The sequence below is a fragment of the Xenopus laevis genome, chromosome 5S (assembly GCF_017654675.1).
Source record: "Xenopus laevis strain J_2021 chromosome 5S, Xenopus_laevis_v10.1, whole genome shotgun sequence".
In the NCBI taxonomy this organism is placed as follows: domain Eukaryota; kingdom Metazoa; phylum Chordata; class Amphibia; order Anura; family Pipidae; genus Xenopus; species Xenopus laevis.
Genome location: NC_054380.1, coordinates 65,364,337 through 65,508,515, shown reverse-complemented (window position 1 = coordinate 65,508,515; position 144,179 = coordinate 65,364,337). Strand labels below are relative to the sequence as shown.

The window sequence follows — 144,179 nt, the reverse complement described above, 5'->3', positions numbered from 1 at the left end:
GACGTCACCTGCTTCCGCATTTTACCTCGGCCCCCCCTACCCCTCAGCTCCGTCACCGGATTTCCTATGGAAATCTGTGGCGGAGGGTTTAAAAAACAAAAAACGTGCCGCCCTGGGCAGAGCCCCTCGGGGGCCTATATATAAATACGGTCCTGCTCAACAGCTTTTAAAATATGTCATAATTGCAAATTGTGACAATTATTATTGTTCTTATTGTTATAATTATTATATCATGCACACACAGGGGCACATTTACTAAGGGTCGAATATCGAGGGTTAATTAACCCTCGATATTTGATCCTCAAAGTAAAATACTTCGAATGTCGAAGGATTTACCGCAAATCCTACGATTGAACGATCGAAGGAAAAATCGTTCGAACGAAGGATTTTAATCCATCGATTGAAGGATTTTCCTTTGATCAGAAAAAGCTTAGCAAATTTATGGGGAAGGTCCCTATAGGCTAACATTGTAGCTCGGTAGGTTTAAAGTGGCGAAGTAGGTAGTCTAAATTTTTTTTAAAGAGACAGTACTTTGACTATCAAATGGTCGAATAGTCGATCGATTTATAGTTCGAATCGTTCAAATCGAAGTCGAAGGTTGAAGTACCCAAAAAAAACTTCGAAATTCGAAGTTTTTTTACTTCGAATCCTTCACTCGAGCTTAGTAAATGTGCCCCACAGAGTGTTAGTTATCTCAACCTTAGTATGAAGAAAAATATATGCTAAAAAATTTTCACAACTGCACATTTTATATTCACAAAATATATTCTCTCTCAATGACCAAGCACAGTGGTCAGGCACACGCAAATACTTATCTAATTTATAAATATTTGTGTACAATGAGCAGCTCATCGCGATTCACAAAAACAGGATAGACAAGGAAATGTAATGTTAAAGCATGTGCAAAACAACCATATGCAAATAAATATGTCCTGTGCTATGTTTAGAAAAGACCCCCCAATTACTTTTATTGATAACTACAATACGATAAAACGCAATCCATTTCAACAACTACAAAAAAACAGGAATACAAACAATAAAGCAGTGTAACCTACATATCACTAATATACCAGCTTATTGTTGAAAAAAGAAACCAGTTGCTGTTAAAGTTCTTGTATTTGCTTGGAACAAAATACCCTGAAATAGCTGCAGGAACACAAGATTGCAAAGATGCAACGCTACAAGAAGCTATCACACAGCAAATGTTCTGTCCTAAAGGAGTCAGGTAATAAAGGACTCACAGAAGAATCTGTAATGGATTAACTCAGAATGATGAATTGTTAGTACCCTGAAGTTACTGTTCCCTGCTGTGTATCTTGAACAGAAACACTAAATAAAGAATTCAAATGTCAGATACCAGGTGCCTTGGACGAGTTATCTTATGGTGTCAAGTATACTGCATAGCTTATGGAAAGATGGCTGCTTAGTTTCTGTGTATTTTCCTTAAATCACGTTATTATTACAACCCGGAAGTTTACAGACCTGAATTTTTAGTCTGTTACATAGTTAATTTGAAAAACAATTTGTTAAAAATAACAAAAATATAAGTATAAATATGTATATATACAGTACATACATAGACAAATACAAGAGGTACTCTGCACTCAACCCGTTATCAATATATTAAGGACATTGAAACATTTTTTGCCTTAAAGTAGAAATCAACCTGTAGGGGAAAAACCCCCATATCCCCCACCCCAGGTAGACCTGCCTCCCTCTTCCCCCAGTCTAACTACCCTCCCAGGGAAATGGCCCATACTCCATACTTACCCATCGGCGCAGATTCTACCAGCGAAGTTCCACGCGTCCATCTTCTGCGTCCTCTGTAAGCTGACTGAGAGATCTGTATATCTGCGCATGCGCAGTTGGAGCAGTTTGCCAGTTTGCCAGTTTGTGCATGCGCGTAATTTCACGGAAATTGACGATCTCTCTGTCAGCTTACCGAGGAGCCAGAAGATGGACATGTGGAACTTCGCTGGAAGAATCTGCGGCGAGGGGTAATTATAGAGTATGGGGCATTTCCCAGGGGGGCTAGTTAGCCTGGGGGGAGGAGGGAGGTCTACCTGGGGTGGGGAGTACAGGGTTTTTTCTCTACAGGTTGATTTCTCCTTTAAGCTACTGAAAATGCTTTACCCTTTAAACAAAACAGGGATTGTTTGTCCATATATTGCAATATATTTAAAGGGGACCCGTCACCCAAAGAAATTATTTAAAATCCTATTTTATCACATTAGTCAAGCAAAATGAACTTTAATTACACTATATAAATTATTTGAATCTTGTTTCCTTCAAAAATATTGGGATTTCAAAAATATAGCAAGCAGGCAGCAGCCATTTTGTGCACACTGTTATTAAGCCAAGCCTTGCATCATCTCAGAATCTTGTGCACCAGAATGGGGGACCCAATGTCCATTTCCATGCCCTGGTTACACAATTAAATGGTGAAGAGAACTGGGGGAATGTTTGGAGAGCTGTGACATCTATTAAGTGCTGAATGGAAAGTGAAAGTAATTGTCTGCCCCGCCTCTATGCCATTGGCATAGAGGAGGGGCAGACAATATTTGATTGACAGCGGAGATTTTTAAATGAGCTTACAGCAGCTATGAATGCTTTAATAAAGAAAAGAAATTGGATTTCATGTTTAATTTGAAAAGGACTTTTATTATACAGATTTTTGTGTCTGGGTGACAGGTCCACTTTAAGCTGGCCAACTATGTCAAAGTCATCCCCGGTGTGGCCAGTTCCTACACTCAACTTGCATCTGATTCGTTAAGAATTAATTTGCTTCATTATACATTTTACACAGGGACTAAGTTTTATACGCAACTTACTTGCCGCTTTCAAAGTAAAACTCCCAAACTTGGCTGCCCTTTTATTGGCCACCAGTGGGATCACCTGACTTTAGCTGGAAAGGGTGGGAGATACAACATGGAGCTGGCCACTGCTCCTGTGTGTAAGCTATAACAAATAAGGGAAAGTTGTGCTCACCACTAATTTTTAAAAACATTAAGCAACGGTGCATTGAGGATGTGATCACAAAATTTCACATAGACAAATACAAGAGGTCCTCTGCACTCAACTCATTGTCAATATGTTAAGGACATTGAAACATTTTTTGCCTTAAGCTACTAAAAATGCCTTACCCTTTCAATAAAACAGGGATTGTTTGTCCATATATTGCAATATATTTAAGCTGGCCAACTATGTCAAAGTCATCCCCGCTGTGGCCTGTTCCTACTCTCAACAGCATCTGATTCATTATATATTAGGTTATGATTGGTATCCCAAACCCAGAACAAACCCCAAGGTCCCGGTAACGGCTCAGCCTTCTGCCCTTAACAACCACCTTTCACTTCGGGAGGAGCCCTCCGCTACTCAGGTTTTAATATGAGAGTACCAAGGGGAGAGTTGTGGGCAGGCATGGGAACGGCACATTATACAGAAATGGAGAACAAGAAAATTACTTACCTGCTGAAAGATAAGCTGAACAAATATGATTTAATATGGAACCCCTGGACTACTAAAGATGATCCCACTTAGGTTGTTTCTACCCCACTGAATGTGATATAACTATATTCTCTGCTCGTGTAGGAAACTAGAAATAATGACACGGTGACAACAGAACATGTATGCAAAATGTTATTATTTTATTTTCTTTTTTCTTTTTTTTTCTTTTATTCTATTTTATTTTATATTATATTATTTCACTGTATGTTGTGACACAGAATTGCATATCACAATTATTCATTGGCATTTTGTATAAAATGTTGCACCTGAATAAACACAAAGTTAAAAAAAAAAAAAAAGAAATGGAGAACAAGGAGCGTAGTTGGGGTCACAGGCCAGGTCAATACGAAACAGGCAGAGTGGAACAGATTCAGGAAACAAGAGTGTGGTCGGGTCACAAGCCAGTCAATATAAAAGGAGCTTTGCAGTACCGTAGCAGAAGACGAGTCAGTAGTAGTCAGTAAAGAGGCCGGGTTAATAACAATAAGCAGAGTAATACGGAATCCAGAAGAATGGTCTAATACAGACAGAGGTCAGGACAGGCAGCAAGACAGGACTTGGTCAGGAACAGGCAGGGTCAAAACAGCAATAAACACATAGAAATCGCACCCTGGAACTACGAATAGACCTTTTACATTGGGCAATAAAAACTACACAAAGAGTCCTTTAAATATTTTGAATTTCACACCAGTGATCACGTCACGTTCAGAACTTTCTGGATAAATTCGGAAATAGCTGAGCACACAACCCGGAAGGATTGAACATTTACCAGGATGGCTCAGGAGGATAAAAATGAGGCTGGTGTCCCTGCTGAGGGTGCGACGGACGTCCCCTTCATGCTACCATTCCCTCTAGTATAAAATTGTTGTACCAAACAATCTGCCCGAACGTTAGGGGCAGGGACCCACAACCTCTCCTCAGGACCATACCCCTCCCAATGCACCAGATACTGTAATTTACCTCTGGAGAGACGAGAACCAACTATTTTCTGCACCAAGTACTCAGACTGGCCTTCGACAGACACTGGAGGTGGAGGAGCAGACTGACACAACTCTGGCAGGTTTTAATAAAGAAACATGGAATGAATTAGAAATCTTAAGCTCAGGAGAAAGTTCCAACTAGACAGTACTGGGATAAATGATCTCAAATATTGGAAAAGGGCCAATGAATTTAGGTCCCAATTTGGCAGAGGGGACCTTCAAAGAAATATTTTTAAAAGACAACCAGACCTTATCACCAACCTGCTTTATTCTGGCCAGGCACCGCTGAGGATAAAGAATTATGATCCCCTTGCCAAATCTTAGTGAGATGATCCAGCAAAGAATTTACGGCAGGCACATCAGAGGATGGACCTGAGAATGAAATGGCTTGAGGATTATAGCCAAAAACAGTAAAAAAAATGGAGACGCACCTGTGGATGAGTGAGTGCTATTGTTAAATGCAAATTTAGCACGGAAGAAAATTTTCCCAGAGCAATTGATAACTTGAGACATAGCACCGCAGATATTGTTCTAAAGACTGATTTGTTTTCTCTGTCTGACCATTGGTTTGAGGATGGTATGCAGAGGAAAAAGGCAAATCAGTACCCATCAGAGACAATATTTAAAGGAGCTAAATGGAACTTATATATATTGGAGAGGAAGAGTTCAGCAAAGGACTTAGCAGAGGGGAGGGTGGGAAGGGGAATAAAATGGGACATTTTACTAAAACGATCCACCACCACCACCCAAATTACCGTATTCCCTCTTGAGGGAAGTAACTCCATGGAAATATGGGTCCATGGTCTTTCAGGGATAGGAAGCGACTGTAGCAGACTCTGAGGTAACAACCTGGAAGGTTTAGAATGCTGACAAACCGGCACAAATCAATATAGTTACCAATGTCCTGCCTCAAAGTTGGCCACCAAAGTGTATGAGGTAGCAGGGAACAGGTCTTTGTGTGGCCCGGATGTCCAGCTACCTTAGCGTCATGAGTTTCAACCAGAACAGACTCACGATGTTCTTCTGGAACAGAAAGTTTGCCCGGAGGCACATTCGGCACATTATCTTGGACTTTAGACAAAGAGGAAGACAGCTCTGGACAAAATAGAATCAGGTTCAGTTTCTTCTTTAGGACTGGAGACAAAACTTCTAGACAGGGCATTAGTTTTATTGTTTTTTTCCCCGGGCCTGAAAGTTATAACAAAATTAAATTGGGTAAAAAAGAATGCCCATCTGGCCTATCTAGCATTTAAGCTCTTAGCGGATTCAACATACAGTAGATTTTTATGATCTGTAGGCTCCAAGCGCAGGGAAGTCCGGACCAAGGAGGAAGCTTTAGGACAAGGTACAAGTTGTGGTAACCAGAGGGATCAAGAGTATTCATTGTCAGAGTTCAGGCAGTAGTTCAGTAGACAGGCGGCAAGGATCAAGGTCAGAAGGTTCAGGCAGGGTCAAAAGTCCAGGAGAATATCAATAATCAATTTATTAACATAAGCTAGAATTTCCTAGGCATTGAACCCGTGACCTTGATTCGAAAGGCCATACTGCCTCTTCTGGCCACATGCTAGGATCAGCCCCTTTTTTAGTGAGAGCAGTGATGGGAGCCACTAGCGAGGAAAAGTTCCTAATTAACTGCCTGTTATAGTTGGTGAACCCTAAAAACCTCTGAATGGCCCATAAGCACAGGGGTTGCGCCCAACCTAAGATAGCCTGGACCTTGTCAGAATGACAGAATGCATCCTAGAAATTTACAGAGGGAACCTCAAAGACATATTTTTCTAGTTTGGCATAAAGCTGTTGCTGCCTTAGCCTACATAACACCTCCTGGACATGAATTTGATGAACAGAAAGATTAGAGGAAAATATCAATATGTTGTCCAGGTATACCACCACATACCAACCTAAAAGTTCTCGGAAGACATCATCATCATTTATCATCATCATTTATTTATATAGCACTGTCAAGATATAGACATCACTTATATATTCCTGGAAGAAATTCCAGGCTGGGGCATTGCATAGGCCGAATAAATTCTCATAATGCCCGTCTCCGGTATTAAAAGCCGTCTTCCATCCATCCTCTTCCCTAATTTGAATTAATTTATACTTGCCCCTAAGATTAAGCTTTGTAAAGATAGTGGTGCCCTTAACCTTATTGAATAGTTCCCGAAATCAAGGGAAGGGGGTAACAATGATCTTGTTGAGACCTCTATAATCTATACATAGCCTGAGACTCCACTTAATTATTTTGCTAGTGGGCCAGTCTACCCTGGGGTTGTGTCTCTGCAACCAGGGAAGCCATAAAATGATTAGAGTAAAAGGGCAATCAATCACATAGAAGGAAATTAATTCAGCATGGTTACCCAGGGACAAAAGAAGATTCTTGGATTTAAAAGAGACCGACCAGACCCAAGGGAACTACCATAAATTGCCAATAGACAAAGCGATGGAACAAGGGGTTCTACATGTATGCAATGTTTGTGTACAAAGCTGGCATCCAAAGAGTTCCCTGCTGCCCCAGAATCTAAGAAGGCAGAGCACTGGGCATAACCTTTATCTCAATTCAAGAGGGCCGAAATTAGAGTAGTAGAAACAGCATCACCCAAGCAGGACTCCCCAGACCTGCTTAGGTTCTGCCGTTTCTCGGCCTCTTGGGAAGTGTCACGCAGATGCCCTTTATACCTACAATATAGGCATAAACCCTCCTACGACCCTTTTCTTCGGAAGACAAGCGTGTTGAACCCAATTGCATGGGTTCCTCACTGGATCTAGGGGCAGAAAGAGACAGTTTCGGGGCCACATCTGGGGACATATTATAAGGGGTCGCCATAGCTACAACCTCTTGACATCTCTCTCTATGCCATCTATCAATTTGAATGGCCAAATGCATAGCCCGTCTCTACTGTCCAGTGGCGGAACTCCGAACAATAATCCTCGACTTGCCACTTGCCTTGCTTGAGGTCACGTATAGCTGCATCAGCAGAGGCATCATCGTAAATGACAGCCATTGCCTTAAAGTAGGCTTTTAAAGAGAGACAGGCTGGATCTCTAAGGGATAGATTAAACACCCAAATCTGGGGATCCCCCTGTACTAAGGTTACTACAAAATGAACCCTCAACGCCTCTGTAGGAAAGGAGTGGGTAAAAAACTAAAATTAAGCTTGCAGGCTTCCCAAAAGGCAAAGAACCTGCTCCTATTTCTGCAAAACTTCTCGGGAAATGTGAGTTTAGGCTCCACTGTTGGGTTAAACGGAGCTGCAGACTGGAGTTTGCCTGATGAGGCTGGTGTAGACATGGTAGCTACAGGTTGCTGCTGAAGGGTGTCCAGAGTTGACGGTCTCTGCAAGCACTGGACAATTTGATCTTGCTTGGATTACTGTTCTCCAAGATACTGAAGCAGGCTCGCCAGGATCGCTTCCATGGCAGCAGAGGAAGCCACTGCACCTTCGGGGTCCATGTTGGGCCCAATTTATACATTTATGTATGAGAACCAATCATTAATTGTCTTTATCTTCAATTATAAAGTATATGCATAGTAGTGTATAGCAATGGAAATCTAAAACATCAATGCACAATAACACTAGGGCCTAGGCCACTGACTTAGATGGGTTGTTAATGAATACAATATTTCTGGTTTAAATATAGCTGTTACAAATTTGGCCTATATGATTCATTAATATAAAACTAAATAAAATTAAAAGAAAAAAATAATATAATCATATACTGTACATGGATGTTTTGTTCTAACCCATACACATTGCTAATAAAGTGTATGCTGCATGTAAATGTTTTGTTCCAATGCTACTAAAGCATATGTCAAACATCAGTGTAAAATGATTAAGAAAAAGAGAGCTGTAAATATTTTATCTAAGATTGCTTAATCCAGAACACAAAGCATTTTTACATTAAAAGATTACATTCTTCTCTCTCCTGCTGTCAGATGTCAATGATGAACTGTTGTTTTATCAAAAGACACCTGCTATCATTCCAAGCAATAAAGGTTTTATCTTTTCTCAGCACAGGTTAGCAAATGACAAATTAAATAATTTGAAAGCTGTGTGTACATGACATCTATTATTAAATGCTAATCCACTAGCAGATTAATTGTGACTTCAGTGAATACCACACTTTGGTTTTTTTATTTATTTGTAAATAGAATGTTTGAATGTGTACTTTATATACAGTACATGTATTATGAATGTCAATCTTACAGTAACAGCAACAGAAATAAAATATAAGTATGTTTCATTATATATATATATATATATATATATATATATATATATATATATATATATATATATATATATATATATATTTGTAAAAAAGGCTGATGCACACCAGGATTTATTTTAAAAGAGATAACTTATTTATTCGATCAACGTTTCAGTCCTCGCCAGGGACCTTTATGAAGATATTCATGTCAGTTACTGAACTGCACCCAGGTGTGTAACTCCATAAGTGAGTGCCTAAGCCAGGGGTGCCCAAAATGTGGATCAGGATCTACCAGTAGACCTTTAGCTGATGATCAGTAGATCTCAAGACGCTGCCAACAAACAGCTTGTCTAAATCACCCTCTTATTTCATGCTTTTCATTCAGATATTTATATGTTAAGGTTACATAGGAAATAGTTGTTTGTTAAATATAGCAATATAAATTTTCGCAAAAATCAATATAATATTTAAGTAATATTTTCCATGAAACAAAATGCTAACAATGGTTTCATGGATGTAAAGCATAATGGGACAACATCACTAAAAGTAGACCTCTCTCAAATTTAAAAGGAGCTTGTTGTTTAATTACCTCAAGCGATATCCTCCTTCTATCCTTCTCCTTCAGGAGACGCATCTCTCCGGGCAAAAAGTCCTCGCACTTAAGAAACCATGGGTGGGATGGCATTTTCATTCTACTTTTTCAACTTCTTCGAGGGGGGTCTCCGTATTAATTCGCAAGGGTCTGCCATTTGAACTTCTAAAGCTCCACTTAGACCACTACGGCAGATTCCTGGTAATACATGGCCTTATCGCCAACAAACCCATTCTATTGGTCAATCTATACATGCCTCCGCCATTTGCAGTGTCAATCCTGGATATAATGATGACTAAACTGTCTGAATTCCCACCTAGCCCCCTCTGTATTATGGGAGATTTTAACTGTTGCTTAAATCCGTCCTTGGATAAACTTAGCCCTGACCCTCATACGCTTACTAAGCTCACCACGTGGACAGAAGCCTTACAACTTACTGACCCCTGGAGGTGGAAATACCCACTCCAACGAACCTTCTCCTGCCACTCTCCAACACACAAAACTTTCTCTAGGATTGACCTGGCCATCGTATCTCATGACCTCCTCCCTATGATTGACCAAATCCGATACCTACCCCAATCCCTATCTGACCACTCCCCTCTTCAAGTTACTTTTCGCTGGAATCCTGAGGCCTCAGACAAGCTATGGTGCTTAAGCCCTCTTTGGCTCAAAAACACTACAGTGGCCGAGGCGAATGCCCAGGCCTTTGGCGACTATTGGGTCCATAACGTGGGGTCCACCTCCCCTCTGACTCTTTGGGATGCTTCTAAAGCAGTTATGAGGGGAGCGCTTATGGGGGCAATCTCACAAGCGAGGAAAGATACTTTAGACCAGGTTAAAGCCGCGGAGAATGAACTCCGCAATGCTTCAGGAACACATACACTGAACCCTACCCCTGCCAACTATGCTGATCTCCTAAGCGCCCAAAACTCTCTTTCCAGAGCCTCCATATCACTAACTAGGAAAGCCTTACTTTACCAGAACCAGCGTATCTTTGACCAGAGCGACAAAAACAGTAAACTCTTGGCATTTTTGGCTAAACAACAGACAACATCCTCCGCTGTTCCCCGCCTTATCTTGGATGATGGCTCAATAGTCGCAGAACCCAAGCTCATAGCACAAGAATTTGCCACCTTCTACCAAAACCTCTATTCTACCTCAACTACACACTCTAGAACCCAACTCCTTCACTTCTTGGACTCCATCCCTATCCCGTCTCTTTCACTTAGTGACAAAACATTTCTGGATGCACCTATAACGCCCCGAGAATTTGCTGATGCCATTGCCTCCCTACCCCCAAATAAGACACCAGAACCAGATGGCCTCCCTCCAGACTGGTATAAAGCTCTCTCAGAACAATTAGTCCCGAAATATCTAGAGACACTACAAAGTGCTTTTGATAGTAATTCTCTTCCTCCATCATTTACAGAGGCCCTCATAGTTGTCATCCCTAAACCGGGTAAAGATTCAACTCACTGCTCTTCATACCGCCCTATATCTCTCCTAAATACAGATGCTAAAATCCTGGCTAAGGTCCTCGCTTCCCGCCTCCAACAGGTAGTCCCTGACCTTATCCACCCTGATCAATCTGGCTTTATGCCAGGACGCTCCACTAACATCAACCTCCGCAGACTCTTTACCAACCTGCAGATTGCCCATACTGAAACAGGCACCAGAGTAGTAGCCTCCCTAGACTCTGCTAAGGCTTTCGATTCAGTGGAGTGGGATTACCTGTGGGAGGTTTTAGCCCGTTTCGGATTTGGCCCTAGATGCATATCCTGGATCAAACTTCTATATAAGAACCCCACGGCACGTGTGAGAGTTAATGGCCATATCTCCCCCCCTTTCTTACTAACAAGGGGAACAAGGCAAGGTTGCCCCCTCTCCCCAATTCTATTTGCCCTAGCAATAGAACCTCTAGCAATACTGACCAGACAATCTCCTTTAATCAAGGGTTTAACCTACGGCACTATTCAGGAAAAAATCTCCCTTTTTGCTGACGACCTCCTAATATACTGTATTCGGCAGATCCCAATGATTCTCTTACTGCCCTCCTGGACCTGGTCACCCGGTTTGGCTCATTCTCCGGACTACGAGTTAACTGGGAAAAATCTGTTTTATTCCCCATTGACCCTGACCAACCTAGATCTCTACCACAAGAGACCCCACTCGAATGGGCCACCCAATTCAAGTACCTAGGAGTGATAGTCCATACAGATCTCACCAAATACACTACCTTAAACCTCGACTAAATTTTAGTTAATCTAGCCAATACCTTAAATCGATGGACTAAATTCCCTCTGTCTCTCTGGGGTAGAATAAATGTCATTAAAATGATTTACCTCCCCAAAATTCTCTACTTACTCCATAATGCGCCAATATTTATCCCAAAAAAATACTTTAAAAGTATAAACCAAATTGTGACTCCCTTTCTCTGGAACAAGAAAACACCCAGAATCGCTTGGTCAAAGTTGTGTGCACCATGCGAAGAGGGAGGACTGGCCCTCCCCAACTTCCATTGGTATTTCATAGCTTCACAAATATATTACCTCCACTGGTGCTTTAACCCTGACCCGTATAACCCAAACTCGCAGTTACAAGCTCTTTTACTATCCTCGTGGGAGAGTCTCCGCAACTTTCCGGAGTCCCAGGGATTCTGGCCCGCTACCAACGACACTGACTACCCCACAGAAGGCCTGGCTGATAGCTCTCAAAATCTTGGGCCATCCACCACCCCTCCTATCCCCTCACCTCCCACTCTGGGGAAATTCCTATTTAAATCACTTTAGCTCCTTGCAACACTCTGCTTTCTGGCCAAGGCTAGGCATTAAATGCTTAAGGACCTCCTTGAGAATCATACCTTTTGCACCCATTGCTCACTACAACTAAAGTGCCAGCCAACGCAAATTCCACTATTTAAATACCTACAATTACGACATACCTTCTACTCCCAATTTAACAGTCTTACCCCCCAGCAATCCTGCCTAGTCATGGAAGAAATTCTTCATGATCCCAACCCAGCAAAACTGGTGTCCCGGCTCTACCAGCAACTCCTTTTATCCGGCCCCAAACCTTTTCGATCAGCACAAGACTGGTGGAATACCAAAATTGTAGGCCTTGAGCAAGATAACTGGGAGGAAGCAACAGAACATATATACACTGGCCTGATATCGTTGAAAGACAAACTAATACAATATAAAATTATGCATCATATTTACATAACTCCCACACGACTCAAACAGATGGGCCAGATCCCCTGCGACTCCTGTCCCAAGTGTCATCAACAAGCTGCGGATTTCTTCCATCTAATCTGGGACTGCCACTACATATTGAGCTTTTGGACACAAGTCGTAAACTATCTAGCAGATAATCTTGACTTCCCGAGAATAATTTCACCTACAGTTTGCCTTTTGGGGGTCCTAGAAGACATAATCCCAGCTAAATATGCTCGAATCTCTTTTCGTATCCTACTCTTTTATGCAAAAAAAACTGTAGCCCTTCATTGGATGGGTAACCTCTCACCCTCTCTCAATGCGTGGATACAACTGGTTAACAAAGCAGTACCCCTATATAAGCTCACCTACGAAGTTAGAGGAACAACAACAAAATTTGATAAAATTTGGGGCTTGTGGAATGACATTGACCCGACCCCTCTATAACAAGTATTAGCAGAGTCCATCTCCTCCTATGAAATCCTTCATGATTTGCTATCCTACATATCCTCGAGGGTCCCAACCTAGCCTTCAGATGTAAAGTTCACCAGAGTTTGATAGTGTCCATCTCAACTGCTCAATGACTGCATTGTGTTATGCTTGGTGATAGCCTGTGCCATATTTTCTTCCTGCCTAACTTGTACAGTTTAATCTGCGAGTGTACTTATTCGTTGAATGTATGATTGTTGTTAGGGATGTAGCGAACCGCCGATAATGTGTTCGCGAACGCCGTTCGCGAACACCGGCAAAAAATGCGAACAGTTCGCGAACTTCGAACATCCGAAAATCGTTCGATTCGAACGATCGAAGGATTTTAATCGTTCGATCGTTCGATTTTAGCGACCGAATGGTCGAATGGTCGAACGATTTTGACGCGAACGCCTATTGGCGAACGTCGCGCGACGTTCACGAACTTGCGGCGGACGCGAACAGCCGATGTTCGCGCGAACAAGTTCACCGCAGAACAGTCCGCGACATCCCTAATTGTTGTGTGTGTTTAAAAATGAGAAATAAAACTTACCTTTAAAAAAAAAAAGTAGACCTCTCATTAGTAAAGTATGGCCTAAGCCTTCTAATGCATATTCATTTACTCGACTCATGGAGTGTGCACAGTCACCACAAGATCTCTTGGAGGCTGCCCTCTGTGCACAGTACATTAAATAATACAAAATCAGAAAAAAATTGTACTAAAACCTTGCATGTACAACGTTTCGTTTCCCATTAGGACTGTTCTCAACAGCAGATAACAGATTAGCTCTATAATAGAATAAAATAGTATACTTGCTTTATCTGCTACATAACCCTCTTCCTTGGGGCAGATTTACTAAAAGGCAAAGTGGCTATTACTAGCGAAAATTCGCCGGATATCCCATACACGGGGGACATTGGCAATTTACTAACAGGCGTAGAGGACAATTCGCTATAGAAAGAGACCGTCACTAGCACAGTTTCGCTCCCATTTGCCAGATGAATTCACTAAAGTGCAAACTTTACAAAACTTTACCTCTTTCACCAGTGTTTCCTTCACCAGCTTATGCCCACATTGAGGTGGACGATATAGGGATGATCCGAACGTGGGCCATAGGGTCCAATGATCTGATCAGAATGGAGGCAATAAGGGGGGGTTGGATTGTGGGGCCGCATCAATGAACAGATGCGTCCACGATCCAACAGGATTTTTAACCCTGCCAGATCAGCATCTAGCTGACTTTCGCAGAGATATTGATCAGGACAGCCCGTCGGAGGGCCCCACACACGGGCCGTTAAGCTGCCAACTCTGTCTTTCGGCAGCTTTTATCGCCCGTGTATGGGGGCCTTAAGGCACAGGTTGTTAGCTTAAGTGCTTGAAACTCTCAGGTAAATACCTATGCCCTTATAGGGTAAAATAGGAGGTACAATATTTATATTGCACAAGATTCAGTGAGTTGTGTGGCACCTCTAAGTGCTAATTACTAATTATATCACTAAATCACAAAATAATGCATTTTGTGTTTTGTAAAATCACTATGCACTACAGTCTATCTGGAAATGTATTTGTATTTTTGGTCTCTGTCATGTCCACTTGTTTGACAACTATGATAAGCCATTTAAACCCTGTGGTTTAACTAATCATGTAGCAGCGTATTTTGTAATGTTAATTAGATTTAGGTGTAAATTAATTTTTTTTTAGTTTTTTTTCTCATTCTCACATTTCAGTTGAAACACATTTCTCTGTGTTGATTCATGGTTTGATTCCAAATTTTCATAAACACAGATGTTCCCTATTTACACCTTACAGTGCAACCCCTCCTCATTCCATTTTAACAGTCAGTGATAGAAATATCACATCATTAACTGTGAAAGAATTGCTAAACACTAGGTATTCGTTCTCTGCAGTATTATTAATATGGACAATTGATAATTACATGGTAATTTAATTGCCCTTTTTCAACCAAACCACTTGTCTAATTACAAGCTAAATTGGTCACAGTTTTTAGAATGTGCTGAGTGTTGGAGTGTCAGGATGATAGAATGCATATGCTATTGCAGTGTAGGCCACTTTGTAAAAAACTTTTTTGTAATGGGTCATACCCGATCTTATTGTGTTATATATTTTGTGATATAAGTATTTGTCACTGGTGGGGGTAATTACATACTGTAAATAGTGGCACCGAGCATGTATGTATAAGTGCTTCACAGCTGTGCTTACCTTGCCTTCAGTAGGCCACTTACTAAACAAGCAATCAACATTACAGGATTTCTTGTGTGGACAAAGGAGAAAAAATAGTGAATAAGCCGGCAGCTGACCGTGCATTATTATTTAATTATCCTACACCTAATGGTTGCTTGCCCCATTACCTGCAGTGCTTAGAGTCACTGGTTGCCAAGCCCTGCTGTCATTACTATAACTGCACCAATTCCATAATGTATTTAATTTAAGTTCAATAGTGAATTCTTCATAAAACATTTGGCAGATTCCTAACCTGCATATTTAAGTGGTAGTTCACCTTAAAATAACACTTTTGTAAGATTTAATCCATGAAAATTGCTAGTGATGAGCAAATTTTTTCTCAGAGTTTAGCTGCAAAAATGACGCCCATAGACTTCAATGGGTGAAAAAAATTGTTGCGCAACAAAAAAATTTGACACCCATAGACTTCTATGCATTTTGGTGAATTTTCTCAGTTTCGTGAATTTCTGGCGAAGCAAACAGGCCAGATTCTCCATCACTAGCAACTACTTTTCATTTTCATTTATGATTTGCTAGGAATTTATTACTGTAGCAAGCAGACAATGGTTTGGAAGTCATATGGAAGAGCAGGTGGAGAGGACCAAAAAGACAAACTTTTTTACAAACCCATGGCTGGAACAAACAGGACTGCAGTAGGAAAAAAGGTGACATCCCCAGCATCTAATATAAAAAAACAACCCCAGTACATAAAAATACAGCATGTACATGATTAAGAGGGTGGTTCACCTTTTAAGAGTGATATTCTGAGACAATATGCAATTAGTTTTAATTTTTTATTATTTAAGGTTTTTGAGTTATTTAGCTTTTTATTCAGCAGCTCTTCAATTTGCATTTTAAGCAATCTGGTAGCTAGGGTCCAAATTACCCTAGCAAGTATGCATTGATTTGAATAAGAGACTGGAATATGAATAGGAGTGGACTTCAATCGAAAGACGAGTAATACAAATTAATAATAACAATACATTTGTAGCCTTACAGAGCATTTGCTTTTTAGAAAGGGTCAGCAACGCCCATTTGAAAGTTGCAAAGAGTCAGAAGAAAAAGGCAAATATTTAAAAAAAACTATTAAAAAACAAAAAATAATGAAAACTAATTGAAAAGTTTATTAGAATTCTCTAACATACTAAAAGTTTAAAAGTAAACCACCCCTTTAAAGCCTCATGAAGGCACAAAACACATAAATCTGTAGTTTTTTTTTTTATATATTATTGTCCTAAATATATAACTTTTAAACTGCACCTTTGTCTGAGCCAATTGTTTGTAATTTTATGAAGGTTACTTGTCAAGCTGTAGCTCTGGAGAATGTGCAACTTGACTCAATGTTTAGGATTTGGGTTTGCACGCTAAGTACAGTACTGGGTTTGAGATCAGAAAAAAAATAAAACTGAATTCTCAGAGTTGATCTTTTGGTTGCAGAAGTTAATGACCCCACACAACCAGATATCATTTTCAGTTGCATGGACAAAATCAGCAGCACACTGTTAAATTGCAAAAGTGCTCAAATGCATAATTTATTTAGCCCATAGCATACAAAGGCAACGTTTTCGAGCCAACCAGGCCTGGTTGGCTCGAAACGTTGCCTTTGTATGCTATGGGCTAAATAAATTATGCATTTGAGCACTTTTGCAATTTAACAGTGTGCTGCTGATTTTGTCCATGTATTGATGCGACCCGAGGACAGGATTGGGTCTTCTAGTTCAGCACCTGGCACTTCAACAGTGTTTGTTTGGGAGGTTAGCGCTCCAATTTTTGTGACTGTGTGAATCATTTTCAGTTGCAGGCTGGAATAAGTCCATTTAAGTTAATATAAAAGTGAACATACTCTTTGACATTTTATTGTACTTACAGTTAGGTCCATAAATATTTGGACAGACAACTTTTTTTTCTAATTTTGGTTCTGTACATTACCACAATGAATTTTAAATGAAACAACTCAGATGCAGTTGAACTGCAGACTTTCAGCTTTAATTCAGTGGGTTGAACAAAAAGATTGCATAAAAATGTGAGGAACAAAAGCCTTTTTTTTTTAAATAATGACTTCATTTCAGGGTCTCAAAAGTAATTGGACCAGGGGTTCAAAAGTAATTGGACAATTGACTCAAAGGTTATTTCGTGGGCATGTGTGGGCAATTCCTTTGTTAGGTCTATCAATGAAGCAGATAAAAGCCCTGGAGTTGATTTGAGGGGGGGGGGGTTTGTATGTGGAAGATTTTGCTGTGAACAGACAACATGCGGTCAAAGGAGCTCTCTATGCAGGTGAAACAAGCCATCTTTAAGCTGCATAAACAGAAAAAACCCATCAGAGAAATTGCTACAATATTAGGAGTGGCAAAATCTACAGTTTGGTACATCCTGAGAAAGAAAGAAAGCAAGCACTGGTGAACGTCCTGGATGTCCACGGAAGACAACAGTGGTGGATGATTGCAGAATCATTTCCACGGTGAAGAGAAACCCCTTCACAACAAGTGAACACCACTCTCCAGGAGTCTACCATAAAGAGAAGACTGCATGAAATTTACATGAAAGTAAATACAGAGGGTGCACTGCAAGGTGCAAGCCACTCATAAGCATCAAGGCTAGATTGGACTTTGCTAAAAAACATCTTAAAAAGCCAGCACAGTTGTGGAAAAACATTCTTTGGACAGATGAAATAAAGATCAACCTCTACGAGAATGATTTCAAGAAAAAAGTATGGAGAAGGCGTGGAACAGCTCATGATCCAAAGCATACCACATCATCTGTAAAACGGCGGAGGCAGTGTGATGGCTTGGGCGTGCTCAAATCCAGCTAAATGCAGTCAAATTGATTGGGAGGCATTTCATAATACAGATGGACAATGACCCAAAACATACAGCCAAAGCAACCCAGGAGTTTATTAAAGCAAAGAAGTGGAATATTCTTGAATGGCCAAGTCAGTCACCTGATCTGAACCCAATTAAGCATGCATTTCACTTGTTGAAGACTAAACTTTGGACAGAAAGGCCCACAAACGAACAGCAACTGAAAGCCGCTGCTGTAAAGGCTTGGCCGAGCATTAAAAAGGAGGAAACCCATAATCTGGTGATGTCCATGAGTTCACGACTTCAGGCTGTCATTGCCAGCAAAGGGTTTTCAACCAAGAATTAGAAATTAACATTTTATTTTCAGTTTTTTATTTTGTCCAATTACTTTTAAGCCCCTGAAATGAAGTGATTGTGTTAAAAAAAAGGCTTTAGTTCCTCACATTTTTATGCAATTATTTTGTTCAACCAACTGAATTAAAGCTGAAAATCTGCAGTTCAACTGCATCTGAGTTGTTTCATTTAAAATTCATTGTGGTAATGTACAGAACCAAAATTAGAAAAAAAAGTTGTCTGTCCAAATATTTATGGACCTAACTGTACCTTCATATAGGAAATAGGCACACATTGCCTTGCCACATTAAATTTTGTTTATTTAAACATGAAGGGTTTGGGCAAGTTTGAATATGATGAAAAATACTAATGCTTTCCAAACCCCAAAACAATACCTTGAGGTGGTTGTATGTTTTCAAACCAAAAAGGGCGCACAGTGAAGGCACAAGCCACTTTTACCATTTATGGGAAAAAATACATTTGATATGTAGGGATGTGTAAAATAGCCACCCCTAGTATTATTGCCAGGCAGTCCCTCAGTGTTATAAACACCTAACTGGGTCCTAAAATACAGTTCGGAGGGGTACTCTTGATGCTCTAAGCTCCTTAGCCCCTTGCCCCAGCCCCTTGCTGTTTCTCACAGTGACCAGTAGATGGCATTGTACTAGAATATAAAAGGCTCCGAAGCCATGCTTTCAGTGTCCATTTTGTGCTGGCTCTAACCTGAACAGGCAGGTAGAGCTCTGTGATACCTAGACAGGTCAGGTCTAGTCAGGATAGGCTATTCACCCTTAAGAGGTCACTCTAGGAGTGACAGATACACAGGTTATTTAGCTGAGCAGCTCAAGGCTCCGACGAGGAGAGTCAGAGGGATTAAGATCTGGGGTACTAATAGCCCAGAAGTAGGGACTAAGTGTATAGGAACAGGGTAAATAGATTCCCCTCAGGTTCCACTGGGTGTACCTTTATTGCTGCTCAGCACATCCTCTTGCACATCCTCTTGCCTGTGGGGACTAATACTGACCAAACGGTGCTGTGAGTATTGCCTATCCAATGTTGATGCAAAATCCTGTCTGCTCTATTGTATACTCCACTGAGGATTGTGTGTATGTTCAATAAATATGTTCATGGCTAAGGTATAAGAACCACTGGCGCCCAATTATTATACCCTGTATACAGTTACAGTTGCACTACACCCTGCCTCCACACCGTTGCGAGGGCTTACTCCCTAAGATTATAGGTCTCATCCGGAGCACATTTATTGGGAGTGGAGCTAAATAGTAGTGTACAGAGCACACAATTTACTATAGCGCTACAGATATATATTATTTTATTGTTTCCTCCAGAGTTATGTTATTTGTATTTCCACAAAACTGGTCATTCCCAGATTTCAGATAGTTTAAAAAAAAACAAAAAACCTTAGCAGAAAAGGAACCTATGCATCCCACTTTGTAAATTATTTGCAGTACGTGCCTGGAGATAGTAGTCTTAGACCAACCTAAAACACTGCAAATAAAACCCATTATCAATAAAAAGGTTGTTGCATTGCTGATGTTAATGAGATCTTTAGTGAAAGATAATGTGAATATTAAGTGGTTATGAATATCATTCCAGTGCATTGTGACAGATATTTGACATACAAGAAAATTCACTGTATAAGCACTGCGCCAACCAATATAACTGTCAATTTGGTTACCCAAATATTGCATCGACTGTTGCACATCTTCTTTGGCTAATTAGTAACAAATTATTACAAATAATAAAGATCATGGAAAGGAAGGGAATGAGGAAGATTTAGAGCACATTTAGCTAGAGAATGTACAGTAAGGCAATGCTAGTACAGATAAAATTGTAAATACTTGTTGTAAGTAAGGTTTTTTTTCTCAATTTAAGCAATAATATACTGAACCGTATATATATATTGAATGATGCTCAAATTGGGAGACTAGTAGTGGGTGGAAAAATGTTTACATGTCTCCCCCAGCCCACCATCTTGGATAGAGTGTTGCTGATTGCAAATAACACTTTAATTAGTGGTTAGCAGCAGTCCTTGGTTGTCTAAACGGAGGGCAGAGGTGGTGGCAGTTTGTAATCAGCAGAATGTAAGTGAATAAAATGTGAATATAAGTTAATAAAATGTATACTTTTTATCACTTTGCATACTGCATTCTTTGCAAAAACTCATTGAGTATACAATACTGTAACCACATTGATAATCTGTTGCAGTTTAAGGTGATTTACCAATAAAACTTATACCCAACTTGATAATAGGTTCAGAAGGACTTGAAATTTATACTTTGGCATAATTCCTTTTTATTTTTTTCTTGTAAATGGCCCAATGAATATCATATTCTCACCCTGATCCTACAGTCAGGTCCTGGTTTAACTTACCAAAGCATGTCTATTGGAAGAGGGTTCTCTGCGCTTGGGTCCAATTCATCACCCCCACTGCCTGAAGCATTCTTGCCAATGATGCTTACTTTTTCAACATTCTAACAAAAGCGAAGGAGGGCAGCAATGTTAGAGGAGAGACTTTGTTGTTCTCTCTGCACCAGAATAGTCAAATTTCCATATATATATATATATTTTTTTTTTTAACTAAATATTGTATTTACCATGGGCAGCTTTTGCAACAAAAAAACCCAAAAGGAGTAGAAAATAAGAAACCACCATTCTAAACTCACAACAAAACTGTACACTGCTTCACCAAAAAATTACTTAAGTAAGAATAAAGGTAAAGTGTGACACTGATATAAAACTGTGTATCATTAATACATGCCATCTATAGGTAAACACTGTGCAAGGGTCCAGCAGCATTAAGCAAACTAGAAAGGAAAGTATGAGAGCCAACTCCATGTTGGTTTGAAAAAAACATGTAAACTCACTGAATGAAATCTGATTGGCTTTTGTTGTCTCGACCCACTTTATTTAATCTTTAACCATAGTCCCCCAGTAACCAACTGTGAAAAGTTTGTGGACTCTGGAATTAAACATGTGAGAATGGTAGCAGTTTAAATTTCTCCTTTACCTCTTAGGGAAACCATTTCCCAGATTAAAGAAACATGTACAGAAACTGGCCAACCTTATATTAACCGCAGCTAAACGTCTTTTAGCTCGAAACTGGAAGTCTTTGAGAGCTCCCTCGGACAACGAACTCAAAACAGCCATCCAAGATGTGAGACGGATGGAGTATTTGGCAGCTCTACATTGATCCCAGTTAATGCTCTTTGATAAAGTATGGTCACAATGGGACTTGATACACACTATCATCTCTTCTGACTCCCCCGGGCTCAAATGGTTTAAGGTTTAATTATTTTTATATTTTTTTCTATTATTTTTGAATACTGCTCTAGTCTACGGTGCTCGACTCATATCCATCCCTATTTCCTATGTCTACATGCTGCAGGGTATGCACCCACGGGCGTTACTCCATAGGACTTACTTATACGACTGTGTATGCCTTGTCGTTAGATCACCTAATCTGATGTGAAAAGATGAGTCTGAAATGTGATAATATGCAATGATTTGTTAAAACTTCAAATAAATAAAGAGTTATAAAAAAAATTTCCCCTTTACAGTCAACGAGTCTCTGATTGGCTGTTGGTGGCTCCAACCACTTTTTCAAAACTAAAACTGCAGTCCCTTAGTGACCAGATGTGAAGAGTTTGAGGACCCTGGCGTTTAATACTGTGAGAATTGCAGCAGGTACAATTCCACCATTGAAAATGAATGGGTGAAATATGATTATTCATAGCTCCCTCCACTTTGGGGCATCCAATAAATATTGCCTTTTCATTTGGGTTGACCCCATGACTATGTGATTCAAGTAAGTGTAGCTTCAGAGCTCTAACATTGGCAGAAATGAAAGTCAATGGGTGAAATTTGATTGGCTGTTGTTGGCTCCTCATCCTTTTGGGCATCCAACAGATGATGCTATTTCATTCGAGGTGACCCCATGACTATGTGATTTAAGTTTGGTGAGTGTAGCTTCAAATATGTAAGAGTGGCTGTACTTTGAAAATCTTCCCTGTCAAAGTCAATGGAAAAAGTACCCCTGAAACCGTAGAAGGAGAAGTGTTTAGAAAATGAAGGGTGCTGTGAAGAAGAAGCGGAATAATAATCCGAAATTGAAGAACAATATGCTGTTTTTTTCAAACCAACATAATCCACAAAAAATGCACAGTAACTCACTTCAGGCATTTATTTGTGCAAATTCACCACAGCAAATAATTAAGGCAGTGTCTTCCCCCCAATCTGCATACCTCATGTCAGCCACTCCCTTATTGACATGTTTAGCACCATTGGGAGCGCTTCATCAGAGGAGGTACCTCTGCACATGCGAGGCAGCATGCCACCTTCCTGAAGTACCTGAAATAAAAAGTCAGCATATTTATAAACCTGCTGGCTTTTACACCATTACTCCAGAAAAAAAATCATGTTCGAATGGTATTATATACCCCAAACTTTGCTTCATTTATCACAATACTGACAAATACTGGAGACATTGGAAAGAGTAAGGTACATTGATTCATATTTACTGGGACTTCTTTCTTAGATCTTTTGGTGTGAGTTTAGGAGAATTTTATTTTAGATTTTGAGATTCTAGATGACCCTTCATATGTCCTGTTGCAAATGGATAAACCACTCTCCACCTTTCTTTACTGTAGAACCACACTTACGCAGGGCTTTTTTATGTGGTGTTTGTAAAACAAGCAGTTGAGCGTAAATATGTCAATGAAACCACATGCACATAATAATGAGCGTAAATATGTCAATGAAACCACATGCACATGATAATGTGTGTTTTTCAGCCTGTAGTTTACTTTTCCCAACATGCATTTCTGTTTTTTCTAGTTCCCCACAATTCCAGAAGAATTTTATTTTTATTGTGAAAAAAAGCCAAGCGGAAAAGCAATTTACATGTGAAATGTAGACGGACTGATTGTCAGTGCACGGTGTAATTACATCAGCAGACAAAGCCGCAAATACTTATATGTGCATTCCATCTTGTGAGAGTTTGTCCACCATATTGAAAATATTCAGCATTTTTCAGCAAAGTGTATTTCCAAACCTGAAGATCCCATAGAGTTCAATAATAATGGTGTTTCATTGACATATTGGTGTTTCTGCTGAAAAAGCAAATACTGGTGTCTTGTGGTTGCAAATGCCCAGTGGGAATTGCTATAGTGCATATTCCATTATTTTCAGTAGGGATTCATTTTGCGTGTATTTATGCTCGACCCTGCTTGTTTAAAAAAGTACCATAAGAACACCCCATTTGACCTCGCCCTTAATTCATCAGTGATGAAAATCATCAATAGTTCCTACAGTGAAGGAATGATTAACAATATCAATGAAACTCATACATTTGAAGAACTGTTTTCTAGTGCACTGAAGGAGTAGCAACTAATTATGTAGTAGTATGTAGTAATTATGTAGTATTATGTAGTAGTAACTATGATGCTGTCTACTTTTAATGAATTATTAGACACCTACAAACAAATTTTAAATATTTGATTTGTTATTTGGACTAACCACCTGATATTATTTACAGACATACTTAATTCTCTCCTCTTTCTGTTTCTAGGATCCTTCATTCTCCCCCTTTTTCTCTTTCCATCCTTTCCTTTCTTTCTTTTCTATCCCTTCAGAATGTAATGGTCTGGTACTTGTTCTATGACTAACACTCTGAATACTTTTTATTATTATTATTCAGAAAAAAATCGCCAGCATTCAGTCTAACACACGCTGTGGCGTTGACCAACTGCTAGAAGCACCCTTGTGCCAGCGCTCAGTCTGACCAACATTCTGGAGTTGACCAGCTGCTATAAATTATACAAAGATGCACAAAAAGGAGAAAGATTACCAGCGCATGGTTTGCCTTTAAAAATAATTATTACAAAAAATGTGCTGTTACTACCACATTTTTCCCAAAATATGTAAGCTCATGTGCCACATCAAGGCCTCTCATTGTACATGAGTCCTGCACTATCCATTAGCATTTTAACTTCGTAGTACATTTAAGATCAAGTCCCCCAGCAAATAATGTGACTCAGTAGTAAAGACGATAGTGCACTTACCCTTAACTCAGAGGCTCTAGTGAGAACCATGCCTGCATGCCAGAGAGAGGCGTTTCATATCTCCACAGTGCCTGGCTGCATGTTATTTAGAAATACAGCTACTTACACAGAAGAGCTTCCAGGCAACTGCAAGTTGTCAGCCAAACACATAGTAGGCTTACTTTAAGATTGAATGCAATGCACATGTACTTAAAAAAGAGCTATATAAAAACTCAGTGGACCCTGCTCAATAGGTAAAAGTTGGGGGCACAGGTGAACCCACCCCAAGCTTATTCCTATGCCATAGCAATGGGGTGAAGGTTAGGAGTAGGGCCATTTCTGGGAATTGTTTCATTCAAGCTAAAATTGTACAGTGCTGCATATCCTAGTAGCACAATATAAATCAATGTATATGACATACTAATGCTGTTGTAGAGGAAACTGTGTTGTCCTCTTTGCCCATTGATAACAGCTGTTCTAATAAGTGGCATATACAGATCAGGTTATTTGTCCTAGCAAAATAAATCAAATGGGTTTGCAAGGGAAGTCTTTTCTAACTGCCTACTGCTCTATCCATGGATGCACCAAGGCCAATGTTGCCAAACTGCCCAATCATACCACAGCCTGGTGTTCCCACCCCAATAATTACAACTACATCAATAGATATATAGTTGCAGGGGGTTGTACTGTAGGTCCTGCTCTTGATGGAGGGAGCCCCAGAGGTCATTTTTGATGTGGGGCACAGGAAGATTAAATTATCACCATAGATCTAAATTTGCCAGAGGACACACATGAACCATGGCACTGAATAAAATGTATTTGCATGTCCTAACATACATAATTGTAATTATACTAGCAAATTGTAATTTTGGTGCAAATATGATAATCATGTATAACCTGAGTAAAACTGGAACCACACACCGTACCTCATGAACATCCCCCTCAACGATGAACAATCTCCAACTCCAAACAAATATACAGGTGTGTGACCTGTTATCCAGAATGCTCAGGTCCTGGGGTTTTCTGGATAAGGGTTCTTTCTGTAATTTGGATCTTGATAACATAAGTCTGCTACAAATCATTTCAATTTTAATTAAAAATAATATGGCTGTTTTGCCTCCAGTAGGCATTCATTTGATCAAGTACAAGATACTGTTTTAACATTACAGAGAAAAAGGAAATTATTTTTAAAGGGATACTGTCATGGGGGAACATTTTTTTTCAAAATGACATTTTGTCAATTTCCCAGCTGCCCCAAGTCATGTGACTTGTGCTCTGATAAACTTCAATCACTCTTTACTGCTGAACTGCAAGTTAGAGTGATATCACCCCCCTCCCTTTTTCCCCCCAGCAGCCAAACAAAAAAAACAATAGGAAGGTAACCAGATAGCAGCTCCCTAAAGCTGGCCATAGATGCAAAGATCCGATCGTACGAATCATCGTACGATCGGACTTTCCCATCTCCCGACCCGCCACTAACCATTCAGATCAAAGTCTTACCAGTCAGATTAGTAAAAGAACAGATCAGTTGATGTTCTGCCCCTGACAGCAATCGTACGATATCTATGTCCAACCAAAGCTAGTGACAGTCTCCCACTGAAAATCGTACGATCAGCAATACACGCAGAGATATTATCCGAAGATCGTACGAATCCTCGATTCGTACGATCAGATCTTTGCGTCTATGGCCAGCTTAACACAAGATAACAGCTGCCTGGTAGATCTAAGAACAGCAATCGATAGTAAAAACCCATGTCCCACTGAGACACATTCAGTTACATTGAAAAGGAAAAACAGCAGCCTGCCAGAAAGCATTTCTCTCATAAAGTGCATGCACAAGTCACATGACTGGGGCAGCTGGGAAATTGACAAAATGTCTAGCCCCATGTCAGATTTCAAAATTGAATATAAAAAAATCTGCTTGCTCTTTTGAGAAATGGATTTCAGTGCAGAATTCTGCTAGAGCAGCACTATTAACTGATGCATTTTGAAAAAAACATGTTTTCCGATGACAGTATCCCTTTAAAAGTTGTAATTATTTAATTAAAATGGACTCTATGGGCAGTGCTGTTTTTAGCTCAGGATGCAATGCTGCCCCCAGCATTTAACCTTTCCTCTGATGGAAGGCCACATCTCTAATGCAGAGAGCACAATTGCACTCTTTTGCTCTAGAAGAGCCAAATTTCCAGTTTACAAAATGCTGCTATCTAAGGCAAGTTTTTCAACTTATTTCCCGTTTTATGACTTTCCTGGAAGGTCTAGACTCAGAGTAGACCCATCGTCTCCAAAATGGGAGTTGTAGTTCATCGTTAGTGTTGATACTTTCTGGATAATAGGTTTTCGGGTAACAGATCCAATACCTGTATATATACCTGCCAATTTGGTTAAAAGCAACCTAACTTAATAGCGTAGCTGCGGCTTGTTTGTCCAGCACAGATACAGTTGTGTACAGTCTTTTCTCTTCAGTTCCTTGTTACTTCAGCACATCTCTTCAAATAATTTTTTAACATTCCTGATGAAAATACACTGCCAATTTGCATGTAGAAAGCACAGAAGGGACTCCTTAAGGAGAAAAGAGATTAACTGACAGTTTTCCTCTCTGGAAGGGTTAACATAAGCCACATAAATAGAAAGAGACAATAGAAACCCATTAAAAAAATCAGTTCTTCTTACTTTAAATATGCAACACACTGTCACACTGCCTCATAAATCCAGGGCAGCACATCCTGCATCACTACAACATTTATGTCTGAACAAAAACTCTCAGAACCCCCTAACAGACTTCAGCAGCTGGAGCAAAGTAAGGGAAGCTAAAAGATGTAGTTCAACAACAGCAAGTGGGTTGCTCCCTCAACTGAGATGGCTAAATAAATTCCCCTACTGATTTAGATTGTAAAATCTTGGGGATAGAGCCCTGTAATCCCCTCCCTGTTTTTTATTCAGTTATCTTTGTTTGTAAATTAGTTGTTTATTTTCTTTGTTATAATATTATTGGAAAGTGTTGTCTGAATTGCTGATATATATTAGATTTAAATAAACCAGTGATTACAACTGACTAACATTTATACTCGCACACCAAATACCCTGCCATGTAAGGTCATCAGTGCTGCCTTGTGCACAAAGTATAAAACCCCTACATGAAATATACAATATAATATAGAAAACTATGGGCAGATCACAGCTAAATGTAAAGCAGACTATCCTTTAATATATTCTGGAAAAGCAGCACCCACTAAACAAATTTAAGTTTCTTGCCATTTCCTTCCCAATAGTGCTGCTTCTTACAAGCACATCCTCAGGACAGTGCTTCTTCTTCATCATCAGCATCATCACTCTGACACCTTTGTGTATGACCAACGGCGCTTGGTATGCTCAGCACGTCTCTCTTACTCCCCCTCCTCTCCATCCAGCTGTCAGGCAGGAGAATGCCGCTCTCTAACTTGCCCTTATCTGATCCCACAGCCAGGGCTGAATCTCCTGCCTGGTTACAGAGTGCAAGTGACTCACTGAAACGCTAGCAACTCACACAATATAATAATAATACTTCTTACATGCAATTGTTTTGCTTTTGTGCACTCAGGTGGAGAGCTAAACAATAGCTTCTGCCTGGCGAGTAGTGCCATAACTCAAATTAAATTATTTTAGGGCCACTCTTAACACTAATTCTGCTTTTTTTATTTTTTTTTTTAGTATTTACTAAAAATGTCATACCAGTCAGTGCCCCACTGGGACAAATATCACCTGGGCCTCCCAACTTTTTGTATAGGAAAGTCCCCTCCACCCAGTGTGAAGAGCACTTCCGTCCACAAAGCATCCCTTGCATTTAAGAAAGTCTGCATTAAGCTAAAATATTCTGTGTATCTGAAAAAGGCATTTAACAATGAAGGACACTATACAATTGCAAAGGTCCTCCATTGTGTTCAGGAATGGTGTGATTTGTAGAGTAACTGCCTATGATAGGGCATTCTGCTGAAGCTTTACATTTACCATGGAATTACAATAACCTAACAAACAAATAAAGGGTTCTCAGAGTACAGCTCAAAAGAACTTACAGTCTCTTTGAACCACATCACTGCAGTGGGAGACTGGCTATTTGACCCAGGGGTGGACTTCAATTGCTATAGATTGCTGTGCTGCCACAGATTTATGAGGGAATCCATCAAACGGATTGGTGAGTAGGAACAAGGCTACTCGTGGCAGTATCCCAACCTGACTCCCACCTCTCCCAGATGTGTCCAGCAGCGCTCCTGGCACATCCTCTCCATCAGTGTGTGAGTAGGAGGAGGCGCAGAGGAACATTTTGGCAGGCGCTCCTCCTCCTCTCTCTCAGCCTGGGAGGGACAAACCCCCTCTACTGTTCTACACAAGGAGCTCTCTCTCTGTCTCTCCTCCCTCTCTCCCTGCTACAGTCACACAAACATACACACACTGCCATAGACACAAAGCAACAAGCCTGACACTCATGCACACTGAGCTATAAGCAGAAGATGGCTGAGCTGACAGCAGGGCACTCACAGCCCCTCAGCCTGGCATCGCCAGCCCTCCCTGTACAGAGCCCTCCTCACACAGTTCCTGACGCCTTTCACCTCTGAACACATTGGGTGGGTGGGGGGGAATCGCCAGTTCCCATTACTGCTCTCCCCAATCCCCCATACACTTTATAATCAAGCAGCCATTTCAGCAGAAGAAGCCAGAAACACACACAGTAAAAAAATGGCAGAAATGGAAAAAGAGGGGAGACCCCCAGAAAATAAAAGAAGCAGGAAACCTGCCCACCCTGTGAAAAGAGAGATCAACGAGGAGATGAAGGTAAGAGATGGCACAGTGAGACTGGAATAGGGGCTCCTTTTATTTCTTTATCACTTTGTTATTTGTTGCAGTATAAATGCGGGCAGCATATAACATTTATATATATATATATATATCATGGTAGTATTTGTCATTTTCTGTAAGATGCTCTCAGTGGCACACAGCCCCGCCTCCTGGGCTGAAGACAGAGACAGATTCACAGTCCGGAACGCTGATTTTGCTCCACAGGAACACGTTGCTTATTGTATCACCAGCCTGTCAGTTTATTCAAAGACTTTTTGACAGACAGGTTGTCCAGGCATATTAAGAACTCCTGATCCCTCTCACCCTCATGTTTAGTGCGTAAATCTGTCAGTGGTGTGTTCCAGTTTTTCTTGTCCTGTTGTTGTATCACTGTGTTGGCTATGATTAGAAGTTGAGAGTTGCAGTTCATCAACAGGTGTATGCCTTTGTGGTGCCTTTATAAATATTACTGTCATAAGTGCCCCTGTGTTCTAAATCAAAGCTGTAGTTGCGTGATCCTTTTTATCCCTAGTCAGATACCTGTCATGGACTGGATCAGCTATTTTTGGCAGTCCAACGAGGGTTGCTTTTTGAGATCCTGTTGTATTATGCTGGTCCTCCAGATGTTGGTCTAGGCAGCTGAATCCCACCAAGATTTGACCCCACTGTGCTGCTAAATATTGCCATGGTGCAATCAGAAATGCGTGTTGATCCATCTCAGTAAGAAATATCACTTGTAATAAAATCTAAAAGACTCTCAACTTGCCTTTATGCTGTTCTTATGGTTTATGGTACAGGCTTTTAACCCATCAACAGTGATTTGAGTTCACCCTGCTGCTTTTATAAGCTACTGGAATGTAATAACAGCTAGTTGGCAAGATACTTCAATGTGGTCAGTTGGTGTGCTTATATACTGTATAACATAGTATGTCTCTATTATACCCTAATCGTGTTTCTCTATATTATACTGAACCAGTTCTTCTTATTAGGAGAATGGCTTGCTACATAGTAATGACAAGGTAAGAGCTTAATCTTCATTTTATTTATACATGTTGCCAGGTTCTATGTAAATGCATGGGCATATGTATGGCGATGAATGAACATACTCCTGGTTTACTATGATATGTTTTTTTAAATTACATATTAATTGAAATGGGTACCCCCCAACTTCGTCACTGCCAAATTGCCCAATCTATCACATTGTCATTGGCAGCTTTGAGCCATTGCTTAATGTGATCTATATGGATTGCAGCTTTTAACATAGGTTCTAGAATTACAAATTAGCTAATTTTAATCAAAACATGTGAAATGTTATCCTGGCTGGATATAAAGGCTGACTGTGCTGGATCCTCTGGGTTTGTTTTGTTTATTTTGGCTGCAGGCACACTCGGTGGTTTGGGAGATAGCTGTTCTTCATAGCAGATGTTTGTCTGAACTGGTGGGGTAGAAACAAAAACAACATTGTGTGAGGGGAAAATTACACAATTTTGTGTATTAAAGACTAAACTTAACAGTTTCTCTGAGAATTTCCTTTTTTACAGTGTGCTGGTAGCAGTCACTTGGACTGCTAAAACATACAGTAGAAAAGGGAACAATGTTATTGAATGAGACATCTTTGCACATAATAGAAATCAGAACAGTTTTTATGGGGTTCCTAATATTGGGAGACTGCTTTGGACCTAAGAAGCAGCACTTACAGGTATGAAGAATTTAGGGGAATGGGTATAGCAGAGCAATATGGCAGTAGTAGAACAAGATGGATTCAGGATTAGAACTGCCCAACCCGCAGCCCTTCAGTTTTTATTAAAGACATAACTTCTAGCTGCATGTGGTCAGAGATATAGCTCAATGACATCTACAACGGTATTGGTTGGGCAGTCCTGTTTTATATATTTACTGGGACCCCACTACTACCAAAAATGGCCCTAGCAGAAATATAGCTAGATTATTGCTAGCAGTTAATTATTAGCCTCACTACATTTCGATCCTCTGCCCTGGAATTGCGCAGTTTCAGATTCATCGTTCATAGCCACAATTCCGAGAAAACAGTTAACTTTCCACCTAGGGGATTATTTTTGGTCTGACCAATCAAGTAATGCAAGAAGGCTCCGTCTATATGGGGCTCGGAATACAGTAACAGCAAATTAGAAACAGTGTAAAATGAGTTTGAGACAAAATGTCAAGAGGGACACAATGTGCTCTTGTGTAGTTTCATATCTGTAATGTTCAAACAGCCTAGCTATGTTTCCCTTCATCTGAACAGCTTTCATCTGGGCTAGTGTAAAATAAGCCCTGGTAAGTAATCACTGCAGAGCAGAAAGAAAGGAATGTATACAGCAATAGACGGTCTAAGCTGTAAAAACTGTAACCTGAGCATTGGCAAAGGATCGGGTATCAAGGCTTTAAGGTAGGGGAAATGAAAGAAATGAAGAAGAGGGAAACACGAGAGTGGGAATGGAAAAGTCAGCTTGGAAAGTAAAGGGGTAGGAGGAGGCCCCCCTGAGGGAAATTTGGCCCAGGGATTAGGGAATTTTATCATGGTGTACAGTGACCTACTCAAGTTTCAAACCACATTGGATTGAGTTGCCTCTCTCTGCTAACAGAAGAAAAAGAACTGGTGTGCAGGCAACCCCCCCCCCCCCACCCAATCTCCACACAGCAATTAAAAGTCTATGCATTTGATATTAAGGGCTGTTTAACCCACTGCACTGTGGGTTTGGCAGTTATACTGTTAAGGAATCAACACAAAAACAATGCCCAGAGTTCACATTAAACTGGTAATGTGCAGAATATCTTAGGTTTAATTGGTGGTCCCCGTGGAACTATATTACCACCCTGCTGTGTCTGGTACTTGATTGCTCTTAAAATAATCAATTTTAAAGTGAGTCAGTTCCAGGATTCGCAGAAAGAGGGATGCTTTTACTGTATTAAACGCAATGGCATTGATGATGGGAAGAACCGAGTGACTGCCTTGTGGTGATGTAGCGAGCCTCCTGCGGAAAGACTGACAGGCCAGTAGTATTCAAAGTGACAAGCAGGGGTGTAGCCATAATTACACTTGCAGACAGGAATGTACAGAATAAAAACAAGGTCGGCAGTGCTGTATATGAAGATAAGCAAGCAGTGCTTCTACAGTTGTTATATTACAGTTCCCATCATCCTAAGACTGTCACAACTTTCTGGCCCTACTTCTGTTGAATTCTATTCTTCCTGATCTCCTTCAGAAATATAAACAAAGTTAGGTCTAGAAGCCCTTAGGTTGCACTTGCCTGATTCTAAATGTGTACAAAGTTTCCAATACATCTAGTAGCCCTTAGCAATTAAAAGTTTGTATTCTGTGTCTATTCTTTAGCAGGCCAAATAAAAATAGATGGTAGACTGGTTGCTATGGTTATTGGACCAGAGCAAAATCTTAATTTTACCTCTATTGTACTACTATTATTCCTATGGTAGGGCTGTCCTAAGTTATGGCTTGACACCTTGACTACATGCAAACTAACCTTTATGGAGACTGATTATTTAAGTGCAGAGCTTTTACTGTCATTGAATTACAACCACCAACATTCATTTTGGCTGTTGGTGGATGCAGGTACTTGTAGTGACAACTATAGTAGCATGTGGCATATGCCTATTAAGTGCTACTGCCGCCATCCTACTGTACATACTAACGATTAGTTGCTGTTCCTTTCCAGAGATAAATTTGAGTTGAACTGGAATTTATCTACTCTCTTTAAGCATAGAGCTGCTCATTTCCAGATAGCATACAGCTGCTAAACCTGTGGCACCCCCCCCCCCGCTTGCCCCCCTCCGAAGACAGCTTTGCTTTTATCTGCCAATTATAGTTCTGTCCACGATAACTGATTTTGTAAAGGAGTGAATATTCTTCATGTGTATAGAGGGCTGCTAAAGGTTATAAAAAATTAGTTGTTCAGGGCATAAAATGCATGTGGCACTTTGTGGGAGACAGCTGATGATCTCAGCCTAGGGACATCATGACAACTAAATGTTGTTTCCCAAACAGATTTTATCCTATGATACAGTCTCTGCATGAGGTTGATTGTACTGATGTAAAGATCCCTGCTGTCTGAGAGCTTATCCCCCCAGTTCTACATCTGTAACAATACATTTCACTTCCAAAGCTGCATGGCTGGAAGCTCACACTTGTTGCTCTTTCATGATGCCAGATATTATGTTTCATTTTTGTTATCATTGGTATAATGTACATGAAAGTTGTAGCAAATATAAATTTGATACAATACAACACTGTGTATAAAAAGTACATGACTCTGCATAGTTTCTCAATATTATATTTCAGTGCAGAAACATAACAAAAGGCCTGTTTGCCTTGCCTTGACCTTTATCACATTTCTCTCTCTTAGCCATCTCTCCTGCTCTCTATTGCCACCCATTTTTTGCTCTTAGCAAATACAGAACCAGACATTGGGAGAAATCAATACAATTATATAGTTATATATTCCTCCACAATGCATTCATTTTCTGCAGAATGCCAGCCTGATAAGAGAATACACCCTTCTCTAAAATGACCGAACCTTGATAAATCTGTGGCCATTTCAACTACAGAAGGGTCACAGATTAGATTAGACCTTACATGTTTATATAATAGTCGAGATTGAAAGGCACATATCCATTAAGTTTAACCTTCTCACTATTTTAATGTAACTTATTAATGTGTAATTTTCCACTTTTATATGAATATAAGGACACAATTTGTATTATATATTGTGCACTGTGCATATGATGCTAATTTACCAAAAGAAACACATTAGTTGGGCATAATCCCCCTGCAAGAATTCTGAAGGATAACACATTCTTTGTTCAACGTAATTCTTACTTTAATTCACTCATGTATTGTGTCCTGCATAGTCGTATACAGGAAGAATGAACTGCCTGCTACACTTCAGCTATGGTTGAACTCTATCTTCGTATTGGCTGGTGTAGTTTTGGGAGATCTATCTCAAACAGGCTATGGAGGTACAGTATATGACAGTTATAGTACTAAAAAGCTGGAGGGGAGTAGGCTGTCCTATCCTTTTTGAACAGTATTTGCAGTGTTTAGTGCAGAATACCTTGTTGTAAATACTGTATATGTGCTATACAGTGATTGAAGATAGCTACATTTTAGCACTGTAGTTGGTGGAACAGCTTAAGCTAAAATATAATCAAATCTCTACATCTAGAACATTGGCAACAGATATATGACAAAGAACTTAGTCAATATTTTATTCAAAATGCTACAATAAGAAGAGATAACAATCTCTTTAATAATGACACTTCTTGGTTTGTATTTTCTGTTGAAATATATATCTTTATCTTACTAAGAATATTTAATCAAGGACCTTTTTAAGTAAATTTTTATAGGTATGAGATACATTATCCGTAAATCCCGTTATCCAGAAAGATCCAATTTACGGAAAGGCCATCTCTCACTTCATTATAATCAAATAATTAAAATGTTTAAAAATGATTTCCTTTTTCTCTGTAATAATACACCAATAACTTGTACTTGATCCAAGCTATGATATAAACCAACCTATTTGATTTATTTAATGTTTACATGATTTTCTAGTAGCCATAGGGGCAAATTCACTAAGATTCGTAGTTGCGCCAGGTGTAACTTCGCCGCACTTCGCCACGCTTCGCCAGGCGTAGTTTCGCCAGCGCTCCGCAAATTAACTAAAATCCGAAGTTGCGCTCAGGGGTAGCATAAGGTTGCGAAGTTGCGCTAGCGTTGATTCGCTAAGCGAAGCGAAGTTACGCTAGCGATGGTTAATTTGCATACGGCGCCAAATTCAAATTTCAATGGAGGAATACGTACAATCACTACAAATGCCTGGGAAACCTTCAAAACATCAAATACATTTTTTTTTTTGCCCTACACATGTGCCCACTGTATAGTTAAGTTGCCATGAGTTAGGGGGGACCCAAAAAATTTTTCAATCTTTTTCAGTCTATCACCCATAATATAGAAAAAACGCCAGCGTTTTTTGGGAGCAATCCCTATCTACTCTATTGCGCTTCGCCTGGTCTGAGGTGGCGAAGGAAGTCTAGCGTAAAAGGTAGCGTTCAGTACAATGCGCGCGTTAGTGAATTTGCGTAGTTACGTCCGTTGCGCAAATTCGCCAGGCGTAAGGGTGCGAACTAACACTACCGAATTTACGCCAGCGTTCGTTAGTGAATTTGTGAAGTAACGAAAATGACCAACGTTAGCGAATTGACGCTAGTGTTAGGCGCTTCGGCGCTTAGTGAATTTGCCCCTTAAGTTATGAAGATCCAAAGTACAGCAAGATCCATTATCTGAAAAAAACCCAGGTCCCGAGCATTTTGGAAATAGGTTCCACACCTGTAATGATATATCTGTGACTCATTTACAATGTATTAATGGGACAATGGGGTAACTGGTTAGCAGAGATTATGGCAAGGTTTGGCAATGGAGTGTGGATCATGTCCTTTTCATCTGCGTTGTATACAACATCCTTTCTGTCATTCAGTTTTTGTTACTTTTGTCATTTACTTATAAAGTGCCAACATATTCCTCAGCCCTGTACAAAGTAGTGAGGAGACAGACAAAAACAAAATGATTGGACAAGCCAACAATGTGACATCAGGTCAGGATCCACCTGACAGGGTCCATTAAAATAAGGTTAGAATGAAAACTTAACAACTTGGTCAATTTACTATAGTTCCCAAAATATATAAGAGAAAAAATTAACAATTACCCAAATTCTCACCCTAACTTACATTTATATTTAAATGGCCTTTAGGCTGGCCTACTATATTCCCCTATGGGTGCTAGCCAAACCAATTGGGAGCCTCTACAATATTCTTTTAGGTCATTGACGTTATGATTGAATTAGTAAAGGCAGGTACATTAAGTTGAAAGAAAGAATGTATTCACCAATGATTTTCTATTAAATTATAATAAGTTTTATTATAATAAGCGATAAGTATTATTTCATTTTGCATCCTAGCAATTAATCGTATGTAATAATTACTGATAATGATAACCTCTGTCTTGTCTGCATTTAGTCAAGCAAAAATAAATAAATAAATAAATAAAAACTGAATCTGGAGTTTTATGGGGTTTGACCATAAAGATGCATACTATAAGAAAATATCTGCCAAAACTTGGACAGTATTAGGTCACTGGCCTTAAACTGCATAGTTCCCATCTTCCGAAGACTACCATAACTTTCTGGCCCTTCTACTGTTGCATTATATTTCTCCTTATTTTCCTTAAGAAATATGTAACACATTAGCTAGGGTCTAGTAACCCTTCAGTTGCATTTGCCCTTATTAGTTTACTGGCTCACCTGTGACTACCTGGAAAATGACAGTGTTGAAGTGAAGTTAAAATGAAGTGTTGATGTAAAACTCCTTATACATCCACTTGCTTAATAGGATAGATTTGCAATTTAGAGGCAAAATCATTCAAGAAATGTCATACCTAGGTGCACATCAAGCTGAAGGTTCCATACATGTGTGTTGGAGAACGTGATGTGGACAGGGTCTTTAGTCATAGAACAGCTATTGCTCCTACTATAATTACACCTGAGGCCCATATCATTGGAAGGCTGTATCTATCATGTGACTTTGTACATCATGTGTGTGTGTGCTGTTGCCGATTACTGCAAATATGAAGCATGGCTTATGACAGGTGGCTATGTGCACTATATGGGGCAAATTCACTAAGGCGTGAAGCGCCGAACGCTAGCGTTAATTCGCTAGCGTTTGGCATTTTCGCTACTGCGCAAATTCACTAACGAACGCTGGCGTAGTTTCGCTAGTGTTACTTCGCAACCTTACGCCAGGCGAATTTTCGCTAGCGACGAAACTACGCAAATTCACTAACTTGCGCAGTGTACTGAACGCTACCTTTTACGCTAGACTTCCTTCGCCACCTCAGATAGGGATTGTTTAAAAAAAAGTCAATTTTTTTTCTAAGTCCCAAAAAAACGCTGGCGTGTTTTCTACATGATGGCTGAAAAAGATCTAAAATTTTTTGGGGCTCCCCTTCCTCCCCCCTACATTTCCTGACTCATGGCAACTTACCTAGACAGTGGGCACATGTGTAGGGCAAAATAAAATTTTTATTTGCTGATTTGAAGGTTTTCTAGGCATTTTTAGTGCAGATACGTGTTCCTCCATTGAAATTTGAATTTCGCGCCGTATGCAAATTAGCCTTCGCTAGCGTAACTTCGCTTTATATAGCGAATCAACGCTAGCGCAACTTCGCAGCCTTACGCTACCCCTGTGCGCAACTTCGGATTTTAGTGAATTTGCGGAGCCCTGGCGAAACTACGCCTGGCGAAGTGTGGCGAAGTTGCGCCTGGCGCAACTTCGCATCTTAGTGAATTTGCCCCTATGTCTCCTGTAGACTACATCTTAAAAAATAGATTTTCTAATGTTAATAAACTCAGCTTTCACTGAGGACTGCTGTAAATGCTGCAATCCACACCAAGCTCAGACCATACCAATTCACAAGTGCACTTGATGTTCAAATACATGGCTTTGGTGGGGTATTTTTTTTGGGCTGCATTAAAGTATCCTTTATTCAGTATAACCAAAATTGCAGGTGCAGATTGATAATGACCCAGTTTTAGCCTTGCAGGATTGCCTTATTAGCGGGAGAGTAATACAGGGTGACATTTGCATCTGAAGCAGAGTGAATTATAAACCTTGTCCCATACATACCCTTGTTTCTATGAACAAAAATAAAAAAAGACTATTGTATTCCAAATCTTAACATAACCAAGTAGTGCTTGACACAAGTCTGTCTGCTTATACATTTACTTATATAATGGAGACATTTTCCTCCCTCCAGCTACCTGTCCCTAATCATTTCTCTGTGACAGGTGCACTGTACAGAAAAAGCAAATAATAGCTCTGCTGCCTAAAACAATGTGACGGCATGAGGCAGAGCCTTTTGTGAAACCACTTTGTAAAGGCAAAAGGGATCTCAAAACTGTCAGCAAAGTAGGGTAAAATGTCCTGGAAGAATGACATTTTTAAATACAGACACTTTTCTTTATTGGGACTGACAACTGATAACTGTAGCAGTAGTCTCAAACTCAGATCATAAGTAGCTCTCAAAGGTTTGTTTCTGTACAACTATCTGTCAGTTCTCATTAAAAGAACAGTATTGACTTTTAAAAAATGTAATGAAATCACTCTAAAAATATTTTTCCTCTCCTAGTATGAATGGCTATGTTGGGGCACACACATGTGCATAATGAGCAAATGCCACAACAGCTCATTCTGTGCTTACGCGTGATGTTATGCACATGCGCTATGTACAACATGGCCCTCGAAACCAGGAGGTTTTTTTTTTTTTTTAAATTACTGTTACCCTAGGGTTACCACCTGTTCGGAAGGGCTGTCCGGGTGAAACCTTCCTGTCTGGATTTCCAAATTAGGACATCGAAAATAATGACATGTCGATCATCACATCATTAGTGATGCCCCTGACATCACCAGTGACTGATGTCACCAGTCCCGATCCCGCCATCACTGGTGCCGCCCCCGATGTCAATGGTACTGCCCTCGCCTCCGACATCATCCGCCCTGCCCCCCTGCCCGTTTCCCAGCCCCAGAAAAGGTGGCAACGCTATCTTACCCCCAACCGGAATGCAGACTCTACTAGCCTGCACCTTTGGTTGGGGATAATATTTTTGCCCATTAAGATAAAAACCTTTAGTTAACAAACTATATAACAATTATAAGATTTACAGTACTATGCAGAGTGGGTTCAGAAGGTACTAGGCAGTTCACAGCTGTTTTTTTATTAAAGGTCTGCATTTGTCAAATGAAGCTAAGAGTTCAATATATAATTAATAATGATTGCTTTTACTTGTTCACTCCTAATGTCTATGATTAGCATTTCTAAGTCATTGGTTTTGACCTTGCCTAAATTACCCTATTCTCCCAGTCCTATCACAATCTTTCTATCATCTATCACATACTTCTTATTGTGTCGTTATACACATAAGAGGCAGGGCTGATTTTACTGCAAGTGTGTTCAGTCAAATAGTGATATTTCTCGAGACTCAAACATGCACACAGAGAAATTAAAATATAAAACAATGTTTTTCCCTGTAGTAAGCACATCTTCTGGGAGTCTAGTGGTCCTTATTTGATTAGAAAAAAAGCCAACAAATATTTGCTGTAATTTTTTTATTCCATGTTCTACTTCCACATAATTATCTATGTCCTAAATATCTTTGAATGAATAAATGGTGTTTATATTTAGGCATGCTACATTCATTTTACTGGACATAAAATAAATAAAAAAAGATATAAAAGTAGTCAGATGGCACTGATCCACAATCCAGAGTTAAAGGACCTTTGCAGCAATCATGTCACCACAGGTATGGGATCCGTTATCCGGAAACCCGTTATCCAGAAAGTTCCAAATTACGAAAAGGCCATCTCCCATAGACTTCATTATGATCCAAATTTCTAAAAATTAATACCTTTTCCTCTGTAATAATAAACACTTGATCCAAACTAAGATATAATTAATCCTCATTAGAAGCAGAATTTTTTAATGTTTACATGATTTTCTAGTAGTCTTAAAGGAACAGTAACACCAAAAAGTGTTTTAAAGTAATGAAAATATCATGTATTGTTTCCCTGCACTGGTAAAACTGATCTGTTTGTTTCATAGTTCATATAAACAAGCTGCTGTGGAGCAATGGCGGAAATTGAAAAACGGCTATATGGCACAGGTTAACCAATGGATAACAGATAACACCATTAGACAGACAGAGCTTATTTGCTATCTGCTGTGTAACTTGAGCTTTTTCCTTTGAATGGCTGTCCCCATTGCTACACTGCAGCTTATTTATATAAACAATAGTAGTGTTTTTGAAGCAAACACATCAGTTTAACCAGTGCAGGGCAACACTGCATTATATTTTCATTACTTTAAAACACTTTTATTTTTTGACGTTACTGTGCCTTTAAGGTATGAAGATCCAAATTACGGAAAGACCTGTTATCCAGAAAACCCCAGGTCCCAGCATTCTGGATATTAGGTCCCATAATGTACCTGTACTTTATACATACAGGTATAGGATCCCTTATCCGGAAACCCGATATCCCATAGACTCCATTTTATCCAAATAATCCAAATTTTTACAAATGATTTCCCTTTTCTCTGTAATAATAAAACAGAAGCTTGTACTTGATCCCAACTAAGATATAATTAATCCTTATTGGAAGCAAAACAAGCCTATTGGGTTTATTTAATGTTTGAATAAATTTCTAGTAGACTTAAGGCATGAAGACCCAAATTACGGAAAGATCAGTTATCCGGAAAATCCCAGGTCCCGAGCATTCTAGATAACGGGTTCCATACCTGTACTATAAATAGGCCACTTAATCATAAGATGCTTTTGCTACTCTCTATGCTAAGCTGTGTTACTATCTGTCTGTGGTCACTTTTATACATCATACCATCATCTACATATACTTACTCCTATTTCTGTTTTTCCACAACCTTAAGTGATTTAGCTGGGCATACGATTTTGGTGTTGCTGTAGTACAGATATCACAGTCTACCTGCTTATGTTAATACACCAGTAACTGAGCTGTTATCCAGAATTCTATAGATGTACAATTTTCTGGATATGGGATCTTTCCATAATTTGGATTACCATACATTAATGTCTGCTAAAAATAATTTAAACACTAAATACGTCCAATAAAATTGTTTGCCCACTTAAAAGGATTTATTATATCTTAGATGGGATCAAAAACAAGGTACTATTTTATTATTACAGAGAAAAGGGAAATCATTTTTTCAAAAAAATTTAATCACTTATAAAATCTATGGGAGATAGCTTTTTCACAATTCAAAGCTTTCTGGATAACGGGGTTCCAGATAATGAATCCTAAAAAGGGGATCACAGATAATCTCTATGTTGCAATATTTTACCATGCAGCAGGAACCAAGGGTAACAGAAGATATCTACCTTTTGCAGGTGCATATTTTCCTGTACATTTTATTATTTGTGTTGCATCTGTGTATGGAATTATCACTGGAATATTATATCATGAACTTTTACTTGTAAGCAAGTTATTAACTAAGGTTAGCATTTCATTGCTCTCCAAAATGCAAGATTTACTGAACAGGGTCCTTATGACCTTTTGTTCCTGTGATTTGGCACCAGTGCTAGTCAGCCTTGGCTTCCCAAGTGTCAAGCTCTCATCTATGTTGTAGCTTTATCAGCAAACAAAAATCATGATCAGCATATAAAGTTAATAGTCACCAGCAGTTTAGATTTTCCATGTCATGCTTTTTTAGTTGTAATCACTCCCCTTTCAAAAGTCCAATCAGTTTAAAGGGGAACTCCGGCTTCATAACCAAAATTTGATGAAGAGGGCCACATAACACAGAAACCCATCACAGTTACCTGCTTCTTCAAAATGTATGAATAAATGCTATTTTCTATGCTGCAGCTGTTAACAAGTTCTTCTCTATCTGCATCATTTGAAATCCTGGCAGGGAAGGAGGGACTAAACACTGATGTTACAAATTGTAACAACTGATTATTTCCGCAAAAAACAATTCCAATGTGGTATAGAAACACAAAAAATAGCAAAAAGTAAAATAGTGGTAAACAATGTCCATAAATATTCACTTTAGTCAAAGAAGTAGTACACCAATATTCAAATGCAAGTCAAGTGTCAACAATGTTATATTAAAATAGAGAAACATGTGCAAATCACAGTCCAGGAATCAGATTTAAATTCCCAAATGAATAGGTTCAATACATGGTACTGTATATTGCCCTAATAAACTTATCAGTGCAGAGACACTTCCTTTGCCTGTCTGTCCTCTCTATGGCATGACCCATTTTCGTCTTTCAGTATTTATACTGGGTAGGTGATTTTATTTCTGTCTGCACTCGTAGTTGTTATAAAATCATAACTATATATATATATATATATATATATATATATATATATATATATATATATATATATATATATATATATATATATATATATATATATATAGTTATGATTTTATAGCAACTACTAGTGCAGACAGAGTAGACACAGATGAATATTGAAATGCTTTTACAGGTCCATGGCAGCACTGGCCCAAATACTTTTGGGGAAATGTAATAAAAGCCACAAGAAGCAAAACAATTTGCACAAATAAGAATAAAAATGTATATATCGCAATGTAATAGTCTTCCTTATATGATTATTGCATGGCAAATTCAATTACACTCTTTTAAGTATTATAACATTCACTGTGCAAATCCGCAAACCTTCTTCCACTGTTGGAAGAGGTCGCTAAGCAGTTTCCGGATTCGCAAAAGCTATAGTAAATTTTCGTAAAGGAATATATGTTTGCGCAAAGGCATAACTTTTCACATTGTGAATAATTTTTCCATTACTTTTATTACATTACCCCATTTATGTGCTTCCACACAGGAACCCCCCTTGTCCCACTCCCTCCTGCTCCTCCCCACTTACCTTAAAAAAAATACAAAAAATACGGATTTGCAAAAGCTATAATAAATTTTCGCAAAGGAATATTTGTTTGTGCAAAGGCATAACTTTTCGCATTGTGAATAATTTTTCCATTACCGACTTTTATTACATTCCCCCATTTATGTGCTCACACACAGGAACCCCTCTTGTCACACTCCCTCCTGCTCCTCCTCACTTACCTTGCAAAATAAATTTCTCCTATTTTCTCCACTACCCATGCTAAATCACTGGGGGTTAGAGGTAAAGCTGGAGCTACATATAATCTTCAGAAGGGCTGGAACTTGGGTTTGGCAGCAGAAAGGTACACATATGGCACCTCCCAAACCAATAGGGGAAATAATTTTTTAAAATTTGAATTATTAGGATAAAATGGAGACATTCTGTAACTGGGTGCTTTCTGGATAATGGGTTTCTGGATAATGGATCCAATACCTGTACCTTTGTATTCTACCTTTATGACTGCATTAAACAAAAAAAAATATACAAAAACCGTGCACCATGTGAAGCTTAGCTTTAAGGTCAGTCAGGAAAAGTCTTTGAATTCTTAAAATATTTGTGACATTACACTTGCAACACTCTATATATTATGTAGCTGCAACTTGTTTTTTAGGTTTAGTGGAATATGGATTATAAAGGGTGGTCTTGAACACAAGAGGTCTACTTTTTTATGTGTTTGGATTCCAACAATAACTTTTATGTATCCTATTTTAGATCACTGTAGTCTTGCATATCATTGTACCAGGGCTGATATAGGAAGCATACTATAAACTATAACCTATAGTTTTTATTGGTAACATTCCAAAAAAAAGCCTATGCTTTATCTTTTAGTTTTTGGGCTCATGACTGTGGCTAATTTTTCTTTTCATTCTCTTAAAAGCTCCTTTATAAAGCTCAAAAGCTCCTTTATAAAGCTCCACCATTTATTTGTCTTTTTAAATAGCAACAGGAGAATCCACCTGTTTAAAATAAAAAACAAAACAAAACTGCACACATTAAATCTGAGAGATTGTAAGCACAGGATTTCATTAATTGGGATAATTAACTTATAGGAAGTACCTTGTAACCTCTTTCAGAGCTAATTGCTTGGGAACAACATCATCTTTTTAATCACAAAAAGACTTAATGAAGCATCTTATTCAAGCAAGCTGACAAAGAAGGGAAAATGCAATTAAAACAGCATCTGTAACAACTTATTTTTACACATTTGTAATATGTTAGAACACACACTCATATATTAATGTAATTAAAATAAAAATGTTGCTTTGTATAGCACATTTGTAACAGTTTAATTTAAGTAGTTCTGCTGGGAAATTAATTGTCATCTGCTTGTTGTATTTATATTTTTATTGTGCTTATCATGTGTTATTATGTGATTACTGAAATATAAATTTAACCCATTTAATAATCCTTTTGGGGTTTTTTTGTTTTTGTTTAATTGTGCTGACATTTGATTTGCTCAAGGAGTATAACTCACCAAATCAATTTGGTGACATTCTTACGTTTAAGAGCAATTATTATAGATGGGAAGTGATTGAAGGCGTAGAGTAGATTGGAGTAGAGATACCCAAACTGTCTAACCCCAATACAGCAGTTTCATGCTATGACCGGCAGCAGTGTGACTTTAATGACATATGTATTTATATGTATAAACCTTTGTTATGAACTAAGGTGGACTCAAATGTTGAACCACAGGGTACAAAGGGTAGGTGGTGAAACCCTTATTAATGGATTTTGGAAACTTTTGCCTCAATTCGGAAACTCAACTTCCACAATTACCTCTAGCAGTTTAGGAAGTGTTTGATGGTATATCAGGATTTCAAGCCTTTTTCAACTTTGCAGTTTTCTGTTACGTTATGCCAAACTGGCAGCAGCAGCTACGTAATCCTACTGTCACACTACTGCTTATTTCTCCTGTCTTTGTCTTTGAATATATTTCTGTTGCCCTTAACTTTTTCCTACACTTCTCTTGGCATATCTTACTGCCAGCATGACTCTCCTTGATATACATTTTTGTTATCCTGCCACCCCATTATGTATTTAGCTACATAGGTGCCATTTTGCCATAACATTTCTTCACCTTGACAAATTTCTGCCACCCTGACACTTCTTATTACTTTCTTCAACCACAGTGCCAGCGTCCCTCCTACCAATGCTTTGCTATGATGTTATCTCTGCTATTGTTTTGTCTTTTCATGTATGAGCAGCTTACTTCATGGTACAGGTACATCAATGAAAATATATAATAATCAGTAAAAATTTATTCTGGACAGCTGTGCATATGATTATGGCACATTCAATTCATTTAACAACAGCACTTGGCAATATTCTGTGACAATATTTTTCTGAGTTTTTTATTAAGAAGTGCATTTCTTTCACTTGCTTAAATAAGCAAGGGTTGCAGGAAAAATCACATTGTTTTATTTTCTTTTCCTAGTCATGTATGTGATTTAATATCAATAATACTCTAATTAAAGTTATATCTTGTTTATTGAAATTGCTGCTTGGAGGGAAATTAAGTGCATGCTTCCCATTTTCCATATTACAGCCTTTCCTACACTCTTGTGGATTTAATTTTTTTCCTTCATGTATTACTGCCAATTTAATTGTAAGCTTAATGAAAACATTTTAGTCATAAACTAATTAGTGTGTCATGTCTGATTTATTGTTGATAAAATAAAAGGAAGAAAATTTAAGAACCCTTGGGGACTTAAGCAAACATTGGAATATTTCCTTTATCCATCTTTAAAGAAAGTAAACTGGAGCCTTACTCTAGTTAGCAAAGACTTAAAGGGAAGGTATTACAGGTGAGGGATATATTATCTAGAAACCCCTTACACAGAAAGCTCTAAAAATACTAAAATGCCCAATTACATAGAACATGTAACAATTATTTGTTTTGACTGATTTCCTTATTCTGTATAGTTATAAAACAGTGGATTTCCATTTGATGATAAATAAGCTGCATAAATTCATGTTGATGCCAAGAAATTACAGGTTTAAATGTTTATAGTAGCTTTAAGGAATTGTGCACCAAACTACATAAGACCCCATATCAGGATACACCAGGTCAAAGGTATTCCAGATATTAGATCCCATTTTTGTACTGAAAGTGGCATTTTTAGAGAATTTGCAACCAAGAAGAATGCATTGCATTGAGATTAAGACATGTCTTATAGAATATAGTTGGTGTTCACTACTAATTGTTTCAGGAATTGCAACTGTGCCAGTGCATCATGTGGAATGTACTCCAAAATGGGGTGTAGGAAGTTACAATGACTCCAAACACTTTTTGAAAGGAACAAATTGTTGCTCTTGGAGTTGGGAGATAACAAATTACCATTTTGCAGTTTCAAGATTTAGAACTAATTTCTTGTAGACTGTAAAATGCATTTACTAGGCTCAAAACATATGTTCTAAATTGTTGAGAATAACTACACTACACTGAGAATAACACCTATATTAGGAAATCAGTATCCCTGTGCGCAGAAAGAACTATTTTGTATCACCTATGTACAAAATGTGGGGAAGATCTAAGTAACTACTGAAATATGTGTATGTATACATAATTATCTGTGGGTTTCAAATATGTTACATTCACTAGTTTAGTAACTTATGTCACAAGTCACACAAATGCACAGGTAAGAGGACACTACCAAACAGTAAACAATTGTTGGTCTGAAATGAATAGGGTAATTCAATAGTGTAGACCTAACAATATATTTGAACAGTAAAAACTCTACATTGAGGTCCACATTTCCTTCCAATCTGCTTCCAACCTTGGTATAGGAAAATACAGTTCTTTTAATTGTACACGTACTAGAAAATGTTTAAATCTCTGTTATTCAGGAAAAAAAGTAATACTAATGAAACATTGTTGTGAAAAGATTATTTTTCAATAAAAAACAGTAGTTGAAATATTCTAAGGGCTGGTCTTACTCAAAGCGACACTGGCATGTTACTGTAAAAAATCGTAGGAACGTGTCAGTATAAAGTAAATGCTGCACAAGGAATCGTTTCCCTCAAAGCCCCCCCGCAAAGCCGCCACCAGCCCCCACAAATCTGTGTGCTGCCGACTCACTCACACAGCTAACTGATCTTCTGGGTTGCATCAGTGATGCTGGGGGAAGAGTGATCCTTATATAGGCTGAATTCCTGTTTTCATTCGGCCAATGGAAGGATCGCGCCGCCCCTAGCCCAGTGTCACTGAAACGGCTGAGAAGGACTTTTAGCTGTGTCATAGGGTCGGATGAACACAGGTTTGGGCTTTGAGGGAAACAATTCCTTGTGCAGTATTAACTTTATACTGACACGTTCCTATGATTTTTATAGGAACGTGTCAGTATCGCTTTAAGAAAGAGCTAAACATCTCATCTATTATTACGGTCTATGAAGCAACCTATCCCCATAATGGAAGTTGCATGAATAGCAGTTCTATATGTTGTCTGTCCCATATCACCAGAAATACCTAATTTAAATGCTTGAACATTACAGGCCACAGCTATACTCTGCCAATTAAATGTTTAAAGAAGAAGGAAAGCCACGTTATACTTGGGGGTGCCAAAAGTTATGCACACTATATTGTATTTACTTACCTGACATTCCATGCCAGTGCTCCTATCAGCAGAAAACTGCATCCGACCCGGAGTTTTTCCTGCTTTTTTGCTCTTCGAATTTCCCAGAGCAGTCGCATGCACAGTAGAATGAAATAGTCAGCTTTTTCATTAAAGTTCGGCTTTCCGCTCTACTGTGCATACACAGCCACGAGCTGAAGGAAGAGGCAGGAAGAGGATCACCATGGTGCTCGCTGGAAGACCCTTGGGCACTTTTCTGCTGATAGGTGCACCAGCCCGGAGTGTCAGGTAAGTAAATGTAACCACTAGGGGGTGCCTTACTTTTGCCAATCCCCAAGTATAACATGACTTTCCTTCTCCTATAACGCTGAAATCCAACCCACTTTCTAAAAGTCCTACTTTTTTGCCCCAAGATTATGGACTGTACTGCCTACAAATGGGACAGTTGGGAGACTTAATATTTATTCTCTATTTTATATTTGAAAGGTTAGTAGCACTTTCCATAGATGAATACTGATCATAATTATGAACAATTTCTTGTCTTCTTTTTTTTTATTAAAGAACTTTGCTGAAAACACCATGAATGAACTTCTTGGATGGTACGGCTACGATAAAGTAGAATTAAAGGAAGGAGAAGACATTGAATTCAGGAACTACCAGGCAGATGTGGAAAATCGTCAGCATATTTCTGTTCTGAAAGGTAATGATCTGGACTGTAGTATTTAAAGTGATATTAAAATAAAAACATCAGGAAAGCAATATCATTTCAACTAATATTTTCTTCATGATAAAAGAGTGGTTTGTTCTGAAGTGGAAGTTTCATTTCACAGTTTGTATTAAATAAATAAATATATATATATATATATATATATATATATATATATATATATATATATATATATATATATATATATATATATATATATATAATTTTTAAACAAACATGCTGAAATGCCGCTTCTCACCTTTCTTATTGGGTGCACATGGGCAAGACTTAATTAACATACTAAACAAGGTAGCCCCAGCACTCTCAATATATAACCCCCTGAAAAAATATTATTGCACAACTGAACTGTAACTTTCTTAAAAAAGACACTTTTAGTTACAAGGTCAGTTGTGCAAGAATATTTTTTCTGGGGGTTATATATTGAGAGTGCTGGGGCTACCTTGTTTAGTATATATATATAATATATTATATTATATTATATTAGATATACCATGACCTGGATGAATGAATATCTTCATAGTCATATCTACATGTATATCTTACAAATCCGCTCTAACAGTTAGGACTTTCAGACTTTTAAAAAATCACAAATTTTTCAGAATTTATTAAACCCTGTGGAGGGAAAAGTTCAGAATCTGAAAATCCGGCATTTCAGACCTCGAGGTTGCATATAAGTCAATGGGAGAAGTCTCATTGAATTTTTAATGTGCGTTGTGTTTCGTGCAATACCCCGAAGTATTCTGAGTTTTCTGGGGAAAATTCCAAGAAAATCATGAAAATCGGATGAAAAAATCTTGAAAATGTAATTTATATTTCCTGCAAAGCAAATTTTCGGGAAAATGTAATAATAAATAAGCGTTAAAAACCAGTGCGGATTTGATCGGAGTTTGTAGCAGAAAATATTGACATAAATTCTTACTTTTGAAAAGAACAATCTTTCCTGTGACCAATGATAGTAATTGAACCTTTTATTGCCACTTTTACTGCACCTGCAGAAAATGTAACAAGCATCACTTGCCAAAAGCTCTCCAACAACACAACAACAACAAGTTGTGCATTCTTGGTCATTCAAATGGGGCAGTGTCATGTTTCAGGGAGTTCAACAAAAAAAAATCACGTTTCTGCATTTTATTATGCTGTACTAAATACATTTTACAAATGTGGCAGTTAACATTTTTATACATTTACAATTTTACAGACACATGTGCCTAGTAAATAAGCAAAACAGGGAACGATTTTGCTCCCTGTTGTTCTAGTCCCTTTTAGCCTTTACCCAGGACAGACATGCCATCAAGTAATGGAATGTATTTAGTTGTAAGAGGTAAACAAATTTACAAATTTAGAAAGAAAACTTGGAGTTTTTCATTTTTAGACAGTGTCCACATTTTTAAGGACCTGCCTATATGATATTTTTCCACTAAGACATTTTATTACACACACAGTTGAAAATCATTAATAACTATAATATCTGTCCTTGTTCAAAGTGTTTCACTGACCAGTAAACCATAGAAATATTATAGAATCAGCTGGCAGCTTTTACCGTTATAATGTAATATATCGGTTGATATATAATATCAGATAATAAATCTGTTATTGGTTGTTTTTTGTTATCTTGTCTGTGCAATATATGCACCCTTTAGTGTACATTGCAGCTAAATATGTTGGCACTTTAAAAATATGTGTTAATAATAATACAGTTGAACCTGATTTTACATTTCCTTTTTTACATTTTACATTTTACAATTTTTTTTTGTGGTCCCATATAGGCAAGTGGCTTTTTTTGTTGGATATTACAATTTCTTGGAATTTATGCCGTCCCCTGGGAAACAGAAATTCTACTGTAATAATAATAATGTCACTGGTTTCTCTGCATAACAAAACTTTGTCAATATTGTTAAATGCATCTTATCAACTTATTGTCTCTCCTTAATGCACTTTAAATATTTGCAGGTAACCAGCTATGGTTAGGGTGCTCCAGAGGTGTAAACAAACCCTCTCAAAATTACCTCTGGATGGCTGACATTTTTATTTGGAATTATAACTTAAAAAAAACTACTAAACACTTTAACATTTAGCATATGAAAGTGTTTGAGTTCTCCTTTTAAACTAGTCAGTAGAGAAATGATTGGTCCTTTTTCAGATTTGAACTCAAGGGGTTATAGATCTTAATATTGTATTTAACATATATTAATGGCATATTTAAATTGGCAAAAATATTTGAGCTGAAAAGGAAAATCTGAAATTATTGTTAACGTGACAATCTAAAGATGTCTAGCTTGCAACATGACTTTTGTGATCTCATCATTATAATGAGCATATTTTTTGTTACAGTGCTTTCAGCTACTGCAGATTAGAAGGCTGCTCATGTAGCCTTGATTTAGCTTGAAGATCTATCCATGCGCTTTTTACTGTGAGGAGGGTGGGGAGCATTGAAAATTATATAAAAAGAGAAATGTTTTATTTTCAATCCTTTTGTTTTCATTTCAGAAAATTATTTGCCAAAACCAAAATTACCTGAGGACAGTGTTATATCACCATTCAATACAAATATAAACTATTCAGGGTTTGCTACAGGAAATGGGCTGGCAGAATTACCAGCGGGGTCAAAGGATTATGGAAATATGCCCATAGTGGTACCTTTGATTCCTCCACCATTCATGAAACCACCAGCAGGTAAATAGACGTTTTACTTTAATGTTAATAATAGGGATACAAACTGCTGATTTTCTTTTAAATATACTAATATAACATGGAAATATATAATATGTCATTTTAAAATCTGGCTACCAGATTCTAGTTTTCTGTAAATTATATCTTTGATATAAAAATCTTACAGAAGGGGAAAATCTGCTTCATTAATTACAAGGTTATCTATAAGTATATGCCTCCCATTTTGGATTAATTATGGGCACCATTGGTATCCATAACTATATTATTTACCAATATTGAATTAAATTGTGATGACTTCTAAAATTCCAAATGCATATAAAAGGTAGAAATAGTTTTAACATTTTTTGTCTTAATGTTTTTTAATGTTTAATTGCTACTTTTGCAAGTACAAGACCCTTATGGGGGAATGTAATGTAAGTTGCAAAGAGAAAAACAATTTTCACAAATAAAAATAAAAATTTTCATTTCACAATATAATAGTCCTCCTTATATGTTTATTGCATTGCGAAGTATAATTGCACACTTTTAAGGAGTGTTTGAAGGTGTCGTAATCTTTTGAAGCAAACATAACTTTTTCAACTTTAATTACATTCCCCCATTAGTGTCCATTTAAAAAGCATGGGGGAATTATGTGATTAGGAGACAGCTTCTTCTTGTTGCAGCACATCCATCAAATTCAAACTTTTAACTCTATATTAACCTGCCTAACTGCTAGTTGATCCAGAGGAAGGAAAAACGCCCCATTTGAAGCTTCCCCCAAGGCATTTTTAAACAACTATGCAATTTTATTGTTTTAGCAGAGAAACCTCAGCATTGTCTGTCACGGCTTTGTTGTGTTTTCTGCCGTTTTGTTGCTGTGGAAGATTGCAGTTAACAAGTAGCAGTGTGTGTCATTGACAGTTGACCTAAGACTGCACAGCTTCAGAACACAAAGCAGTGTTGCAATGAGTGCTAGAGCTGACTGGTAAAAACCCTTCCTGTATGCACTTGTGCCCTATTATCTATATCAGCAGGTCACAAATGGGGACTGGACCTTACTTTGTTGGGGGGGCCTTGCAAATCAAATTGTTAGTAATTTGTGTCATTGAAACAAACTGTAGTAATCCATCTGTGAGGTTAATGGAACAGCAAGCAAAAAATAAAAGTGTTTTAAAGTAATAAAAATATAATGCAGTGTTATGCTGCACTGGTAAAACTGCATCAGAAACACTACTATTGTTTATATGAATAAGCTGCTGTGTAGCAATGGGGGCATAGAACAGAAGAGGATCGGCACACAGGCTTTCAAATTGCAGTGTTACCTGCTCGTTTATTGTGCGCAGTCCGCACAATAAACGAGCAGGTAACACTGCAATTTGAATGCCTGTGTGCCGATCCTCTACTGTTCTATATCATACGTGAGGCTGCCCGGATCCTTTGGGATTGTGCACCGGGCTGATCTGGTGAAGGGTGTGCGTCTGTTCCTTCTACTTTAGCAATGGGGGCAGCCATTCAAAGGAGAAAAGGCTCAGGTTACACAGCAGATAGCAGATAAGCTCTGTAGAACATAATGGTGTTATCTGTTATCCACTATTTAACCTGTGCCATATAGCCTTTTTTCAATTTCCGCCATGGCTACACAGCAGCTTGTTTATATGAACTATATTATTGTTTCTGAAACAAACAGGTCGGTTTTACCAGTGCAGGGCAACACTACATGATATTTTCATTACTTTAAAACATTTTAATTTGTTGTTGTTACTGTTCCTTTAACTTCTTAACTTCTCAATTAATTTTGCCAATTTCTCAGTTAGGAAAACGAGTGTGTGTATGTAAAATACATTCTACTCTTTAATAATATCTGACGTCAGTCAGACCTCAGCCAACAGCTTCGTAAAAAGGTGTTCACATATAAATAAGGGTAGCCACTTATTCATTTGTTTCTAAAAATAGTTCTGCCCCAGGTTTGGTGCGCAAAATTTGAAAATTCAAATTTGAAAGCTCTCAATGTAACTGTTGTACATTATGGAGGCAAGAAAAGGGAAGTAGGTAGGCTGTAGAACTGATGTGCTACCAGTGTCACTTTCTCAGACTACAAAGGTAAACACTCAGTGATTAGCTATGTGTATGTAGCTGCTGGAAGAATAATTCAATCAAAAATTTGATTGGTTGCCAGGGTGTAGTGGCCAGATGCACGTTTGCCCATCATTAGTAAATTAGGCTTTAAATACAGTTATTGGCTTGCCAGTCTCCTGGGCGATAACAAGAACTATAAGGCAATTAAGTACCCCCTACATGCATCTCCACGCTCCAATCCACCCAGACCATGCCCAATTATGCCCAAATTCAACCCAAGATCAACCCCTTCTTTTAGACTAATTAAGCCTTTGTGTATCCACCATGGGGACCCTGACTAAAGTCCATCCTGTACCCTTCTGATGGTGGCTATAGAGGGATCTGAGTCAGTCTATAGTGTGGACCTGTATGAAGATGTAAAAAAATATACATTCCTGGGAGAAGGAAAACTTGCTAGAAGGTGAGGTGACTTGTTGGGTGCCCAAGTGTATTCTGTATTGTTTAACGTTTGGCGTTGTTAGATTACTGGAATTAGAGCAAGTTAGCAGCTTTAGGAAGTTAAGGATAACATAATAGGAAAATGTATAAAGTAATATATATGTGTTTGTTTGCTGTTGATGAACCACATGTGTTACAGTGATACAAGTAAGTTTTGCATTTGCAGGCTACTTGAAAGTAACTGCTGATTTTTTGCCATTGGTTAACTACACCAGAACCAGTGTAAAATAGCCCTCTAATGTATTACATGAAATAAAAGTGATTTATCACAGCTTGTTAGTGGGAGTCAGTAAAGATAAACTGTAGCTTTGCTACTGTTTAAATGTGATAATATACAGCGGTGAATATATATGCAGTACCTGTGCAAATTGCATATGGGTCAGAAAGGATATGGTACATTTTTTTCCATGTTGCAACGAATCATTATGTATCAGTAAAATGCACTGAACTGATAAATCTGCCCCTCTTTTTTTGTAAAATGTTAAACCAGTTAGATAATTTTTGACAGGTTCTGTATCGGTTGTCATTTTTTTGTCATGTTGCTAAATTCTAAAAAATAAATACATTATGTACATTTTTAAAGGAACAATTTAAGAAAACCTGAAGCAGGTCTAATTGTGATGAGCTAAAACTGAAAGAGAAGGGGCAATCAGGAGAACATAACCTCTGGGATGTCACAGCTGCTGTCCCCATCAGCATCCCCATCAGCACCAGATGCGATTGATTTTTTTGAGCCAAATCGCAATGACCACAGGCCACCGAGCAGATGGATCTTCTTCTGACAGCTGACAATTGTGGGAAAATATATCTGTCTGCATATGTGAACAGATATCAGATCTAAAGTCACTTATGTGAACAGCCCACTAGGCTTATTAGTACTCATTCAGACTATTCAAAATAAATATATTCAAAGGTAGCTTGTTTCCATTCATTTGAAGATATTTTAAGCACAGAATCTTCCTTATACATGATGGACCTCTTAATTCTGGACAGTTGTATTCACCGGCCTATTTAGCAATATAATCATTAATTCTAGTGTATATTAGTGTGAATGTTGTTTTCTGGAAAAGCATGGAATTTCTGCAAAAACTGCGTTGTATAGTTTATCATAATATTGTGGGTGATAAGATATCCTTTGTGTTTTATCAATGTTTGCGCATTTCCTCTCCTTGTAGGCTCTTTGCCAGGGCTTAAAGGAAAGCAATACCCCCAAAATGAATACTTGAGCAACAGACAGTTTACATCAAATTAAGTGGCATATTAAAGAATCTTATCAAACTGGAATATATATTTAAGTAAACATTGCCTTCTACATCTCTTGCCTTGAACCACCATTAGTGATGGTCTGTGTGCTGCCTCAGAGATCACCTGAACAGAAATACTGCAGCTCTAACTGTAACAGGAAGAAGCGTGGAAGCAAAATACAGAACTCTGTTAATTGGCTCATATGACCTAACATGTTTGTTATGTTTGTGTGCATCGATTTTTTAAATGGCAATATTCTATTTATGAGTACTCAATGCCACATACTACTAAAAAGTATATTATTATGAAAATGGTTTATTTACATGAAGTAGGATTTTACATTTGAGCTGTTTTATGCAATCTATCTTTATAGAGACCTACATTGTTTGAGGGGTATTGTTTTCATTTAAAAATGGTGAGTGGATTTCTCTCTTCTGAGGGACACTATCAGTCTCACATGTACCCTCCTTTCTTTCTCATCTCATTTTTCTCTGATAAACTATTCATACAGTCAAGTCATTGTAATGAAACATTCCCCTTATAGCTTTATTCTAATTTAAATACCTTCTCTTTTAGTGCTTACTAGTGGTTAGAAGCAAACAAGAAAAAACAGGTCTTAAATTGGAACACAGGCACAAATATGGTTATTCGCTGGCCATTGGACAATTTAGAGAAAATTATTGGCTTCCTAATCTCCTGTATTAGTCATAAACTGGAGTTCATGTTCAGATTTCTAAAACTAGCAAATTGTCGTTTCACAGCTTCTAAATGATTTTGACAGATGTGGAAGTAAGGAACTGTTTTAGTTCTAAGTTTGGAACAAAGGAAGAATTGGCATGTAGCCATTAAGTCACTCATGGTGTGACATATCTATACCTGTCAATTTTGTTTGAAAAAAGCTTGTTTTAAAATTGGGACAATGGCCCCATAATTTCACTGATTCTATAACTCTGTAACTCTGTATGCTATCACCATGTTTCTTCCACGTTTAAGCATATCTTACAGACATACATCTCTGATGCACTCCAAGGTTTCCGTCATATTAATTTCTCATATTAATTTCAAACTACAAGTGTTGACTTACATGAGTATTTCTAGATCAGTGCCAGTTAATAGGAGGTCATTAGTACTAGAGAAAAAGCTAAAATTAATTCATTTTTAAAATTATATTGATTAATAGCTTCAAGGAGGTATTAAAAGTCATGTGCTGCTTGCAGCTTCAGGATAGTAAAAAAACAGTTCTACAGAGGTAAATACTTGTAGTTTTATAGTAGGGGTTGGACTGTAAGCTCTATGGGGCAGGGATCTCCTTTCTACTGTGTTTTATACCACATGGCACTTAATCACTTTGTATTTATACTTTTGTATTTATTGTATTCATTGTAATACTTGTCCTCCCCTTACGCTGTAAGTTTGTACACCGCTTTGTAAGCTTGTAGTGCTTTATATATAAAAGTATGTATACATACATATACATTTTAAAAGGGAATTTTAAAGGGAACAACTGTGGTGGATGCTTAACAAACCTTTGTTACTTACAGACTTTACAGTTTTTTCTTATACAGTCATATCAAATAGTTTGGGAACCCCTTTCAGCCCTTACTCCACTTTCAACAAAAAAAGATAACAGTGGTATGTCTTTAATTTCCCAGGAACATCTGAGAACTGGAGTGTTTTCTGAAAAAAGATTTTTAGTGAAGCATTATTCAGTTGTATGAAATCAAATGTGAAAAACTGCCTGTGCAAAAATGTGTAATTTTGCTAATTTGAATGGATGTAACTGCTCAATACTGATTACTGGCAACACCAAATTGGTTGGATCGGCTCAGTAAGCCTTGAACTTCATAGGCAGGTGTGTCTAATCATGAGAAAAGGTATTTAAGGTGGCCAATTGCAAGTTGTGTTTCTGTTTGACTCTCCTCTGAAGAGTGACAGCATGGGATCCTCAAAGCAACTCTCAAAAGATCTGAAAACAAAGATTGTTCAGTATCATGGTTTAGGGGAAGGCTCAGAGATTTAAACTGTCAGTTACAATTGTAAGGAATGTAATCAGAAAATGGAAGGCTACAGGCACAGTTGCTGTAAAACGCAGGTCTGGCAGGCCAAGAAAAATACAGGATGGCATATGCGGAAGATTGTGATCACGGTTACAGACAAGACCCAAAGATCACCTCCAATGACCTGCAAGAACATCTTGCTGCAGATAGTGTATCTGTACATTGTTCTACAATTCAGCTCAATTTTAACAAAGAACATCTGTATGGCAGGTTTATGAGAAAGAAGCCCTCTGCACTCACGCCACAAACAGAGTCGCTTGTTGTATTCAAAAGCTCATTTAGACAAGCCACAGTCATTTTAGAACAAAGTGCTTTGGACTGATGAGACAAAAATGTAGTTATTTGGTCATAACAAAAAGCACTTTGCATGGTGGAAGAAGAACACCACATTCCAAGAAAAATACCTGCTACCTACTGTCAAATTTAGTGTAGGTTCCATCATGCTGTGGGGCTCTGTGGCTAGTTCAGGGACTGGGGCCCTTGTTACAGTTGAGGGTCGGTTCAACCCAATATCAGCAAATTCTTCAGGGTAATGTTCAAGCATCAATCACAAAGTTGAAGTTATGCAGGGGTTTGATATTCCAACAAGACAATGACCCTAAACAAAATACAAATCTACTAAAGCATTTATGCAGAGGGGGAAGCACAATATTCTGGAATGGCTGTCGCAGTCCCCTGACTTGATTATTATTGAAAATCTATGGGATGATTTGAAGCAGACTGTCCATGCTCGGCAGCCATCAAATTTAACTGAACTGGAGAGAATTTGTATGGACGAATGGTCAAAAATACCACCATCCAGAATCTCATCAAAGGCGTCTAGAAGCTGTTACATTTGCAAAAGGAGGCTCTACTAAGTATTGATGTAATATCTCTGTTTGGGTGCCCAAAGTTATCCACCTGTCTGATGTCATCTGTTATGATGCATATTGAATATTTTCTGTTAATCCAATAAACTTTATGTCACTGCTGAAATACTACTGTTTCCATAAGGCATGTTATATATTAAAAGGAAGTTGCTACTTTGAAAGCTCAGCCAATGATAAACAAAACTTTAAAGAATTAAGAGGGGTTCCCAAACTTTTTCATATAACTGTATATTTTTTTTTAGATATTTTGATTTTAGTTAATTAGTGTGCTTCCTCAACCCTACATTATTTTCCTGCTGCAAATAAGCAGCACTATCAGCAGTGCACTGCATTTTACTAACTCATGCTGGAATGCAACAGTCAGGAGCAGGATATAACTATCAGTAACTCACAGCATATGTGTGTTGTTTGAATCTGCAAAAATAAAGTTAAGTTGAGAAACTCACAAATCATTTCTTGAATAAAAAACTGTGAGGAGAAAAGTTGATAAACACCGTAACAGTTTTTTTGAAACATAAACTACATTTTAGTGATTTTTGTTTATAAATGCAACAGGTTTATTTAGCAATGAGGGAAATGGAATACAACTAAGCTATTGAAGAAGTTAAATCTCTGCCTTAAATACCATGGCAATCATTTTCTACAAGTTACAAATGGCATCATTCAATAATACTCATTGGAAATACAGAATACAATGTTGTTTAAAGAATATGTTTAATACATTTTGGGGAAAAAAGTAATTTCCCAAAAAGTAATGATAACTGCAGGTAAATGGTTTATTATCTGCAAAGCACCATCTAATATTTGGAATAATGGTAAATAGAATCTGCTATATTGGGTTTCGTTTGAACAATGTATGCCAATGAGAGCTGTAAATATGACTTGTAATGAACGTATTTTCTATTATTCATGTTTCAGAGGACGATGTGTCAAATGTGCAAATCATGTGTGCTTGGTGCCAGAAAGTTGGAGTTAAACGCTACTCATTAAGCATGGGAAGTGAAGTGAAATGCTTTTGCAGTGAAAAGTGCTTTGCTGCCTGCCGAAGAGCATACTTCAAAAGGAATAAGGTAAGGAATGGTGAACAGCAAAAGTACCATAAATGTAACATTTGTGTAGTTATGTCAGAATAGAACACTCTGAAAACAAACTTGGGATTCTATGTATTAATTTATGAATCAAAAGGGAAGCTCCTCCAGCTAATTACAAGAAAAAGAAATGGCATTTTTGTAAATACTTTTTGTGCAAATGTTATTCCATCTCCAAATCCAATTTCTTAACAGTGTCTGCAAAGTTTATGCTTTTGACTTGCGGGGAGTAATTTTCTTCACTAGTGTAGCCTGTGGACAAACAATAGCAAAACTACTACTGCTGCCATTAACTGACTTCAGTCACCAGACAACAATAGTACAGGTGATGCTGGACTTAAAAAGTACATTAAAAGTCAAGAACCATTGGAACTGGAAGTGCCAAATGCTTCCTATTACTATTAAAGGAATACAGTGTAAAAGACATGTGTTCTTGAACAAATGTGGTGAGAAGGCTTTTTGTAACCAATAATCTATAAATCTAAGTTTTAAATGATAAACATCCAAAAACTGCACGACCCCATTTTAATAAACTCTAACCCTCCAACTTCAAGATGAAATACACTGCATTTAATGCAATTTGAGTAACACTTACCTGGTCAGATGAAAACTGGCTTCAAAGATGGGGATATTATATTTGTTTATATGACTGTATATCCATTTCTTAAATGAATGTCAAACTGTAGGTGCTTATGTACTCAGTGTAGTAATGACTTTGCAGTTCTTCATATCACATTACCTTTGAAGTTTCACTTTAGGCCTTGTTTTAATTAAAAGAAAATAGGTATATTGTATTCCCAGTTTTCTTATTGATTGTGTTTGTGTGCAATAAAATATGCAGAAAAGGTTCATAAACCATAGCCTGACTACTTAATAGTTTAAAGGGCATGTATGTATAGAAACCCAGGAAAGTGAAAATTTGAGTTATATTTATTTCTGAAGTTTGAATGTCATTTTGTCCCTTTTTTGTTTTTTTTTGCAAACAGAAAATGTACTGAACAGATGTTAAGAAATACCCTTGTGTGTAATGCCTCCTACAGTACCATTGGCACTGTTTTCGTAGATTTTCAGTATTCCCCAAACTTTGAAGTTTTTTTGTTCTGAATCATTAAATAAATGTTTCCAAAAGCTGAAGAGACATAGAGCCCACATTTTATTAATATCTGCGTGGGTCTGATGGCATGCATTACTCTGCCTGTAACTTGTCCCATCCATGTGTTTATAGTTAGTCCTGGTGAAATAATGATTGCTGCATTGTTTTGTAGTCTGTGCTATTGTTTCTGGTGGTCAAAAGGGTAACAATAGAGACAACAAACCCTGCATCTATTGGGGTGCCCGTGATTAAATAGGGCCTATGATATATGATTGTACAATTGATTATATTTCCCGGGGTTTATGAGAAGAATGAGGCATAAAGTATTTTTCTGTGGGGCCCAGTGGGGCTCATTTATTAAAGCAACGCAGCGCATAAGTGGACGCAAAAGATTGTCTGCGCCATCACAAGCGTGATCGCTAATATATTTGCGTGATATTGCGCATAACACAGAGCTTTTGCGATGGTTTTGTTTATGCACATTGCGCAAAAGATTGGGCATTTATGTCGCAAACGATGCCGTGGTTGTTAGGGGCGTGGCCGTGGGCGTGGCTACAATGCGCTTGCACTGCGGCCGTCGCAGATTTGCGTCTGTATATGTGCAAAACTGCACCCGGGCAACAGCACCACAATTTTTACGACTGCCTCTTCGTGGCGTAATAGTAACGCTCTTCAAAATGCGCATTCCTGCCCAGCTGCGCTAGTATATTTGCATTTTTGCGTTTCATGTTGCTTAAAAGAGAATTTTATATATGTGTGCAGAGCCACACTGCTAAACTGGGTTCTGGCAAATACAATGGTGCTGCTGTTGGTGGGGATGTTTGTTAACTCAAAGTTAACTCAAAGATGAACAACCCCTGTAAAGTGCATATTAACCACGCCTTCCACCCAACATGTTTATATTGACCAAGGTTCCTTTAAGGGTATCAGGTAGGCTAAACACCTTTGCAACCAAACAAATATTAGCACAGAAACAAATGCAGATGCGTCTAAGTGAACGCAATATGCGCAATATGTGACGCAACTAATTAAAGCAGCGCATTCATACATGAGCACAACTAATCCTTACCTTTGCGGTATCTTCCTGTGCGCACAATTTATTATAAGCACTGCGACAGCTGATACGCAGTTTCACACGTCACACCTGTCTGTGTCTACATTAGCGGACAAATTGCACTGTTAAGGTATCGTGCACTACATTATTAAATACTCGCATGCGCTGGGCAAATGTAAGGCCACTGCGCTCTTTTTAGCGCTGCGCTGCGTTAATAAATGAGCCCCAGTAACTCCAGCTTCCTTCACTATTGGTGGTATTCAATTGTTACTGACATGTCCCTATAATAAATAGGAATTCGCCATTATCACTAATAATACAGAACCACAGATGTTTTTTTCACCAGTCCAAATGCAATTACATTGCCTCACACTCTGTTGCTGGCAGCAAGTTCCTTGTAGGCTGACATATAGGCATAAACAATACTCCAGCTTTTTAAATATCTCCCTGCACCCATTAAAGCTCAAGTGACAGGGTTTATTCTTTAAATGTGGCACTTAAACCATACAAACTATACACACATTGTACAATTCTGCATTAGTAGTGATAGTGAGTACTTTAAATTATAGAATGTTCCAGTATCTCTTTATATATGGTATGGTATATAAGTTGAATACATAGTAGTAATATACTGATGCTTGTTTTCTCCTACACTTTCCTTGTCTGTTAATTTAGCCAGTGCTAAACTTTATTTTGCAGGGACTGCATGTGTGCTACTGTCAATGTAACATCATGCCATATTTTAACAACAAGCTTTTAAGACAGCAGTGCTAGACCAGAATGGTACCTGTCTTATCTAGATTTTTTTGTGTATATTTATATCTCAGTTATGCCACTCAACACGTTCTCATTTTTCAAACAAGGGTAAAATTGTCACATTTCACCTGCTCATGCATGTTCCCGGCTAGGAGCCCCAACAACAATTTAGTATTGAGTTACAAGGCACATCTAGGACTGCAGCAATCATGCTAACAGATATGACTTTGTGGTCACTTACTGAATAAGCTTGTATTTCTTGGCTAGATCATGTCATCTTCATGATCCTAGTGAGAATGAAAAATGTATATATTTTTATGCTCTAAATTTGGTAGCTTTTTCGCAGGGGAATTTACCTGTGCAATGGCAATTTTTATTAAGGTGTAACATGAGTGTTGAGATGAAGCTCTAGCTCTAAAATATGATTCCAGTTTGTATATTTTTTAAGTGTTATACACTAGAAACTACTGTCACCTAAAATGTGTTTTCCAAACTATTCTTAACTGTTCTTATTTTAGAATAGGGTTGAAGGAGGCATTAGGGGCAGATTCATTAAGCGATGAACTTGCGCTAGCATCCGCTTCACTCACATTGCAACACAATTCATTAAAATGCGAAGTTACTTCCAGAGCGACGAACGCTGGCAAAGTTGTGCTAGCGTTACTTCGGCAAGCAAATCGAATTTGCTAATTTGCATACGGCGGGAAGTGAAAGTTGAATGCACGTATATGTTGCAGCAAATACATTACATTACACAAGCCCAGGGAGACTTAAAAAAATAAAGTAGAGTTGTAATGCCCTACACATGAGCCCAATATTACGTTCCATAAGTTAAGAAATCTAGGGGGGAACCTGGGTACCTAAAAAAAATTTACAGACTTTTGCACCCTGAAAAAGTGAAAAGACGCTGGCGTTTTTTGGGACTTTGAAAATTTTTCAACAAAAAAATTGCGGAAGTCCTACACACTCCATTGCACTTCTCCTGGTTTGAGCTGGCGAAGCCAAGTCTGGCGGAACAGCTAACATTTAGTAAAATCCGCATCTTAGTGAATTTGCTCAGTTACGTCCGTTCGCCAGAGTGAAAATTCGCCTGGTAGATAGTGTCTATCTCCTTCGTTAGCGAAGTTACATCTGCTAATTAGAAGAGAACAAGGTGCCCCAGAATGAAATGTAAATGACTCACCGAGTAGCAAATGTGCACCAGCCCCAGACCCCCAGCTTTAGGGAGTGGTACGACAGAGAAGGAGAGAAGTAGGGCAGACCGGCACTCAAATGGATCCACAGGACCATGGAAATTCAATTAAAAGAATATTTTATTTATACAAAGTTTAAAAATATAAATCTGCATCTCCATCAACCCTATGCGTTTCGCACCCATTCAGGGCGCTTAGTCATGGGCTTTCTCTCTGAGAGACTGGAAGTAATGAACGGTAACTGTAACAATAAAATTGTTGCCTCACAAAGCAACAGTATTTTGATTGCTGGGATCAATGATCCCAACAGAATTGTAAATTGAAATTTGGGATGTGGCAGAAGAGTAATGCACGTAATTCAGCCCATTTGAAAAGCTGCTAAGGATAGGCCATTCTACAAGATACTAAAAGTTAATTTAAAGGTGACCTACCTCTAAGATCGATCTGTCAGCTCTGCATGAATGATTTTTGCATGTCATCTTTTTTTAAAAAAAAACTTAACAAAAATGTTGCAAGTAATCCTTCAATATTATTAAAGTATTTTTTTGCAAGCTCTCCTACTTTATTTGCTTGCTTGACCTTACATGGCCTTACATGGCATGAAAGGAGGTTCCAAACTAACCATATTACTGCTCTACATATTGTCTTAACACACAACATCAGTACTATAAACATGATTAAACACAATCCTGTGAGCATTAAAATAGAAGAAATATTCTATAGACATTCAGTGCTTGTTTTTTATTGCTTGAGGGTAAAAAGTACAGAGAGGGTTAAGAGTTGTGTCTTGTTCTGATGAAAGCTATAGCCCTATAACTATCTTTAGTTCCCCCCTGTGTCTGTCTGAGACATATTTTAAAGTTTTCCAGCACTACATAGGGTATAGCTCTAATAGGTAATTTACAAATTTCTGCTTCAGTTAAATATTAGAGATTTATTTTTATTTAATGTGTGCTATTAATAGTAATATATGATGGGATGTGTCCCCGTTGTATGTTTACTGTTTGTCTCATCTCCTGTGTAACAGAAATCTTTTTTTTCCCAGCAGCACTACATTATAAACTTGATTTCATGTCTCTGTGGGCAGTAGTGGCACTTTCAATGTGTTTTATTCACTGACCCTTAGAAAATTAGTTTGAGATGATCACTTCTTGTGGAGCACTTTTGGTTGATTTACTGTGCTTTTTATGGCCATTGGAGGCCATAAAACTGACAGGTTTGCAGGGGACAGAAATCTAGGCAAACTGAAAGAGCAAGAGGTTTTTTTTTACCCTTTTCACTGTTTGCATTTAAAATAATCACTGAAAAAAAGTCATGTTGCAAAATTAAGATTATATTTCTTATGGTAGTGGCAGTATTAAAATGATAGAGACATTTGTTTACAACTGTTTATTATGCAGATTTGTATTGTGCTCTTAGCTTCATTTTTTCCTATTTATTCCACATTATAAGCAAAGTGCCCATTTAACCTTGTGACTGTGATAGGGAATTATTTTTCAGTATTTGGCATTCACCATAAGACTTAAACCATGAATAGACCAAAGTTTAGGCCACGCGGCACTCTACTGTACTCCTATGCAAATGTATCTATTCAATTTGTTTAGAACTGCTGTATTTATGTTATTATTCTTGCAACATATTGGTATTCAAGGCTACGTTTTATGTGCCCCCAGACCCACTCATTTACAGTACAAAACAGTACAGTTTCTGTGAATGCCCTGTTGACTGATACAAGGTTACAAGGTAGTTATGACAAGATTAGGGTCATTATTATAATGAACAGGTTACTCGTGCCCATGTGAAATTCCTAAAGTGCCATCATTACTTGAACAGAAAACTTAGTGTAAGTTTATGGTTTAGGACCCACTTTAACCTGCAGTTTGTTAGAAAAGGCAATAAACTCCATTTACCCTTACTCCAAAATTGCCCATAAATCATTTGGCTCTGAGTATCACTAAATTCTATACACTTTCAATAGTTAAAAAGTCAATAAATGATATCATTTCTTTGCAAGCAATTTGTTGTGATTACCTGGAATACATGACTTTTTTAGCGTGAAACATTAATTGGCAGGTTTACTAAAGTTCAAATGGTAAACTAGAATTTTTTTTGATCAAAACTCACAATTTCAAATTCAAATGTGAGATTTATCACACCTTGACCCTGGAAACAGTTCTAATTCAATACATAGCCACCTAAAACCTGCCGAGTTAATTTACAAGTCAATAGCAGAGGTCCGTTGAACCATTTGAAGATGTTATTAACCTTCCTGACATTCAAGTTATTTTTCGGAGGAAAACTCTATTCAAAGTCAATAAAATTTTCTGATCATTCCTATTCGATTGAATGTTGGTTTTTTTTTTAAATAACTTCCCATTCCTATTCGAGTTGTGAGTACATTTGAATTTATTAGAGTTAAACAGATTTCACGTAACTTCGAAATTCGACCTTTGATAAATAACCCCCTATATTTCATGCATCAGTGATGTCTGAAGTATTCTTTATAGAAAAGAGCTAACACACTGGGGAAAATTATAATAATGATGTCTATTGGTGCTTTAATATATACCCTTATATACCTGGTGCCTGCTATAAAATTGGCATCACTGCTTTTTCAGTGGAACTTTTTGGAATATAAATTTTAAGTTACTAATTTTATTATATGGTATCCCTATTAGGTAACATGTTGTGTTCCACATGTGTATGCCACTTGCATGCACCTGAATGAGTAGAGTGTCAATCTAGATGAAGGGACTGCATTTCTTCCAGTGTTCTCCTGCAGTGGAATGCATGTAAGAGACATAATATAATGATTCTTAAATTTATGAAAAGGTTAATTTATGGGTTGTGTTTTATACATCATTCCCCCACCTGTGTCTGATGGTCGTTGTACAGGGCATGTCATCAAAAGTTCAATTGAACACCATTAGCAGAGGGCAATCTTTTTAAGCAAATACACAGTACTGTAAGGCTTTGTTTATTATTTTCTTCTGTTCTTATTTACACAATTCTTTTTTAATACTCTATTAAACATAGTATGGCAGTTTAGGAGGTTATTTATTAAATTCCAATTTTTTCTGGTTGGATTTGTTAATGGGAAAACCACAATTTCTTTGTAAAAAAAAACCTCACATTTTAAGTGATTTATTAAACCCGAGGTTGGTAAAAGTCAGAATAAAAAAGTACTCCATCTCAGACCTGCCAAGGTCATGTAGAAGTCAATGGCAGATGTCCCATTTACAGTTGGAAGATATCATGATCTGAGCTGGGTTGCGTACAATAATCCGATTAATTTGTGGTTTTCGGGCGATAATATGAAAAAATATGAGTATTTTCCCTCACCAGATTTTTTTAAGTAAATTTATTGAGAAATACAGTAAAAATATGCATGGGAGTTTGGTCGAAATAGTTTGAAGAAAATAGTGAGAAATGTTTGGATTTTAGTAAATAACCACCTAACGAGAATGAAAACCTGCTGGATTTTTTAGGCACAGAATCAATTTAAATTATATTACATATTAAATATACTCAGTAAACTGAGTATCCATATGTGAGTGATTATCAAAACCTCACACACAGACACATATCTCAAGAAAAATTACCTGTAAAGCTTCTCATGTTACATTCTACCATAACACATTGTACGGGAATCTTTTTCATAATTTATGCTAACATGTCTCAGGCCACTAATTTAACTGTGCATTATATATATATATATATATATATATATATATATATATATATATATATACACACTGTATACAGGTATATATATAGAATGGAAGTTGTATGGGATTGCGAGAGGAACAAGTTACATTGCATTTACTCCTGAAGTGCCATAGAGTAATCTGCCCTTCTTTGTAGGGATGCACCGAATCCAGGATTCAGTTCGGGATTCGGCCAGGATTCTGCCTTTTTCAGCAGGATTCGGATTCAGCCGAATCCTTCTTCCTGGCCGAACCGAATCCGAATCCTAATTTGCATATGCAAATTAGGGCCGGGAGAGAAATCGTGTGACTTTTTGTGACAAAACAAGGAAGTAAAAATGGTTTTCCCCTTCTCACCCCTATCCAAATTAGGATTTGGTTCGGTATTGGTTGAATCTTTCGCAAAGGATTTGGGGGTTTGGCCGAATCCAAAAAAGTGGATTTGGTGCATCCCTACTTCTTTGTACAGTATTTCTAGGCTATAAAAGGCCATTCATAATTTGCTCCAAAGAGGACAATGTATGTCTTCCTATTCCAGAAAATCAATCCCTCAAATTGGAACTAGGTATATTATAAGGAATCTTTCCTTATTTATGGAAAAACACAACCTACTTGCAGTGATACAGTAAGTTAGTACTGGGATGCAATTTATTGCTGCTCAGCTGAAATTAAGCCATATCCATTGCTTTAAGCTGATAAAGTGGCAGATTTACTAAAGGGCAAAGTGGCCGATGCTAGCGAAAATTAGTCAGAAATCCCATCCACAGGGACATTGCCAATTCACTAAAATGCGTAGAGTACAATTCTCTAGCGAACTAGACCATCGCTAGCGTTTGTTCGCACCCTATCGCCAGGCCACTTTTCATTCTGGTGAACGGTCGTTACTCTGCAAATTCACTAAGATGTGAATTTTACTGAACGTTTCGCCAGAGTTTACTTCGTCACCTTAGACCAGGCGAAAAGATAAAACGAAGCTACATCTTCCTCAATCTTATGTCAGTGTCATCATATCCTGAATGCCGGAAATTTATTAAAATTGTAAAAAACGCTGGCAACTTTTACTTTTTTTAAGCGGGATTGCCTGCACAAGTCCAAACTATTAAAGATTTTCTTTTCCAGACATTTGAGGGGCATGTCAAATTTGTTTTAGATTGGGCTCAGAGATTGGGCATTAGAGTATCTCTTCTGTCTTTATTATGGTTCCTTTTACATTTGTAATAAAAAGTGGCCACTTCAAGCATTTGCACCACCATCTCTAATAAAGATGTAACAATCTCGTTATCGGGAACGTTGCTTGGTGGTGGGTACACTCACAATGCACTGGGGAACCCTGCGTATTCCGGTGTTCACTGACGCAGTTTTGGGGCCCTGGGCTTTCTGCTGCGGAAAACCAAGGAAAAGTGCATGAGAATAATAAGTCCGTAACCAAGGTACCGGCAAGGATGAAGAAGAGACGTAGTTGAAAATCAGGCAAGAGGTTCAAGGTGGGCGCAATAATCTGAGTCAAAGTGAGGCGGGCATCAAAAAACAGGAATTCAGATACAATAAATGCTTAGGCAGGAACAGTAGAGCTGGAATCTAGCTTGGGCACTCACAAAATTGAGGACTGGAGCTTTAAATGTGTTTTGGCACCAAATTCGAATCTGGCGCCGAATTCATGACGTCACAATGCTCATTGTCATGATGCATGTGTCATAATGCTCGGCGTCAAGAGAATTGCGGAAGTGTGCGCCTGTGCAGAGGAAGCTTAGACGAGACGCACCAGGAGGTAAGAGAACGCATCAGAAAAGGTCAGAAGCTCTCACCCAAGATCTTTCTTCAGGTCCAAAACCCTTCCAATGGACCAAATATTGGAGCTTTCCTGGAATCCAGAATCTCCTGAACCTCGAACTCTTGATGATCCTGAAGAATAATGGGAGCAGGGGGAGATTGATCAACCGAAAAAATGTTCTTGACAAAAGGTTTGACCAAGGACACATGAAACGAATTTGAGATGTTCATGGAAGAAGTTAGATCCAAACGGATAGACACAGGGTTGATTATCTCTTTAATCTTGAAAGGACAAGGCAAGGACCAAACTTGAGAGAAGGCAAGCGAAGTTTGATGTGCTTTGTGGAAAGCCAGACAAAATCTTGACTTCATAGGGAGGATTGGCACGACGGTGCTTGTCGGCCAAAAGTTTCTGAGAAGAGGAGGCCTTGAGGAGGGATTGATGAACTTGAGATCAAATGGTTTTAAAGTCCCGGACAAGAATATCGGCTGCAGGAATGTCTTGAATGCAGGAATGTCTTGAAGGAAGAGCAGAAGTATTATAGTCAAACACAGCAAAAAATGGAGAACACCCAAGAGAGTCGTGCTGAAGGTTATTATGTGCAAACTCAGCCCAGGGAAGGAGTTCAACCCAATTATTTTGATTGCGAGAAATAAAACAATGCAAAAACTACTCTAAGATCTGATTGGTCCTTTCGGTCTGACCATTGCTTTGTGGATGATAAGCTGAAGAAAAATGTAACTTGATTCCTAGATGTTTGGAAAAAGCCCACCAAAATCTGCAAACAAACTGCACCCCTCGGTCAGACACAATAGATTGAGGGACACCATGTAAAAGAAAAAATTCTCTAGCGAAAACTTGGGCTGACCCAGCAGCTGTGGGAAGTTTCTTCAAAGGAATAATGTGGGCCATCTTGGAGAACCTGTCTACAACTACTAAAATAGTAGTCATCTCCTGAGATTTAGGCAAAGCCACAATGAAGTCTATAGCCACATCTAACCAGGGTTGAGTAGGAACCGGCAAGGGCTGGAGAAGACCACATGGTAAAGAACAGGGAGTCTTCGGTTGTGCAGACTGTGCAGGCTGAGACAAAGAGCTTGACATCTTTGATGAGAGAAGGCCACCAACAATACCTCAAACAAACTCTTGGGTCTTCCTGATGCTGGGATGACCAGAAACCTTCGAAGAATGAGCCCATTGAAGAACTTGGGCAACCCTTGACAGAGGTAAAAATATCTTCCCAGAAGGACATTCAGGAGGATGTTCCAAGTTGGACAAGTCAGACAACAATAAAGAAGTAGGTACCACTACTAAATCAGGGCAGATAATAGGGATAGGTGGGGTTGGATCACCCTCCTTCTGCACCATAGATCTGGATAAGGCATTCAGCTTCATATTTTTAGAATGAGGCCAAAAGGAAATTAGAAAGTTAAATCGGGAAAAGAACAAAGCCCAGAGGGCCTGACAAGGATTAAACCTTTAGTTTACATTAGTTATTTGATTCAGATTGTAAGCTCACTGTGCCCCCTCCAGTCTGAATAATGCTGCTTAGCGAAGATAAAAATGGAAACAATAAGGAGAACAAATGGGTTAATCAGTTTCGGGGAAACATGTTATCAACCCTGTTGATAAAATAATTGTATACAAAATCACCTTTTAACAAAGGCATTTGAATTGAGAACCTTAGGTTTAAAGCACATACTGGAAACTGAGACATGAGTATTGAGCAAATCATTGAGATACAAGTCTACTTAGAAGTATCAAGTGTGTATAAGTGCACACTTTTCATGCCCCATGTTTTCATGCCCAATGCCTGCTTACTGAAAAAAAAAACAGTTTTTGTTGTGTGTTTAGTTACATTGGTTAAGTTCGGTTGAAAAAGGCTAAAGTCCATTTACACATACTTATACTAGCATACAGTATGTATTCCCTTGTCCAATAAATTATCCAAGCAAAGGTTAGGAGATTCAAAAGAACCCTTATCCAGAGAAACCCAGGTACCAAACATTCTGAATAAAAGGTTCCATACCTGTATGTATAAAACTTTCACAAATAAATAAAAACGACTATCTACATGAAAAAAAAATATTTTTTAAAATTTGAATTATTTGCTTAAAATGGACTCTATATGGGAGAAAACCCTGTGCTACTGTGCTACAGTCTTATGAATCCATAGGTAAGTTATATTTTATCCATCTTCTGTGATGTCCTAATACCTAATAAGCCCATGCACATTGCAAAGGCTATTGGGAAACCATATAAAATTATGTACAAAAATCCAAACTTATCGAACACTCCTACAAGGTAAAAGAAGCCTATTACAGTAGGACTATGTCACCATTGCCTTCAATTGCAAACATGTATCTGTGTTTTATAACCCCCACAAATTTGTACCGGTATCTGTGAGATGTTTTTCTATCAAAAGAAGCTGCAATCTCCATCCTTGCACAGGTGCTAAAGTGTAGCGCATTAAACACTTGCAGATACGATTTAGCACAGGGGATTTGGAATGCTTTGTGCTTCCATCTGTTTGCAGTAGACTTCTCTCTAAAACTGGCTGACCACCCACTTGCTCGCCCACGCACCCACACACTGACAATAACCAAATGAGACGGCTATTATAAGAGAATTCTGGCAGGCATTTAAGGGAATTCTTCATGTTATTTGGACAGAAAAGAACACACATTCGAATGAATGGCTTATGTGTAGCCAATGCACACTCCTGTTTTAGTAATTACATACAGTATATGCAAATTGTTAACAGGAAAATACATTGGTTTATTACAAAATCTCCACCAAAATGGTTTGTAATGCATTTTCTTATGCATTGCATTATTTATGTAGATCTTTTTGCCTTTTAAAGGTGTCATTCTTGCAAAAGCAGTACAACGCTGTGGAACATGTTGGCACTTTATAAAGTACAGGTTAATAATAATAATGATGATATTTTTCTGTATGAATCTGAATCACACAATAATGATTATTACAAAGGTACTGTTGGTAGGGGCACTTATGGTAATCATGCCCATGTACCTAATTGCTGGTGGTTACTATTAATTGTTATACCAAGGAAACTGCAACATTTCTCTGTATTGTTTACTGGCACAACAGGCACAAAATATAGACACTGGCACTAAGGCATTTTTGCAGCATAAAAAAGTATTCTGCTTTCTGGTTGTAAAAAATGTGGCTGTATTTTTTTTCTCAAAGATCTTTCAACATTGGTAAGAAGTAGTAGACGGTATCATATACATGGACGTGCAGAATGAAAGTAGAGAATAGAAATAGGCATGTTACCATCTGAGCCATGTTAACGGGCCTGATCCTGTTTACATTGCTGCAGAGAGTGCTGTACAGCTATAAAGGTTTTGTTTGTTAGATAATCAAAGCTTCTCAGCGGGTCACTATTGCTGGGCGCAGCTGCACAATCCCTTTTGCTCTAAGGAAGCCATAGCTCACTACGTGCAGTTTCCAAGGTACATTTAACACAATTGCCTTACAGCTCTGAAAAAGCAGTTACCACAGAAACCCAACAGAGGCCAATTAGTCACATGATTAAATTAATTTAAAAAAAAACCGATGGCATCTGCCATTTTACTTCATTTTGATGACAGAGTGGGAGAAAACAGATTGAGAAAGATTGACTTGGGAAGAGTAAACAGTAAACCAGAGGTCCTGGGTAACATGATTTTGTTGATTTTATACATTCATAGTTTATCCAATTATCAAACACATCATCTAGCACGATCTTGAGTGACCGCTCAATGCTAATATACTCCATATTATATTCAGCAAATTTTAAGTCACACTGCACACATTTGATGATATTTTATACTTTAAGTAAGGAACTCTTTCTGCAATTTCAATTTCTTCAGATAGCAAAAAAGCCTAGTGTGCTATAAAGGTTGCAGATTGCCAGACATATAGTTTTGACTATTAACTATGTGTCTTATTCTTAAATGGTCAGAGTACCTTTAATTTAAAACAAGTTCATTGAACAGGGTTTGTGTTAACCATCATTTTTGCATATTGTTTTTTTTTGGGGGGGCTAAACTGGGAACTTGAAGTTTGTTTTTTTAACAAGACAATCATGAATGAATAGAGAGGGTTGTATACTAGTGATTTAATTATCTGTCTTGCAAGAACCAAATATGGAGTAGCTTCAGTTTCCCCGTATATTTCCCCGTAAATATGTTTAGCAGAAGACCTATTTAGGGAACTTAAGTATGTTGAACAAAGGGGTATATTGACCCTTTAAGGGTTATAAACTAGAATGTCCATACTAGTTTAATAGCTTTACTACTGTAGCTCTACTAGTCTAATCTGGTTTTTAACAGCTTGGGTTTGATTCGTGTGACAAAAACAAAATAAGAACTTAATGTATTACATGTATTAATAAACTAAAGGATTGGGTCAACAGCAATATCAATAACAATGTTTTGCATCTTGCAGAGGGCTGCATAGATACTTTCTGTTAAAAAGTAAAGTTCATCATCAGTGTGTTATTACTCTGAAAATACAGGAGAAGAATGTAATTATGTTATAAAGCAGTGCGATTACTCTGCACCTGTACATGAGTAATGAATTAGGGGCACTTTCAGGGGTAATCACCCATATGGGGGACTATGTAGGGTAATAGGTATGGGTTTTTATTATTGGGGGGGTTAGTTCTCCTTTAACCCAAGTAGCTGCTATCTTGCACAGCAGCAGGTATTGAGCTTTTGTTGCTTTAATATTCAGAGTCAGGATTATCTTGGATATATAAATGGGATTACCTAGCATAGGTGCCCACTGCCAGTTGGTAGGAGCATGTGTGGACTCAAATAACTTAGTGAATACTACCAATCTTTGCTCAATTTTGTATCCATGTTAGTGCTTTGCAGTTGCACTTGCATTCGGTAATGAGCCCTCATATTTCAGAAACTCTACTAAACTCCCCAGGCTTGTCAATTAGTGTTATGTTTGATAAGTAATTTCTGTGTGATGGGTTTAAATGCATATTAATAATGTAGCATATTTAAATAATGCCATATAAATAGATTTATATAATCATGCAACTTATTCTCTAGAAGTGAACTGCCGACATACATCAAGAGCTAAATTTTTTTTGTCATGAGGCAGTATGGTGCCAAATGCCTATAAAACATTTACAGAGCTTGATCTTACTTCCCTATGTCCTGCCTTATAGTTCTGTATTCTGTCTCTAAACATTCCCATTGAGTAATGAACTGTAGTTGGCAAGGTATTGTCACAGCAGTGCTGTTAAACACCTGATTGTAGCTGCACAGTGCCATATAAATCGTTGTTATCTACAGAGGCCAACAATTTATAGCAGGCTGTAATATGTTCTGCTGCTCTAAAGCAACACTCCAGACATCAGCCGCTAGCCTAAACTAGGCCTGGCTAGTCACAGAATAGACACACACACCTGGCAACATAGAAGCACAGATGCTTCAACAAGAACAAAAATCTGGTATCATAACAAAATACATTACATGCTAGAGGCAGGCACGGACTGATAATCTGCCATCCTGCTTTTGGAACTGCTGCAAAATCCATTGGCTACACAGATGTGTATATTGCCCGGGCACCATGGTTTGGAAACAATTTACACAAAGTTAAGGCAATTAATCTTACAGTGGGCTGTTAACTCATTGGTAGCAGCAGCATGAGGGAAAAATAATTATTTGAAGCTTCTACATTTTCCAGGATTGTATAACACAAGAGAAAGTAGAGCAATTCTTTGGGATGGTTCTAAAATAGAAAGGTGTGTTGGAGTGTGCATGCATACAGAGAGATTCTGTGAAAGTTAGGTAAGCATTACGTTTATAGCAAGACAAAAACAAATAAAATAACAAAAAAGAAGGTTTTTGCATTTTTATTGTATTTTTGCACTGGCACCCTGGAATTTGATATATGTATACAGTATATATATTTTTTTTGAATTATTATTTTTTTTTTTTTGCATGTACATTTTTCTTTGGCATAAGGGGAAACTGCCAGAGTCGGTTGATTTCATTTTTTTAAATCCTAGGAGTGCTGTCCTTGTTCCTTGTGACTAAATATATATCCTGGTATTTTAAAGGGCCGCTGTTACCCGTTCTTTTCTGCAGAATTATTTCTGTACTAGTACATACTTATGTTAGTAAAGTTGTACAGTACCTCTTTGTAAAGGCTATGAGAAAACCTAAGTTGTTGTTTGAACCATGGCACTGCACATCATTCCCTCTTGACTGCTACAACATGCCCCTTCTGGGGGTATAGTAACATTTTAGGAGGGGAAATGGAGGTGAGAAAAAAAGTTTGTGGCCAGCCTGAGTGAAAACAGCAGGAAAGGCTAAAACTGTAACCAGAAACACCTTCAGAGAAACTAGGGAAAGAAAAAACAATTGAGAATATATTAGATGTATTTACAGTAAATTAAACCAATACAAAATCAAATTAGTGTGTAACTCATAGATGCAGCCTTGGAAATCTGGACTTAAGAACATACAGTAATTCAAACCCTTTAAAACCTATTAATCCTGAACAGAGGATTGTTATAGTACTGTGACTTGTACTGACACCACCAACGGATTCTTATTGATTGAACTAGATCCTCTGTGCCAACAATAATTACTGCAAAAGCTCTAGTGCACATTTTTTTCCTTGAACCCTTTTTTTTAGACACAATGGATAACATTTATAGCTCAGACAAAGGTATGAAAGAAAGTAGAAGACAGAGAAATTTTGAATTAATATAAGCATTTTCCTACATTTGATCGTGTTTAATTACTTTAATTTAATTGTGTTCTGAATATTTTTGTTGTTAAAGCAATTTCAACAAATATATAATCTAGACTTTCTGTGAGGAATAGAAGTACCAAAAGAAAATAAGGCACATTAAAATAAAACATACATTAAACAGAAAGCAAAGAGGCCCCAGCACATTGCTTTTACCAGTGCATTTCCTCACCTTTTTTTATTTTGAGAAATCATTGTATTCCTCTGCTCCATGGTTTGCTGCTGCAAAGTAGCTTTTATCATTGTGTGTGTCTGCAGATGACAGCTGTGCTTGGTGATAACACAGAATGTGTATAGAGAGCTCGGTGATGAAAAGCCTTTGCTTTTTACCAACGTTGGAATCACTTGCCAGGACTGCCAAGAGCAAACTAATAGATTATAAGTAGAAAGCATAAGGGAAACTGCCAAAGTCTGTTGATTTACAGTGAGCATATTTTACAGCAAATCTTGTACAGTGTTTTCTTGTGTAGGAAGAGTTAACAATCCCTTCGCTCTTGATGGCAGACTGATTAAGTGCATGCACAGCATGGATAGCTATTCATGCAATTCATCATTTGTATCGTCTAGTTATCCCCTCTATCAATTACATTTTTGCTTTTTAATTGGATATTGACTGTTGCAAGGTAGATGAGAGAAGACACTGCAGTGGCTGTAGGCACAAAAAGATTTATCTCCATGATAACAGTAGTTTCAGGGATATAAGGAGTTCATTAGACTGTTAGTTTCTGAAATGAGATCAGAAGGAATATTTTTTGATTACAGCTGCTTGTTGGACAGAATCTATTTTACCCCAATTCCCCTACAAAAGACTGTGCTGAATACCCAGTTAATATATAATACTTTATATATGTATTCACATTTATTCAAAAGTCAAAACGCCAAAAATTGGGTGATCTGAGAAGACATGTTATTCAGCTATATACCATGGATGCAGCCACACATGAATACCTCAGAAAGTGCTGTTATTTTGCTAAATCCTTAAACAAATCCTACTTACAACTATTACTTTTTTTTTTATATCATCTAAAATGGCAGCCAAATGCATGATATTTAGTTGTGTTTAATACACATCAATTTACAAAATCACAAGGCAATTGCTGTTCTTCATTTATGACTCCTCTGAAAAGTCTTCTGTATATTCAGTTAACAGGATTTTCCAACCACAACTTGGAAGTATAGCGTTTGGGCCAATACATTGGACAATAGCCTGAATATCTTGATGCAACAATATTAAATCTTTTACATTTAGAAGTAAAGGAACATATATAACTGGGGGGGTGCCAAATGTTAGGCAACCCCCAGTGATTGTAATCACTTACCTGATACCCAGGGCTAATGCTCCTATTAGCAGAAAAATGCACCAACCCATGGTTCTTCTCAGGAACAGCATTGAGAAGGGGTCCCCAACCTTTTTTACCCATGAGCCACATTCAAATTAGGAGAGCAACACATCATGAAAAACAGCTCCTGGGCTAAGATTGCCTTTTATGTAGCCCTATATGGTTTGGCAGCCTACAGGAGGCTATGTTTGGTAATAAACCTGTTTTTTTAACTAAAATTGCCTCCAAGACAGGAATTTTAAAATAAGCACTTGCTTTGAGGCCACTGGGAGTAACATCCATGGGTTGCTGAGCAACATGTTGCTCATAATCCACTGGTTGGGGAAAACTGCCATAGAGCAATCTTCTTCCTAAATCTTCTTTCTTCATGTGGGTGAGCATGTGCAGTAGAGTGAAAAGCTGAACCTTAACAAAAAATGTTGGCTTTTGCAAACTACTGTTCATACATTGGCTCTGTACATTGAAAAAGGGAGAATAGGATTGCTCTGAGAGAACCCTGTGCTGGTGTAGTTTCATTCCAACTGGAACACTAGCCTGCGGTATCAGGTAAGTGATTACAATTACTGGGTGGTGCCTAACATTTGGCAACCCTCAATAATACAAATGTTTCACTGTGCATAGATTGGGTTTCACTTGTGCTCAGTAGTTGACATCTGGCTGTTTTAGTATAATGCATGCTGAATACTGAAAAACAGTCAGGAGAAGAAAAATAATAAATGCTGTCATACATATGTGACATTTGTCAAGTATCAGATGTAATTATTTGCTTACAATGTTTGAACAATAAAATATTTATAAACATTAGCTCATCCCTGCATATGTACAAAGTTAAAATGTAAAGACATACAGACATTTTATGATTCTATATATATAATGTATATACAGTACATATAATATTTACTGTATATATTATATTCTTTTTACACAAAAGCCATAAATAACCTATACATTTATCTTGAAAATAAGAATACAAATCTGAATTGTAATAATGTTCATTAGACTGTTTATTACATTGTGAATGTTAATTATTCTTCTTTATACATATTTTGGACTATGTTACAGAGATTATACATCATTTCCATTAGCCCGTGTCCCAGTGGATCTTACAGGTCTAAGCCAATATTTCATTTACACATACTAATTTAATTAATTTGCCTGTATGTTTCTATAGTGTGGGAAAAATATGGGGTACCCCTATAAAACCCCCACAAGCATGGGTGAACATACAGGGGCACATTTACTTAGCTCGAGTGAAGGAATAGAATAAAAAATAATTTCGAATGGTTTTTTTGGCTACTTGGACCATCGAATTGGCTACTTCGACTTTTGACTACGACTTTGACTTCGATTCGAACTAAAAATCGTTCAACTATTCGTCCATTCCATAGTCGAAGTACTGTCTCTTTAAAAAAAACTTCGACCAACTACTTCGCCACCTAAAACCTACCGAGCATCAATGTTAGCCTATGGGGAAGGTCCCCATAGGCTTTCTAACAAATTTCTGATTGAAGGAAAATCGTTCGATGGATGGATTAAAATCCTTCGAATCGTTCGATTTGAAGGATTTAATCGGTTGATCAAACTATTTTTCCTACGATCGAAAAGCGGTGAATCCTTTGACTTCAATATTCGAAGTCGGAGGATTTTACTTAGACGGTCGAATATTGAGGGTTAATTAACCCTCGATATTCGACCATTAGGGTAAATGTGCCCCACAAGGTCCTTACAGATCAAACCTATGACCCCAGGGCTGCAAGGTATTAGTACCTATCATTGCACCACCATGCTGCTGCGCATGAAGCCCAGCTTTAAGATTGCACAAGAGCTTTTTTTTGCATAAACTGCCATGACTAAGTGCTCTATTGTGGTCAGTATGTGTTCATATATATTAACTGAGAGCAGAGGAAAACATATGTATAGAGGAAAAGGTATTTACATTGTGCATGTTTTTTTCTATTTACATTCCCCCACATACACAATAGCAATATTTTCTATCTTTTTTGTGATGTATAGGATATATATGTAACATTGTTAGCAGGTGTGCTAGTAAGTGGCAGCATTAAAAGGCACCTGACTGTTTTAACAGCCATGCTAAGGAGCATATCCAATTCTCTCCAGGCAACCTACTGGGCTCTAAGCTGGAATCCACACATAGGGCTTCATAGATCCATTTATAGAGCTCTCTATAGAGCCCCCAAGGCTGACTAGTAAGGCACAAGGCTATATGTATGAGAAAATATAATTCCACGCTGTGTAATCCTAGAAGATGTTATTTTGTTGAAGATTAACAAACTAGAGCAGTAGCTTACTCTTTCTCACTCAACTTTGTTTATATAAACACAAGAATGAGAATATCCAAAATAGATTAAGTAAAAAAAAAAATTTTTTAGCACCGAATAATTAAAAAATATTACAACTGAGTCAGGATTTTTAGTGTTAGATTACCAGAAACTGTATCTTGATTTAGGGTTGATCGCTTTGTTAATGTCAAGATCAGATATCCTGAAGGACAGCCAATATTTTACCAGCTTTATTCTATAATTAATTATCTGTGACTTTAAACATTCACCAAATACATAATGGCCACAAAACAAAGTTGCTTGTTTAACAAAACGGTTTACTTTTTCTTGAATCTAATAGCTAATATACTGTATTTACCAGCGCTCATGGTGCTGAGGTGAGTAGGGCGAAAGGAGGATTATTGTTCCATACTGTACAGGTATTATAGAATTCTGGTTACCTGACAAATTTGCACTCTTATATGCCACGGCAAGGTATATTTGGTGCTACAGGAGTGATCTGTTTATGACATAAAGTGCATATAGTATTGGTTCAGCTGTCACCATGACCTTGCAGAGAAGCAGCACCAGTTTTCTAATTTGTATTCCTATTTTTCTTTTCCTAAGGTCTCCTCCTTATTTAAATGAGTTGGCTACATTTCAGAAAGCCATCGTTTTAATGCAGTGTAAAAAGGAAGCTATATAATTATATGCATGCCATATGGGCTTCAGACAGCTCAGCTGTGAATTTCAGGAGGAACAAACAGAAACTCAGAGAGAGAGAGATGAGTAGAGAGCAGAAAAGAGTGCAAATGTCATGGAAATGAACGTTTTAATAAGCAAGTTACCAACACTCCTCTCACCTATTTCTTTTTACTTTCTCATTCTGAAACACAAAGTAATGCAGATTAGGGGAAAACATATTCCATTCAAGCCACACTGCTAATGTGCTTACTTAATGCCTCTATTTAAATTGCAACATTTTTAAATTAGCATTGTAGATCAAAATAACATGCACGTGAAATGCATCCTTCCAATAAAGAGTTTCATGCAAACATCACACATGCTTTGTAAGCTACTCCACAAGAGAGTGGCCCAAATTCACTGACAAAACCAAGAATAAAAAATATCTGCCATTCGTCTTGGTAATTAGTGTCTTGAGAACAGAAAATATATATTTTATACAGCATCAACAGTAATTTCTATATGTGCAGTTGCATGAAAATAGTTTGTAAACAAGAATTCTATTCCTAGATAAAAGCAGAAAATAAAAAAAAATATTGGAGACAAGATTCTCTATAGAGCACAAACCCCACTATGTAATAAAAGGCACTAAGTTTGCCCAGGAGCAGTAACCCATAGCCACAAATAAGATGCTTGCTTTTAAACAGGTGACCAGTAAATTCTACCTGCTGATTGGTTGCTATGGGTTACTGCCCCTGGGCAAACTTAGTGCCTTAAATTACATAACCCCAAAAATGTTTAACCAAATAAACATGAAAAAACATTGAAAAAATTTAAATATAGGTTGTGCATGGATATTCAGACCCAAAGACAACTAAAACACTGCAGGTATATTGGTGAAAACAAGGGTTTGTTATAGAGTTAATAGGAAATATAATTGGAAATCTACCACTGTTGCCAGCAAACACACATATTGGCAAAGACAAAAAGGCAAGGCAGAAAAGGAGAATCTGCGTTGCCACTTTTAGGAAAGTGTCACATATGGTCTGCTCTCAATGATCAGGTTTGCATTTTGGACCAGGTATTGGTGTTTTCTCCACAACTTCATTCCTGCTGTCAAAAATACTAATCTGAAGCAGTACATTAACGGTTTTTATCTCCCTATTGAATACACAATATATAACTGTAAGGTATATTTATGCTGCCATTTTGTTATGTTATACTAATATAACATTTATCTTTGTTTCCAGAAAGGGACACAACATTTTAATTTTTCTGCCTTTGGTCACTAGTTAAAGGAAATCTGTCATGATTTTTATTGTATAATAGTTTTTATTACTAAATAACACTGAGTTAATTCTACCATTTAAAAAGGTTGTTTTTGAACCAGTATTGTTTTTGTTAGTTGTTATATTGTTGTGTAGGCATCCATCTCAGGTCATTATGCCTGTGCTTTCAGAAAAAGCCAGCACTTCACAAGAGAACTACTTTCAGACAGGCTATTGCTTTTCCCACTTAATGTAACTGAAGGAGTTGCAACTTCTGACTTGAATTTTACTATTGAGTGCTGTTCTCATACAGTATCTACAGTTCTCTATCTAGCATTTTTAGCAATGGAGCTATCTGCTTACATTCCGATTGTTTTGATGATGGGCTGCTGAGGGAAAGGGAGGGGGGTGATATCACTTCAACTTGAGGTGTAGCAGTAATGAGTGACTGAAGTTTCTCAAAGCAGAAGTCACATGACTGGGGGCACCTGGGAAATTGACAGCATGTCTAGCCTCATGTCAGATTTCAAAATTAAAGAAATCTGTTTGTCCTTTTGAAAAATGAGTTTCAATGCAGGATTCTGCTGGAACAACACTATTAACTGATGCATTTTGTAAAAAAAAACATGTTTTCCTATGACAGTATCCCTTTAATAAGACTTTTTGTATCAAATTCCATACTTGTGGTTCCTCTCATCTCAATAAATGAAGGGTCCTATTTTAGAAAATAGAATTGCCAATTTATAAAGCAGTCATAGATATGTGTATAGAAATTGCATTAAAATAGTAAAACTTATGGAAAGCCTTTACATTAAAATTATCTGATAGCATCTTATACTGTATGAGTAGGACTTTTTTATGATTTTTTTTAATCCATTTGCTATTGAAAATAATTGTTTTTGTCAGATAAGGCGTGGAGAAAACAAAATTCTTTAAATTAAGGATAAAATAAGAAAAAATAATGAAATGAAAATGCATTGAACCTGTCCTGCAAACAATTAATTTTAATCAACTTTTTCATATAGTAGAGAGTATGAACAATTTTTACACTTTTTTGCTATTTTGACAGTAAATTAGTAGGTCCTATGCTGGCAAAGATATATTTTGAGACAATATATTTTAGAAACAGACATCAATGTAAGAATAGATTCGATAAATGTATCAGTGTCAACAAAATGTAGTATATGCAACATAAATGTAGCAGTATACAGTATATGTTTATGTGCATATGCTTGTGTGTATATATATATACTGTATATATATATATATTTTTTTATTATTATTATTATTATTATTTTTGTATCTTACATTTTCGATCTGTTTGCAAACTGTTATGATTGTAGCTCTATTATTTTCAATATTTTCAAGACCCTAAATAGGCTATTATATTTCCCTTCAGGCTAGAGATGAAGATGGACATGGTGAAAATTATCCCCAGCAGCACTATGCTAAGGAAACTCCGAGACTTGCCTTCAAGAATAACTGCGAACTACTTGTAAGAATAACAGTATTTAAACAAGTCGAGATTGTTACTTTAGCACAGTGTAAATGCTTGCACTTCTTTATATTGATATCTAGTATTTTATGAGCTAGTATTGATTTTTATTATATATTTGTAATATATCTATATATCTAAATATCTATATATCTACATAATTATTGTACATTTTTAATATCTTTTAATTAAGTAAAGTGCCACCATACTCATAAATATGCTTTTGCAATAGGAGAAAACCTTTGCTGTCATAGTTTTATAGTATCTCACTTCAAAGGTTAAGAAAATCAAGTGTACTATCCATGATTCTTTTTTTGTCCCTGCTCAGCAGACCTTACCCCCAAGTACATAAGACCACACCGCAATTGGAGGGCTATGTGTAGCTTTATAGAAGATTGTGCTAAGCCTGCCTAGAACAGTATCAGTCTAGTCTAAGAACTGTAGCACTCAAACTCATTTCATGCAAAGTGAGGAAGTAACACCTACAAAAGTCAAGAAAAATCAAGTAGAAATAAATTATACATTCACTTTTCAATATTTAAAAAAATGAAGTATTGTGACCCTTTTAGAGCTATTATAATTATTAGCAGCACAAATTTATTGCAACATGTATTTTTTGTTTACTTGAAAATGCCTTCACAAATTTATTGAAATTTTTTGGCTTGATTAAAGACAAAAAATATGACAGTGCCCATTTTGCTGACCATTTGTTCACTCAATAAGGTGGTTGGGACAGAGTAGGATCATTTAGCCCCTTCCCATCCATCTGTCATAAGTACTAACATGTATATTTGTATATATGAAAGGGAAAAGATGGGCACACTGCTGGGATACAATGCAATAGTTATTGGATTATTTAATTCATTTTATCTTACTTATTGTCCACATTATGACTTTCTTTTTGATTTTAGCAGGCTATTCTAGAAGTAAATACAGTAATTACATTAAGGTTGAAATTAGGATTGATTTACTAAACTAATTGTAGTATGTATAATATTGGTGCGATGTTTTCTACCCTTCACCCAGAATTCCAGTTACAATCCTGCACAAAATGTAATTTCAGATACTAGAAGCACAAACATTTGTGCAGGTTAGTAACTTAAATGTGTTTTATGCATCTTGTGGTGTGAGAGGTTATATGTTGATAGAAAAAGGATATCCCATTGTGTTGTGTGTTACTTTAATGCAAAATAGAATGAGTGGAAAAAAAGGTGTTAGGTATGGCACCCCCTCACATCTTAGATCTCTGCGCTTTGTGTTTTGTGTCAGATAGGAGCAAGCAAGTGCAAGTGATTCATACACGATACTTTGATAGTCGCAATTCTGTACACATTTTAGCATCCTGCATTACACTAATAGTAAATGAGCTGTATTATTTGTGCTTATGTATTTGTGGGCACAAAAACATAGATCATGCTTTCCCAGACAGAGCCATGATCTTATTCGGCTGAAAACTGGCTATGCAAATTGAAAATAACTTCACAATTTGGGTTAGTGATGTGCGGGCCTACACTTGCACAAAATATTCCGCAACCTAACTGTGCCTCGCTTCCACATCCAGCAGCATCTACTGTATATGTAGATATGCCCCTGCCCTATTTTGCCCCCTCCGTGATGTCAGAGAGGGGGACGGGGCAGCACAGGTATATAAATAGACATGGACTCAGGGGCTGGGTTGGGTTCCAATGAGCCTGCTCCATTGGGTTCCATTGGGTTCCATTGTGGCTTGCACCTGCCAGTGCACCTTAATTGCATGTAGAAAAAATGTACACCCCAAATAAAGCAATATGAAGTGCTAATCCACAAGAGGCTTCCCATTAAAGTCCCCAATACAGTAATAGTCGAAACTAATGAAGAGGATTGCACAATCTCCTTCAAAAGGTCGAACATTTTTATTACATTAAAAAGTTCCAAAAACCAAATAATTCACCCTACACGTTTCGACCACCATGTGGTCTTCATCAGGGGAAAAATACAATAAGAAAAAAGGCAGAACGAACTCGCACACCCTGGAGCTCCGATAACATGAACCCCTGGTGCACAGTGAAAAAGGTATCGGCAACCTCACATTCCGGTGAACCTGGAACAGATTCAACCGCCCATCCCGCAATAAACTTTGCAAGGGTTCGCCCTGCTAGCAGCATTCCCTGTGTGCTGGTGAATTTGTTCCAATCTCCTGATGAAGACTGAAGAAATTTGTAGGGCCAATTATTTTGTTTTTGTAACTTTTTGGCCTTTTGATAGAGATCCTCTCTATCCTCTTCATTATTTTTGAATCTGAATGTCTGAATGATAATCAAGTTAGGGGGTAGGAGGGGGGGTGCCTATCATGAAAACAGCACTACCAAACTCAGTATCCACTTTTCAGCAACCTGTCTCAATGCAGGAGTCAAAGTCAGATTTTTGATAGATAGTTAGGTCTAACACATTCGTGGGGGGACCTTTCTACACCTGAAAGGTGTATTAGAGCTAACCATATCAAAAAGAACATACTCTGGCACAAATTCTGCTATTAGAGCTGCAGAATTATTTTGAAGCAGTTAGGGAATTATTTATTTCAAGATTCAAACTTTTCTTTTTGTGCTAAAAATCATGAATGTAAATAATAATTTAAAAAACACAAATATTCTTATTTACTATTATATTCACTGAAAATTTGCGAAAAAGTGAAAAATTTGCCAAATGCATCAAAGTCTATAGGCGACAATTTTTTTTCACGTGCAAAAAATTTTTTTCAGCATCTAAAGGCTTGCAAGGACATACAGAAGCCACAGGAAATTCAAAAATAATTGTTAAATTCAAGGTGTTTTTCTAAATTGTTTTAGCTTGTAAATTCACTAAAATGTTAAGTAAATTGGCAATTCAAGGTATTTGGATATTTTTTACAAATCTATTTATTCTTGCTTTTTTATAGTCAGATTTTTTAATAAATTAGGAAAAAATCATGCGTATTTAAAATTTTACGTTATTCATGGTGGTTAAAAAACTAAAATTACAAATGACATATCACAATTGTGAATTTTGATAAATATTAGATAGATAGATAAATAGATATTAAATAGATATCTTCTAGGCAAACAGGCCACCCTCAATAATATTTTAGACCTAACTCTTCCATGAAGAGAGACAGGTTGCTGAAAGGGGGAATAGGACAAATTTTAATTGATTCAGAATGATTTCCATGAGATGACACTCATATTAAATGTTCACATTCACAATAGGGTAGAAAAATATTGATATATAAACTCATAAAGTAATATATTTAAATGGGAACATTTATATATATATATATCCCGCAATAAACTTTGCAAGGGTTCGCCCTGCTAGCAGCATTCCCTGTGTGCTGATGAATTTGTTCCAATCTCCTGATGAAGACTGAAGAAATTTGTAGGGCCAATTATTTTGTTTTTGTAACTTTTTGGCCTTTTGATAGAGATCCTCTCTATCCTCTTCATTATTTTTGAATCTGAATGTCTGAATGATAATCAAGTTAGGGGGTAGGAGGGGGGGTGCCTATCATGAAAACAGCACTACCAAACTCAGTATCCACTTTCAGCAACCTGTCTCAATGCAGGAGTCAAAGTCAGATTTTTGATAGATAGTTAGGTCTAACACATTCGTGGGGGGACCTTTCTACACCTGAAAGGTGTATTAGAGCTAACCATATCAAAAAGAACATACTCTGGCACAAATTCTGCTATTAGAGCTGCAGAATTATTTTGAAGCAGTTAGGGAATTATTTATTTCAAGATTCAAACTTTTCTTTTTGTGCTAAAAATCATGAATGTAAATAATAATTTAAAAAACACAAATATTCTTATATACTATTATATTCACTGAAAATTTGCGAAAAAGTGAAAAATTTGCCAAATGCATCAAAGTCTATAGGCGACAATTTTTTTTCACGTGCAACAAATTTTTTCACCCATTTAAGTCTATGGGCATCTTTTTCTCTGCAAAACCTGGCTAAACATTTTGCTCATCATTTTGCCAAATGAAAAAAAAGTATGGAAAACTCTAATGTAAAGTTTCAGCATCTAAAGGCTTGCAAGGACATACAGAAGCCACAGGAAATTCAAAAATAATTGTTAAATTCAAGGTGTTTTTCTAAATTGTTTTAGCTTGTAAATTCACTAAAATGTTAAGTAAATTGGCAATTCAAGGTATTTGGATATTTTTTACAAATCTATTTATTCTTGCTTTTTTATAGTCAGATTTTTTAATAAATTAGGAAAAAATCATGCGTATTTAAAATTTTACGTTATTCATGGTGGTTAAAAAACTAAAATTACAAATGACATATCACAATTGTGAATTTTGATAAATATTAGATAGATAGATAAATAGATATTAAATAGATATCTTCTAGGCAAACAGGCCACCCTCAATAATATTTTAGACCTAACTCTTCCATGAAGAGAGACAGGTTGCTGAAAGGGGGAATAGGACAAATTTTAATTGATTCAGAACGATTTCCATGAGATGACACTCATATTAAATGTTCACATTCACAATAGGGTAGAAAAATATTGATATATAAACTCATAAAGTAATATATTTAAATGGGAACATTTATATATATATATATATATATATATATATATATATATATATATATATATATATATATATACTTCCCCAAACTCACAGCACTCACGATACATGGATTAACCTTGCCTGGGTGCATGCCGCGATGTTTCAACATGTAGTCCTCCCGAAAAGCAGCCGCACTCACAGGACTTATCCAAAATATAAATGCTTTTATTTAGAAACTAACGTTTCGGCTGTGACCCAGCCTATATCAAAGTTACAAAATGTTACATAATCCTTCCAATTAGTTATCATGACATCTAGCAACTAAACTATCGAGTCACATTGTATCAACATATTGTATCACAATCACTTCCCCATCTTCCTGCAACAAAAGTATCAAGTCACATTTGTAAATAAAAGCATTTATATTTTGGATAAGTCCTGTGAGTGCGGCTGCTTTTTGGGAGGAATATATATATATATATATATATATATAGAGGCTGTACAGTCATTATGAATGCTATTTTTTTTTAGAAATGATTTTTGCATATAAAATGATAATACAAAAGGGTTTTAAACATATAAGATTTCCAGACTTCTTAACCTATTAATATTGAATGGGTCTCAGTGGCATGAATGCCATTTTATAGCAGGAATAACCTTTATGCATGTATCCAGTTAAAAGAGCACAATAACACTTATTCATGATATAGTTCAGTGGTTAAACGGCTGTAGAGTAAAAGATGTATAAGAAGATTGGAAAACCAGACAGCTAATATTGCTTTTACAATGTAGGTGTTCTTTAGTACAGGGTTCTTACATTACCTTTATATTTTAGAGAAAAACAGTTAAAGTCTAACATCCTTCCGACGCCATCAGCCATACATTTACCCAGCCTAATAGATTATATATCTATACAACATCTATAGTAGCAGCTGAAGCTTCATAATCAAGTGGAGAAAATGCTACAGAATGGTTTGGCTGCATACTACCTCCTGCTGACCATACAACTCTGCTGCCAATGTGGTGTCCCAAATCAGGCTGATCTCATTGTTCACATCAGTCTGGGAGATCATCATTTTAACCCCATACATGGGCCAACAGGAAGCCAACTTGTACAGGAGTGGCCCAATAAGACATCTTAAAGGGACAATATGCAGCCATGTTTGAAATGAAAAATATAATTATAGAACCCAAACCTACCAAACAAATTCAAATGGGATTAAGACCTTCTTCTTGGCACTTTAGTTCGGTCAAGACTACAACATTACTGCAGTAGTCACGATATGTTGTAAACAATATAGTTTAAACCACATGTCTGAAAGGGGTTGTTCACTTTTGAGTTACTTATTAGTTTTATTATTTGTGGTAATTAAGTAATTTTGCTTTTTATTCACCAGATCTCCAATTTGCAGTTTTAGCAATCAGGTTGCTAGGGTCCAAATTACCACGGCAATGATTTGAATAAGAGACTAATAATATGAATATGAGAGAGCCTGAATAGAAAGATGAGTAACAAAAAAGCAATAACAATACATTTGTAGCCTTACAGAGCATTTGTTATTACATTTGGTAAGATGGAATGAGTCAGAAGAGGGCAAGTCTAGGTGGCCTTTCCACAAATCCAGGCCTGCATACATTTTTAGTGAGTATATCCTTGAGATGATGGGTCCTCTTATAGGGCCATGGGGCCACATCCAGCCCATGACCCCCTTGTGTGTCCCCCACATGAAAGTTTGCCTGCTGTGACTGCTTACCTTGTGTAAACTTTAAAGGTATCAGTATTGAGATTAATGACCCCTGCATTGTTTACACCTCAAATTCAGACTGTAATCCTCTGTATAGTTCACACCTCTAATTCCCCCTGTATTGTTCACACTTCTAAAGCCCTGTACTGTTCAAACCTCAGACCCAGACTGCAACTGCCCACATTGTTCACCTGTTCACACCTCATAAAAATGCTGTGTTATTGACAGGGTAGGAGGAGGCATATGAATTTAAGGGTATGTTTCACTACGACTTAAATTTTTCACATATAAGTGATATCCCTGCAGTGAGCACCAACCATTTGCTTGGTGGCTACCACCATTGATGTGGACATGGTTTTTATGTTCTTCTGGTAACATGGGTGTGGTTTAAAGTGGGTTCTTCTGGTAACAGGGAGTGGTCAACACTGGCTTTCATTACCAGCCCTCCATCACGTAGGGCAGAAAAAAATCCAGCCCACGGTACCACAGAAGTTGGACAGCACTGTTAAAGGGGATCTACTCATTTTATGAAACTTGGGAACATGATCAAATAAGTAATCATTGTTATTATTAACAGCATTCAAATATATTTCTAAGTCCTAACTGTATTCTCTTTTTAATTAATTTGTAAAATACCTTTTTTTTTATACTCATTTACAATATTCTTATTTAATGACTGATATGCGGTAACATTACTCAGTTGTATTAGGGTCTTATTTATTAAAATTTGAATTTGCGGGGAAAAAACATGAGTGTGGGGAAGCAAGCAACTTTTCCTCTATGTAGTAGCTAGTAGTTTAAGAATAAAATGTAACACAAAAAAACCTTACATAGTAGGAAAGTGAGAAGCACATTTTCAATGAAGCTAAAAACTCAATAAAATGAGACTTATACAACCTTGCCAGACTTATTGCAGTTTTTTACTTTAATAAATCCAGACTATTCGAGGTTTCAGAAGATACTTACACATTTTTCACAGTCCAAAGAGAACCCTCCATTCTAATCCCCAATTCATTTTTGATAAATCAGCCCCTTAATGCTTATTACTCTTGTGCTATATGCATAAAACTACCTCCATGCCTCCCTTATGAACATTTATAGTAATACATAGGGACATATTTCTCAGGTGTAAAATCAGAGCTCACACAGTAATATTCCTCCACTCTCTATTTATTTGTATGGGATTATCAATTGGGGAAACCTAACTTTCACCCATTGATAAATCCCATAGGAATTAATAGAGAGTGGTGGAATTTTACTGTGGTGAGCTCTGATGGGGAGAAATATAATAATGTATGTTTTTTTCAAATCAGTCAGTGCTCTATATTCAGTTCTATTTTTTACTTGCTATGATATATATACTGTATAAACAATGTGACTTTTACTGGTAGAGGTATGGGACCTGTTATCCAGAATGCTCTGGACTTGGGGTTTTCCCTATAACTCATCTTTCCATAATTTGTATCTTCTTACCTTAAGTCCACTAGAAACCATGTAAACATTAAATAAAGCAAATAGGCTGGTTTTTGTTTCCAAGAAGGATTAATTATGTCTTAGTTTGGATTAAAATATACTCTTTCATTATTACAAAGGGAAAAAGAAAAGGGAAATAATGTTTAAAAATTTGGATTATATGGATAAAATTCTATAGAAGATTGCCTTCCCATAAGTTAGGGCTTTCTGGATAACAGGTTTCCAGATAATGGATCCCATACTTGTATATGTTATACTTAGGACTGGTCTGTCCCATATTGTTTTTATTAAACTTAAAGAAGAACGAAAGGCTTGCTTGGGGTGCCAAAAGTTAGGCCTCCCAAATGATCATATTTACTTACCTGTCAACCCGGGCTGGTGCTCCTATCAGCAGAAAACTATAATATTGCAGTAGAGTGAAAAGCTGAATGAAAAGACGGATATTTCATTCAACTGTGAATGCATCTGCCCTGGAAAATACGAAGAAGCAAAGAAGATGATCGCTCAGTGGTGCTTGCTGGCAGAACCCCAGGTAGGTGCAGTTTTCTGCTGATAGGAGCACTGGTGTCAGGTAAGCAAATAAAACAACTTGAGGTGCTTAACTTTTGGCCACCCCCAAGTTGAAATGATTTTCCTTCTCCTTTAATTGTTATTATTAATATTAACATGTAATTATAAAAATTCCAATTCTGCAGAATTGTACAATAAATGAGTGTATACATTAGATATACAGGAAAATTCACATAAACCACCAATAAACAATACAAGAGGTAAAGAGGGCCCTGTCTAAAGGAGATTAGAATTGTTTACAATACAGTACAGGTAGTGGATCCATTGTCTGCAAACCCGTTATCTAGAAAGATCCAAATTACAGAAAAGCCGTCTCCCATAGACTCCATTTTATCCAAATAATCTAAAAATTTAAAAATAATTTCCTTTTTTTCGCTGTAATAATAAAACAGTCGCTTTTACTTGATCCAAACTAAGATATAATTAATCCTTACTGGAGGCAAAACCAGACTATTGAGTTTATTTAATGTTTATATGATTTTATAATAGAATTAAGGTATAAAGATCCAAATTATTTAAAGATATGTTATCTGGAAAACCCCAGGTCCCGAGGCATTCTAGATAACAGGTCCCATACCTGTATATTGTGACTGCTGCAGTAACAGGAAGTGTAAGTTATCATCATCATCATCATTTATTTATATAGCGCTGTCAAGATACGCAGTGCTTTAAAGTTATTTAATTATCTTCTTATCCCCCCAGAATTGCTCTCAAGAACAAAGGAGGCAGGACTGGGTGTAAACTGAAAGTATTTCATTTTCATGTGTGCAAGAAAAAATATTTTTAATACTAAATTGCATTTACACAGTTGCATATTGTCCTTTTAATTCTAACATGCCTATATTTCTTATGCTTTGTTCTATTTGTACTGTATACACAAACCTCAGTTACGTTTGTAATAGCACAAAATGTAAAAAAGGTGGTTTAAATTTAAAGGGTAGATTAGGGTTGTCCTGCTGGAAGCCCATAGGCTGGATTTTCTGCCTTATTTTTTATGGAACTAAAACATGGAAGTACTTGCTTAGATCACTATTTACAAACTCTTGATGCTGCTACTCTAGGGGGACCCAAGACATTATCTAAAAGGGCAAAGACTAAAGAACTCTTAAGGTGGGATTTGGCAAAAATGCTTATAAACTGACCTATATTTGGCTTTATATCTTAATATATCTAATATTTTAGCTGGATTGTGTGGGGAGCAGTATAGGTAGATTAACAGGTAGATTAAAATAGGTAGATTAACAGGTAAGAGAAATATTTTCCAATCGCATGCAAATTGGGCACAATTGCATTGAAGTCCACCTTGGGCACAATTGCATTGAAGTCCACCTGTCATCATTGCTGGTGTTTGCATGCAAATTATATCGTTGGCCGATGCTTTCGGAGTTATAGGGTTATGCAAGAAAGGCACTAAGTTTGCCCAGGAAAAGTAATTTATAGCAACCAATCAGAAGGCAGGATTTACTGGTCACCTGTCTGAATGCAAAAATCTTATTGTTGCTATCGGTTACTGCTCCTGGGCAAACTTTGTGCCTTTTATCACATATGGGGGTAAGTGCACTGCCTATTGATGCTGGGTACAAAGGGAACCCTAGGGCTACTGCTTGGTCATGGGGTGCCAGTTGCTCCAGGGTTCCCCTGCCTCATTAGTTGCAGCAGTGCTCAATTCAAATCAGAAGGCAGGAAGGACTGAGCAGCACCAAGCACAAATATATGGAAGTGCAAAGAGTACATTTTGAAGTCTGTACCTTTATTGAATAGGGTTTAATGTGCAACCCTATCTATCTATCTATCTATCTATCTATCTATCTATCTATCTATCTATCTATCTATCATCTATCTATCTATCTATCTATCTATCTATCTATCTATCTATCATCTATCTATCTATCTATCTATCTATCTATCTATCTATCTATCTATCTATCTATCTATCATCTATCTATCTATCTATCTATCTATCTATCTATCTATCTATCTATCTATCTATCTATCATCTATCTATCTATCTATCTATCATCTATCTATCTATCTATCTATCTATCTATCTTTTCTATAAAAAAAAATGTAGTGGTTAGTGCAAGAGAGCATTGGAGAGTGGGATGTTTCAGTAAAGAATAGAATGCTACTTGCATAATATGCACTGCAGTCTGAAAAGAGGACAAGCAAAATGAATAAATGTTGCCCGAAAAGAAGGTCTAATTGGGTATTTATCTGTAGCAGTTTGAGTACAGTTTGTAAGAGAATATTAACAGTGGTCATGAATAATGTATTCGTTTTTTTTTGTTTTGTTTTAGCCTAATGTTTTCTGTCACCTTGAGACTATTATAATCCCTTTCCTGTTTATGTGAAGTAACTCTACTTCATATACTTGTAGCGCTATAATATTATGAGCTTACTTTCAAGCATAACTGTGCCACGGATGAGACCTTTTTTTCAGGTGCAAGCCCTCGCAACAGTGTGGAGGCAGGGTGTAGTGCAACTTTTCGTTTATGCACAAGAACTGGGCGCTAGTGGTTCTTTTATGCTTAAAAAGGAACTGAGTTTATTTACAGAACAATCCACATAGGAGTACATAGGATATATAGCATAAAAGATTAGCTTATACTCACGGTACCAAAGAACACAGCTTGATCCCTGCAGGTAAGGGAACAGTTACAGCAGTTGTTAAAGGAATAGTTCAGTGTGAAAATAAACACTGGGTAAATGGATAGGCTGTGCAAAATAAAAAATGTTTCTAATATAGTTAGTTAGCCAAAAATGTAATATATAAAGGCTGGAGTGCACAGACGTCTAATAAAACAGCCAGAATCCAACTTCCTGCTTTTCAGCTCTATAACTCTGAGTTAGTCAGCGACTTGAAGGTGAGCCACATGGTACATTTCTGTTCAGTGAGTTTGTAATTGATCCTCAGCATTCAGCTCAGATTCAAAAGCAACAGATATGACCCATGTGGCCCCCCCTCAAGTCTCTGATTGGTTACTGTCTGGTAGCCAGGGTAACCAGTCAGTGTAAACCAAGAGAGCTGAAAAGCAGGAAGTAGAGTCCTGACTGACATGTTATACATGAAATCACTCCAGCCTTTATACATTACATTTTTGGCTAACTAACTATATTAGAAACATTTTTTATTTTGCACAGCCTATCTATTTAGCCAGTTTTTATTTTTACACTGAACAATTCCTTTAAGCAGCGATTGAGAAGGTACCCCAGCTTTCAGACTGTGCCCTAAGTGGAACCTAGGGGAAATTCTACCAACTATGCACTTAGTCCCTACTTCTGGGTTATTAGTACCTGGGACCTTAATCCCTCTGACTCTCCTCGTCGGAGCCTTGAGCTGCTCAACTATATAACCAATCTATCACTCCTAGAGTGGTCTATGCAAGAGTATAGCTATCCAATTTATTAGGGCCTAAGCACTTAGGTTGCACTACCCATTCCCTTCCTGCCTGCTTGGTAAGGAATAAAGTAATGGACCCAGACCGCATGGTTACCTAGACCTTTATACAATAGCACAGTGCAATCTACAGTACACTGTGAGAACAACAGGGGCTTACATAAGCAGCACAATGACACAAGTCCCCATTAGTACCCATTTAGGCATCTAAAAACCTCTAGGATGTGCCTGTTAATATTATGTGAGGGTGTCTAAATTATCACATCCCAACAAACTGTTTTTGAGGCATCGATTTCTAACCTGCATAACATTTCCATTTCACTTTATTGTATTTTATTGCAGCACAAGTATGTTATTGTTAAGAATGTTATTTTTTTTATCTGGCACACAAACAACATTATTGCTAACATTCTGCCTATCGGGAACATGTTAATTTTTATCAATAACAAAGATGTCTTACAATAATGTATTGACCATGTACCAAAACTCCCTCATACTGTGAAATTCCACAGCACTTCCTTCTATCCATTAGTCTGTATTTTAAAAATGTATAAGGGGTTTTTCTTTTTTAAAAAAAATACATTGTATTACACTCCTTTATTAAAAGGATTATCTGTGGGTTCTTAGAGTAAAGCTGCCATTTTGCTATCATCTATCATCAATCTAGATATAATACTATTATCTCAGCAGTAGTGAATAATAAATCTCTTCCACACATGCAGCGTTGATATGGGTTGCTTATAGAATTGTGGTTTCATTTTAAAGGAACATACTTATGCTTGCATATCCTAAAGATGATTGGTATAATATCATGTGATGTGTGCTCTGACATTGCATTCATAATACAATTTATCATATTGGATTGTTTCCCCCCAACCGGAATTCATATTATATAAGCTCACACCTGTGGTGGTGACAGGTGCCCTTTTAATAGGTGTTCTAGTTGTATCTGTGCAGAGGTAAAGTCATATTTGGGCAATGTTGCGCAGCTGACTGTGTGATAGAACAGCCCCTAATCATGGGTGTATCTTAAATCCATTGAATTGTGGAATGATAAGGCAACCTGTTACTGCAAACCAATATCTGAGTAACATCTCCCTATCCTATTTCTGTAACATGGTACAGAACATACTTTTCAATGTAGCAGTGTATCCTTTCGTTCTGCATTCAGAGTTCATTGAACAGGGCTTGTGCTGAACATAATTTTTGCCTGTTGCTTGTTACCTGTAATAATTTTTTGTAATTTCATGAGCAAAAGAGGGCAAATCAGACAATTGGAAAACAAATTACCTGAATTTTAACAGGAAGTTCATCTATTTTAGCTCAGAAGAGCACACTAGCTACAATTCCTTCACCTTATCCACTCTGTAGAAGTTGGACAGGAAACAGATGTCTCTGATTCCATAAGAGACATCTCATACCTGTACAAGGCTATCTAGGCTTCTGCTTGGGACCTCATCAGAAGATATTAAAAAAGTTTTTTAGTAATGGCTGGAAAACTGATAATGGCCTATGACCCTACAGCTGAAATGCAACAGACTTTGGATATGTGTGTGGGTGCTGAGATTTGTACTTTTACATGTTAGGAACTCTTGCATAATGTGTCACTGTTTCCAGGTTCTCCTGATGTCACCACTTGCCCTTTTATATCTTCTGCTCCTAACTAATTTGTTTGCTAGATTTTGCTGCAAAAAAATTGGCACAGATTACCTTGTATTGTAAAAAACTGCCCATTTCTTCAATGTGTTATGCATTTTTCATTTTCACACATATTGCAGCAAAGAGAAATGGGACAGATTCCCCATCACTACTCTTTTTAAACCTACAGCTGCTTCCACTGCGGGACAAAAGTATTTGCTGAGCCTAGGGCAATTGCCCCTAATTAGGACCCCTATGTATTGGCCCATAGTTTAACTTAATATGTACTGTAGCTGTATGCATATTTTGCATCCCCGACTTTCACAAGTTAAAGGAGTATGGTTTTGAAATATAAGTAGGGCTAAAAACTTGATTCAGTTTTTCCTTGGAGGTCTATTAAATCCATAGAGGCTCTCCCTGGTACAATTCAGAGAACTTGTACTAATGGCCTGTCAAGCAAGATTTCAAGCGAAGAGGAAACAAAGTGCCTTCTTAGCTTCAGGGGTTGGCTGCTTATTTTGCAGTCTTGTTTATTGCACGAAAAACAGCCTCTACCTCTCAGAATGTATGCGCTCTGAGGCAGCTGCCAGGCTGTATAGAGGGGATCCACAGCAGTAGTCTGGGGAACTCCCTACAGTGCCAGAACTCTTGCTGATATTTTAGGAAACAGTATTTTATATATATATATATATATATATATATTTTTTTTTTTTTTGTTTTTTTTGTTTTATTCTTGCTTTCTGTTCTATCATTCCAGCAATACAAATCACAATAACATTATCATCCATTTGTAACTTTAGTCAGTAATAATATTGAATTATTTGACATCAAACTGATTAAAGCTAATAAGATATTTAGTCTGTGTAACAGAATAAACAAATCCTTTAATTTCTCTTCAGTTTGTGCACCATTAATATTTTTGACATTATATTAATCATTAAGACAACATTTGCTGATATTCAGACCATCCAGCTAATCTGGGGGATATTGTCCGATATGGCTAGTGAAAAGCACCAATCTATCATTTGGCCCAAGGAGTGGATCTCATATTCACCAGAAGTGGCAGAGACACATGGGAGTGATGTTATCTAAGCCCACTGTGACAATCAGTCCTAAAATGGATCCCCATGCTGGCTGGTTAAGGTAGGGTCTCATTGTCCACCTGAATTCAGTAAAATTGCCTCCTACAATAGAAAATAGTCAGTAAGACAAGGTGCATAATAGTTCTAAAACAATATTTGTATTACAAAGATGTTATTTCATTTGGATTCCCAGAAAAAAAAAAGGTTAAGAATCCCTGCTCTAAAGGGTCACATAAAATAAGGGCTAGCCCATGGTGGATAATATCACTCCAATCACATGGGGTTAGTTGACATCTATGAGATGGAGTCACTTAAATATAGGAACCGTGGTATAAATACTCCTTCCCAACTACAGGAACCCTTTTTATCCTCTGGTAATCACTATATGATAACAATATGTATTGACGTTTTTTTGGTCACTTTTTATATATTTTCATATCTGGAATAGCTAATACTTAATAGTTACATTTCGGATATTTCCTTCAACTGTAAGCCCATAGAATTACTCTCTTTTATGGTGTTCAAGGGACCTCACAGAAACCATCCAATGCTCAATACCAATTTTTATAAAACATAATATGTTATCAAAAGTTACTTTTGATTAATTTGTTTCTTTTTTTTCCTTAATCAGCCCTTTCGCCAGACCGAGAAAGGACCAATTCTACCTCTGCTCTCCTCTCTATGCAAATATCTGATGTTATTACATAAATCTTATAACTACTTCTTCTCTTAATATGTTAAAACTCAAATAAAAACTATAGAAAAGATATGGAGTCACTTTCAGGCTTACTAGTATCTCTTATATGTGCTGATGGGAGGCACTGACAAAGTCAATGTTCTAAAGGTTCGAATAGGTCCATATTGGGCCAAATTCTAATCGTACGAATGGAAGGAATAGCACATTCGATCGAATTCAACGTTTTTCCCCAAAAAAACTTAGATTTTTTCAAAGTCCACCAATTGACTCCAAATAGGTTCTAGGAGGTCCCCCATAGGCTTAAACAGCAATTCGGCAGGTTTTAGATGAGGAATGGTGGACGCCAAATTTTTAAAGAGACAGTACATGATAAATTTCGATATTTGGATTTTTGAATTTTTTTCAAATTCGAATCGAATTTGGACTATTCCCTAGTCGAAATACACAAAAAAAGTCTGAAAGGCATTCATTGACAATAATATAAATGATCAAAGCTATTAGTTCGTTAATTACAGCAAGGACAATGTACAATTTCAAGTGCATTTTTTCCCCACAGTAGTTAATTTTCTCTGTAATTCAGGCATAGCCGAGGTCACCAGGAGGAAATGTACCATATACACTTTTGTTTAAAATATGCAGCCACACTTTATGAAGTGCGTTTGCATTAAATATTTTCAAGCCCAGTTGGTGTCATTTCTGGAACACAGCATTCAAGTGATGTGTCCATCCTATACTTTTGGCACAGAGATTGAAGCAGGAACCTTGGAGCTACTGCCTGGTTCAATAGGTGCAACTGCCCTCTGTTTGGAACAAGAAGCAGGAAGGACTGAGCAGCTCTGAGTGCAACTATGCAGAAGTGCAAGGAGCACCTTTTAAAGCAAAAACATTGGATTAAAGGGGTTGTTTACCTTTGGGTTAACTTTTAGTATGACATAGAGAGTGATTTTCTGAACAAATTTGCAATTGGTTTTAATTTTTTATTATTTGTGTTTTTTTAGTTATTTAGCTTTTTATTCAGCAGCTCTTGGGTTTGCAGTTCCAGCACTCTGGTTGCTAGGGTCCAAACTACCCTAGCAACCATGCACTGATTTGAATAAGAGGCTGGAATATGAATAGGAGAGGGAGTTAATAGAAAGACGAGTAATAACAAGTAGCACTAGCAATTAATGTGTAGCCTTAGAAAGCATTTGTTTTTAGATGGGGTCAGTGACCTCCATTTAAAAGTTGGAAAGACTGAGAAAAAAGGTCGAAGTGAATTAGAGGGAATTTTCGAAGTAAGAAAATTCAAAGTAATTTTTTGGATACTTCGACCAACGAATAGAATACTACGACTTTGAATTTACTTTGAATTCGATTTGAAGTAAAATAGTTAGAATATTCGAATATTCAATAATCGAAGTACTGTCTCTTTAAAAAAACTTCGACTTCAATACTTCGCCAAATTAAATCTGCCGAAGTGCTATGTTAGCCTATGGGGACCTTCTAATGCATTTTTCTAAGTTTTTGAAGATGAAGTAAAAATCGTTTGATCGTAAGATAAAATCGTTCAAATCGTTCGTTTCGAAGGATTTAATCGTTCGATTTTACTTCAAAATTTCGGTGGCCAAATTAGATGAAAAAAAGTTTGAATTCGATATTTTAATTCGATGGTCGAATTTCAAAGTATTTTTTACTTCGAAATTCGACCCTTGATAAATCTGCCACTTAAAGAACTATAAAAATAAATAATGAAGAACAATTGCTTAGAATTGGCCACTCTATAACATACTAAAAGTTAACTTGAAGGTGAACCACCCCACATCCTAACAGGATTTTTCTTTCAATTTACCATGGCACAGATTGGGAGTTTTTATAGCTACAAATGAATTATCCTTTGTAGCTAAAATAACTCCCAAAACGCAATTTTGCAACCTGATTCCATTCCAATGTGCACTAATACTTACAGAAATATATTTGAGGCTACAAATAATTACAGTAATCGTACATTATACCATTTTACAGCCTCAAAAACAAGCAATAGGTTGGTTAGTTGGATACAGTCAAAACCCAATACTGTTGTTTTCAGTAGCACTGTTTACATGTCTCCCACATGTCACTAGCATTTACAAAGCAGGGAATTGCATTGTGCTTTCTAAGATATAATGATCCAAGACATCTAAGATTTTAGTCCTTTGGGAATTGTACTTATTGAATAATTGAGATGCTTTCTCTGATGGCTGATAACCCATTATTAGCTTATTGTGAGAAATAATAAGTGCTTTTGCTACATTCATTGAAAAACCTAAACGCTAGGCCCTAGATCAGCTGTGATTCAAAGGTTAACTTGGCACATAACAATGCTGAAGCTTATCTGGTTATTTTATCTGGCCTTGTAAATGGAATTTGCTTCAGTAAGTTTAAATGCACAAGATTGCTAAATGCTAACTACTGGTTGGTTCCTCTTACAGCAACTGTTTCTACTTAACCACTTAAGCGCTTGTTTGAGGCTCAACAATGATGCATTTTTTTTTAGTTTGTCTGAATAATAAACTGGATCTAAAACCCTTTTTTTATACTGAGATTTCAGCAAAATAAAAAAAAATCATCTGAAAATAAATATCTGCCTTCAATTGTTTAGAGGTTCAAAGTAACACACCTTTAAGATGTTAATTTATCAAAATTAGAATTTCCAAGAAAAAAAGCACTTGTCATTTCTCAGATGGGTTTATTTCAATTGGGTTTTGTGGTTGAGGAAAAAAAAAATTAGCTTGAATGTTGAAAATACAGATTCTATTGATCTCTATAGTATCTTGAAAGGTTTTAGGTGGGGAGATTTTCATTTGTTAGATTTACATTTGATAGATGATGTTATTGCATTTCCAGTCAAGTTTTTTTACCAATATTTTTTAAATAATTGCAAAAAAATGTTACTAAAATTTTTAATCAGCACCTCTGGGCTAGGATTTGCTTTGGCTTAGCCCTGGGGATTTAGCCAATTCCAAATCCTGGTTGAATCCAGGATTCAATACATTTCTAAGGCTTCAAAGGAGAAAATATGCAAAAAATTTTGTGAAACCTCGAATAGTTTTATCAAACAACAATAACACATTTATTGTAAAACACATTTACAAATTTGTTTGTGAGTGTGTATATTGCCAACTGGTTTAATTTAAAAAAAAAAATCTGTTTTTTTATTGCACTAAAAATAGCATAGCAGTTTCACAGCTTCCTGTGGTTACTCCTAGCAACAGTGGGTGGAGGAGAATGTAAAATTACATCCTTCTTATCTAAAATCCACACATGCAGGCTGCAGCTTGGAGAAGGGAGGGTTTTGTTTAGGCAGATTTCATTATTGTTGTTTGACTTCACTATCCTTGTTCAACCAGCAGGATGGGGGTAAACAATGTATAGTAAAAAAAAAAAAAAAAATCCCTTTGTGCTTTCTCATAGAAATGAATGAGGAAAATAAGGATTTATTTAAAACTAGGAATAAAGAAAGGAATTAAAAGACCACATTTAAAACACAAGTCGTAATTATTGTTCTCAAAAGTGTATAGGAGTGCATACTGTCCCTTTAAAAAGAGATACTGACAAGTTTAGATTTGTCATTATCCTGTCATCCACAGGATACCATTTTTCTCACTGCAGATAAATGTAAGACAGCTGTACCCCTGAGAAAATGAGTTTAAAAAAAATGTCCCCATGGTATCAGATCCTGTGGACAAGACGAGATAAGGTATAACTTGTTAGTGTCCCTTTCAATACATTTTTAATGTGTCAGCATATTCTGCATTGCTCTACCCTAGGGATTATTTTTTTAAAAAAAGTTATACTGGATTATTTTAGTCCAGTTACTAAGCAGTATCCATTGTGTTCATCTTTAAATTTAAGTTGCCTTTTAGATGTAGCTTTATGTACTCCTTAACAACAGACTATGTGGATGTACATTTAGTTTTAAAGGATTTAAAAGGAAACATGGGTATTTTAGTGGGAATTGGTCCCTGCTGGAGTCGCATTGACTCCAAGCTATGCCCAAGGCAAAAAGTACACTTCATCTTAAATGAGAAATTTCCATCAACATTTTCTCGGTCATTAATTATATGTGTGTCGGATGTAACGTGGAACAATAAAAAGAGTTTATGTTGATGCTAATACTGTACTGTATATAAATACCTATGCATACAGAGAAACATAGAGATTAAGGAATTTCTAATAAATTTGTTTCCAAAAAATGTTTGCGTTAGTTCAAAAGCAATGTCAGTTAACAGAACAAAAACAGTATATTGCATTTTATAGAAGCAAAATGTAGAAATGTACAAAATAGATTTGAAATTTGTTGCTGAGGCGTATGATGTAAAAACATTTCATTTGTTTGGCTGTTTGTGTTCTGCATGTAAATCTTGTGAGTCAGGTGATTCTGCTTTATCTTTTACATTATACACACCCAAGTTCACGTCATAACTTTTCATAAAACAATGAAAGAAAAAAATTAAAGTTAGTGCTGATACAGAGCTCAAATTCTGCCAAAAATGTATATAATATGTATATAAATGTAAATTAGTGTACATGCGAATTTATTCAATTCGAATTTATTTAAGCTGGCCACAGACGCAAAGATCCATTCGTATGAATCATCGAACGATCGGACTTCCCCATCTCCCGACCTGCCACTAACCATTCTGATCAAATAAAATACAAAAGAACAGATCAGCCGACGTTCTTCTCCTGACAGCAATCGTACGTAAGTTATGTCCGACCAAAGCTAGTGACAGTCTCCCTCTGAAAACCGTACGATCGGCAATACATGCAGAGATATTATCAGCAGCCGACAGAAATCTTTTAACCTGTCCGATCAACCGATCTCCGCCGGACGAAAAATGTCGGGACTCTCCACATAGGGTCCGAAAATCGTACGAATCCTCGATTTGTATGATCAGATCTTTGCGTTTATGGCCAGCTTTACACCTATTAAGGTTTTTCCTTAAAGTGATACTGACACTAAAAAATAAATTTTAGCATATGAATATACATTAAATGTTACCTATAGGTCATGTTGATTTTTTGCTGAGAGGTTTGTTTTTGTATATAATTGTTAGTTGAAGTTCCGAAGCCTGACTCTCTGACACTCTGACACTCTGACTTTGCCAACCAGACTGTCCCATCTCAGCCTGTTAGTTACAGTTTCTAATGCTAACGGACTCCTGCTGCACAAATATGGCAGCCCCCTCATACAGGAACATGGGGGATCAGACAGGTAATGTAAAAGCATCATGCAAATACTTTATGGCAAAGTTAGAAGTAGCTTGCAAAGCCAATATTATAATAGATGTAAAAAAAAGTGTAATTTCAGGTGTCCGTATCTCTTTAAAGAAACAGTAACCCCCCCCCCCCAAAAGATGAAACTGTTTTTGAGTAATTAAACTATAACCTGGTATTGCCCTGCTCTGATAAAACTGATCTGTTTGCTTCAGAAACACTAATATAGTTTATATAAACAAGCTGCTGCGCAGAAATCGAGTTATTGAAATGGGGCTAAATGGTTAAATAGCAGATAACAGATAAGCTCTATAGAATACCATTATATTCTACAGAGCTTGCTCGGGTAAACCAAGACTTTTCTCCTCTGAAATGTTGCCCCCATGGCTACAAAGCACTTCATTTGTATACTATTATATAACTATAGTAGAGTTACTGAAGCAAAGACACCCACCTTACCAATGCAGAGCAACAGTACATTATGTTTTAATTACTTCAAACTATTTAAAGGGGTGGTTCACCTTTAAGTTAACTTTAAGTTAATTTTCATGTTTTTTTACTAAAAAAACACAAATCCTTTGAGATTTGTGGAAAAAAATTACAATTCGATTGTTAGTATATGGTCCCGTAAGTTTTAAATGGAGATTAATAAAAAAAACAAATGCACTGTAAGGTTACAAATGTATTGTTATTGCTACTTTAGCTCAATCCTTATATCACTCATGGACGAGAGTTTTCATGGATGAGAAATGGCAACTAACTCAGAAAAAAAAAATATATATATATATCTATATATATATCTATATATAACAAAGTTAAGCAGGTAAGCTTTCCTTTTCTGGTAGGCCATCAGAGCATCTAGATGAAAGAGTTAATTACCGTAATGCCTGACGATTTCAGCCATACAAAATGGAAATAACAAATATGCCATCCTTTCATGTGGTTTAACAATGTACAATTTTTCACAGGCAAGAAGCTGAATGAGATCAAACCCATTTAGCTCATTATTAGTATTACCCTGGCAACAAGCCACTATAATATAAATAACCTCAACTGCAATTGGACTTATTTATACAATTCTTTCTTCATGACAATTTAATAACGCTTGTAAATTCTAGGTGCATTATTTTATACTTATCTGGTATTAAAGTTTGGCTATAGTTAGGACCTGCTTCGAAAGAGAAATATTAAGTGGTCTGCAATCTGAAGTACTACTACTAAGATATGAGATTAGACATATGTTTATGAAATGTGCAAAGTGCATTTGTGAGCACAATTGCCATGTTCTTCATTGCAAATTGGGCATAGTTTGGTCTGGTGTCAATTACGTTGTTTGGTGTTTGAGTGATTTCTGCACCTTATTCTTTAGGCACAACTTTACTGTGGGCACTCAGGGAATCCTGCAGACACAAGATTTTATTATTTCACCATATACATTGAACTTGTTTACAGTATACCCTAAACCTATAGAAATAATTATGTGAAAAAGATATGCTAGTGTGTAAAAAGAAATGCTAAAGGAAGAAGGTAAAAATGGAAGAAGAATAGATGAAAAGAGTAACACACATATTAATGGATGTTGCCATGTTTATTTTCTTTGGTTAGTATTTTTGTATAACGTCAAATATAAATGAAAAGGAAAGAAGCATAGCCACACTGCCAACTACATTTAGAATATTCCAAGTTTGACATTAAACTAGAAACCTACACTGTGTAGGATTCCAGCTGATGCTTAACTATTATTCTCTGCCTTTTTATATGCCTTTGGCTGTCGGATATGCTGTGGTTTGAAGTGTAGAAACATATGACGTGGGGAAAGTAAGCTTCCACGTGTTAGGGGAAAATTAAATTGTGTACAATAAATTCTGCACTTGGATTTAAGTTTATTCAAATATGCAAATGAATGTAGCAGGATAAATGTCTCCCAGGGCTCTCTTTGGGGCTGACAAAGTTTAGACATTGAACTTACCTGCGCATAATTAAGACTAGTGCATAACTTAGTAAAATAATATGAAAATAGTTTTGGAATAATATTCTTATTCTTGACATTATTTCCTAAGCAAAAACAGAAGGTATCAAGAGAACTGCTGACATCTGTTTATCTGTTTATAGCAATGGCAAGATTCATTCTTGTTCAAAATGCCATGTGAGGGAAAAGCTTTAGTGCAAACAAGAGCGTTATTTGAATTGTAGATCATGCTTTAGCCATCTGTGGGACTGATGATGTGTCAGAAATAACTTGTTAATGAAATCATAATAATTTCACTCAAATAAAATAGCAGCTTATATGACAGAGATAGTAACTTTAAAGGGATCCTGTCATCAGAAAACATGTTTTTTTCAAAACACATCAGTTACAAGAGCTACTCCAGTAGAATTCTGCACTGAAATCCATTTCTCAAAAGAGCAAACAGATTTTTTTATATTCAATTTTGAAATCTGACATGGGGCTAGACATTTTGTCAATTTCCCAGCTGCCCCTGGTCATGTGACTTGTGCCTGCACTTTAGGAGAGAAATGCTTTCTGGCAGGCTGCTGTTTTTCCTTCTCAATGTAACTGAATGTGTCTCAGTGAGACATGGGTTTTTACTATTGAGTGTTGTTCTTAGATCTACCAGGCAGCTGTTATCTGTGTTAGGGAGCTGTTATCTGGTTACCTTCCCATTGTTCTTTTGTTTGGCTGCTGGGGGGGGAAAGGGAGGGGGCGATATCACTCCAACTTGCAGTACAGCAGTAAAGAGTGATTGAAGTTTATCAGAGCACAAGTCACATGACTTGGGGCAGCTGAGAAATTGACAATATGTCTAGCCCCATGTCTGATTTCAAAATTGAATATAAAAAAATCTGTTTGTTCTTTTGATAAATGGATTTCAGTGCAGAATTCTGCTGAAGCAGCACTATTAACTGATTCATTTTGGAAATTGTTTTTTCCCATGACAGGATCCCTTTAACATTTGGGTTACAGACATAATGATAGATGGCATTTTTTTGTTTGGTAAACTTTTAATAGAGCTTTTAGATTTCAGCTAGCTTATCATTTAGAACAAAACATTATATAGCCAAGGCAGTCCAGGAATTGGATTTAACCCAGGGTCTTCAGCTTGTTTATGGCAATTAAAACTGTAGCTAATTATACAGCTCTACACTACAAAGCAAAGAACAAATGATAATTTGGTTTGGTGATGCTGTCCCCCTTTTTCCAAGTAGTAGGGGCCCAAATGGGGGCAATATAATACTGCAATGAAGATGTCTTACAAAAAATACTATGGTGTTTTGTCGTCATTGTTCCCTTACCTGTTCCAGTACCTATTCCAATTGCCAGTCCTCATGTAGTTGATTCCAAACCCCCTAATGACTTCTCCAGTAATGGTGAAAGCATCATTCCCAGTTCATCTAGTGACACTCTTGGGGCAAAGCCAAAGGATACACCTTTGCCTTCAAGGGATTCTAAGCAGAGGTCTTTGAAGAGTTCTGATTCCTCACCTGGTGGTTCAGGGCAATCTTCTCACCAGGCCCCGGTGCTTCAAGAGCACACTAAAACTGAAGTAGTGGATTTGACAATGAGGACAGCAAGCCCAGAAAACAAGCTTAGCATCCCTAATATACTTCAGGTACCCCAGGATGGAGTTATAGACTTAACTGTGGCACACAGATCTAGACTTCACAATGTAATTCATAGAGCCCTTAATACTTACTTAAAACTTGAACATGAACCTAACAGTGTTGTAAACCTGGCCTTTGGTAAAGTAGATAAAAACAACTGTAGTGACTGCAGGGACAGTTGTAGCCCAGGAGAAACAAAAAATTTTTCCGTCTAGTGATTCTGACAGATGGACATATGGACAGATGGACATATGTTTATCAACTACATATGTCTCTCGCCACTTAAGCTTGAAATAATGAGTTTTTTTATTCTTCAAAAAAATTGCATTTTCCCCTTTAAAAGTCAGACTATAAAAGTTCGGAGCTTAATAAATTACCTTAATTGCAGCTGTGGAGGAAGTGGACCCCATGCAGGGTCTGCTTCCTCTTTGGTTACACTACTGAATAAAGTAGTACTGATAATTAGAAGATAATCATTAGAAGATGATAATACAACAATTAGGGCTCTTACACATGAGTGTTCCGACCTGTGCTCCCCTGCGTTCCGTTTTTTGGCGATCAGTCGCAGGGGAGCGCAGGAATAGACGCAAGTCATTATTTGAAATGGGGCTGTACTCACTCAGGCGCGTGTAGGCGCCGAACGCAGGAAAAATGCAGCATGTTGCGTCTGAACCTGCGTTCGGCGCCTACACGCGCCTGAGTGGGTACAGCCCCATTTCAAAAAATGACTTGCGTCTATTCCTGCGCTCCCCTGCGGCTGAACGCCAAAAAACGGAACGCAGGGGAGCGCAGGTCGGAACGCTCATGTGTAAGAGCCCTTAAGCACAAGGTTGGGCAAAGATTTTCTTTGCTTTGTAACAGATAACAACCAATCAATTATTTTCTTATTACTGATTGCTGTTATAGTTTATGAAATTAAAATATTCTATATATATAATGCACTTGTGTTTTAGGGGCAAGAATTGGTTATATGCACAGATATTTTCCAATTAACTTGTCTTGTAATGTATTTGGAAACAGCTTGTACTGAATATTTTCTGCGCTATGTAACTTTTACAGTTATTCATTTTATCTTATCGTTGTTTCAGGTATGTGACTGGTGTAAGCATATAAGGCATACTAAAGAATATCTGGATTTTGGGGATGGTGAAAGAAGACTTCAATTCTGCAGTGCAAAGTGTCTAAATCAATACAAAATGGACATTTTTTACAAAGAGGCACAAGCTAACCTTCCATCTGGACTGTGTAACTCATTACATCCTTCAGTTGATAATAAAGCAGAAGGCGCTGGGGTACAGTTGCTGACTCCAGATTCTTGGAATATACATCTGACAGATGTACGCAGAAAGGTTCCCTCCCCAGTGTCTGCAACAGGCCAAATTCAAGGACCTGGATCATCATCGTCTGCCACTACCTCCCCATCTGAAACTGCCAATAACTGTGTTACTAAAATCCCTACGCCAGTTCCCAAATCCATTCCTATGAATGAGAGTCCAAATGTTCCCCCAGTTACTGTTCCACCACCTGCCAGTATTGTGCCTCCCATGGGCATGCCACCCAGAAGTCCTCCAATGATAATGACAAATCGAGGACCGGTTCCTTTGCCTATATTCATGGAGCAGCAAATTATGCAGCAAATTCGCCCACATTTTCTTAGGGGTCCTCATGGCTCAAATCCTAACAGCCCTTTGCCCAATCCAATAATTCCTGGGATGGGACCACCTCCCAGAGTTTTGGGCCCCACTTCTAGTCCTATGCACAGACCAATGTTATCACCTCACATTCATCCAGCTACCACACCTACAATTCCTGGAAACCCCCCAGGGTTGCTTCCACCACATCCACATGGAGGTCCTTTACCCAGTCTTCCTTTCCCCCCAATGGGCATGATGCCAAATGGCCCTATGCATATGCCACAGATGGTAAATTTTGGTTTACCATCACTTGCTCCATTGGTCCCACCACCAACCCTTTTAGTGCCATACCCCATCATTGTTCCCTTACCTGTTCCAATACCTATTCCTATTCCCATTCCTCATGTAGTTGATTCCAAACCCCCTAATGACTTCTTCAGTAATGGTGAAAGCATCATTCCAAGTTCATCTAGTGACACTCTTGGGGCAAAGCCAAAGGATACACCTTTGCCTTCAAGGGATTCTAAGCAGAGGTCTTTGAAGAGTTCTGATTCCTCACCTGGTGGTTCAGGGCAATCTTCTCACCAGGCCCCGGTGCTTCAAGAGCACACTAAAACTGAAGTAGTGGATTTGACAATGAGGACAGCAAGCCCAGAAAACAAGCTTAGCATCCCTAATATACTTCAGGTACCCCAGGATGGAGTTATAGACTTAACTGTGGCACACAGATCTAGACTTCACAATGTAATTCATAGAGCCCTTAATACTTACTTAAAACTTGAACATGAACCTAACAGTGTTGTAAACCTGGCCTTTGGTAAAGTAGATAAAAACAACTGTAGTGACTGCAGGGACAGTTGTAGCCCAGGAGAAACAAAAACATTTCCGTCTAGTGATTCATCTTTTTGTAGTCCTACTTCAGTTGCCTCCAGCATGCCTGGGTATGAAATCAGTGCAACCGTTTGTAATGTCATTGTAAATGGTACAAAAAGTGCAGAAGGTACTAAGAACTATGAAAAAAACCATGAGCAAAAAAAGACTCTGCTAGACAAGGAACCAGTTGTAAGTGAGCTGGAATCTGTTAAAGAAAACAATTGTAGTTCAAACTGTCATTTAGAAATTGATGCCAGCAAGAAGAGTCTTGTGGAAGAGTCCCTCACAACTGGGGACAAGCAAGACCCCAACCTTAATAATCCTGCAGATGAGGACCATGCTTATGCTTTGCGAATGTTGCCTAAAACAGGTTGTGTTATCCAACCTGTGCCAAAACCAGCAGAAAAGACAGGAATGGCTCAGTGTGTAGTCTCTACACCAATTCTCAGTACAGGGACAGAGGATTTGGAGCCGCCACTGAAAAGGAGGTGTCTCCGTATTCGAAATCAAAATAAGTAAAGGTTTGTGGAAATGATAATACATTCATCTCTTAATTGTGCCATAGTCCTTAAATAGTTTCTAGGAGCTGTGCATCAGTGCTTCCAGTGTGCTGCACAGATAACAATGTCACAAAAAGCATTAATGTTATCAGGACAATTTTAAAATCAGCAAGGCAGGCAGTCTTAAAGGGGTTGTTCACCTTCCAAACATGTTTTCAGTTGAGTTTTTTCAGATTGTTCTTCAGAAATAAGGACTTTTTTCATTTGTTTTCCGTTTTTTATTTTTCACAGTTTTTACAAAATTTAAGTTTAAAGTTTAAGGTTCGTGTCTCTGGTGTTTCAGTCTGGCATCTCAATAATTCAGGTGCAGATTCTTAACTGTTACAATTTGCTACATTTAGTTGATACATTTCTCAACAGCATTTGTGGAATATTATCAATTATTGTATCAATTCTAACAGCTGCCTTTTATGAAATTCAGGGATTCTGCTCAGCAGGGACAAAGATAAGAAATGTATCAACTAAATGTATCACTTATGAATAGTTTAAAGAGTCAGCGATCCCCCCTTCCCAGAGCAGCTTTTAGATTTACACTTCAATATTAGAAGAACGGTCACACATAGAAAATAGAAAGTAATTGGGTAAAATGCTTTATTTCTGGTGAAATATCTGAAAGCAACTGAACTGGAAAAAGCTTTGGGAGATGAACAACCCCTTTCATTGCATATAGCTAGTGATGAGGGAATCTGTTCGAATACACTTCGCTGAAAAATTTGCGAAACTAAAAGAAAATTTGCGAAACGGTATATAATTGAATTGAAGTAATGAATATAACTTCAGAAAAAGGGACAGAAGTGCTGTAAGCAATATGTGTGTGTCAGTCACCATTGTGTTGGTTTTCCTGTCTGTGGAATCCTGTGTCCCCTGTGCTTAAAATAACCTCTAAACATTAGTTTACCTGAAAAGACAGCCCACAAGGATCTTATCAAGGCAAAATGTAGTTCTGTGTGTACCAAAACACAGAAAGCATGTCATTTTATCAATAATATTGCAAAATGTTTTCATTTTTAGTGAAGGCTACTGTCTACAATACGAGAGCAATCGACTGCACAGATTATGAACAACGGGACGTGTCTCTTTGACAAATCTATTGCTCTCCTTTTGCAGATATTTTGCAGAGGAGAAATAAATCAACTTCTTTGTGCCGTCTGTGATACTTTATTGGCAGAATGCCCTTGTCGGGAGTTTCATAGATAGGCAGCTGTTTATCAGTGTCAGCTGTGAAAGTGGCATGAAAAAGCTAAGAAAACTATGGTAATCTTTATCGAAGTTAAATTCACTGAATTCCATGGCAGCTAAATAGGATGTTTAAGAGTTTATTGTATGAAAGGTATACACGAGATACCAATACAATGAAAGGAGCACAACACTGCAATAGAAACCAGTGTTTTTAGAAAATAGCATTGTCAGAATTGTTTTAATATTTAGTATTTTAAGAAACGTATAAACCTTTTTAGGAGCACAACACTGCAATAGAAACCAGTGTTTTTAGAAAATAGCATTGTCAGAATTGTTTTAATATTTAGTATTTTAAGAAACGTATAAACCTTTTTGGGCTTGTGTTTGCAGAGCAAAGCAGGGAATCTTCAAGCATAACCAATTCTTTGTAGTTAAATGGGTAGTCACTTTTAAATGCTGTAGTAAGTACAAGTGCCGCTTGTCTTTCGTTTTCACCTCTCAGGGGCGTAACTATCTGGGCCCCACACTCCTCCAAAACTGCGTCTGGAGGAGTGTGGGGCCCAGCTGTTCTGCCTGCACTCGGGCCCCCACGATTATAGTTCCATTACTGTCACTTCTCTTGACAAAGTCTTTGTATATTTTGTATATTCTGCAGGATAGTCTGCAAAATGTGACATCATTTGATAGGAAATGAAAGTCCTACTGTACAAAGCCCTAGCCAATGTGTTTCTGGCTTATTATATTTTAAAGAGAGCTGCTGTAGTTGGTGGTTAATTTTCCTATATTTATGTAATGTGCAAATGGATTCAGGACATAGGGAGAAGAAAGAACAAGTTTAGCACTTGTAGGCCCACAGCTTTGTTCTGGCAGTATCCCTTATAATTTATGCCAAGAGGAAAAGACATAATTCATAGTTAAATATACAAAAATCCAAATGGAATTTCTAATGGAATTGTTTCAGATTTAGGGTGGGTATGCAACACAGATACTGTAAAGGGGGTTATTTCTCAAAGTCCGATATTTTCTGTTTTTATTTTTAATTAAAAAAGTCCAACCAAACTAGAATCCACCATGTGATCTTATTTATTATTAAAAAAAATCTTAATTTAATCAGATCAGGGACAAACTCAATAAAAGTTTTCCGCATTGAATCTTTTTTTCGAACTTGTTCTGATTCCGGGCTAATTCCAGCGCAGACCACAAAAACTTCCAAAAAGGATATGGACCTCTCCCATTGACTTATATACAAACTTGGCAGGTCTGAGATGCCAGATTTTCCATCCTTGGGGTATAATAAATCTCAAAAATATGAGGGTTTTTTTTTTGTGTTTTTGGCCTTATGACTTTAATAAATAACCCCCTAAATGTCTTTGATAGATGTTTCAAGTTGCTAGGTTTAAGAGAGAGCATCATGCATGGCATTTATTTATGTCAATTTGTCATAGTTTGGTTGTTGGGTTTTCATTTGGATGGATTGAACTTGATGGACTTTGTCTTTTTTTCAACCCGATTTAACTATGTAACTGTATCTTTTAGAACTCATAATTTAAGACTTCTGTTTGCTGTTAATTTTGTCCTCAGATTAAAGGGGAAAACAAGGAAATCAGACTTTGTTTATTGCATTCAAGCTCCTTAGACATAAATGGTCATATATACTTTTTTGGAGTGGGGTGAATCTATGTGAAACAATAATTTAATCCCTCATTTGTGTGTATTTATATAAAGCACTCTGTAATAATGGCCAATGCATTGTCACTACTTATTTAAAAAAATAGCAGCAATTATACACTGCTGTTGTTTACCAGCATTATACAATGTTGCTTCCCAGTTATACACATAATGAAGCAATTAAAGCTAATTAACATCTATTTAAAGAAACTGTGCCAGCCTGGCAAACAGCAAAGCATTGTTTCTGGATAATAATCATTTTGAAATACCACGGACTAACTTTCTGTAGTAGAGAGAATCTGTTTTTAATCAGGATCACTTCTGTGAAAATGTATCTTAGAATTATTTTTATTATTTTGCTGGAGGGAGATCCACATCCTTTATGAGCAGGAAGCAGGTTAGAATAACATTTCAGGGATGTACAGTAGGGCTGTGATGGTTTAATGTTGAGTTGACACAAGCAGAGATAATTATTCTTGTCTTTACTGATTTAACATTTTTCGTTTTATTACCTCCTGCAAAGATGTCTGTTAATTTAATGTTACCAGGGAGATCATGATTAGCCTTTTTGAAGTTCTCTGATTATTTTCTAGTTAAAAGAACAGTAATGGCAGAAAATGAAAGTGTATCAAAAGAATGACAATATGATGTATTGTTCTGTACTGGTAAAACTGGTGTATTTGCTTCAGAAACTCTACAATAGTTTATATAAACAAACTGCTGTGTAGCCATGGGGGCAGCCATTCAAAGCTGAAAAAGAAGAAAAGGCGCAGGATAAACAGCAGATAACAGATACACTCTGTAGTATACAATGGGATTTTTCAGAACTTATCTGTTATCTGCTGTGTATCCTGTGCTTGAATGGCTGCCCCAGTGGCTACACAGCAGCTTGTTTATATAAACTATAATAGTGTTTCTGAAGCAAACACACAGTTTTACCAGTGCAGGGCAACAATACATTATAAGACACTTACATTTTTTAGGTGTTACTGTGCCTTTAATAATGATAATGCTTGTCTCATTTTAGGTCAATCCATATCTCATTTATGTCCAGGGGAGGTGGTAGGGTATGCTGTATTCTCACAGTGGGGCATGTTAGTAATGTAATGCATGTGAACACTGCAGGGGGAGTGCTGGGCTTGGGAATTCAAGCCTGGGCCCAGAAGGTTACAACTCTGGTAGGCTTTGTGTAAATAAAAGACTAGAGAAGTATCCTATTCTTAACCTATTACATTAATATATTAGTATAGCCTATTATATTGAAGTTCTCTTTTCTTTTAAACTGAAATGTATCATAATGCTTTTCTCTCCTATTAAAACAGTTTCCAGAACATTTCAAACTTCCCGCATTTTTCAAACATAACATTTACAGTATGTAGCCGTTTTATTCCAAGAGTTTTCTAGAGTCTCCTGAGCTCAACTGTCCCATGTTATTGTTGGCACTGCTGTACCTAAGGAAAAACATACAACATTGTTCAGACTAATATATGTAATACAGTATTGTGTATGCAGTTAGAAAATCTGTACTTCTTTTAAGCAGACTTGAGTAATTTCACTTCTAGACATTGGTCTTATGACTGTCTGTAAATTATGCTCGTGAAAAATTTGTGAAAAACTATTACAGGTGAACACAGGACAGTGCTAAAAATTGCATTATAGACGACAAATTTTTTTATTTTGTACTCTGTAACTGTTTTAAATTGATATATTTAGTTCAGGTGCGGGTCCAGTCTCAGACTGGGAGACCAAAGGCCCACCAAAAAACTTTAGACTTGGGCCCACTCTCAGTACTATTATTCTTACTCTCCTCACTCAGCCTCCATTCTCCTAGTCTCTTTTCTTTACATACTATAATCTGTTTAGCAGCATGAGGGCCAACTGACACCTGGGCCCACCCCAGTTTTCCTGGTATCCCAGTGGGCCAGTCCGACACTGTGCGGGTCCAGAAAAACTCGATCTGCAGCCTCCCGCACCTGGACTCCCCCACTATCTATAGCCCTGCCCTGTCAATGATGTCACAAAAGAGGCAGGGCAGGCTTGTACTTATAAAACTGGTAGCCGGCAGTGTAAGGTCATAACCCACAAATGTTGCATCAAGGTCAGCCTGAACCTGCCTGACCCACGGGTATCGGACTGTCCCGCACATCACTACTGAGCTGCCATACTGAAACACCAGAGACATGGAATTAAACTTTAAAGGAATTGTTCAGTGTAAAAATAAAAACTGGGTAAATAGGCTGTGCAAAGTAAAAAATGTTTCTAATATAGTTAGTTAGACAAAAATGTAATGTATAAAGGCTGGAGTGACTGGATGTCTAATATAATAGCCAGAACACTAGTTAGAGTTAGAGAGCTGAAAATCAGGAAGGAGTGTTCTGGCTATTATGTAAGACATCCAGTCACTCCAGCCTTTAAACATGATATTTTTGGCTAACTAACTATATTAGAAACATTTTTTATTTTGCACAGGCTATCTATTTACCCAGTTTTTATTTTCACACTGAACTGTTCCTTTTAAAGTTTAATGTCTCTGTCTCTGGTGTTTCAGTCTGGCAGCTCAGTAGTGATGTGCGGGCCAGCCCGATACCCGTGGGTCAGACAGGTTCAGGTTGACCTTGCTGCAACATTTGTGGGTTGCGACCTTACACTGCTGGCTTCCAGTTTTATAAGTACTAGAACACAGTAAATAATAAAAGATGGAAAGCAATTGAAAAAAAGTATTTAATGGTGAACAACCTGAAAACAACTGAACTGAGAAAAGTGTTCGGAAGGTGAAAAACCCTTTGAATTGATTGCATACATTGCGCTATCTAGTACTATATTAAGTTTTGCACACAGCTCCCTACCCATCCCTAAAACACTAAGATAAACTGCATAGTGCATTTGGATCCATACTACCCCATAAAAATGCACAGGCAAGTAAGAATGTATTTGATATGTCTGTCCGATCACATTATGATGAGCCTTTGTAGAACTGCACTAATAATAAGCAGTGGCGTAACTACCCCACATCAGGCCCCCCCGCCAAAAAAATCTAAATGCACAGCACCCCTCGACGCACTACCCACCTGACATGCTTCCTCCCTCTCCTCACCAGGTTGCTTCTCACTTTTAGGTAGGAGAAAGCCTGAGAAGAGGGGATTTCTTCAACTATAGAGGAAGCTCACTGGTAAAAAAAAAAGGAGCTGTGGTCCGCTTCATGACTGTGGGGTCTGCTCTCTCTATAGTTATAGTCATGCCACTGGTCACAAGCAATGATTAGTTATGGGCGAATTTAAGGTGCAATTCGCGGCTAATTTCTGTGTTTTGCCGCTGGCAAAAAAATTTGCGAATTTATGTGCGACGGTTATCGGACACCTATTGACTTTAATGGGCGTCAAAGTTGTTGGCAAATTGAATTTCACGGGAATTGAATTTCACAGGAAATTCGTGATTTTTGTGGCGAAGCGCGACAAATTCGCCCATCACTAGCAATGATTTTTTAAGCAAAATATATATAAATAATTTCCTTAAAATGTTCGCATTTCAAACGTCAGTGTTTTGATTAAATTGTGTGGGACTGGAGCAGGTGAAAAGTATTGGTGCAAATGACTGTTTCATTTGTTTCATTGAGATCTTTTTCATTAACTTTTGAACTACTTGTCAGATACTTCATTGTAATCAGACAAGTGAACTGTTCAATATACAGTATGTAAGGTTGTTTGTTCAGTTTTCAAAAGATCTGCCCTTGAAAGGGGCAGATTTATCAAGTGTGAGATTAGAACTCACCAGAGAAAAACTTACTCACTTTCTATTCATTGTAGTGGGATTTTTAGAATCGTATTTATCACCATCTCATTAATATAATTTTAAATATCCCATAGGAATGAATAGAAAGTCAGTGAGTTTTATTGTGGTGCGTTCTAATCTCACAGTTTGATAAATCTGCCCCATGGACCTGCCCTGTGTCTGCCAATCACTGGCTGTTGACCACTATAGCATGTACTGTCATGTAAACATCATGGTCCTGACCCTGATCTAATTATCTCCACATCACTGTCGCCCCCAGACTTTCCAGGGAATAAAGGTGGAAACCATAAATATATGGCTAAATACAGTAGCCACTTGTACTTAATAGTGCTTGTAATATGCATTTAAAGTATTGCATAAAAGTGTTATATATATTGTCTTGATAAAGGCTCTAGAGGGGAGCCGAAACGTCGAATGCTTACCATGTTTCAATAAATTATATTTTTACACAAGTCCCTGGGGTGCGCTACCGTTCTCTTTTATGTTTATCTGGATCCCAGGAGCGGCACCCGGGCAGACCAAGAAAGGGTTAATTAAGTGAGTGCGGATCTGTTTGGCTGATATATATATATATATATATATATATATATATATATATATATATATATATATATATATATATATATATATATACAACTTCAAGAAAAACTGCATATTTATTGTAATCTGTCAAATTCTTTATGAACATTTGGCTAATCTTTTATTGTCTGTGTCTTGTAGAATACTGACTGACAGAGTACCTTGCGTACAGAAAGGGAGCAGTGCAACCATGTAACGTCACCAGCGGGTCCAAACCATCTTCCCTTCTGCCTAGGCTAAGAAAGCTTTCTGTAGCTTTTACCTATCACCTGATTGTGCAAGGAAAAACCATTCAATCTGGACTCAAAGGATGATGATCATTTCTCATTTTAAACTACCCGCCCAGTGAGCCCACCTTAATTTTACCAGGCATGTTTTCTCAAGCATATGGACCAACACAATACTCGCCCTCTCAATGCCATTGTTTTCTAAATGTATGACTGGAAGTGAAGTGAACTTCAGCTTTTTTTTTTTTTTCAAAGACTGTTATGGTTTTGCTGCTACAATGAAAATTGTACTTTGCATTAGTTAATGGAACTGTTTAAAAGGGTAAAAGGTTTTGTACTGGAGTAGGAACACTTCAAATTCATCTCTTTCTTACCCAAGATGCACTTTTAATCAGAGTTTTAAACGTTTTATTGACTAATGTGTTTTTATTTCTTTTCTTTTTTTTTAAGAAAGGCCACCTTTAAATCTAATGCCATATTTTCAGTGTTAGGCTGTAGGGATTTGAATCCTGAGTACAGAGCAGAATGAATAGTTTAAATTGTGGTTTCTTGTACAGGCTAGATGGCAAAAAGAAATCTGCAAATGTTTATTCTCCTCCACTTTCTTACAGAGAACTCCCCCTAAATGGCACCCCAATCAGGAACAGAGGAAAAAGCGTTAAGCGAAAGGCCAAAATTCCCTTAAGGTGTAAAATAATCCAAGGGGGAAGGGAGGAGATATTTGCCGAGCGTCATAAGAGATATGGATGAAATTTCACCCCTGATAGTTTTCAGTGATCCAGGAAGCCAGCAAGACAATCTCTCGCCACATATACAGAGCCCTTTTCATAGTAATTGGAATAGTATGGGCATGCCAATGACGGAATGAGGGACAAAGTGAATTTTTTTTCCCTAGACACCCCTGTTTGTGGTACAACCCACTCTTTTTTTCCTGCTGGGTATTCTGTTTCAGTGTTTGCTTACTTCTGTCTTGATTAAGAGAAATGTGCAATTCAATCCTCAGTCACTGGTCAGAGGATAACAGGGTAGAATTCACAGTAACTTGTGTGCACTTGTACAGATGTAGCCAAGAGTCCAAAATTACACTAGTTTAGAGCATGTATGCTGGCACTGAACAAAAAAAAAACTGAAAGAAAATGAAAAAAAAAAAACCAAGCGGAGCTGATGTAATGTACTTTTTTTATTTTTAGATACAGGTTTTCAGAAGTCTCATTAAAAAAAAATCACATTGTGATCCAGTGTAAATGTTTACTAATTCGAATAAAGCACGTGCTCACATAATTCTGCACAGTGTCTGCTGTTTGGAGCAGACACGTATTTTATAATAAAAAAAAAACGTGAATTCAATGTAACGGCATTCTGTGCAGGAAGCATTTGGGCATAAAAGCTTTTCTAGTGTATGTGTACTGTTATTATTATTGTATATACTGTATTTCTATAGCTTTCTTTGTAAAAAAAAAAAAATCACTTAACAGTTTAAGCTACTGTTTAGAAATGATTCTTTATTTATTAACATGATTTCAACTATGATTTCATGGCTTGTTATATCAAATGACAGTATCTTTCTTTCATGTTTCATGTTTCCAAGGTTGTAATGTTGATCCTGCTGGGAACAGAAGATATATCCAAAATGTTTCCAGAATTAAAAGATAACCCATGATTCTTCAGAAAACATCCTGAATTGCATTTATTGTTAATAATACCGCAATCTGAAAGGTGCCGTGGTGTGCAAGGAAAGCAATTAACCACTTCAGTGCTAGTGGGGATACATGACACTTCTTGTGGTCAGGAAACAAGCTTTCTCTGGGCCATTTGCATGTTAAAAGTAACAAGAACCATATAATTGGTTTGTACTTATCTTTGTATTTTGGAAAGGGGGTTGGTGTATATTTCCTGAATATCTGTACCCTTTTCAAATTGATGCAATCTCCATTCTAATACCTCCTTCCCAATTCAATGAGTATTCCTTTTAACCATTAAAAAATGAAAGAGGTAGTTCACATTTAATTACATTTTTAGTTTGTTATAGTATTTCCTCTTCTTAGTAACGTTTCAATTTTTTTTCTATTGATTCTGAATTATTTGTCTTTCTAATGGGCTTTACTGACCCAGCATTTAACTACAGCACAAGGATGGAAGACAGATAAAGGACACAAGTTTAAAGTAAGTGCGCCAGAGGGTGGGGTCTGTCTAGAGATTGCTGATGTTTATCTGAAGGGGGGGGTTCAGGTGCAAATCCTGCATCACAAAATTTGCCAAATTTCTGTTTTTAAAGAACGAAACAACTTGTTACTAGGGTTGGCCCTTTGCCGCCGCTGGTAAAATCCCACCCGAGGGTGGTTCATCAATATGTGAGTGCCACTGAGTTCCATAGAAGTTTAATTTAATTACAAGGATTGCAGTTTGTGACTTACTATCGATATGTGCAGGGTAAAAAATGCATGAAAAACAGCATCCATCAAAATTCTAGTCACATAGATATTGCATCTATACATATTCCTTAACAACTGAATTGTGCACCAAAATACAGGTCACGGTTCATCTGCTGTATTAGGTGTAAGGTAATGCACATATATTTGTGCAAGGGTGTCCTAAAATAAACACCCGCCTTGAAGTCATACAGTATTACAGTGGTTGCTTGGATGCTGCACTTACATAAACAACTAACTGGCACTTAATGAACCATTTGTGGTGAGCTGTTGCTGAGCTCTAACTGGTGGCAGAAATCATACTTGTTCCTTCTAGATTTCAATTTAAAGGGTCATTACACTCCAAAATCCAAATATTTTATTTTTGCCTACACAACAGTAATAAAGTATTGTTTAAACATTATTGTCACTATATACTTTCTACTAGATACGTTCAAAATACACACTTATTTTCTCCTGTGAAAATCAGGTGATTTATTTGTTTTCTTATACAACTACAAGTTCACACCCTCCACATGAGCCAATCAGAAGGATCAGTAAGTTGGATACAAATGTGGATGTCCTTTTAGACTGATGATTGGTAGGAGGATTGCATGGGAGCATGATTTCTGTGGTGGCCAAAGGCTTGAAACATGTACCACAGTTGGAGCAGCAAAAACGCAAATGCATAGATAGTATCAAGAACAGTGATTGTCAGTCCAGTCCAGAATTACATTGCAGAGTAGAATAGCTTTATATACTGTAAGTGTAGCACTTTCCTGAAGGTTTAGGTCAGAAGTTAACACATGCCCTTCAGTAACTTGCATTAGTGTTAATGACCCAAGCTCACATGATATAATGGATTTAAACTTTTCCTAAATATCTTAAAGGAGAAGGAAAGCTACCGAGGCAGTTTATTGTAAATAGATTAACCACAATAGTGCAATCTAGAATGTTATATTTATTGTGTAGAATGATTTACCATACCTGAGTAAACAGCTCTAATTTGTTTAGGATAGCAGCTGCCATATTACAATAGTGTGACATCACTTCCTGCATGAGTCTCTCCCTGCTTGCTCATAGCTCTGGGCTCAGATTACAGCAGAGAAAGGAGGGCTGGGGGAAAGCAGCAAACTGAGCATGCCCAAGCTCTGGAGGTTTAAGCTGAATGATGGAAGTCTGATACAGGAGGCCATGTATACACAATAAAAGGAAAGAAATGTGGTGTTTCTTTTGACAGAGAACTCAGAGCAGCATTACTTTGAGGGGTTACTAGTGTATTTATATAGACCTTTCTGATAAAGCTTACTTCATTTTAACTTTTATTTGTCCTTTAACCACAAAGGACATTATTACTTTACTGTAACAGAAGCGCAGTCCAGTTATGCAGCTACAGCGACCAAGAAGCCCTGGTGGGACTGGAAACTAAAGTTTATTGGCCTCATAGGACTGATTAGACTCTTTCTAAAACAGAATTCATTATATTTCCCCCAAGGTCTTCCCTTGTCCCTCAGCTCTCACTCACAGTTAATAACATCACCTTTCATTCTACCTAGGAGTTATCTTAAACTCGTTTTTGTCTTTTTCACCACACGCCTAAACACTTGCAAATTCTTGTCATATTTAGCTGTGCAACATTGCCTGAATACAATCGTATCTCAGTTCAGACTCAACAAAACATTTATCAAGTCTTTTATTATCTCCTACCTTGATTGCTGCAACCTACTCCTTGCAGGTATTTCAGCTAGTTGCCTTTCACAACTCCAATCTCATTCATCTATCTCATCATCAGCTCCTCTCTATGTATATTCCATCACTGGCTCCAAGAGACACTTTTAGTTAAATGGTTCGCTTAAGTAAGGCAATGTTCTTACATCACTTCTACATAAACAAGGTTTCTCCTTTAAATAAATAAATATATATATATAAAAGGTTTTTTGTCAGTATTTTTTTCCTGTCAACAACATATAGCTTCTCTAATAGAAACTGTATTTGAATTATTATATATGAATTTTTGTGTGATAAAAATGCAGCATAAATGTATCTATTTAGAGGTGAAACTTTAACAAATCTAGTCCACTGTAAAAGGATTGTTTTCTTGATATCAAGCGAGCCAACTTGCAGCAGCAGGAATCTGTGTGGTTTCAGTTGGAGTAAGCCAAACTTATCTACTTGCTGTTTATAAATGCAAGTTGTAATTTAGACATTAGTAGTGCGGTCAATGTGGTTTTTGGAGACCATGCAAAGACTTTGATATGCTGCCATACAGAAAGTTTCTTTATAAATTAAGGGAGATTTTTATTTACATGGTTACAAACTGATTGAAAGACAGACTGAAGAAAACTATAAACAACATGCAGAGAAGGCTATAAAAAGTGGTTATGCAGGTCCAAAGGGTTCCTTTTCTTTATCTGCCTTTAACTATCTAGAAGGGAGTACTAAAGTTAAGCCCAATTTCTCGGGTTGCCATCTCTTTCTTCTTTAAACCTATGCATGAAATAGTTATTAGATGGGACTGTGATAACATAGGAATTAACTCATTCCAAAAAGGCTTTTATTAATTAGTACTTGTAAGAGAACTTTGCATCACTCAATCTGTTGTGTCACCAAGTGCAGAATATATTATTGAGTCTCCAAAATATGTGATCAGAGAAAACACACAAAAGCTGTATTACAAAAAGGAATTGTTCATTAATCATACATTTTGGGGTATAACATAACTATAATATGGGGTTCACCTTGATGTGGTGCAGCGACTTACCAATTTTATTATGTAAGCATGTCTAAAGCAAATATATAGCCAGGTCAGATGCACTTCCATTATTTCTTGCAAATCAAGTTTTGAAGTTCAATAGTGGAGAGAAAGTTGCTTTTCAGTTCCAATGTAAGGGTAAATTTATCAAAGAGTGAAGTTCCGCCACTAGAGTGAAATTCCGCAACTCTCAATTCATTTCTATGGGATTTTGAAAGGCGTATTTATCAATGGGTGAAAGTGAAAGTTCACCCTTTGATAAATACGCCTATAAAAATCCCATAGAAATGAATGGAGAGTGGCGGAATTTCTCTCTAGTGGCGGAACTTCACTATTAACTTCACTCTTTGATAAATATACCCCGTAATGTTTTTTAGTATAGTAAAACAGCTAAGGAATATGCTGTAGTTTGGCAAATGATTTGCTACAAAGATTTATTGTAATAACAAGTAGACAAATAACAGGAGATCTTGTACTGGGAAAGGCTAACAGTTATTCAGCAAATGTCACAATAGGATATCACACCAGAACCTTTGAATTCAAAGAAGTTCCCAAAAAGTTTCTTTGAGACATCGGCATTGCACCCCTTACAGTTTACTTGTATGGAGTCAAGCAAAGCATTGTTGAGAAATTTAATCTGGATCCACCTTTAAGTTAAATTAAGCAACAGTCTTTTGCCGTATTTCTGTATCTCAAGAATTTAAGAGTTAAGAAGACCCAAGACAAAAGAGCAGTATTCCAGTGGGCCCTTGTGGTAACTGAGCTAAGAAAGCATGATGTATTTTTAAATAACAGAATATTATTCTAGGGGGTGGTGAAAACTAGAAGTGAATGATAATGAGTGAATTGCCTGTTTCCTCACTATGGTCAAAACTGAGCTTTTAACTTGCCCTCTCTAATATTGGCACTGTATTGTACCAATTGCTTTTGTAGTGTGTAAAGACACAACAATACTGGTGCCAGAATAATAATGTTTAGCTGAGAGATTATGACATAGTAGGCATATATCAGCCTTTCCCCCATATTTGTAATGAAAGCTTAGCGATCATTTCAGGGGCTTTCCTGCCCTGAAGCACTGGAAAGGTAAGCGTGGGGGCAGCGCCACAAAAACCACCTTAGGGTGGCTAGAGTGCAGAATTCCTAAGGCAAAAGTGCAAGAGTGCCCCCGTTAGTGATCATTCTAAGAGCACTTGCGCCATGTATGCACTTTGCACACAATATGGGGCATTTTAAACTATTTCAACTCTTCTAATGCAGAGAGCACAAGAAAAGCTTTTGATCCTGAACAGTGTGCTCAGCAAACTAATTAAACAGTTATGTCCCATGTAGTCCCTTCTGCAAAAGCGGAAGTTGAATTCTGGTTATTATGTTAGACTTCTGGTCACTCCAGCCTTTACAGATTACATTTTTGGCTAGTTAACTAAATTAGAATATTTTTTTTGTATGTGTGTTCTTGGTTGGTGTGTGAGCACAGTGAACTGTACGAGCCCAGGTTAGTACCTAAAATGGCAATTTTCTATTTAGATTTATTCACAGATACTACTAGGAAAAGCACATCAAAACAAGGGATAAAAATATTTAATGTAATGAACTAAGTAATTGCACTGCACTGCAGCAATGTTGCACAATACATTTTTTATTTAAGTTAGGCAGCGGTATAGTACAGGTGTGGGACCTATTATCCAGAATGCTTGGGACCTGGGCATTTCTGTAATTTGAATCTCCATAACTTAAGTCAACTAAAATATTATATAAGCAATAAATAAACCCAATAGGATTAAGTCAACTAAAATATTAAATAAGCAATAAATAAACTCAATAGTATTGTTCAATGTATAGGGTTGAGATCAAGAACAAAGTACCGTTTTATAATTACAGAGAAAGTGGAAATAATGTTTTAAAAAATCTGAATTATTTTATTAAAATGGAGTCTATGGGAGATGGCCTTCCGTATTTCGGATCTTTCTGGATAATGGATTTCCGGGTAACAGATTCTATACCTGTATGTTCTGTGAGGAGACCATATGATGTAGCTAAATGGACATTAACAGCAGAATGCTTTTTATGTGGTACCTTGCTTTCTGCTTTCGACTAGCCCAATAGCAGCCTATCAGCAATGAACTCTGATTAGACCTCTACAAGTTAGAAAACAAAAGCACTAAATGGTTGTTAAGGGTTACATTAAGCACCTGTTTTAGTAGATATAATCTCCACTGATGTGAATGATGAACAACCTCTGAAAACTTTGGCTGCATCTAAATAATACATAATATTTTTGCTAAACCATTCCCTCCCTCATTTGTTGAGCCTTTCAGTGGAAGTTACCCATATTTGCACACATATATTGGCCACCACTCCACAAAAACAGAATACTACATAGAACCGTACTGTTTTAAGAAAAAAAAAGTCTACAGTGACAGGCTGATAAGGCCTGTGGGTGATTCTTGTTAATATGACATTAGTATCAATTAAATTAAAGTATGAAGTCAGGGGCCTTTCATCTAAATTATCAAAAAAAATTGGCTTGAAGTTTACCCCAATTTGACAGACACATTTAAACATATAGTTGATTCCTGTCTCTTGGTCTAAGCCATTGTGCATTCATCTAATGCACTATTACATGTATGTGACTTTTATATTGCCAACATCTCAAGCAAAGACACATACTGTACTTTGTGTGCTTATAAACTAGACAAGATGGTAAGCAGTGCGCATCCATCTGGATCTTGTCTCATTAACCATTCCATTAAAATTAGTACAACATCACAGGATTCAGTGTTGAGCTGGGACCCACCAATGAAACTGATAATGAAGGAGCCAGTCTCACAAACAATTGATCCAATAAGCTAAATGTTATTGGTGTTGTTTAGGTCTATGGTAGATAATTGATGGAAATGTTCCTATCCATTGGCCTACTAGGACTGTGCCCGCCAGGAGATTCTAGTGCTCTGACAAGGGTAGCACAGTAGAATATTCATTTAAAAAACAAGTCTTATACTTATACTGACCAACACCACTGAGAACTATAACACTGTGTACCATCTTCACTTATAATTAACCAGTGATCCAACCCAACTGTTATTTCTATTGCTACGTATCTGTTCATGCTAGCACGTTGCCACCTTTTCTTCCAAAAATAACTACAGTGTCCTGTATAAACTCAGCCACCCAGCCTAACTACATATGAAAGAATCATTTTAAAACAGTTCTGATGCTCTATACTTGAGAGCATGAGGAAACTGGTACAAAGCTACCATAATATATTTTAGATTATCTGTGTTCTTATAATTCTATGCAGTGTACTGTATGTACACGGGTTATTTTTTGGTCTAGATTCTAAATATCTTATATAGAAAATGTTATTATATAGTAGGCAAAGTATTTTGGTTGGACTAGAAGTTTTCTATCAGGGAAATGTTTTATTAGTGATTGGTCTGAATAGAGGAATCAATTATCACTTATCAACTATGTGATAATTAAGGTTAAAATAAAAACTGAAATAATATATTTCAAATAAGGCAGTACACATTTTCCCAATAGTGTAGATCTCTCTGAGAAATCTATATAATGATGTTAAACTGGCACAATTTACTGTGGTTTGCAATGTATTTATTTATTTTATATTTCTTGAAAGGAAAGAAATCTTAAACAACTGTCTGAAACTCTGTGTCTTAGCCAGCCATTTCACTTTAGGTTGTTATTTCAACAGTTGGAGTTTTATTTTGCGCAGCATAACTTTTCTGAAATGTTATACCGTATCGTCATAGCATGCCCCTGCAGAATGTCATACTATCGAGTGTCACGGAGATGAAAAGACATTCATGCCAAGGCTGCAATGTAAAACCAGCTCCTCTTCTTCTACAGTTGTTTGTCTTGTGCTTCTGTTTTAGTGGGAAATTGTCATGAACAATGGCTATATATATATATATATATATATATATATATATATATATATATATATATATATATATATATATATATATATATATATATATATTCCCTGCTAGAAGTGACATCATTGTGTGAAATAAACAACATTAAACTGATATAAAACAAAACCCCTAGATGACCATCTTATCTACCTCATCTTGTCTGCATTTAAACAAAACTGTCTAACCAGCCAATCCCAGACTAAAGAGCTAGGACTGAAACCTGAGCTTGGTTCTGCTGGTGGTAAGGCTGTAAACAGCATCAGGTTCATTCTGGCTAAATATGAGCTTGAAAAATGAGTGTGTATTTTGTAATGAGTTGTTTTAATTTTTTTATTTGCTGCCGTCACATGCACAAATGACAGTATTGTGAATGGAGCAGTATATACTATGCATTGTAAATAAAGTAAATCATGTCATATGAATTTCTAGTAAATAATCTTCTCGTCTGAATCCAGTTGCAATGTTATGTTCACAGGAACAACTCCAACAATACTGTTATATTCATTATATGATTTGATTCAATACAATACAGTTTTTTCAACTACAGTTTCAGGTGATGTGTTTTCTTACCCTGTGGGTAAACGCACAGTGGTAATTGCCATTAATTTTTTTTTTCAACAAGGACAAATCTTAGCAGAGTGTGCCATTCCCCTTATTTTGTGCTGTTTCCTAGCACATACTGATCACAGGATAAGGCTGTGGCTTGATATTGTCATGCTATTGTACATCATGCCAAGGTAAACAAATGAAATGTATTTTTATTTTACTTCTGCAGTTTTGGCTTTAATCTTCATGTTTCTTCATCTAGTTGCTTAATGGACAAACTGCTATTATTGCCTTTAAAGAGAATATATTCCCATCCATAAACTAACTGTGGCTGTGATAAGATCAAATAATGCATTATGAAGGTCTCTGTGGTATATTTAGACTCTGGTGCACTAAAAGAGGCTCATAGGTTACAAATATATTTATTTAAGTAAATACTTCAAGTACGTTACAGCTTGTTTAATGTTTGAGTTAATCAATTGTTTTAAATAATGGGATTGAATTTTATGCCAAAAATTGTGCATAGGATATGATCCCATTTGACAGAAATGGCAGACACGTATTATCCATTAACTGGAAGATCTATACAACAAAGCCATTTTAATCTACTATGCTAATACAGACCGTTTGATTATTGCATTCCTTATTATATTGAAGTTCACCTGCTTAAGCGTAGTACTATCAAAACTTTCTTGCATTGGCTACATGAGTCCACCAATGAGATGTTTGTCCCTTGCCCAGTGCCAGCTTAGTTGGCCTGGATGATTCTGCTTTAAACATATTGATGTGGTGGGTGAAGGCTATGGTTTAAGGTTAAAAAATATTTGTATCTTTCTTAGATTTCAGCTAGATGGTTATAGGGCCATCTGGAGGCAGCCTAAAGACAATGGCACATCTTTGGATTTGCCATGAGTAAATAAGCAGAATTAGATATCATTTGAATTCAAGTGGCTAAAGAAAGAATGTACAGTGAGAACAGCAGAGGACCGAGGCACACAGGGACTCTAGGAAAGAAAATCAATATTTGGTTTCAACCCCATGCAAATTTCTTGCAGATTTCTACGACTATAGAAGATACAGAAGATTATGAACAGATAGAAAAAGTAGTATGTTCTAGGGATAAAATAGTGTCAAAAACAAGACAGGGCAGTCGAGAAAAATGGAAACTTAAGAACTAGAATTAGTATTATTGTGTCTTATTTGTGACATACTCTTGTAGAGGACTATAACTTTTTACCTTGTAATCTGCATGCAGGTTGTATGTACTTGTTGCTGTTGAACTGATACTTATAGAGGGCACATAAGCTTTAATATAAATTGTGCTTGGAATGTCTTACTCCTAGTAATTGAGCAAATGAGCTCCCATTTATACTAACATCAGATAATGGTATTTAGCAATGGAAGTACTAATTCAACAAGCAGATGTAAGTAGATGCAGTAAAAATAATTTGTGCAATGTATTAAGCCAAAAACAGTTTGCACAAAAGGAAGAGCACTGTACATGTTTACAGCAAAGGCAGAATCCAAAGTTAGTTGGCTAACCAGTTAGATAGAAGATAGAAAGCAAACCTACATTTTCTTACAGTCCTTTGAATTTGGATTGGGTTTATTTTGGGTTTATTTTTTATGATTTTCTATGGCTTGCACAAGAAAACCATAAGGAATATGTGTAAGTACATTCTGACTCCTTGAACTACAGCAAATGCTCATTTGTAATAAAATTGTCAGTGCTGTTACGCTACCATTTTTTATACATATGTCTCTGGCTTACAAATGCAAGCTGCCTACTGTGTGCATATTTTAAAACACGTAAATGTTTCTACTGTGTACTCAGCTATGACCATTTCTCCATGAATTTAGCACTTGCTTGAGGAACAAAGTCATGTGCAGTCTTTGATTTCATATTTGTTACTTTTATGTGTGAATTCAAAATATATCTGTATTATTCTGACTTTAAAGAACTCTTGGATTTTATTTTAAATGGACCATTATATGGCACTGCATTTAAAAATATGTCCATTCTTCATACAATTCACTACGGGAAATGATGACATATACTCTTGGAACATTTCTAGGTTTCCATTTTTCTGACACTATTTGCATCTTAGAATTTATGGGTTTCTGAGTGTTCCAAATGTTTTTTTTTATTTGGCTCATGTTAAATGTCTTGAAATGAAGAAGAATGTAACTCTATACTGGCACTAAAACCATGAAATATACTCACAAATATGTCAGATTGTGAATACTAATTTATTTAATTTATAGAGCACATGTCAAAAATTATTTTGCAATTACTGTATGGATCACCCACTGTTATGCATTTATTGCGCCTTAGAATAATTACTGCACAGGCAATGTCAAGTTAGATGTTGATTTTTTTCAAGAACTTGCCCCACGGAAAATTAATAACAATGTTACACTTAGGGGGTTATTTATTAAAGGTCGATTTTAGAAGTTATGTAAAATTTTTTTACTCTTAGAAATTTGAATGTACACACAACTCAAATGGGAGGTTATTTTTCTGTTGAATAACCCAAAAATCTGAATCAAATTTGAATCTAGTTCTACTCCAAAAAGAAACTCGCATGTCAGGAAGGGTAATAAAATATTCAAATGGTTTAACAGACTTTTGTAAATGACTTGTAAATGAACTCAGCAGGTTTTAGGTGGCGAAGTATCGAATTAGAACTGTTTCCATGGTCGAGGGGTGATAAATCTTACATTCAAATTCAAACTCAACTTGGTGGTTTTAAATTCAAAATTGTAAGTTTTGACCAAAATTCGAATATACCATTCGAACCTTAGTAAATCTGCCCCTTAATGTCTATGCTTTGTGATATTTTTAACAGTTAAAAAGTTTTCAAAACATTACTGTTAATGTGATTTTTGAGCTAGACATTTTGTTTCTTGGCAGATCAATTAAATGGGTGAACTGAAGCAGTATAAGGTTGTATCTCCATAAAGTGCCTCTTTAATTGGTATATCTGTCCCCTGTGCTGTATGGTCAGGGCAGTGCACTGGGCCCTCTTGTGTACTGATAAATTACTTTTTATGCACAGTTTTCAAGGAATAGTGTTTATCATGTACTAGTGATATCAGTAAAACCTTTCTACACATCACTGAAGATGATGCAAATTTACAATTAAGATCGCTACTTGTCTGTTTTTCCAAATCATGAAATCTGTTCACCACATCATAACTGAAGTCATAGACACACCTCCTGAAACATCATCCATCCTACCTTTGTCATCATAAGCAAACCTATTTATAAAATGCATAACATGATTAAATAAGAATCAGAACATTTGAAAAACAGCTGAATGTATTTGTTCATATAAGCCCAATCCTCAGATATACTTGTAACCCTCATAGTCACTGGCTAGGGTTGGTTGCTCTTTTATATTATGTCATTTTTGGTTGTGCAGGGCTTTCAGTCCAATCATAAGAATTATTATTGATTAGGCAGTGCTCTATCTAAGAGGCGAAGGTAGGCACATAGGTGCCCCACCTTCTGCCCCCTATCTGTCCCCTAATGTGTGGGTCATTCAGACGCAGCAGGAGGGACTGGCTGCAACAGGGTCCTGTCCATACTGCTTTCTTATGTTGTGCTCTGATCTTCATGCCAAACTTAAAGAAAGTGCAGCCTTCAACAGGACACAAGTGCTTGTTAAGTGCACCTTTATTAATCTAGCACTTGTGCCCTGGGATCTGTAAATTACCCATATACTGTTTTGGGGGATAAACCTCTCATTTTGTCACAACCTATGGCAAAATATATGGTTAAGCATCCTTCACTTCACCGTGTATGCAGATTCTATGAACTCTTTGGTTGTTTCTGTTGAAGCCTTTTAGAGCAAGAGATAATTATAAATTGTTATAACTAAGCCTTAACCTGCATTACAGCAAATTACAGTGAATTATTCATCATTTGTAATAATGAATGTCACAAAATATATTACATTTTGGTGACTTGTTCAGTTACCTTGGACACTGCATTTATTTCTTTATGTGCTAAAAAATGCAAGCTTGTATAAACTTTCAGAAGATATGCTAGTCTTGCAAAAACTGTTTTTATGTTATATCTGAAAAATAAACTTGTGAAATTTGCATTTATGATTGTAGGTTGAAAGGTAGTCCAACAAATCCTATTTTAAGTATATATACTGAAATATGTATGGGAATTCTGGTATGTTTGGTGAAATAGTGTCCCAACATATTTATTATTATTATTATTGTATTACCAATGGGTCAAGGCTGAATTAGTAAGAAGTGAGTTCATCCTGGGTTGAAACAGTGGAAAATGTGGCCAAAGTGCATTGGAGTCAATAGAAAGGCAAATTACAAAGTAGTTAAGGTGCTTTTAGCTTTGCAATAGAATATAAATGCTCTACATTGTTAAAGAAGCTCCTTTCCACTGTGCTACAGTTGTTCTTCATGAAAAAAAAGGTTAATATTTTCCCAAACATTGTAGCATCTAGATTCTAGACATCCTTTCTTCCAGTTGTCCAGAAATTCTACAAAAATAAGGCTCTGATCCTAATGGTTGATATGGCAGATAAGATGCAGATCAATTACATCTGCTAGGAGGTTTTTTTGGGGAAACTGTTTTGCTGGCTGGCAAAAAAAGGTTTTTGAAACCACACATTTTTTCTATGAAGCTGTTCCGGGCTCCCTAACGCTTACATTACAGGTGAAGGTCACCTTCACAGAAGTTATCCAGAAAGTACATTTTTGCCAATGGCTTGCTTTTTAACAGACTTTTTAGCCTCTAAATTGGGGTTGAAGTGATGCTGTTCAGAAACGTCAGCAAGTAATGTATCAGATTGTAACAGTTTTGTGAGTTGGTAGTTAGGCTTATTGAGCTTGAAAGGAGGTTAATAACAGTATGCAATATTCAGTGCAACCAGCAAGTGGTACCAACCCTTAAGGTTGGCCTGCAGGGGAATTCTCCTATAGGACTATGTAAGTGCAGGAGCTGGGCCACTTCCTCTTTGGCCTATGAGCATCAAACAGACAGGAATGAAGACCATAGTGACAATACCAGGTGAGATGCTGTATCCTTCAAGGCTAGAAAGTGAGTAGTAGCTTGGTGTTAATTTACTCTAGGAGTGAGAGATAGATAGGTTAACCAGCAATTGTCCCAACAAGGAGTGAGCATTTTCGGGTAGAGCACTAGGCGATTGTGAATTGGGGTTTACCTTGACGTGGTATGGTGACTTACTGTATGACTTTATGATCATAACTTTGTAACTAAAAACCCCTCTATTGTAAACACATGCACTTACATCTATACTGAATTACTTATGAGACAGGGGACCATGGAATGTGCATTGAAAAATAGCACTTCCATTATACTTAAATATACTTTAACTTAGCTTTTTGAGTGCTGCCACAACCCCTTCTTTTTGTCGATTGTGAATTGTAGCATTCAGGAGTAGGTTCACCGCCGGATTCGCTGGGCGGCCGCCCCTAGGCCGTGCGCTCCGCGCAGTCCTAGCGCCCGCCCGCATTACCACATGCGAGCGCCGAAGCACTGGGGAGCACAGGCGGCTGGGCGGCGTGCCGCCCCCAAAAATGTGCCGCCCTAGGCCTGGGCCTATGTGGCCTCGCCACAAATCCGGGCCTGAGTAGGTTAGGGGGGAACCTACAAGAGCTGTAGAGAGACAGCGCTTAAGCAGCTTGGGCCACTGTATGTTGGACAGCGCAGAGGAGAAGGGGTAAAAATGTATTGGGAGCAGAGAACCATCTCAACAGCTGATGGCTCTTTGCCAGTGTATTTTCACATTACAGTGGTCCTGGAGGCTTTATGAGAGGAACACTGTAATAGTTGGAAAAGATCCTGACATAGGGGGAAATTCACTAAAGGGCGAAGTAACTAACATTAGCAAAAATTCGCCAGCATGACGTCATTTCGGCACTTTGCAATTTACTAACAGGCACAGTCGTAAATTTGCCATTGAAGGAAATAGACTGTAGCGCTACTAGGGGAATTTTCGATCTGGCGAATGGACGTAACTATGCAAATTCACTAAGATGCGGATTTTAATGAACGTTACCTCTTGCGCCAGACTTGCCTTCGCCACCTCAGACCAGATGAAGTGCGATAGAGTAGATAGGAGTTCCTCAAAAAATAGTTGATAATTTTTCTTAGTCCCAAAAAACACTGGCGGCTTTTCCGTTTTTCAGGGTGATAGGCTGCAAAAGATCGTAAATTTTTTTTAGGGTACACAGCTTCCCCCCTGCATTTCCTTTCATATGGCACATAAACTATACACATGTGTAGGGCATTATAACAACTTTATTTTCTTTTATTAAGGTTCCCTGGGTTTGTGTACTGTAATGTATTTGCTGCAACACATACATCCATTGAAATTGAACTTTCTGCCATATGCAAATTAGCCAACGCTAGCGCAACTTTGCTTTGCTTGCGGAATTAACGCTAGCGAAACTTCGCCATCGTTTGGCACCCTGGACGCAAATTCGCATTTTAGTGAATTAGCATTGTCCTGTCGAATTTTCACCTGGCCAAGTGTGGTGGTGAGCGAAGCCGTCACTGGCGAATTTCTGCAGGTTAGTGAATTTGCCCCATAGTGTTTTTTGTATAACTGTCCTACTTTGAGTCTGGCAACCCATGCCCTGTTCTATAACCTGGCTATGCCATGCTTTATAACACCATGATAATAAACGGATGCATTAGGACAGGATGTGATAGAGACCTTTAATATTAAACTCCAGTGGGGCAGGAACTGATGGGAACAAAGAACATCCTGGTGCTTCCAGGATGATAACCATTAATGGAAAAATGGAGCTTTTGTTTTTGTGATCATTTTTTTCCATGCCACATAATGAGTGCCAGCTCTGCTTCTTACACATACAGTATTGCTGTCACTTTTGATGATGTGCATTTTGACCCCAAAACATATTTGGTGAACATATTTTATTCAGGCCCAGCATTGTATCTCCTTTACTGTAGATGCACAATATATTTGAAATGTGCAGCAGAGGGCAATGTATCAGGTTTATTCAGATTAAAATATCCATACTTGTAGAAAACTCAATTAATTTCTTGCTCAGTAATATACATACTTTATGACTGAATAGATTTGTTACACTCAGGGGCCGATTTATTCAGATGCAGCTTTTTTGGGTCGGGTACTAACTTTATGGGATTTATTATGCTCCAGTCGCCAGCTAAAACAAGTCACGTAGAAGTCAATGGCAGGTGTCCCTTTTACAATTGGAAGATGTTCCTTGACCTTCATGAACTTTAAATTTTTTGGACATTTTAACACTGATTTTGGTGCAACAATCTGAAAAAGTCATGCTTTCGAGCAACAATCCAAGAAAGTTGCGCTTTTCAAGTGTCTTTAAAAAAGTCACACAATTCGGAATTGTCACACTAATTTGTTGCAACTTTTCCCACACTGACTTTTTTACATTTGATTTTTGGATAAATTAAGGCAATTTGTGTTTGGGAGTTAGGTTAAATTGGATTCTATTTAAAAAGAAAAATAGAAAAAATCGAGTTTTAGTAAATAGATTACTAACTGTAGACTAACTTTAGATTGTTATGCAAGTGTGAATAGCCATGCAGAAAATACTGAAAATAATAACATAGATAAAGGTCATTAAAGGTGGAAAAGGTTCACAAAATGTTTATAGGCAGCATTTAATGTCACAATGTGGTATAAAAGTACAGGAATAGGATCTATTACCTAGAATGTTTGGTACTTGGCGTTTTCAAAATAAGAGATCTTACTGTAACGTTAATCACTGTATCTTAAATAATTAATAAACCCAATAGGATTGTTTTGCCTCCAATATGGATTCATACAGCAAGGTACTTTTTTATTATTACAGAGAAAAAGGAAATTATTTTTAAAAAAATAATTTGCTTAAAATGGAGCCTATGGGAGATGGCCTTCCCCCAATTTGGAGCTGTCTGTATAACAGGTCTCTGGATACTCGATCCCATACCTGTAGGTGTGACCAGTGTCATTTTGATGGCAACCAGCAATCGGAAACAATGACTGGCTCATCTAAGGGTTGTATATTCCTTTAGCTATAGCTTCCAATAAGTAAACATTGCAGGAGCTTTAGCTTCAGCCTGTACACAATATCTTTCTTCATTTGTATTGTCTTCGGTCCTTTCATCTAGTACTTCTGCCGATACTGAATCAAAAGTTGCTGCAGGTTCCCCCCATTTTTTCTTATTGCTACCACCGTAATACTTTCCCAATCTTGCTAAAGAGAAATTTTTTTTATAGGGAAAATACTACCCCCATGCATTAAAGAGGTTGGCAATATTTCACAGCTAGAGCTAATAAAGAAGTGGAGCACAGATTGCTCTCAGCAAAATTCCAAAACAAAATTTTGTTATATTTGCTTCTTCCAAGAGAGAATGGACACTTTGGAACTGAAAGTGGTCCATTAACTAACTGTAGAAATGCTTGTTTATCCTGTCCAGTTATATCATGTTCTTTCCTAAATACAAGGAGACAAATAAATATATAAACAGAATGTTGAACAAAGCTCACCTTTGGTGTTCTCATGATTTGTATAAAAGATTTTGTTGGGACAGAATGCAGTAGTGAATGCAATGTTGAGATTTTATAGGATTTCTATAGGAATAAAGGTAACAGTGAAACAGCAACACTGTAAATGATTTATTGTATGTGTAGAGTAATTCAAACTACTGTAAACATTCCAGTGTGTATAAGAGCACCCTTAGGGAACTAAAACTTCTCTCTCAGATTCAGCTCATTCTGTTGTTGATGCAGAATTGTGACAGTCCACAAAGATTTGGGCAAAAACATATATTTATTTGTCCATCAATCTGTGAAAAACACTCAGTACAGTGTTAATCAGTTATTCTTATGAAACCAAATACTGGATTGTATAACTGCACTGGTGTTTGTGAATCATGTAACATAGATTTCCACACTGTTGTGCTGCTCCATAGAGGTATGCACATCCACAGCACATGGCCTCTTCATTATGCTAGCATGGGGGTTCTGTGTCTAATGCCTGATAGTGATGTGCAGGTTGACCCAAAACATGCAGTGGCCCCTGGGTTTACTGTCAGTTGGGCAGGTTAAAATTTGGCCAACCATTTCACGTAGGGTTAGGTGCGGTTAGGTTCTTCTGTACTGTCTTGCTTCATTGTTACATCACTTCCTAAAACTCAGTCTCTACAAACCTTATTTTTCAGCATCATAATCTTCCCCAGACCACAAAAATGTTCTCATGGTTAACAACCCAACCTTTCAATCAACCATTCACTCAATATTCCTTGGGTTCATCCTTAACTCAACTAACTCTCCTTTGCATCGCTACGTATCACTCTAAGAATTCACACATTCTTCCTCAGTACCTTACAAAGTTTGTTTCTTCAACCGTATAAGTTATTGGGAGTACTGCTGTTGTTTTAAGTGTTATATTAATAAACAGCATTATTTAACATGGCTACCACAAATTATGATATGATTCCTGTAATTTCACTCTTACACATGAAAAATCATTACGTGAATGCTCTATGTTACCAACAGATGCAGAACATTTAAAATACAGGAACAAGTGTGTGTGTGAGTGTGTATATACAGTATGTTTTTGTATGTATATAAAATGTATATTTCGCAAAACTTTAGCCAGTATAGGCCATATATTTTTCTTTCTATAAGCAGTTAATCTTAATTGCTGAAAATATGCATCATACCAGTAGATGTCAGTAGCACTTTGCTGAAAACCTTTCTAAGACTCTATAGATATATATTCCTTCAGTACTTAAACTATATCAGTTCTAGCTTAAGATGAGCAGTGCCAGTGCACCTCATACTAAATACTGAATAATTGTTCCCAGACCATCAAAGAGAAGTGCCAAATCTACAGTTTACAGACTACATTACAGTAATTATATAACATTTCCCAAAGAGCAGGTCATATGGTGGGTTGGGATAAGTGCTGCTGTAATTCAAGGCAGTATATAAGCAGAAGCACTCTGCTAGGGTACGGCATGTGTCATAAATCTTATATGATTTTCATAACGTTTGCATAATAATAATAATGTACATGTATAATGCTACTTGTTTACAAATGGCAATTCCATAATTATCCAATTGAACAGTTGAGCACACTTATTGTCTAAACCTTTCAATATTTACATAATTCAATATAGAGAACTTGGTTGTGTTTACATTTAAATTATTGTTACTACCATTATCATTTTTCAAGGCAAAGGCTTGATTCCATCATAGGGGCAGATTTACTAAAGGGTGAAGTGGATAACGCTAGCGGCGCTTCGCCAGAAATCACATCCACAGGGATATCGCCAATTCACTAACAGGCAAAGATGAAATTTTGCTAGCGAAAGAGACCGTCGCTAGCATTCGTTCACAGTCTATCGCCAGACTACTTTTCGCTTAGGTTGTTGCTCCGCAAATTCACTAAAGTGCAGATTTTACTGAACATTGCCTCTTTCGCCAGAGTTGACTGGCCAGGCAAACTGCTAAAGTGACTTACATCATATCCTGTGTCCTGAAAATGCATTAAAGTTTAAAAAACGCTGGTGACTTTTCATTTTTTTTAAGCAGGATTGCCTGCATAAGTCCATACAAACTTTTTTTCCCCAGACATTTGAGGGCCATGGAACATTCATTTTATAGTGGGCTCATCTCTAGGGCATTATATGATCTCTTTTGTCTTTATTAAGGTTCCTCGGACATTTGTAATAAAAAGTCCGATGCACCAACATCTCTAATAAAGACGTCCATACAACTTTAATGTACCTGCCCTATGCAAATTGACCTGAGTGTAAAATTACTAGCGACTTTTCGCTAGGCATAAATGAATGCTAGCGAATCTTCGCTATGAAATGTTCGCACTGAAGAAGTATCGCTAGCGAAAAGTAGCCTACGTTCGCCGCCCAGGACACAACTTCGCATTTTAGTGTATTAGCGTAATGGTAACGAATTTGCGCCTGGTGAAGTGGTGCAAAGTGTGCGAATCGGTCGATGGCGACAATTTGCTCTTTAGTAAATCTGCCCCATAGTCTTTTAAAGGGAAAGGGTACTTATTTTAATGGGGATGCTCACCTTTTACAAAGTCCTGCCAGAGTGGTAGGGCTTTGCATAAACAAGAACTTAAAATAAAGTGCTAACTCTGCCTTGGTTTAGGAGCAGATACAGATTGTATAAAGAGCTTCACTGAATGTAGAGCAACACTGATCACTGCTATGCATGCCCAGGCCGTTGTCATTCCTTTATACAGTAATCTGATTGGCTGACAATGGCACAGAGCATGAGCAGCCAGTCTCTGCTCTCCTTACTCCCTGCTGCTGATCTCTGTGTGTCTGAAGTGGAGCCTGGCAGCACATGGATATTGGTGTGGAAACATGAAAGCAGTGCTGGAATTGGGGAGTAATGTTTAGGGATGCCATCCCCAACTTCTTTGCTTCTGTCAAATAGCTTCTCCCCCCCCCCCAAAAAAAAACTTTATTTGCAATGTCAGACCTTTCTGTTGGTTACCCCCACTTCAGCAATAAAATAGAGGTAAAAAGCTCAAGCATATAAAATACAAAAGGAGAGAAAAGATTGCTGGGAGAGAAGTAGAGAAGAGATGGAGAAGAGTTATACACATGAAGGAGGTGGAGGCATCAGATAGAGAACTGGAGTGAAGAGGGAAAATAGGGGAAACAAAAAGGGAAAATGATCATATAGAACAGTAGCAGACTGAGAAAAGAATGATCTTAAATAATGTGGGGTAATATAGAAGATGTTGAGGTTGTGCTATGTTACACAATACACAGGCAAGTGCTATGTTTGCAGAAGAGGAATTGTCAACCAAGAAAAGTCATATGCACAATTTAAATGTTGGGTTCCCTACAGGCCCTGTACTTAGGTAAATACTGTATATGCATACTGCTAATTAGAAATACCAGAATGAAAATAGCAAAATTGCTTTGTTTTAAAGTTGCTGAAACAAGAAAGTGTTGGTGGGTGAGGTTTATTAAAACAGTGGATGTGACTTATAATTGTGGGAGTGGCTTATTTTCAGAACATCATACTTAGAGTGGTGCACATAAAAGTAAGGCTCCAGCTGGCAAATCTCACACTACATTCACTAACCTGCTGGCAGATCTTCAGTCAACACAATCTGACCCTATCATACATGTCTCCAAGCAAGATCCTTTAAAAGGGCCAACCCTCGAAAAGCAGCTGGTCCTGACGGAGTCTCTCCTAAAGTATTTCAAATATGTGCAAATCTCCTGGCTGAAACCTACACTGACATTTTCAATGTTTCCCTCAGTCAGGCTTTAATACCCCTCTGTTTTAAAGGATAAGGAAAGGCAAAAAAATAAAATCTCATTTTTACTTTCTTTAATGAAAAAGAAACCTATCTCCAATATACTTTAATTACAAAATGTGTACCCTTTTTATAAGAAACCTGACTGTATGCAGTGAAATTCTCCCTTAATTTACTGCTGTGGATAGGAATTGTCAGATGGTCCCTAACTGCTGAGCAGGGAAACAATCATACTTATGAACAGCAGGGGGAGCCCTTACTTACCAGCCATGCAGAATTCAAGCAGCTTTGTTTAAGACGATCCCTATGCAGCCCAGACCACACTGAGCATGTGCAAGGTCACGGTCAGGCAAAGATCTTTAACAAAGTTACAAGATGACAGCCCCCTGTGGCCAACTTTGAAAGCATAAATTATTTGTTTGATTAGGCTTGTGGTGCAGTAAGTTCATGTTTATATTTAGTATACAAAATACAGCATTTCTAGCCTTATTCTATTTTAGACTTTCCTTGTCCTTTAAACCTCCATGATTATACCGGTACCAAAGAAGTGTAAAATCGAAGGCCTAAATGACTACAGACTGATTGCATTAACATCAGTTGCTATGAAGTGCCTTGAAAAAATGGTTCTTAGTTATATCAACTCTATTATTCCCAACTCTCTGGATCCACTTCAATTTGCATATCGTCCAAACAGATCTACAGAAGATGCAGTTGCCCTAGCACTGCACTCTGCTTTATTATACCTAGAAAAACCTAACACTTAAGTAACACTTAACACCTAGGGGCGATTCACCAAGGGTCGAATATCGAGCGTTAATTAACCCTCGATATTCGACTGGGAATTAAAATCCTTCGACTTCGAATATCGAAGGATTTTAGTGCAAATAGTTCGATCGTACGATCAAAGGAATATTCCTTCGATCGAACGATTAAATCCTTCGAATCGAACGATTCGAAGGATTTAAATCCAACGATCGAAGGAATATCCTTCGATCAAAAAAACTTGGAAAGCCTATGGGGACCTTCCCCATAGGCTAACATTGAGTTCGGTAGCTTTTAGATGGCGAACTAGGGGGTCGAAGTTTTTTCTTACAGAGACAGTACTTCGACTATCGAATGGTCAAATAGTCGAACGATTTTTAGTTCGAATCCTTCGATTCGAAGTCGTAGTCGTAGTCGAAGGTCGAAGTAGCCCATTCGATGGTGGAAGTAGCCCAAAAAACACTTCGAAATTCGAAGTTTTTTTACTTCGAATCCTTCACTCGAAGTTAGTGAATCGGCCCCCTAGATTACAGTTCCGCTTTCAATACCATAAACCCTTCAAAAACTCATAAACAAACTCGCAACTCTGCCTCAGCACCTCTGTAACAGGATTTCTGATTTTCACACTAACAGACCTCAATTTGTTAAGATTGGTAAACGCACCTCTACTACAATTCTTACCAGCACAGGTACACCACAAGGATGCTGTCTCAGCCCCAAGCTTTTCTCCCTCTACACCTTCGACTGCTCATCTTCTATAAACAACTGCAAAGTCTATAAATTTGCAGATAACACTACTGTGCTCAGCCTTATCTAATACAATGATGAAACCGGATACAGACAGCTAGTGTACGACATCACTGAATATACTGTAGCAAAGAGCATGACCTGGTCCTAAACACATAAAAACAAAAGAGATGATCATAGATTTCAGGAAACATCCAGATCAACACGATCCCTTACAAATCGAAAACATCAAAATAGAGCAGGTTGAAAGCATAAAATTTCTAGGTCTACACATTGCAAATTCTTTAAAATGGACTGACAACTAGTGATGGGCGAATTTGCGGCGTTTCGCTTCGCCGTAAAATTTGCGAATTTTCGGGCGAAATTTGCAAAACGGCGAAATATTCGCAAAACTGCGTCTCGTTTTTGACGCCGGTGCCTGTTTTTGACGCCGGTGCCCACTTTTGACGCCGGCGCCCGTTTTTTTGAAAAAAAATTTTTGACGCCGGCAAATTTTTGCCGCGAATTTCCGCGGGCGTTTCACGAATTTATTCACTGGCAGCGAATTGCGCAAATTCGCCACGAATTCGCGCCTGGCGAATGAATTCGCTCATCACTACTGACAACACCAAGGCCATAATCCGGAAAGCTCATCAATGTCTTCATTTCCTAAGAAAACTGAAAAGGTCTGCACAAATCACCTTCTACAGAGCTACGATTGAAAGCATTCTAACTGGCAACATAGCAGTGTGGTATGGTAGCATCATGCAGCAGGAAAAAAACTCTCTCCAGAGGGTGGTAAAAACTGCTGAACGAATCATCTCCACCACACTTCCATCACTGTCTGATCTTGACACAGCCAGATGCAAGAACAAAATTAAAGCCATTAGCTGCGACCAGAGTCACCCAGGACATGAAATATTCATTTGGTATAAGCCCAATTACTCACCAAGGCAAAGCAGGCCTGAAAGCATAAAAACCAGAAGCAAAAGACTATTTAATAGCTTCTTTCCAAGAGCTGCTGTATATCTCAAAGGTAAAAACCATTGAGGGGGAAAAAAACAGACAAATAATATAGTGAAGAACTTATGAGTAAAATATCCACATATACTGTAAAAGTTGTTCTAAGTGCTAAGTTCACACCCAAATTTTGTATTGCATGCCACCTTAATACATATGCATTCTGTGGAATACAATCCCCTAAGGGTATTGAAAAGTAGAAATTGCACCCGTGGTGTCTAGTTGTAGTACCACAAGAGCCCACAATCCGATTTCCTAGAGAGTTTAGCAGGTGATCATACATACTGCTGCCTCTACACTTCTATTTCACCACTGATACGACTTACTGTTTGGCTTCTTCCAAAGAGCAATCACTAGACGGATGCGCTGCATTTTACTCATAAGTACTACACTATATTATTTGGCTGTTTTTTCCCCCCTCATTGGTTTTTACCTTTGAGGTATACATCAATCCTATCTTGAAAAGTGTCTTTTAAGGGTGAAGGAGAGCCCTCTTTGACTGCTGGACTGGGAAAACACCATTCGTTTTAGAGGATTAATTATCTGTATTTATGTCTTTCCCAGATCTGTCAGACTAAATGCAAATGAGTCCTACGGATAAGAAAGAAGAAACCTTCAGGAATCATCTATCCCAACCAATCATCTAGTCCCAACGAACTAAATGGTCAAGCAGATACAAAAACAGATAATGCACTCACTGCACTATTGCAAGTCGTAATTCCTATTCTAATTATACTGCATACACTGCACTTTATGTTACTATCTATTAATTTTATACTCTGCATCTCTGTATCCCATATATATTGTAAAAATCAATATGTGTCTCACTGCACTATGTTGCAAAAGAAATTCCTATGTACGCCTGGTACAAATGGCAATAAATAACTACTTGACTTGACTTAACATAGCATTCCTTCATATTTTTCACATCCCAAGTCAAGAACTGCAGGAAAGTATGCATTTTTGTGCAAAAACTGGCCCCATTCATGATGATAGTCTGACCTACTGCCTGTCAGCACATACTCAAGACATACATCTCAACTGTCCCATTTTCTGCAGGACAGTCCTGTTTTTGACAGCTCAGCCACCAGTTTTTCTTTGCTCTCCTGCACTGATGCCAGAAAACATACACATTTTTTGAAACTTAATTAAAATAGAAGCTTCTGGAAGTGGCCAGAATACACAGCACCTGCACTTAGATACAATTGTAACTATTTAAGATATGCAGGTCTCTTGGGAGAACTGTTACTGTGACAGTTTTCACCTTCATTAGCAAAACTGTTATAACACATAAAACATGGCCCTAAAACCCCTAGAAATGTGTTAAAACTTTCTAAACCTGTCAAATTTTGCAAAATGGACATGGTCATTAGGGGGTTTGACCAAAGGCTGCATGAGATTCATGCAATTCTAACAGCCTAAAGCAAGTTGATGGGCCTAAGTCAAATAATGGGAAATGTGGAAAAATGTGCATGCAGAGTGAGAATTAGTCTTACTAAGGACAATGAGGGAGACACACACCAAGAGGCAATGACAATTCAACTAGATTATGATGACTTTATCCTACAATATCAGCAAGATGTTATGAACCAGAATTGATTACATCACATGTCTCAAAAGTCTTAACATTTTATCAATACTAATTGTGTAATGTATTAGTAGCCTGTATCAAGTCATTTAAAATATACACAGAGTTATGGAAAATGTTGTAAAAATGTTACATTTATGATGTGATGATATGTTCAAGGTCTAAAAAAACCTTTAAAAATAATGTGCATTTTGCAAAATATAGGACTGCATTACAAAATGCAGGGATGCAATTAAAAAAAAATAAGGTGCACTGGTAGTGAGATGCAGCTTGTGCTACACTACATGTGTGCACAACTATGGATATTTACTGCATCATTTTAAGCACAACTAAAGTATGCAAGACTGATTTGTATACATATAGGATATTTCCTAAATCATTTGGTTGTGTCCAACTGGTAAGGCCATCTTTGACCACTGCTACCCTTGCAGTTGTAAATGACCCCGCTATATCTGCAAATTTTCACATAATTCACATACACATTTTTATAAGTATATGTACAAGCTGGGTTTTGCATAATGTAACCCAACTCTCATCTGACCTGGCTAATTAAAAAGGCACACATATTGCTCGATAAAATGAATTTATTTGCACAGAACTCCTTGGGAATACTATTCATTAAATAGCTTCAACCTTTAATGGTTTAAGGGCATCAGTAAAGGAGCTTGATAATTACTAGATTAATATCAAAGTTCAAGGGCAAAAGAAATTGTTAATGGAAATCATGAGAAATGACTATGCGCTGATCTCAGATTATTGCTAAGGAAGGTCGGACACATTTGAAGGCTCTATAAAAATGCCAAAAAGCAGTAAAATTTTATTAGCAACTTAATGAAATAAATTTTCCAATCCATTTTTTTATGCTTCAAATGTTCACTTTCATCCCTTTAGAAGTTGTTATTCTTAAAGAGCTGAAGATTGCTCTATGTGTGTCCCTGGAATGGCTTGCCCAGTATCTAAACCTTCGGTGAGATAAACCAGTACAGGTATGGGACCTGTTATCCAGAATGCTCGGGACCTGGGGCTTTCCGAAAAAATTGATCTTTCTGTAATTTGGATCTTTATACCTTACGTTCAACTAGAAACAACTAATATTGATTAATTATATCTTAGTTGGGATCAAGTGCAAAGTAATGTTTTATTATTACAGAGAAAAATAAAATCATTTTTAAAAAATTGGAATATTTGGATAAAATGGAGTCTATGGGAAATGGCCATTCCGTAATTCAGAGCTTTCTGGATATTGGGTTTCTGGATAATGGATCCCATACCTGTAGTTTATTATTTTGGAAATCCACAACTACATTTAAAAAGAAATTATCAATAAGCAAATCAATAAAAAAGTGCTTATAAAATATAAACAAAATTACCATATTATATTTCTTCAATTTTCTATACGTGAAAAAAACTCAAACAATACAAATTATTAACCTGTGTTATTCCAGCTCTTACAAAATTGAAATGCAACAACATAAAGAGTTGACATATTTTATCCCTTTCAGCTCTCACTAAATTACACTGTGCACACTGAAAGTAATTCATTCTACCATTTTAAATGTTATTCTTGAACCAACATGTATGTTTTTATTTCACTTTTGGTTGAGTAAGCAGCCATCTTAGGTCACTGTGCCTGGTCATGTGCTTTCATGTTCCCTTACTCAATGTAAATAGAGGAATCACAATTTGGGTTAGCCGAACTTGGATTTTTA

General features: G+C 37.3%; 1 protein-coding gene across 2 annotated transcripts; it reads left to right on the top strand.

Annotated features, from left to right (window-relative positions):
* Positions 1–28,743: 28,743 nt before the first annotated feature.
* Positions 28,744–116,706, top strand: sobp.S (sine oculis binding protein homolog S homeolog). Of its 2 annotated transcripts, XM_018265405.2 has the most exons (7): positions 28,745–29,218; positions 47,881–48,019; positions 50,534–50,719; positions 58,359–58,510; positions 81,856–81,951; positions 107,016–108,955; positions 116,351–116,706. In XM_018265405.2, exons 1-6 carry the CDS (start codon positions 29,123–29,125, stop codon positions 108,951–108,953), a joined length of 2,607 nt encoding a protein of 868 aa, XP_018120894.1. In that variant the 5' UTR covers positions 28,745–29,122; the 3' UTR covers positions 108,954–108,955; positions 116,351–116,706. The 2 variants fall into 2 exon arrangements, with proteins under 2 accessions (XP_041420567.1, XP_018120894.1); XM_041564633.1 differs by lacking the exon at positions 50,534–50,719 and having other exon boundaries at positions 28,744–29,218.
* The last annotated feature ends 27,473 nt before the right edge of the window (positions 116,707–144,179 follow it).

Coding starts and splice junctions, on each gene's coding strand:
- sobp.S (XM_018265405.2), top strand. CDS start 29,123: ATGGCAGAAATGGAAAAAGAGGGGAGACCCCCAGAAAATAAAAGAAGC. Junction 48,020..50,533: donor GCATATTTCTGTTCTGAAAG/GTAATGATCTGG, acceptor TTTTCATTTCAG/AAAATTATTTGCCAAAACCA. Junction 81,952..107,015: donor AGAATAACTGCGAACTACTT/GTAAGAATAACA, acceptor TCGTTGTTTCAG/GTATGTGACTGGTGTAAGCA.